The 144,179-nt window shown below is 43.4% G+C and overlaps 2 protein-coding genes across 2 annotated transcripts; one reads left to right on the top strand and one right to left on the bottom strand.

The window, feature by feature from the left end:
* Positions 1–69,983: 69,983 nt before the first annotated feature.
* Positions 69,984–72,260, bottom strand: LOC110696199. The gene is made up of 5 exons (XM_021873486.1): positions 71,777–72,260; positions 70,979–71,082; positions 70,618–70,893; positions 70,248–70,301; positions 69,984–70,148 (listed from the first exon to the last, which is right to left on the bottom strand). The coding sequence occupies exons 1-5, from the start codon at positions 72,258–72,260 to the stop codon at positions 69,984–69,986; spliced, it is 1,083 nt and encodes a 360-aa protein (XP_021729178.1).
* Positions 72,261–104,568: 32,308 nt separating this feature from the next.
* On the top strand, positions 104,569–133,746 carry LOC110695965. The gene is made up of 8 exons (XM_021873208.1): positions 104,569–104,727; positions 104,805–104,850; positions 104,971–105,012; positions 105,134–105,187; positions 105,270–105,323; positions 132,861–132,914; positions 133,002–133,073; positions 133,211–133,746. The coding sequence occupies exons 2-8, from the start codon at positions 104,812–104,814 to the stop codon at positions 133,427–133,429; spliced, it is 534 nt and encodes a 177-aa protein (XP_021728900.1). The 5' UTR covers positions 104,569–104,727; positions 104,805–104,811; the 3' UTR covers positions 133,430–133,746.
* Positions 133,747–144,179: the final 10,433 nt, after the last annotated feature.

Below are 144,179 nucleotides of genomic sequence, written 5' to 3'. Positions count from 1 at the left end.
AGGCTAGGCCTTGCTAGCATGCTAGGCGCTGGCAGGAGCACCATCGCAAGCAACACGCACCAACCATCAGCGTGCTAGGCATGCTGGGCTGTGCGTGTATGCTAGCAAGCTGCAGCACGCTATACCTCGCCTAACAGCAGCGCCTAGCATGTGTGGCTCGCTAGCAGCACGCATGCACTGGCTGGCTGCAACTAGTTGTGCATGTGTGCTGGTTGGCTGGCCAGGCTGCCCAGCCTTAGTGCTAGGAGCTAGCTGGCAGCCTTGGCAGCCAAGACAGGCTGCCAGCCAGCAACTTAGCATGGTGGTCCGTTTTGCTAAGTGGGGACCAAGGATTAGTCATTGCCTTGGGGAGCAAGGTGGGTTAGTCCCCTCCCTTGGTGGTCCTCACCTTCTCCCTCTCCTCCTATTGCTACTTGTAACTTGGTGATTGAATTGCAATTTTATTTTTATTTTGATTAAAATAAAATGGGGAAAATTGCAAATCTCCCACATTGATTGTGAATGGGAATTCAAGGTTCATTTCCCTATAAATACCAAGGTTTTGGGATTTGGGAAGATTACTTGAGTGGAACTAAAAAGGCATCTCCTTAGAAAAATGAGAAAACCTTATGTTCGTAAAACTCTAGTTTTTATTGGTCAAGTCCCGACTAACCTTCGGGAGTAGGACCGTTCGGGTTAGGTTTGTTGGTACGAGTCGTTGGAGACCTTCGCATTTGCGGGGTTCAAGTTTTGAAGTAAGAGCTCGGGATTCGAGCGAAGCACGCGCCAAGGGTAAAAATGTATTTTCTTTCTCTCTCTTAATTGTTGTTTAATTTGTGATTACATGCTGAGTTGCCTTAATTAGTGGGCGGGTCTTGGGCGAGTTTCTCTTTCGCGTAGAGTAGGACTATACGAAACTCAACAGCGGTATCGGAGCCGCGCTCACTTTAATTTTTGTAACTAATAATTAATTAAGGTGATTTTTTGTGGTTATGCTTTCTGATTGGATTAGAAGCTCATTTTAATTAGTTTTAATCTCGTATTTTTTCTAATTTTGGTTGACGAACCCAGATTTCGACTCAAAAATAGTGATTTTTGGATGGAATCGATGTTCTAAATCATTTCTGACCCTTTAAGGATTGTCTAGAAGCCAAAATCCACCCAGAAACATGTTTTTCGAGGGGTTTTTCGTTTTTGACGAAATTTTTTAAATCTTTTAACCTTGATTTATTATTGCATGTTGAAGGTAGATTAAATGTAAGGTTTCATCCCTAATCTACTGCTATTATAAACCTCATTATATATGTTTATGAAATCATAATTGGTGCTTAATTTGGTATGTTCATTTTTCACATAAACTTGAATTTTTCACATTGTTGCAAAATATTTGCTTCAAGTGTGAATGTTTATGGTGAACTTGTAATTTTTGAAGCCCCAAATATTTCAAAGTTCTAATCTTTAATTGTTTATTTGGTTGGAACTTTGATTGCTAAATTCCATGTTGAACTAGTTTTTGGATTTAATCATTTTTTTGTTGATTAAAGTCCTTTTAATTCAAAACTTGTGATTAATTTTTGATTAATCTTCATATTGGAAGATGTAATTTTTAATTTATACACAAGTTAAAGTTGGAAAATTTTCATTAGATGAACGGGTTAATTTTTCCAACCCCATTATTTTTTCAAATCTCATTATTAATTTATATTTTGTTGAATTAATTATTAGTATAGCCCTTCAATTTTTATAACATAAAGAAAGACCTAAATTGTTTTTAAGAATGGTTCTTGAATAATTTAGACTTGTGCACCATTAAAAATTGAGTTTAATTAAGTTGGACTTGTTTTAATTTCATTCTTGCTCTAAATTGATTCTAAAATAAATTTAGAATTAATTTTATGTCACACGTATAACGGGACTAAAATCCCGAGAAAAGGCACGTAAATCGAGGAAAAACTCCCAAGCTCCACCAAGGCTAGCCAGGCTGCTCACGCAGCCCACATGTGGCTGCCTTAGGTGCACATAAGGGTGCTCCACCTCGAATTGTTGTTGCTACTGTGTGGTTGGGCTTGTGTGCGCTGCTATGTGCTTGGTGCGTGGTGCGTGGTGGATGGCTGCTGGCCATGCTTGTGCGTGCTGCTGGGCAGCGAGGCAGCAAGCCCCATCAAGCAACCAGCATGCATAGCATGCGCAGCAAGCTGCTGGTGCCAACAAGTGTGGCATGCATTGCTAGGCAAGCATGCCAGCACCCAACACATGCAGCCGCATCTCCTAAGTGCTGCTAGGCAACCATGGTGCGCATCCCACAATTTTGGGTGGGTCGATTTCTTGCTTGAATTGGGCTATCGGTGTTAGCAAAATTTTCCAGTTTTAATTTATTTAATTATTTTAACGAGGCTAGGCCTCGGTTTTTTCCGGCTTTTGCAAAAAAAAAATTTTGACAAAATTTGGGTTAACCGGCTTAATTAATTAGATTAATTATGTTGGATGAGGAATTTAGTGGGAGCTTCGTTAATTGCATGAATTAATTGCGTCTTAATCACATAAAATGTTAAACAACTTTGACTAGTTTTAATTAGGCGCGTTAATTGGATTAACCACCTAAGTTAGTTACTAGTTCGCGCGCGTTATGCTTTGTTACTTGTTTTTCGTTGTAAAATGCATAGGCCATTCACATATAGTGAATGGATGAATGGAAGATACTTTCGCAAGTTTCTTAAAAATGGCAACTAGTGGGGCCTGATTAGGATAGTAAATACGGACTGCGATCCGTTATGTATTTTTGTAAATCTAAATACGGTCTGCGTACCGTTGCGTATTTTTGTACCTTAATATTTAGATTAATCCTAGTCGTAGTAGCTAGTAATTGCATTTTGGCGGGGATGTCTCAAGACGGCGTTTCTATGAAGACGAGCCAAGATGGTTCATCGAAGACCCTTGAAGATTTCAAGGGGTCATGCAAGTTGCCAAATGCATCTTATTTCATGTTTTCTATATATAATTTTTCTTATATATGTGAATGATATGCTAGGTGCATGTTTAAGAATTTAAATGTTGCGATTATTAATTAAGTTCACTTAAAGCAACCAACATAGAAACCCTAGGTCCCTAAAATATTGAGCTAAAATATGCCTTTCCAAGAACATAACTTACCGAACTAATGCACGTATGTGATGGGCTACGCCAAAGTGAGGCATCACTACATCCCTAGGAACGTAAGGTATACTAGATATCACTACAACGATATCGGTAAGGAGTCCTTAAATGTCGTGGCAATGGAGATAAAATGTCGAGGAAGCATTAGATGCGACGTATTATCGAACCAAGAGTAGCTTGGAGCCATTAGCAATTGGATTGCTTACCCTAAAATATTAAGTGTTAAGACAAGCCAAAGCATTCTTAATCACTTTTTGATTTTTGGGATCTTGGAATCATTTTATTCTCACCTAAAAGTGACTAATGTTAATGCGTGGATAAAATGCTCAATAAGATAGAAAATTTGCATGAACGCTTTAAATTTCAAACTTATTGGTTTATGAATGATTTTTCATTTCAAATTCTTTTAATTGTAGAAACATATCTGCAAGTAACTCAAACAACCAGTTTTTATTACGCTCAATTCTCAATAAGGAGAAGTTGAGTGGGCCAAATTTTCTTGATTGACAAAGTAATTTGCGTATTGTTCTCATGTAAGAACAAAAGGAATACGTCCTTGATGAGGAAATGCCCGACACTCCCAATGAGGAGGTCACCCAGGCTGCCCTTAACCGATGGCAAAGTGCCAATCGGGATGTCAAGTGCATCATGTTGGCCACCATGTCTCCGGACCTTCAAAAGACTTTCTTTGAAAAGGAGATGGCTTTTGAGATCATTTCTGAACTTCAGAATATGTTTCAAGAACAGGCCCGAACTGAAAGGTTCGAAACCCATAGGTAGATCCTTGAGAGCAAGCTCAAGAAAGGAGAGCCAGTCAGCCCGCATGTTCTTAGAATGATTGGATTATTTGAGAACATGGAAAGGCTCGATGTTGGGTATTCGACCGTGATGGAAATTGACATCATTCTCCACTCGCTGCACAAAGGCTATGATTAGTTCAAGATGAACTATGATATGCACAACATGGAGAAAACTCTCACCGAGCTTCATGGTATGTTGAAGCAGGCCGAGCAGACCCTAAAGGATGAAGGAAAGCATGAAATGCTCATGGTGAGAAAGGGCAAGCCATTTAAGCGCTCGGGCAAGAAGAGAAGCTTTAAAGGGAAAAATAAGAAGAATTTTCCGCCTAAGTCAAGTGTTGCTAAGAGTGGCAAGGACATGAAGGTAGTCTCTTCAGAACCTGATTCCGAATGTTTCTATTGCAAGAAGAAGGGACATTGGAAGCGGGATTGCCTCAAATTCAAGGAAGATAAGAAGAACGGCACCGTTGCTTCTTCATCAGGTGTTTTTTTGTTATAGACTTAAACTTCGCTAGCAAAACATCATGGGTATTAGATACCGGATATGGCTCACACCTTTGTTCCAATGCTCAGGGACTAAGGATAAATAGGAGGCTAAAGAAGGGAGAGGTCGAGCTTCGGGTCGGCAATGGAGCAAGGATGTTTGCCGTATCCGTTGGAACTCTCAGTTTGTCTTTGCCCTCTGGGCTTGTTTTAGAACTTTACAATTGCTATCATGTTCCTAGAGTTACCAAAAACATTATTTCAATTTTGGCGTTGGACGCCAAAGGTTTTGAATTTCGAATTAAGAACAATAGTTGTTCATTTTATTTCGATAATGTTTTATATGGTAAGGCATATTCAGAAAATGGTCTTTATGTGCTTTCTCTAGACAAACAAGTTTATAACATTAATGATACCGCCAAAAGGGCTAAGACCATCGAGTCGAATCAAACCTACTTGCGGCATTGTCGTCTTGGCCACATTAACGTCAAACGCATCAAGAAACTTCTTCAAGAAGGTGTTCTTGACTCATTTGACTTGGAATCGTTTGAAAATTGCGAAGGATGTCTGTTAGGCAAGGTGATAAAGCAGCCATTCTCCAAGTTGAGAGAAAGGGCAAGTGACTAATTGGGTCTAATACATACGGATGTGTGTGGACCAATGAGTACACCCGCAAGGCAAGGTTATCGATATTTCATTACCTTCACCGACGACTATAGTAGATATGGTTATGTCTACCTTATGTCGAACAAATCTGAATCTTTTGAGAAATTCAAAGAATTTCAGAGTGAAGTTGAAAATCAACTTGGCAAGAAAATAAAAGCACTTCGATCGGATCGAGGTGGCGAGTATTTAAGCCATGAATTCGACGATCACTTGAAAGAAAATGGTATTCTTTCAGAGTTGACACCTCCTGAAACTCCACAATGGAACGGAGTATCCGAACGGAGGAATCGAACCTTGTTAGACATGGTTCGATCAATGATGGGTCTTACTGAACTTCCTATCTCTTTCTGGGGACATGCGCAACTAACACTGAACCGTGCTCCGTCAAAAGCTGACGAAAAGACTCCATAAGAATTATGGACTAAGAAACCTCCAAAGTTGTCTTTTCTTAAGATTTGGGGTTACGAATCATATATCAAGAGATTAATTTCTGATAAGCTTCACCCAAAATCAGACAAGTGTTTCTTTGTGGGCTACCCAAAAGAAACCAAGGGGTATTACTTCTACAATAAATCTGAGAACAAAGTGTTTGTTGCTCGTGATGGTATCTTTTTAGAGAAGCAACACCTTTCCAAATGACAAGTGGGAGGAAAATCGAACTCGACCAAGATCTCAACCAGACAGATACCTTGGTATTGTCTTAACCAAAGAACAAGACATCCTAGTCATGGATGGAGATGAGCCAGCGACATACAAACAAGCTATGACGAGCCCTGACTCTGCAAAATGGCAAGAGGCCATGAAATTTGAGATGGACTCCATGTCTGAAAATCAAGTCTGGGACTTGGTTAATTTTCCCGAAGGTTACAGACCTATCGGTTGCAAATGGATTTTCAAATTGAAAAAAGACAAGTATTGAAATGTATCCATATACAAAGCTAAAATGGTGGCAAAAGGTTACAAGCAAATTCACGGAGTTGATTATGATGAAACCTTTTCGCTAGTTGTAATGCTTAAGTCTGTACGGATCATCCTAGCGATTGTTGCATATTACGATTATGAAATATGGAACATGGATGTCAAAACCGCCTTCCTTTATGGAATTTTGGAATAAACTGTGTATATGACACAGCCGGAAGGTTTTGTTGATCCAAGCAATGCCGGGAAGGTATGCAAGCTTAAGAAGTCCATTTATGGACTAAAGCAGGCAAGTAGAAGTTGGAATCTGCGATTCGATGAAGCCATCAGTAAGTTTGGTTTTATCAAGAATCCAGATGAGTCTTGTGTCTACAAGAAGGTCAGTGGGAGTGACATCGCATTCCTAGTCTTATATGTCGATGACATATTACTCATTGGAAACAGCACTAAACTGTTAGAGTTCGTAAAGGGTGGGCTGGGAAAGTGCGTTTCAATGAAGGACTTGGGAGAGGCACAATACATATTGGGCATCAAGATCTATAGGGATAGATCTAAGAGGATGATTGGATTGAGCCAAAGTACTTATATAGATAAGGTAATGGCACGATTTAACATGGAAGGGGCCTAGAGAGGGCACCTACCCATGTCCCATTGCATAACTCTCAGCAAGAAACAGTGTCCACAAACACCTGATGAACGAGAGAGAATGAGTCAGATTCCATATGCTTCGCTTATTGGATCGATAATGTATTCCATGATATGTACTAGGCCGGATGTATCGTATGCCTTAAGTGCTACGAGCCGATACCAATCAGACCCAGGAGAGGCGCATTGGACTGCGACCAAGAATATCCTAAAGACCTGAAAAGGAACAAGGATAAATTCCTGGTCTATGGTGGCTGTAATGATTTGGTTGTTGAAGGTTATACTGACATGAGCTTCCAAACTGACAGAGACGACTCCAAGTCACAGTTGGGGTACATATTCTGCCTTAATGGAGGAGCGTTTAGTTAGAAGAGTGCTAAGCAAAGCACCACTTTAGATTCTACAACTGAAGCCAAATACTTGGCAGCTTCGGAAGCAGCTAAGGAGGCAGTTTGGATTCGTAAGTTCATTGGTGAACTTGATGATGTAACCTAAATTAAGGGTCCAATAGACCTCTATTGTGATAACAATGGAGCTATTGCTCATGCCAAGGAGCCAAGAGAACATCAGAAGGTCAAACATGTCAAGCGGCGATTTCACATGATAAGGGAATGGAAATCCTAGGGTGAAATCAGAATTTGTAAGATTGGAACGGACGACAATGTAGCCGATCCTCTAACTAAACCTTTGTCTCAAGTGAAGAACAACAAGCACGTTGAGGCAACGGGAATCAAGCATATTGGAGATTGGCTTTGATTTCCCTGTATAGATGTTTTAATTAAACTCAATGTCTTAATGTAACACACTATGTTGAACCATTCAATTTTAGAGCAATTCAATTTTCTGCAAATTTATGATTACTCCATATCTATTTAATTATGGTTTAGAATTAAATAATGAGTCCATTCGATTTCTGAAATATTTGTATCAAGACCATGTCTTGGATAAAGAAACACATGTTAAGTGAACATTGAATATTTTAATCGAAAATTATCCCTAATCGAGGACATTTAAAAGATGGGCGATTAATGACCACTTGAGATTAGTGTGTAGTATTATTAATAGCACCGTTTCTTGTGCTACAAGGAAATGATAGTCATAAATCATTTGCACAGGTACTAGTTTGGAACTATACCGGATAGACCTATGAGAATACTTTAAGAGATATCAAATTGTTATAAGTATATTTCTCATTATAGCTATCGGAACCTTTTTCCTCGACCAAGAGTATTGCAAGTTCTCTTGTTTGAGTACTAGTCGTTTTGATATTGTCAAACGTCTGCTGTAAATGGGGATTATAATGGCAACACTCAGGCGACTAGGTCCTCTTAGTAAGGGAAGCTTATAGTACAAGACTGGGAATGTCCCCCTATTAACAGTAGGGATTATATCTTTGTTGTTTACAAGGCCTCTCGAAGAGCGAGATAGTGAAAATGCATGGTTGTGCTCAGATGGATTTTAGAAATCATATGTTTATTGACAGTCAAACTCGGGAATCGAGAAACACTTCTAGACGTAATAAGGATGACGACGAATCTTACCTTATAGTTCATGAAGAGACATTAAGCGACATAGGAAAAGGGCTATACACAAATTGCACACTTGTCCGGAAGAACAAGTGGGAGATCAGATTAAAAGGAATGGTGTCCTTCAAACAAGTGTATTATTCCGGTAAAGGGTTCAGAATTATTAAAAGCTAATTCTTCAATAAGGTTAAGTGATCGGAATGCCTATGTGGAGGCCGCTTTCGATCAGTAATAATAATGTACAATTAATATTAAAGCTTAATCTTGACTAAACCCTTTGGGTCGAACCCAATCGAACGACCGATCCGAGACAACGAATCAATCCAAAGGATTTGATGAGTCGTCAGAGTTTTGCAAAAAAAGACGTCGGATATCGAGCTTAGAGCGTCGAGACCGAGCGTCGCAAGTCGAGTCGAATTTAGAATTTGACAAGACGTGAAATCAATCAAGTTACAAGTTCGAGTTAGGCCGTAGCCTTGCATTGGCCTAGCCATGCAAGGGCTAGGCTATCTCGAGCTAGCATGTGCATCGCAATGCTAGTCGCAAGCCTAGCATGCTAGGCGTGCTAGGGCCATGCATGCTAGCTAGCCATCGCAAGCATCGCAGCCTTGCGTGCGTGCTAGCATGCCATGCGCCCAGCCATCGCAAGGCTAGGCCTTGCTAGCATGCTAGGTGTTGGCGTTGGCAGCAGCACCATCGCAAGCAACACGTACCAGCTAGCAGCGTGCTAGGCATGCTGGGCTGTGCGTGTGTGCTAGCAAGCAGCAGCAGCACCATCGCAAGCAACACGCACCAGCCAGCAGCGTGCTAGGTATGCTGGGTTGTGCGTGTGTGCTAGCAAGCAGCAGCACGATGTGCCTCGCCTAGCAACAACACCCAACATGTGTGGCTCGCTAGCAGCACGCATGCAATAGCTGGCTGCGCATGCTCACGGCTGGCTATGCGTGTGTGCTAGTTGGATGGCCAGGCTGCCCAGCCTTGGTGCTAGGCGCCAACTAGTAGTCTAGGCAGGCTGCCAGCCAGCCACTTGGCATGGTTGTCCTGTTTTGCTAAGTGGGGACCAAGGCTTAGTCATTGCCTTGGGGAGTAAGGTGGGTTGGTCCCCTCCCTTGGTGGTCCTCACCTTCTCCCTGTCCTCCTATTGCCACTTGTAACTTGGTGATTGAATTGCAATTTTTTTTTTTTTTGATTAAAATTAAATGGGGAAAATTGCAAATCTCCCACATTGATTGTGAATGGGAATTCAAGGTTCATTTCCCTATAAATACTAAGGTTTTGGGATTTGGGAAGAACACTTGAGTGGAACTAAAAAGGCATCTCCTTAGAAAAGTGAGAAAACCTTAAGTTCGTAAAACTTTAGTTTTTATTGGTCAAGTCTCGACTAACCTTCGGGACTAGGACCGTTCGGGTCGAGTTGGTGGGTACGAGCCGTTGGAGACCTTCGTGTAGGGTTTTGTAGTGACCCGACACTACGCGGAACGAAACCCACCAAGACCCCCCCCCTTAATTAAAGCAATAAAACAAGCATAATAAACTTAATAAAACAAGATTAAGGACAAGAATTATACCTTTGACGCGTGCTTCGCTCCCAAAGAGCTCTTACTTCAAAATCCCGAAAAGACGAGATCTCCGACGGATCGTACCCTCGACCCGACCCGAGCGTCCTAAGTCTTGAAGGTTAGTCAAGACACGGACAAAATAACTATGAGTTTTACGAATAAAAGGTTTACTCTTTTCTTAGAGTTGCCTTTTTAATTCCACTCAAGGTTGTCCCAAATCCCAATACCAAGCTTGGTATTTGTAGGGAAATGTTCCCTTGATTTTTCATCCTCCACCAATGTGGGAGAATGTATTTTTGCTAATTAATTTATTTCTAAAATAAATTATTAACCAAAACTAATCACAATGCAACAAGTGTCAAGTAGAGAGAGAAAGTTAGGTGAGGACCATGAACCTTGGGGGGACCATTGCCTTGATCCCCAAGGCATGCTCTAAGCCAATTGGTCCCCACTCCCTCAAACCGCCCCTTACAAAGGGCTTGTTGGGCTGCTGCCAGCTAGCATGGTGCTGGCTAGCCCAGCCAGCTAGCATGGTGCTGCCCAGCAGCCTCGCATGCCTGGTGCTAGGCCATGCTAGGCGCTGGTGCTGGCCAGTGCTAGGCGCTGCTGCTGCTGGCTGCCTAGCACTTCCTATCGCACGCATCGCTAGCACAACCAGCGCTAGCTGGGCATCGCTGGCGCTGGCCCTCGCATCCCACGCATTGGCTGATCGCACATGCATCATGCACTAGCCATGCGCCCCGCACCGACGCACACACATTGCCAGCCCACACGCATCATGCACCACCCTATGCTCGCACTAGCCAGTGCCTAGCACTGCTTGTGCTTGGTGCGAGGCATGCACACACGCACACGGACATGCATGCGTGGTGCTGCTGCTAGCCAGCCAATGCACGCACACGCACCAGCCCACACGCATCAGTGCGGCTGCTGTGCGAGGCTAGTGTGCGAGGCTTCGAGGCACACACGCACACACACGCATGCCCCTGGCATGGCGATGGTTCTTGTGCATGGTGCCAGGCCTTGCGATGGTGCCTAGCAAGGGTTGTGCGCTGCGATAGGGCACCATATGCACCCAGGCACCACGCTAGCATGCTGCTAGCTACTATAGGCTGCCTGGTGCCTGTGTGGCTTGCGATAGCTGCCATGCGCACCTAGGCACCCATGCTAGCATGCTGCTAGCTTGCGATGAGCTGCCAGGGTGCGCCTAGGCTGCGATGGTACCTAGCACACCATGGTGCGCCTAGCACACACATGGCGCGCCTAGGCTTGCTTTGAGCTAGCCTAGCCTAGCCTAGCTACGGCTACGCTCATACTTGTTGCTGGTGATTTTGCGACGCTCGGTATCGACGCCCTAGGCTCTATTTCCGACGTCTGTATTCATAAAACTCTGTCGACTCATTAAATCCTTTCGGATTAATTCGACGTCTCGGATCGGAGATTCGATTGGTTTCGACCCGAAGGGTTCAGTTAAGATTAAGTTGTAATATCAATTGTACCTCGATATTACTGATAGGAAGCAGCCTCCACCTAGGCATTCTGATCACTTGACCTTACTGAAGAATTAGCTTTGTAATAATTCTGAACCCTCTATCGGAATAATACACTTGTTGGAATGACACCATTCCTTTCACATAGCCCAGTACCATTTGCCAAATGAGGCATGGACATTCTGGGTCCCTATACACCTACTACAGGCGGACTATAAGGTAAGATTCTTTGTCATCCTTATTACATTCAGAAGTGTTTCTCGATCTCCGAGTTCGACTATCAATAAGCAGATGATTTCTAAAATCCATCTGAGCATGGCCATGCATTTTATAGTCTCACTCTTCGAGCGGCCTGTTAAATAACAAAACATTTTCCCTATTGTTAATAGGGGGACAATCCCAGTCTTGTATTGTAAGTTCTTCTTACTAAGAGGACATAGACTCCCGAGTGTTCCCGTTATGATCCCCAGTTACGGCAGACGTTTGGAAACATCAAAGAGCCTAGTACTCAAACAAGAAAACTTCATAGTACTCATGGTCTGAGAAATTAGTTCCGATAGCCATAATGAGAAATGTACTTATGACAAAATTTAAATTTTCTTAAAGTACTCTCATAGGTCTTATCCAGTACAGTTCTAAACTATACCTGTGCAAATGATTTATGACTGTCACGTCCTTGCAGCACAAGAAACAGTGTTGTAAATCATACTACACACTAATCTACGGCGGTCATCAATCGTCCATCTGTTAGATGACCTCGATTAGGGATACTTTTCGATTTAATATTCAATGTTCGCTTAACAGGTGTTTCTTTATCCAAGACATGGTCTTGATACCCTATTTTGAATATTTCCGTAAATCGAATGGACTCATTATTTAATTCTAAACCACAATTAAATAGTAATGGAGTGAATGATACTTTTGCACAAAAATTAATTACTCCATTAATGAATGGTTTTAGTACAGTGTCTTACATTAAATCAACCCGTTTAATTAAAACACTTGTACAGGTGTTTTGGGGTTTTCTGATGTCCTGCGGGAGAGTTACAATTCCGAGACTGGAACCGGACGCCTGTACCTGCAAAATAACGGAGACTCCTGAGAGCTCCGCCTCCAACGGTCAAGTTAGTAACTGATTAAGGAGTAATTAATACGGAAATTAAAGTAACAAGACCTCTCTAGGTGAGAGTGTTTAATGTTGGTAATCTGCCTTGTTAGCGAGATTAGCCGGTTATTAGTGTTCCGTAATGTTTCTGTTCTTCTCTGTTCTTCAGGTGAGATTAATTGCTTGATCAATTGCCTCTCAATTGCTTGATCCCTTTTAATGAGGATTAATTAAGTATTTATAGTCTTGAGATGCGTGCCACTCTCTAGGTTTAGGGTAAACCTAGGGCTGACCGGGCCTCTAGACAGGATTGGGCCTTGTTGGCCGGTTTTCCCATTGGGCATGGGTGGACACGTGGCGTGCCTCGATTGGTCCGTAGAGGACGTATCTGTGATTGACACGTGGCAGGCTCCTATTGGCCTTCGTGAAGGACACGTGGCGGAACCTGGTTGGTCCACTTGTCAGACGGTGATTGGTGGATAAAAATCCCCTAATCATTTGCCCCTCACAGGTGGCACGTGACTGGTCACGTGTCGCCTGTGACAGGTGTCGCACGGTGACAGGCGACGGCCTGCTACAGGTGTCACCTTGCAAACGGCCGAGAGATTTTCCCGCCCAAATTTTGAATTTGGAAGCGACCCTTCGCCTTCTCACTTTGCCTATATAAGGAAGTGCTGACTTCGGTCATTTTCACATTTGAGAACTTTGCGAGAAAATTCGGACCCCTGAACTTGCTCTGACATTTCGGACCTTTTCTGCCTACCGCCTGTTCTGACAAGCCAACTGCACCGGATTTCCAGAACTTCAACAACCGTCACTCGTTCAGGTAACTCAGTTCTCTTACTCTTAATTTTCTTTTTATTTTTTGAAATGGCACCACGGAAGCACACGACACGACCTAAGTTAGTGATCAGCCGGTCACCAGGGACGGCTGAATCTAGGACTAGGAGTGCCGCCTGCCCTTTTCTGGACCCATCTTTGCCCTTTATACAAAGTCCGACTGTATCTGTGTCTATGCAGAACGTGATGGCCAGAACAAAAAAGACTGCTATGATATCAAACTCAGACGGCTCCTCCCAAAGGGTGCTCATTAGTGAAACATCTGCCCAGGCGCCAGATGTAGAATTGAAACGAGGCGGCTGCCAAGCCGACAGTTCTGAGAGAGGGGCCAAGGTGGTCCCTTCCCATCTTACCGTTGATTTGTCTAATTTTCCTCCTGCTCCTTCTAAGGGAGAGGAGGCGGGCCCCTCTGGGAGAGGGGAGGAGTCGTCCTCTTCGGACTCGTCAGAGGACGAGTCCGAGTCCAGCTCTTCTGGCCACAGTTCTCCAGGCTCAGAAGAAAGACATAGCCGCCTACAAGAGGCGAGACTTTCTCATGCAGTTGAGAAGGGGGACAATTGGGCGGAGCCGTCCGCCTCTTACAGAGAGGAAAACGCCCCTTACTACTGCATGGTACCCCGGGGCCGGATCGCAACCATGCAAGACAAAGTGGAGAGCTTTATTGCTAACCACAGAATGGGCCCGAAATTTTTACTGTTCGTGCCGGATCTAGAAGACACTGTCGTCTGGCCGGCTGGTACCAGCTATGATGACGGCTGCTTTGGCTGCTATGTGGCGGCCATCAAAGCTGGACTGCGCTTCCCATTACATCCGGCTGTTCAGCGGATTTTAGATGGGTATGATTTGGGGTTATGGCAGTTAGCCCCCAACTCTTGGGTAAACGTACTCGGCTATGTGGCCGGGTGCGAAATGTACGGGGTGGAGCCAAGCTTTGAGGCTTTCGCCCACATGAACTATCTCAGCCGGACCCCTAAGTCGGGAGGTACCGGCTGGTATCAATTAACAAGCCATAGGGGTTACCTCATGACGAGAGGTAAGGCGAACAAATGGAAGGATTGGCGGAACACCTTCCTTATCATTGAGGGTTCAGACACGGAGCTGAACCAACGTTTTAACAAGTGGAATAGGGATCCGCCTCTTCTCGCAGGCGGCCGCAGCATGCCGCCTGTTCCCCCAAAAGCTAAAAGAGAGATCCTAGACAAAGGACTCTTCAAAGTAGAGACTAGGGTGAACTCTACTTCAGGGGTACGAGAGCAAGTACCCCTAAACTGCGTCCCGAGCTTCAAGTGGCTCTATGACGAGTAATTTTTGGCCGCCTGTGGCCTCAGCAGTCGGTGCTCTAGAGGTAGCCGGCCTGACAAATACTCTGTTTTTTTTTTTTCACGCCTTGTTTACTTGGGATCTTTACTAACTTTGCTGTTTATTTTTTGCAGCTGACGCCATGAGTAAAATAACAGCATCCAAGACTGCGGCGGCCATGTTGCGGGCCTCTCTCATGCAATAGTCTTGTGCCGACTCCCCCAACAAGGGGGCACCCTTGGTAGGCTTCGAAAACACTTCCTCTTTTAGGAGTTGTCTTATGCATATACTAACTCTTTTTGTTTTCAGTCTGGCACTCCAAGAGCTTCTTCCTCGCAACAGCCGGACCCCAAGGCCCGGAGGACGACTGTTGCAAGCTCTCCTGGGTCTTCCAGGAAAATAGTGGCGGTTGAGAAGCAGCCGGCCACTTCTTCTAAAACCCCGGCGGGGCCGCCTAGAAGTATGGACAATCACTTGTAAAAACTTTCACACTTTCTTCCTTCTTGACTAGGTCAAACTTGCTTTTTTTACGCTTGATGCAGCCGGCCCTCAGGGGCTTGACTTGGTTGAGGTAGCCAAGTCCATGATCAAAGCAGTTCCTCCATCTGAAAGGGAGGCGGTCAGGGGTGCCGGCACCCTTGACCTTGATGGGATTGCAGGGGTCCTTGCTGAGGTATACTTAGCATATTTTTGAGTATTTGAGTTCCAGGACGCCTGTTATCTTTTTTGTTTGGAAACTGACGCCTGTTTTTTTTTTTTTTTTTTTTTTTTTTTTTGTACTTAGGCCCTGCTCCGAGTTAACAGCCTTCGCAAGCCGATTGATCGGAAAAACAAAGAGGTAAAGGCCGCAAAAGCTATGGCCGCCTCCAACTGTGATAAGGCAATGTTTCAAATTGCCCAAAATGAAGTACTGACCATTGATATTCTTTATTATCAGGCGCAGGCTACCGCCGCTGTTCGAGCTCAGTTAGAGGCGGCCCAGAAGAAGAATGACGAGCTGGAGGCGACCGTCACAAATCTTAAGGCCGAGCTGAAACCTCTTCGCCAAAAAATGCACTCTTACGAAGCCATGGAGAAATCTTTGGCCAAAGTAAAAGAACGCCTGGTGAGCCAAGAGAAGAGTCTTACCCAAGAGCTCTCGGAAAAGGCCGAGCAAGAGAAGAAAGAGCTCGTCCGGGAGATGGTGGAAGACTCCGCTCAAATCCAGCGCATGACCTAGGGCCGCCTGTTCCCCAATGCCGACTTTGCCTCATGGGAAAGAACGTACCGCCAGTGTTCGGAAACATATAATCAAGAGATCCTGGCGGCTGCTGAAGAAGAGGCGTTGGAAGATACGTTGGAAGAGGAGGAAGAGCCGGTTGTGGCGCTTGTGCCACTTGGGGGTAAGGCATCAAAAGAGGGTGCAGCTGAAGCCGAGTCCAGCAAGAAGAGTGCTGACCAGGCGGCAGCTGCTAATACTGAACTGCCCCCTTCTTAAGCTTAAAGTATTTTTTCCACGGCCTGCGTGCCGTTTGCTTTGTATTTACCCGGCCAGGGGGCCGGGGCTTTGAATATTCTGCTGGTCTTTAATGACCGGCTTATTTTTAATCAAATTTTTGTTTTGATTCAAATTTGTCTAAGTATTCCATATCTAATATCCCATTGTTCACTAGACCGACTGTTGTACATGGCCGAACGTTGCAGACAGGTACAAATAGTAAGTACGCCGCCTATGCCCCTGGACGACTGGTTGTCCGTTTCCAGGATAGACGATCAGTCGGCCATTTATTCAATCGGTATTCGAACTATTTATTCAATTGGTCTGACCAAGTAAATAGTATTACCTAGTCGCCAAGGAATTAAGTAGGATAACAAGCGGCGGGTACCGGTTGTTTCCCTTTATTGCCAATGTTGGCTTTTAACTCGTAATTTGTTAACCTAGCAAGAGTAGTGGTTGAGAGCCCCTGTTTATTAAAAACAGGCGGACGACTCATACCTTTTAGGCTCCATACTAAGTTTGAGTGACTATTAAGTTAACATAGGAGTTACTTAGTCTTCGTCACAATCTAGATTGAGTAGTAGAGGTACCAGGCGGCGTAGGCCGGCTAGACCCCTTGATTCGCCAATGTTTGTTGGCTATTAACTCAATAGGTACCCCCTGCATTTATCCCAAGTAATACAGGCGGTCATCTGACTCAGATGTCAACGGCTACCACTGGTTTGGTTAGTGATAGAGTTATCCTTGTCTCAAAAACGGCTACGTGGTTGCCCTTGGGGACAGTCGTATAGGTGCCGTGTAATTAGTTTATAGAACAATGTTCCACCCAAAAGGGAGCTGCTCTCTGCGACGAATTTCATCCGGAGGGATGCCGTCGGACGCCTGCTATGATGTTGGGACAGGTCGTATTAGTTTTGTAGATTTGATCAGGTGGCTTGGCGCCTGGTCTGATCATTCGGCCGGTGGCCTTGGTAAGTTCTTGGTGAACGTAGGTGCTAAGTAAAAGAAGGGTAGCCGCCTGTTAGACACAGGGTCGGCCAGGCCCTAATCTTTTTAGCTAAGTATTGTGAGTAAAATACTCAATGGAGAGTAGCCGACTGTAAAGGTACAGACGGCATGCCCCTCTGAAGATAGAGTGAAAAACTCAATGGAGAGTAGCCGACTGTAAAGGTACAGACGGCATGCCCCTCGTAATACAAAATTGAATAGTAAGTGCAAACTTTATTAAGTAGCTCTTTACTTTACATCATTCAGAAGAAATATTTTTTAAGGTTATCTACATTCCAAGTTCGAGGCAACGGTTGTCCGTCTGGTGTTTCCAGACGGTAGGTACCGTCCCTGACTTCCTCATAGATTCGGTAGGGTCCTTCCCAATTGGGAGTTAGTTTGCCAGACTCATTAGCCCTACCAACTGCTTCCATTTTTCTAAGTACAAAGTCCCCTACTTTGAGTGGACGCCTGTGTACTTTTTTGTTGTATGATCTAGTCATTCTCAGGCGATAGATCTCATGGCGCAAAACAGCATTGCCCCTCTTTTCAGGAAGTGAGTCTAATGCCAGGCGCATGGCTTCCCAGTTTGCCTCTTCGTCATATAGCATTACTCGAAGAGTCGGCTCGTAGTGTTCTATTGGAAGAACAGCTTCCGCACCATAAGTTAGGAGGAATGGAGTTTCTCCAGTCGCCCCTTTTTCAGTCGTCCTAATGGCCCAGAGAACATGTGGTAGTTCATCCGCCCATAGGCCGCCTGCTCGTTCAATCTTTTTCTTGAGACCGTCTGAGATGATTTTATTAAAGGCTTCTACCTGGCCGTTTGCTTGTGGACGGCCGACAGATGCAAAGTAGTGTGCAATTCCTTGGTCTCCCAACCAGCTTTTGAGAACAGGCGTCTCAAATTGGGGACCATTATCAAAAACCATAGACATGGGAACCCCGAACCGAGTGATGACGTTTTTCCAAATGAATGAAATTACATCTTTCGTCTTGATTCCCTTTACAGCCTCCGCCTCTACCCATTTAGTGAAGTAGTCAACGACAACAAGTATATACCTTCTGCCGCCTGTAGCAGGCGTATATGGACCCAGAATGTCCATGCCCCACTTAGCAAACGGTAGTGGGCTGTGAATGGTAGTGAGGTCAGTAGCCGGACGGTGAATTAATTTGCCAAACCTTTGGCACTTGTCACATTTTCTCACCATCTCCATTGCATCTGCTTCCAAAGTAGGCCAAAAGTAGCCCTGCCGCCTTGCCCTTTGAGCAAGCATCCTACCACCTATATGAGAAGCACAGTAACCAGAGTGAAGATCATCTAGTATCTCTCGTCCCTTTTCAGGAGTAACACACTTTAAGAAGGGTTGAAGGTACCCCCTCTTGTGAAGTTCTCCCTGTATCATTTCAAAACAGGAGGCTCGTTTTTTCAGTGCTGCCGCCTGTTGAGGATCATCCGGCAGTGTACCGTTTGTCAGATATGCCCTGATTGAATCCATCCAGGTTGAGCTTCTGTCTAGGATTCCAATAGGGTTTTCCTCGATGCTTCTCTTCTCCATTACTTCCCAAAAAACAGTTTGAGGAGTATCGGAGGAGGCGGATGATGCTAATTTTGACAGTGCATCTGCCTGGTTGTTTTCTGATCTCGGCACTTGGATTAGATGGAAATCCTCAAGGGAGCCGACTGCTTGTCGGACCGCCTGTAAATACTTGATCATGGCCGGATGGGTTGCTTCGTATTCGCCATTGTACTGACTCACTATCAATTGTGAATCAGAACAGGCGTCTATTTTTCTTGCCCCTGCCGCCTTGCACATGCGGATCCCGGCTAGTAAAGCTTCATATTCTGCCTCATTGTTTGAAGCCTGAAAACTGAAGCGTAGAGCATACTCGAACCTGTCGCCCTCTGGAGATTGACATACGACGCCTGCTCCACAACCATTTGAAGTAGAGCTTCCGTCCACATATACCTTCCAGACTTGGTCTGGAACTTGAGAGTCAGGAGGACGAGTCATCTCTACAATAAAGTCAGCAAAGGCTTGCCCCTTCACTGCTTTTCTAGGCTCAAAAGTAACTTCGAGGCTCTGTATTTCTATGGCCCATTTGATCATTCGTCCTGACGACTCCATGATGGTAAGGGGCCGCTTGATTGGTTGGTCGGTATACACGACGACTGCATGTGCCAAAAAAGTAGGGCTTCAATTTTTTAACAGCCATGAAGAGTGCAAGACCAAATTTCTCCACTAGGGGATACCTCAACTCGGCATTTTTCAGTACGTGACTGACAAAGTAGACCGGGAGCTGACAGCCGTCCCTTTCAGCAAGGAGCACAGCGCTTAACGCATGATCAGAGACGGCCAGGTACATGTAGAGATCCTCTTTGGGCAAAGGGCTGACCAGCCTCGGCAAGGAATGCAAGTGAACTTTTAATTTCTGGAAGGCGGCCTCAGCATCCGGCCCCCATTCAAACCTTGCCTTTTTCTTAATTGCCTGGAAAAAGTATAGGCATTTGTCGCCTGATCGGCTTAGGAATCTCCCCAAGGCCGCCAGACAACCTGTTAACTTCTGAACCTCTCGGATGGTACGAGGCGACTGCATGTCAATGACCGCCTGCACCTTCTCAGGGTTCGCCTCTATTCCTCTCTGATTGATAAGGAATCCGAGAAATTTCCCAGACTCAACTCCAAATACACATTTCTTGGGATTGAGCATGACATGGTGCCGCCTGAGTGTGGCGAAAGTTTCTCGGAGGTCCGTCAGATGATCTTCTTGAAGTTTAGTCTTGACAATCATATCATCAATATATGCCTCGACGTTTCTCCCAATCTGATCAAAGAACACTGTGTTTATCATTCGTTGGAAGGTAGCCGGGGCATTCTTAAGACCAAACGGCATGACCGTGTAACAGTATAACCCCTTATCAGTGACGAAGGCCGTCTTCTCCTGATCTTTCTTCCATAAGGGAATTTGATGGAAACCAGAATAGGCGTCCATAAAACTCATCAAGGCATGACCCGCTGTTGAGTCGACCAGGTTATCAATTTTAGGCAGAGGGTAACTGTCTTTGGGGCACGCCTTGTTTAAGTCTGTGTAGTCTACACACATTCGCCAGGTGCCATTCGGCTTTTTAACAAGCACCACATTTGCAACCCAGTCTGGGAAGTAACATTGCCGAATGAACCCTGCATCAAGTAATTTTTTAACTTCGGCGGCTGCCGCCTGACTTCTTTCTTCGCCATGGTTCCGCTTCTTTTGCCGTACCGGCTTCTTTTTCGGATCCACAGCGAGTTTATGTACTGCCAGATCAGGACTAATGCCTGGCATTTCATGGACTTCAAATGCAAAGATGTCCTTGTATTCTTTCAATAGGTTGTGAAAGTCGTCACCAAGGTTTCTCAGAGCAGTCGTCCCAACTTTGACTGTTCGGTCAGGACGTGAGTCGTCTAAGATCAGGTCCGCATGCTCACCAGCCGGCTGAGGGCGGAACTCATCCGGCCGCTCCTCTGCCAATGATTGCTATTTTCTTGCTTTTCTTGCGGACTCTGTCTGGGACGCCTTTCTCTTTTTGTCGCCTGTTTCTTGAACAGGCGCACTCTCCTTGACATTGTCAAGGTCTATTTTTTCTCCACTTGACCCAGTGGCCATAACAGTGGGCTTGACATCCGAGAGATAGCACTCTCGGGCCATCCTCTGATCTCCCCTTAGGGAGCCGACTGTTCCATTATCCCTCTCAAACTTAAGCAGCATAAGAGACGGGATTATAACAGCCTTGGAATTATTCAGGGTTGGTCGACCCAGAATCATGTTGTAGGCCGAGAGTTCCTCTACTACTAGGAACCGGACTACCATGTGTCGTCCTTCCCCTTTTTCGCCCAGGCGAATGGGTAAATCTACTCGTCCCAGTGGGTGGACGACTCCTCCTCCAAACCCTATTAAAGGGTGGGAGGCCGGATGTATGCAGTCCGTCTGATATTTCAGTTTTGACAGACATTTGCTGCTGATGAGATCTGAGGAGCTCCCGGTATCTATGAGGATTCGGCCAACTCTCTGGTTGGCCACTTTACATTCAATAACGAGAGGGTCGTCATGCGGCCCCCTTACCCCTCCTAGATCCTCTTCAGTGATGACAATCTCAGGAAATGTATATTTGGACGACCGTTCTTGGTGAACGGAATTTACATCTAACCGCCTTATATTATCTTTGTTGCCCCTAATAGTGGGGCCGCCTCCTGAGAAGCCGCCTGCAATGGTGTAGACGACTGCATCATCTGTATCGGAACTGTCGGCCTGTTGATTCTTTTTGGCCGACTGCTTTTTTGAGGAAGTGTTCCCCGTAGATTTCTTGACATAAGTGTCAAGATCACCTTGCTCAGCCAAGCGGTCTAGGTACCGCATGAGACTGATGCAGTCATTGGTGTGATGACCAACGTCATCATGATAAGCACAGATTTTGTCTTGGTTCCGGTTGTTTGCAGAACCCTTCATGGGGACCGGCTTCTCAATTGAGAACCGTCCCTTTATTTCTTTTAGGATAAACTGGTTATCCTTGTTAAACACATACTTTGGGGAGTATGGTTTGAATTCTTTTTTCTTTTTCTGGGCCGGCTGTTTAGAGGAATCAACCGCCCAGACCTCTTTTCTTTTCTCATCTTTGTTAGACGACTGTTTCTGTCGTCCTTCTCTTTTGTCGAACCTTTTCCCGTCCGACTGTTTTATCGTAAACAGATCAGTCGCCTGTATATAGGCTTCTACTTCAATCAAGGCCTCTTGAAGAGTCGCCACCCTTTTTCGAACTAAATCAAATTTGAAGGTAGACCCGTCTTTGAGACCTCTAAAAAAGTCAGTATAAGCTACCTCATCCGGTAACCCTTGAATCTGTATTCTCATCAGGTTGAACCGCCTGATGTAAGAACGAAGCCCCTCCTTCTCGCCCTGCTGAATTGTTCCCAAATCAAGGGTCGTTTTCTTCGCAGGGATGTTCATGGCGAAGTTGGAGGCAAATAAGTAAGCAAGCGTCCTGAAGCTGTTTACACAACCAGTCGGCAGGTTGCCGAGCCATTGCTGTGCGATTCCCTTGAGAGTCGCTGGGAAACACTTGCACCAAGTGGGATCATCCAACCCTTGAAGGTACATCAGGTTGGTGAATGCCATCAGATGGTCTTCTGGGTTAGTAGTGCCGTCATAGGCGCCTACTAGTACATTTTTTACTTTGGCCGGCTGAGCGGCTTTAGTAATTTCCTTGGAGAAGGCCGACGGCTGTTCACCAAGTCTAAGCAACCGTAGCTGCCAGTCCATAGGTTGGACGCTTTTTGCTGCAGGTCCACCAAATGGAGGTGGCTGCATAAAATACTGTTGTTACGGCACAAATGGTAAGTTTGGTACCGCTTGGGCACTATGAAAGCCGGACTGACGGGAGGTGCCGCCTGACTGACTCTCATGGTACGACTGAGTATGCCTCATCGAGGCATTTCGCAAACTGTCTTGAAAATTTGAAGTAGAAGCCGACTCTGACAATCGGTCACTCTTCTTCTGCTCTAGCAGTAGCCGAGCATCTGTGAACGTTTGCTTTGACCCGTCCGCCTGAATATGACGAACCGGTTTCCTATTTCCCGTAGGATAACGGAATTTTGTGAAATCAAGAGCAGGTGGCTCCCGCTTCTTGGATTTAGGATGAGGAGTCGCCTCTCGCCCTTGAACTGGCTTCCTCTTCAGTGAAGTGGAAGGTTTTTTGGCCGACTGCTCTTTGACTGAAGCAGGCGGCTTTTTGTTGATCAACTCTTGAATCTCTCCCTTGAAGTCCCTCATGAAGGTCATGAGTTCGTTCCTTGTGATGGGAGCAGACCCATCAGTCGGCTGTTGCCGAGCAGGCGGTGCGCCTGCTGGCTCGCTTCCTGTTTGAAGATGCTCCCGTTCCCTCCTTTCGGTATGACGGGTACGTCGGGCCCTTAGGGTCCCGTCTGGAGCTGTATGAGTTTCCACTTCAAATTCACTTTCGGTGTCATGGTCCGACTGAACTTGAGGGTCGTTTAGGGGACGCCTCTCTTCAGGAGTCGGTACAGACTTGGATGCCATCTCTGAAGTACTCTCCCCACAGACGGCGCCAAATGTTTCGGGGTTTTCTGATGTCCTGCGGGAGAGTTACAATTCCGAGACTGGAACCGGACGCCTGTACCTGCAAAATAACGGAGACTCCTGAGAGCTCCGCCTCCAACGGTCAAGTTAGTACCTGATTAAGGAGTAATTAATACGGAAATTAAAGTAACAAGACCTCTCTAGGTGAGAGTGTTTAATGTTGGTAATCTGCCTTGTTAGCGAGATTAGCCGGTTATTAGTGTTCCGTAATGTTTCTGTTCTTCTCTGTTCTTCAGGTGAGATTAATTGCTTGATCAATTGCCTCTCAATTGCTTGATCCCTTTTAATGAGGATTAATTAAGTATTTATAGTCTTGAGATGCGTGCCACTCTCTAGGTTTAGGGTAAACCTAGGGCTGACCGGGCCTCTAGACAGGATTGGGCCTTGTTGGCCGGTTTTCCCATTGGGCATGGGTGGACACGTGGCGTGCCTCGATTGGTCCGTAGAGGACGTATCTGTGATTGACACGTGGCGGAACCTGGTTGGTCCACTTGTCAGACGGTGATTGGTGGATAAAAATCCCCTAATCAACAGGGAATATCAAAGCCAATCTCCTATTTGCTTGATTCCCATTGCCTCAACGTTTTTGTTGTGTTTCACTTGAGGCAAAGGTTTAGTCAAAGGATCGGCTACATTATCATCCGTGCCGATCTTACAAATTCTGATTTCACCTTCGGATTTCCATTCCCTTATCATGTGAAATCGCCTTTACACGTATTTGACCTTCTGGTGTTCTCTCGGCTCCCTGGCCTGAGCGATAGCTCCATTATTATCACAATAGAGGTCTATCGGTCCCTTGATTGAGGGTACAACACCAAGTTCACTGATGAACTTGCGAATCCAAACAGCTTCCTTGGCTGCTTCCGAAGCGGCCAAGTACTCAGCTTCAGTTGTAGAGTCTGCATTAGTGCTCTGCTTCGCACTCTTCCAGCTGAACGCTCCTCCATTCAGACAGAATATATACCCCGACTGTGACTTGAAGTCGTCTCTGTCACTCTGGAAGCTAGCGTCGGTGTAACCTTCAACAACCAGTTCTTTGTGGCCTCCATACATCTGGAATTTATCCTTGTTCCTTTTCAGGTACTTAAGGATGTTTTTGGCCGCAGTACAATGCGCCTCTCCTGGATTCGATTGGTATCGACTCGTTGCACTCAGGGCATACGATACATCCAGCCTTGTACATATCATGGCATACATGATCGATCCGATTAGCGAAGCATATGGGATCTGATTCATATTTTCTCACTCAACAGGTGTCTGTGGACACTGTTTCTTGCTGAGAGTTATGCCATGGGCATGGGTAAATGCCCTCTTTTGGCATTTTCCATGTTGAATCGAGCCAGTACCTTATCAATGTAAGTACTCTAGCTTAGTCCAATCATCCTCTTAGATCTATCCCTGTAGATCTTGATGACCAATATGTACGGTGCCTCTTCTAAGTCCTTCATTGAAAAGAACTTTCCCAACCAGCCCTTTACGGACTCCAATAATTTTGTGCTGTTTCCAATGAGCAGTATGTCATCGACATACAGGACTAGGAATGTAATATCACTCCCACTGATCTTCTTGTATACACAAGACTCATCTGGATTCTTAATAAAACCAAACTTTCTGATGGCTTCATCAAATCGCAGATTCCAACTTCTGCTGGCTTGCTTTAGTCCATAAATGGACTTCTAGAGCTTGCAAACCTTTCCAGCTTTGCCTGGATCGACAAAACCTTCTGGGTGTGTCATATACATAGTTTCTTCCAAAATCCCATTAAGAAAGGCGGTTTTGACATCCATTTGCCATATTTCTTAATCGTAATATGCAACAATCGCTAGGATGATCCGGACGGACTTTAGCATTGCAACTGTTGAAAAAGTTTCATCATAGTCAATCTCGTGGACTTGTCTATAACCTTTTGCCACCAGTCTAGCTTTGTATATCGATACATTTCCATCCTTGTCTGTCTTCACTTTGAAGATCCATTTGCAACCAATGGGTGTATAACCCTCGGGCAAATTTACCAAGTCCCAGACTTGATTTTCAGACATGAAGTCCATCTCAGATTTCATGGCCTCTTGCCATTTTGCAGAGTCGGGACTCGTCATGGCTTGCTTATATGTCGCCGGCTCATCACCATCTAAAACTAGGATGTCCTGATCATCAGTTAAGACGATACCGAGTTATCTGTCTGGTTGAGATCTTTACCGTTGCGACCTACGTAGGGTAATTGGTTGAGCATTTACATTGTCTGTTTGACTCTGACCAATCTTCTAATATGCTTCCAAAGTATCTAGATTGTCAGTTTTGTCAGGTTGACATTGTTGCTCGTCCTGTCGAACTTCGTCGAGTTCGATTTTCCTCCCACTTGTCATTTTGGAAAGGTGATCCATCTCCAAAAAGACACCATCACGAGCAACAAACACTTTGTTCTCGGATTTATTGTAGAAGTAATACCCTTTGGTTTCTTTTGGATATCCCTCAAAGAAACACTTATCCGATTTGGGGTGAAGTTTGTCTGAAATTAATCGTTTGACATATGCTTCGCATCCCCAAATCTTGAGAAAAGACAACCTGGGAGGTTTCATAGTCCACAATTCATATGGAGTCTTTTCAACAGCTTTTGACGGAGCTCTATTTAGTGTTAGTGCTGATGTTTGTAGCGCATGTCCCCAGAACGAGATAGGGAGTTCACTAAGACCCATCATTGACCGAACCATGTCTAACAAGGTCCGATTCCTCCGTCCGGACACTCCGTTCCATTGAGGAGTTCTAGGAGGTGTCAACTCTGAAAGAATGCCACATTCTTTCAAGTGATCGTTGAATTCATGGCTTAAATATTCTCCACCTCGATCCGATCGAAGTGCTTTAATTTTCTTGCCAAGTTGATTTTCAACCTCTTTCTGAAATTCTTTGAACTTTTCAAAGGATTCAGATTTATTCGACATTAAGTACATATAGCCATATCTACTATAGTCGTCGGTGAAGGTGATGAAATATCGGTAACCTTGCCTTGCGGGTGTGCTCATAGGTCCACTTACATCCGTGTGTATTAGACCTAATAAGTCACTTGCCCTTTCTCCCAACTTAGAGAATGGTTGTTTGATCATCTTGCCTAATAAGCATCCTTCGCAATTTTCAAATGACTCTAAGTCAAATGAGTCAAGAACACCTTCTTGAAGATGTTTCTTGATGCGTTTGATGTTAATGTGGCCAAGACGACAATGCCACAAGTGTGTTTGATTCGACTCGATGGTCTTATCTTAGTGGTATCAACTTTTGTCATATGTAAAACATGCAATTTAATTGAACATAAATTTGTAAGACAAACTTGAAACAACTATTGTCAAAAGTCTTACATTTGAAATTCCTAGGTGTCCAACACCTATGGATATGTTCAAAGCATGATAAAACTAGAAATAGTTTAATTACATGTCATAGACAAAATAGTGCATGCAATCACGACCGAAAAACCATCTTCGTCGTCTTTTGTCCATGCACCAACACTTGATAAGCTTCTCACTTGGTCCCTAAAAAGGCAACATTAAGTGAGTCATACTTAGTATCCAATACCTTATGATAAGCTTAATCCACAAGTGTTAAGGAAGATACCTGAGGTGGTCGGAGTGATCCCCTCTTCCTTGATGAGCATGCATTCCCTCTTGTAATGGCCTTGCATGCCACAATGGAAGCATCTCATCTTTGCCTTGACCTTCTTGAACTCCTTCTTCTTAGCTCTCAAGGGTCTTTTGGTCATTCCATAGGCAGTGGCTTGGCTAAGTAGTTGCACCACCTCCTTGAGGGAGTGTGTCTCCTTTCCCGCAGCGATATGCACTCTAAGTGCATCATAGCCCGAGTGGAGTGAAGCAAGCAAGATATGCCCCGCCATCTCATCTTTCAATGGAATTCCTTGAAGCTGCATGTGCTTGAAGAGCCTAGTCATACCAAGCACATGAGGTTGGAGGGGCATCCCGGGTCTCAATTTAGCATTGTAGACCTTGGTCCAAAGCCGTCGCCTTTCCTTAGCAAGACATCCAACATTTGGTGGCTTAATCCTCGTGTTTGAAAGTGACCTGGTCAAGTCAAACACGAGTCCATCAAAGTTGCCATTGTCATTCTTGGTGACTCTTACATTGACAACGTCCTCAAGTGCTTTGAGGAACATGTCTGGAAGGTAGGAGGAAAGAGTTTCCTTCCAGTCTTCCGGGATGGAATTTGCCATGAGTCGTGAGACCCATTTGCAATTGGAATACCATTCTTCATGAGCCTCGTCGGTCATGATCCCTTTAGCAAAGAAGCTTGGAATGGGAGTATCAAGAGTATACTCCAAGGAACAATTCCGGAGAGTTCTCCTGAGTTCCTCTTCCCATTCCTTAAAGTTGACCAAGTTTAAGGGAAAGGCCAACTTTTCGGGGAGTTCCGGGCACATATGGTTGTTGTTCGAGTTACTAGCAGACATGATTCCACAATTGAAAGAATTTGAAGTGAAAAACCATTCATGCATCAATAAGTTGAAATTTAAAGCGTTCATGCACTTATTCACACTTATTGAACATTTTATCCACGCATTTTAAGATTGTCCCTTATGGGAGAGAATAAAATGATTCTGAGATCCCAAAGATCAAGAAATGGTCAAGCATGCTTTGGCTTATCTTAACCATTAAATATCTTAAGGTAAGCAATCCAATTGCTAATAGCTCCAAGCTACTCTCGGTTTGATAAAATGTCGCATCTAATGCATACTTGACATTTTATCTCTTTTGCCACGACATCTAAGGACTCCTTACTGATATCGTTGAGCTTAACCAAGACAACTTGTATACCTAGTATACCTTACGTTCCTAGGGAAGTAGTGATGCCTCGCTAATCCATCACGTACGCGCATTAGTTCGGTAAGTGTTGTTCTTGGAATGGAAAATTTTAGCTCAATATTATTAAGGAACCTAGGGTTTCTATGTTGGTTGATTTAAGTGAACTTAACTAATCATCGCAACATCATAGAAATCCTAGACATGCATCTAGCAAACATATATATATAACAATATATAAGGCATAAAAATAGATGCATTTGGCAACTAGCATGACCCCTTGAAATCTTCAATTTCCATGGGTCTTTATCTTGGCTCGTCTTCCTCGAAACGCCGTATTGAGACTTCTTGGCCAAAATGAAATAAAAGAAGCTAGCTAGCACGACTAAGATTAATCTAAATAGTACAAAAATACTTAACGGTTCGCAGACCGTATTTAGATTTACAAAAATACATAACGGAACGCAGTCCGTATTTTCTATCCTAGTCGGGCCCTACTAGTTGCCATTTTCAAACAACCTGTTTTGAAAGCAATTTTTCATTCACCCGTTCACTATTTGTGAACGGCCCATGCAATCTTACGAAATACATAATTAAACACGCAAAACTAGTAACTAACTTAGGTCGTTAATCCAATTAACGCGCCTAATTAAAGCTAGTCAAAGTGGTTTAATCCATTATTTCTAAACGTAAAATGCTAACGCATTTAATAAAGCTCCCACTAAATTCCGCATCCGCACTTAATTAATCCGATTAATTGAGTCGGCATAACCCATAATTTGTCAAAATTTTGCAAAATGGAAAATCGAGGTTCTTAGCCTCGTTCAAATAATTAATTAAAATTATTAACACGGAAAAATCGCAAAATCATAGCTCAACGTTAAGCAAAATCACCCAACAAATCCCTTGGTGGGTGCGCACCATGGCTGCTAGGCAGCCCATGGCATGGCGCCATGGTGCGTGGGTGAGGCCTGCTGTGCCTAGCAAGCAGTGCGTCAAGCCCAGCTGCCAACTAGCATGCTTCGCATGCTTGCTAGCACGCTGTGGCCTGCAAGCATCTGGCCTGCTGGGCAGGCACATCATGATGCTTGTGGTGCGCTGGCTGATGCTTGCTGCCCTGCTTCCCAGCAGCATGCTTCGCAAGCCAGCCCAGCCACCCCACGCACCCCAGCCATGCATACCAGCCACACATATAGCGCATAGCAGCATTCAAGCCTCGCCCTTGTGCGCACCACAGGCAGCCACATGTGGGCTGCTAGGCAGCCCGGCTAGCCTTGGTGGCACTTGGGTGTGTTGCCTTGATTTGCGTGCTATGACTCGGGATTTTAATCCCGATTTATGTGTTACATGAATTAATTCCAACATATATTTTAGAATTAATTTTAGGGAAAATAAAATAGAACAACCATTAAGTCTAACTTAAACAAATTTTATTTTAATTGGTGTACAAGCCTAAATTTATCCAAAATTTCAATTTTGAACAAAATTAGGTCAAACATTATGCTTAAAATAAAATGAGCTATGTCCAAAACTAATCTTGCCAATATGCAAATTAATAATGGATTTGAAAAAAGGGAGTTGAAAAATAAATTAACCACCCAATGATAAAAATTTTCCAACTTGCATACTTATGTAAAATACCAAGATTACATCTTCCAATATGAAGATTAATCAAATTTTACTCACAGGTAATTGAACATAATGGATTTTAATCAACCAAAACATGAAAAAATCCAAACTTTGTTCAACATGGAATTTAGGGTTAGGGTTCCAATAATTTAAACACTTAAAGATTAGAACTTTAACATTACTTGGGAACTTAAAATACAAAATCACAACAAGTTTTCACACCTTATTGCAATTTATATGCAAAATTGTGAAAAAACAAGTTTATGTGATAAATTGGTATATCAACTTAAGCACTAATAAACACTCCATTATTATGCTCAAGGATATTTTAAAACTAGTAGATTAGTGATGCAAATGTGCATTTAATCTAACCTTGTAATGCTTGCATCAATCAAGGCTTAAAAGAATTAAAACTTTCGTTGAAAAACGAAAAACCCCAGAAAAATTGAGTTTCTGGTTCGAATTTGGCTTCTGAACATCCCTAAAAGTATTTAAACAGTTCCAGAATGTCGATTCCACCCAAAAATCACTATTTTTAAGCCAAAATCTTGGTTCGACAGCCAAATCGAAAACAAAATCAAGTTTTAAAATTAATTAAAACGAGCATCTAATCTCCTTAGATGAACATGAACCAGAAAAATAAATTCTTTAAAACACCTTAATTAAACAATAATTGCAAAAATTAAAAGGAGCGTGGCTCCGATACCGCTGTAGGGTTTCGTAGTGACCCGACACTACGCGGAAGGAAACCCACCAAGACCCCCCCCCCCTTAATTAAAGCAATTAAACAAGCATAATAAACTTAATCAAACAAGATTAAGGACAAGAATTATACCTTTGACGCGTGCTTCGCTCCCAAAGAGCTATTACTTCAAAATCCCGAAAAGACGAGATCTCTGACGAATCGTACCCTCGACCCGACCCGAGCGTCCTAAGTTTTGAAGGTTAGTCAAGACCCGGACAAAATAACTATGAGTTTTACGATTCAAAGGTTTACTCTTTTCTTAGAGTTGCCTTTTTAATTCCACTCAAGGTTGTCCCAAATCCCAATACCAAGCTTAGTATTTATAAAATAAATTATTAAGCAAAACTAATGTGGGAGAATGTATTTTTGCTAATTAATTTATTTCTAAAATAAATTATTAAGCAAAACTAATCACAATGCAACAAGTGTCAAATAGAGAGAGAAGGTTAGGTGAGGACCATGAACCTTGGGGGACCATTGCCTTGATCCCCAAGGCATGCTCTAAGCCAATTGGTCCCCACTCCCTCAAACCGCCCCTTACAAAAGGCTTGCTGGGCTGCTGCCAGCTAGCACGCCAGCTAGCATGGTGCTTGCCAGCCCAGCCAGCTAGCATGGTGTTGCCCAGCAGCCTCGCATGCCTGGTGCTAGGCCATGCTAGGCGCTGGTGCTGGCCAGTGCTAGGCACTGCTGCTGCTGGCGGCCTAGCACTGCCTATCGCACGCATCGCTAGCACAGCCAGCTCTAGCTGGGCATCGCTGGCGCTGGCCCTCGCATCCCACGCATTGCTGGTCGCACATGCATCACGCACCAGCCATGCGCCACGCACCTACGCACACACATTGCTGGCCCACATGCATCATGCACCACCCTATGCTCGCACTAGCCAGTGCCTAGCACTGCTTGTGCTTGGTGCGAAGCATGCACACACGCACACGCACATGCATGCATGGTGCTGCTGCTAGCCAGCCATTGCACGCACACGCACCAACCCACACGCATCAGTGCGGGTGCTATGCGAGGCTAGTGTGCGAGGTTGCGAGGCACACACGCACACACACGCATGCCCCTAGCATGGCGATGGTGCTTGTGCATGGTGCCAGGCCTTGCGATGGTGCCTAGCAAGGGCTGTGCGCTGCGATAGGGCACCATATGCACCCAGGCACCACGCTAGCATGTTGCTAGCTGCTATGGGCTGCCTGGTGCCTGTGTGGCTTGTGATAGCTGCCATGCGCACCTAGGCACCCATGCTAGCATGCTGCTAGCTTGCGATGGACTGCCAGGGTGCGTCTAGGCTGCGATGGTGCCTAACACACCATGGTGCGCCTAGCACACACATGGCGCGCCTAGGCTTGCTATGAGCTAGCCTAGCCTAGCTACGGCTACGCTCATACTTGTTGCTTGTGATCGGAGATTAATTTGACGTCTCGGATCGGAGATTCGATTGGGTTCGACCCGAAGGGTTCAGTTAAGATTAAGCTGTAATAGCAATTGTACCTCGATATTACTGATCGGAAGCGGCCTCCACCTAGGCATTCCGATCACTTGACCTTACTGAAGAATTAGCTCTATAATAATTATGAACCCTCTATCGGAATAATACACTTGTTGGAAGGACACCATTCCTTTCACTTCGCATTTGCGGGGTTTAAGTTTGGAAGTAAGAGCTCGGGATTCGAGCGAAGCACGCGCTTAGGGTAAGAATGTCTTTTCTTTCTCTCTCTTAATTGTTGTTTAATTTGTGATTACATGCTTAGTTGCCTTAATTAGTGGGCGTGTCTTGGGCGGGTTTCTCTTCCGCGACCCAACAAAAAATACCTTGGGCAATTTTTGGACTACCTTATGTTTCGTGCGTCCGACCAACCTATAGCCCGATGCAGTTATAAGCCATTTTTACGTTTATGGCCTAGTTGCCTAGCTGAGGGATGCCGCTAGGCATTTTACTTGGCCTCTTAATCATGCCCCTTTAGGGGTCGGGCTGCTATGTTTTAAGCAGCTTCGTTTCCCTTTTTAGGCGGCATTGCTTGTTCAACCCTGCCCTTGTTAGGGGCCGAGCTGCTATATTGCAAGCCACTCTTGTTTCTGTTTTTGGGCAGCATTTCCGCTTCTTCAATAAATTGCAAGAGTTTATAACAATGTTTAACTTTTTCATTAATATTGTCAAGATTACATTGTTTTTTGGCTGTACGGCTTTAATTACATTGCTCGGCCATTTAGACCTAGTTGTATATACAACTTTTGGCTAAGTACAAAAAGGTTTATACATAATACTTTTTCAGATTTTCCGTATTCCACGTACGGGGAATAGGACGGCCATGTAAGGCTTCCAAACGGTAAGTACCATCTCATATTTCTTCCTTAATTCGGTAGGGCCCTTCCTAATTTGGTGTTAGCTTGCCATCCTCTTTAGCTCGGCCTTTCACTTCCATTTTTCTTAGAACGAAGTCTCCAATCTTAAGTAGTCGCTTTGACACTTTCTAATTATATTCCCTTGTCATCCTTAGATGATATATTTCGTGTCTAAGCGTCGCATTGCCCCTAGCTTCTGGAAGGAAGACTACTGCAGTCTTCATGGCCTCCCAATTGGTCGATTCATCATATAGCATCACACGTAGGGTGGGCTCATCCATTTCAATTGGGAGCACAACCTCAACACCATAGACAAGAAAAAATGGGGTCTCCCTTGTTGTATTCTTTGTTGTCGTTCAAATGGACCATAACACATTGGCAAACTTATTAGCCCATAGGCCGCCCACTTTCTCAAGCTTTTTCTTGATGCATTGGAGATCAATTTGTTGTACGCTTTAACCTGGCCATTAGCCTTGGGGCGTTCGACTGAGGCAAAGCAGTGTGCTATGCCCTGGTCACTTAACCAATCCATAAGATGATTAGTCTCAAACTGTGGTCCATTGTCGAACACCATTGATTGCAGCACACAAAAACGTGTGATTATGTTCCTTTAGATGAAGGCAGATACATCTTTCCATTTGATTCCTCGGACGGCCTCAGCTTCTACCCACTTTGTGAAGTAGTCAACTGCTACTAACATGTACCGTCTCTACCCTCATGCAGGAGTATATGGCCCCAAGATGTCCATGCCCCATTTTGCAAACGGGAGTGGACTATTATGGCTGACAAGCTGTTTCCCGGGCGGCGAATAAGGGTTGCAAATCTCTGGCACTTACACATTTTTTCACCATTTTCCCTAGCGTCCAAATTCATGCTCAGCCAGTACTACCCCAGATGGGTAACTTTCTTGGCTAAGGCTCGTCCGCCTATGTGTGATCCGCAATGCCCCTATGGAGGTTATCCAACACCTCCTGCCCTCTCTCGGGCGTAACACACTTCAAATATGGTTTTACAAATGATCTTTTGAATAAGTCCTCCCCCTTCATCTCAAACCATGCCGCCTTTTTCTTCATCAGCCATCTCTCTTTTGGGTCGTCCGGGAGAACTCCATCTTTGAGATAGGACATTATTCCTTCCATCCATGTGGAGCTTCTATCAATGATTTGCACGGGCTCGGCATCAATGCTCCTTTTTTCCTTAACTTTCCAGAACACAGATCTCTGAGTATCACATGATGCCGAGGAAGCTAGCTTGGAGAGGGCGTCCGCCTAATGATTCTCAAACCGAGGGACTTGTTGCAGCGTGAAATGCTCTAGGCTCTTGGCCTCATCCATCACCATTTGTAAATACTGAACGGAATGGTGTCCTTCCAATAAGTTTATTATTCCGATAGAGGGTGGGAATTATTAGAAAGCTAATTCTTCATTGAGGTCTAGTGATTGGAATGCCTAGGTGGAGGTCGCTTCTGATCATTAATATTAATGTGTAATTAATATTACAGCTTAATCTTGACGAAACCCTTCGGATCGCACCCCAATCGAATAACCGATTCGAGACGACAAATCAATCCGAAGGATTAGATGAGTCAATAGAGTATTATGAACAAAGACGCCAGATATCGAGCTTACAGCGTCGAAACTTAGCGTCTCAAGTCAAGTCGAATTTAGAATTCGATGAGACGTAGAATCAAACAAGCGACAAGTACGCGCCAAGTTGTAGCCTCGCATTGGCCTAGCCATGCGAGTGCTAGGCTAAGAGAGGTCACTAACCGCATGCATGCTAGCATGGTTGGCATCGCCCAGTACTCGCACATCGCACATCAAGAGCATTGCACGCTTCGTGCCATGCGTGTGTGTGCCATGGTTGTGCGTGCTTGCTAGCATAACAGCACCAGCCATCGCAGCATGTTGAGCATCGCAGAGCACAGCTCGCAGCATCGCACTAGCACAAGCAACGTGTTATGTGTGCGTGTGCCGTGGTTGTGCATGCTTGTGTGCTGAGCAGCGCCTAGCACAAGCAGCAGCTGCTAGGCAGTGCCTAGGATACGCTACGCAGCAGCATCAGTCCGCATTGCATATGAGGCTTGCTGGCTGTGCGCATGCATATGCGAGCTGGCCAGCTAGCCTAGCCAAGGTGCCAGGCGCCAGCTAGGCAGCCTTGGCGGCCAAGGCAGGTTGGCTGCCAGCTATGCGTGGCAAGCTCACTGTAAAGGAGGGGACCGGTCTTTGGGGATTGCTTGGGGAACAAGGTGTTTTGGTCCCACCCCCCCCCCCCCCCCCCCCTTAGAGGTCCTCACCTACCCTTGCTCATTATTTGCCACTTGGAGCTTGTTGATTGATTTGCATTTTAATTTGTTTAGGATTAAAATAGATTGAGCAAAATTACAATTCTCCCACATTAACGGGGAATGGGAAATCAAGGCTCCCTTCCCTATAAATACCCAAGTTTTGGCTTTGGGAAAATGCACTTAAGTTGAACTCAATAAGGCATCTCCGTATAACTGAGAAAACCTTTAAGTTCGTAATAATCTAGTATTTTGTTGGTCTAGCCTCGACTAACCTTTGAGGTAGAGACCACTCAGGTCGGGTCGAGGGTGCAAGCCGTCGGAGCTTACGCACTTGCGAAGCTAGAGCTTTCAAGTAAGAGCTCGTAAGCCAGCGAAGCACGCGTCGAGGGTAATATCGTCATTTCTCTCTCTCTCTTTTGTTGTTTGATTATGTGATTGCATGTTTAGTTATATTAATTAGTGTGCGGGTCTTGGGCGGGTTTCATTCCGCGTAGCGTCGGACACGACGAAACCCAACAACGGTATCGGATCCGCGCTCACTTTAATTATTGTAACTAATAATTAATTGAGGTGATTTAAAATGTAATTTTCAGATTTTGTTTTCTAATTAGATTAGAAACACGTTTTAATTAGTCTCAATCTCTTATTTAAATAATTTTGGCTCAAGAACCCAGATTTCGACCCAAAAATAGTAAATTTTGGGTGGAATCGATGTTCTAAAACGTTTTTTATCTTCTTTGAGGACTGTCCAGAACCCAAATCCACCCAGAAACATGTTTTTTGAGGGGGTTTTCGTTTTTGACGAAAATTTTTAAATCTTTAAACGTTGATTAATTATGGTATGTTAAAGGTAGATTAAATGTATGGTTGCATCACTAATCTACTACAATAATAAACCTTATTAAGCGTGTTTATGAAATCATAATTGGTGCTTGATTTGGTGAGCTCTTTTTTCACATAAACTTGAAATTTCATAATTTTGTAAATTAATTGCTTCAAGTGTGAATGTTTATGGTGAATGTGTAATTTTGAAGTCCCTAAAATGTTAAAGATCCAATATTTAATTGTTTATTTGGTTGAAACTTTACTTTCTAAATTCCATGTTGAACTAATTTTTGTATTTAATCATTTTAAGTTGATTAAAGTCCTAAAAGTTCAAAATTTGTGATTGAAATTTAATTAATCTTCATATTGGAAGATGTAATTTTCAATTATACACAAGTTGGTGTTGGAAATTTTTCATTAGATGAATGGGTTTATTTTTCCAACCTCTTTAATTTTGTCAAATCTCATTATTAATTTATGTATGGTTAAATTAATTGTGAGTATAGCCCTTCATTTTTGTAGCATCATGATGAACCTAAAATTGATTTAAAGAATGGTTCTTGAATAATTTTGGTTTGTTCACTATAAAATTGAATTTATTTAAGTTAGACTTGTTATATTTTATTCTTGCTCAATGTTGGTTCTAAATAAATTTAGAATCAATTTTATGCCACACACATATCGGGATTAAAATCCTGAGACAAGTGCATGCAAATCGAGGCAAGGACCGCTAAAAAAACACCCTTAGGCTAACCGGGCTGCTCACGCAACCCACATGTGGCTTCCAAGGTGTGTGTGTGGGCAGCCTTTCCCCCTTGATGTGCTAATGTGTGGTGTGTGCAAGTAAGTGCACACTTGGTGCTGCGGTATGTGTGCATTTGCTGCGGTTTTGGTGCGGCACAAGGGGCAGCAAACCAGCAATGCTAGCAGCCACCCACAAGCTGCCAGCGTGCGTAGCATGCTGCGAGGCTGCTGGTGCCAGCAAGCGTGGGGTGCTCTGCTGGCTGGGCAGGCCAGCACCCTAGGCACGCATAGCAAAAGGCCTTGGTGCCTAGAAAGCCTACCCTAAGGCTTGGATCCTAGTCACTCGGTCATTTGGTGGGCTATAACTTTGCGTTATTTGGGTCGTTTTAATTATTTTAACAAGGCTAGGCCTCGGTTCCTCCGGCACTTGCAAAATAATTTGGCAATATGGGTTAACTGGCTTAATTAATAAGATTAATTAAGTTGGATGCGGAATTTAGTGGGAGCTTCGTTAATTACTTGAGCTAATTTTATTATGTTTTAATCACATAATCGGTTAACAACTATGACTAGTTTTAATTAGGCGCGTTAATCGGATTAACCACCTAAGTTAGTTACTAGTTTGCGTGTGTTATGCATTGTTACTTGTTCTACGTTGTAAAATTCATGGGTCATTCACAAATAGTGAATGGGTGAATGGAATGTATATTGTTTTATAGGTTTTGTGAAAATGGCAACTATTGGGGCCCGGATTAGGATAGTAAATACGGACTGCAATCCGTTATGTATTTTTGTAAATCTAAATACGGTCTGCGTACCGTTACGTATCTTTGTACCTTAATATTTAGGTTAGTCATAATCATAATAGCTAGTAGTTGCATATTTGGTGGAGATGTCTCAAAGACGGCGTTTCTAAGAAGACGAGCCAAAAGAATTCATCGAAGACCCGTGGAGACTTGAAGACTCAAGGGGTCATGCTAGTTTCCAAATGCATCTTTTACTTATGTTTTCTATATATAATTATGTTTATATATGAATGAATGGTATTATAGGTGCATGTTAAGGATTTCAAATGTTCCGATGATTAATTAAGTTCACTCAAATCAACCAACATAGAAACCCTAGGTCCCTATAATATTGAGCCAAATTTGCCATTCCAAGAACAACACTTACCGAACTAATGCGCGTAGTGATGGGCTACGCCAAAGCAAGGCATCACTACTTCCCTAGGAACGTAAGGTACACTAGGTATACAAGTTGGTCTTGGTTAAGCTCAACGATATCAGTAAGGAGTCCTTAGATGTCGTGGCAATGGAGATAAAATGTCAAGAAAGCATTAGATGCGACGTTTTATCGAATCAAGAGTAGCTTAGAGCTATTAGAAATTAGATTTCTTACCCTAAAATATTAAGTGTTAAGACAAGTCAAAGCATGATTAATCACTTTCTGATTTTTGGGATCTTGGAATCGTTTTATTCTCGCCTAAAAGGGACAAATTTTAATGCGTGGATAAGACACGTAATAAGATTGAAAATTTGCATGTACGCTTTAAATTTCAAACTAATTATGTATCTTGATAAATGGTTACAGTTTGCACTTATATTTGTAGAATCCTAAATCAAATTATATCGTTTTCAATGATTGGTAAAGGAAATCTTTGAGGATGGTTCTCAAAGAAAGGAAGGCATTTCTAAAATACAACTTCTCATAATTGACTTTTACGACTTAAGTCCCAAAGGACGGTTGGATATCATGTATTCAAAATACTAGGTAGTTTTGATGAACATGAAGTATTGAGTTGAAAAAATCAAATTGTCGATAGTTGGCAAGCAACATATCTTTTCATTTCATACACTAATGAGTAGGACTCATTAATGTAGTAATTTAAGTACGAATTAAGGAAAAGATAGCACTTTGTTTTACGGCGCATTAGATGCTTAAATATGCCTAACAAAGTTTAAAAGTCAAGGCACTCAATGAAATGGTTCTTAAAGTTATGAGATGATTTATGATAAGAAATATAGGAAACAAGGAACAAAGGAAAGGAATAAGATTCCTTTTCTACCCATGAGTTCATGTTATTGTAGTTAACTTAGCAACTTGTTATCTTCACAAGTATCTGATACTGCTTGAGTGTTCCACTTTGAAAGTGACCTCAAACCATTGAAGTTAAGCTAAGTTATTGACTTACAAGCTTAGATGAAGCAGGTAGTGCTACATCAGTTGTAAGGTCATTTGTTTTGTTTAAAGACCTTTTAAGCTAAGGCTGGAACGAATAATGGTTTTTGTGTTCCATAATCAACAAACGATCCGTTTACACACGGAAAGACTCACATTTAAAGTAAAAGAGCAATAGTTACGGGTTTTATTTGAATGGAATGGTTGTTTAAGCCATGATTCAAGGATGCTTGATTATAAACAAACATTTCCCTAACATGAAAGCTCACAAGGTTCAAGTCATGGACATGATTTGTGTTCCAAACATCTTTAGCAATGTCACATCGACAAGAACATACTCAAGGCTCTATTAGATAGACTCTTGATAGTTGATCGGTTTGGAATCGTTCTAAGGCAAGCAAGTCTTACTTGTTGAAATCGACAATGAAATGAGCTATTGTGCTTGGCATAGACAATTGACTCCAAAATCTAAAGAGGATTCCATTACTTCAACGTCTCACAGGAATTTGAAAGATGTGGCTACATTCATCAAATGTCAAACTGGACCTTGAGTAGCTCAAATGTTCAATGAAGTATAGAATCAACTTGCCAAGATATCAAAACATCTAAATTAGATCGAGCGATGTTTGCTTGATCCAAGAGTGATCATATCAAATTTATGAAATTGGAATTTCATAATGAGCACCACAAAGAATATAGAATGTCTTGACGGAGACCTCGATGCCATTTGGAAATGACTCTAATGATGATGGATCACATCCCTTCCTATAAAGTTCTTAAAGATTTGCACAAATGACTAGTGTTACACTAAAAAAAATTGTCAAAGCTAAGAAAGGACACCATATTCAGTTATGGATAGAAATAGTTTCTAGCGTCTTTTCAAGTATATGTCTAGGGCTCTTAGCTCAGTGGGAGTTCATTGGCTCAGTGGGAGCTAAGTGTAGGGTTTTGTAGTGACCCGACACTACGCGGAAGGAAACCCACCAAGACCCGCCCTTTAATTAAAGCAATTAAACAAGCATAATAAACTTAATCAAACAAGATTAAGGACAAGAATTATACCTTTGACGCGTGCTTCGCTCCTAAATAGCTCTTACTTCAAAATCCCGAAAAGACGAGATCTCCGACGGATCGTACCCTCGACCCGACCCGAGCGTCCTAAGTCTTGAAGGTTAGTCAAGACCCGGACAAAATAACTATGAGTTTTATGAATCAAAGGTTTACTCTTTTCTAGAGTTGCCTTTTTAATTCCACTCAAGGTTATCTCAAATCCCAATACCAAGCTTGGTATTTATAGGGAAATGATCCCTTGATTTCCAATCTCCCATCAATGTGGGAGAGTTGGTAAAATGAAAATTATTTAATTCCAAAATTAAATAATTAATCAACTCAATCACAAATCGACACTTGGCACAATTATAGAAAAAGCCAAGTGAGGACCAAGGCTTGGGGGGACCATTGCCTTGATCCCCAAGGCCATGAATTGGTCCCCACACACCATGCCCAAAACCGAGTTAAGGTGTGTTAGCTGGCTGCCAGCTAGTGTGCGAGCTGGGGCTGCCAGCTAGCGTGCCTTGCTGCCCAGCACCCATCCAGCCAGCAAGTGCACGCTGCTGCTGGGCTGTGCTGGTGCTACGTGCTGGCGTTGGGCGCTGCTAGCACCTAGTGCTGGCATTAGCCCCAGCAGGCCACGCACTCACTCGCATACTCTTTGCGCCTCATTGCTAGCAAGGCCAGCATGCGTGCTGCTAGCGAGCCACGCATGCTGGCCACACTGTCCCTTGCACCATTCGCATACCCCATCGCACATACGCACTGGCACGATGCCTACGCTAGCACTAGCCAGTGCCTAGCACTGCTTGTGCTTGATGCGAGGCATGCGCACACGCACACGCACTCGCATGCGTGGCGTTGCTGCCTAGCACCCAGCCTGGCATTGCACGTACACGCACCAGCCAGGCGCCACGCACCATGCACTGCCTGCCCCACACGCATCAATGCGCTTGTGATGCGAGGCTAGTGTGCGAGGCTGCGAGTGCCAGGCCTAGCATTGAGCTGGCGCGCAGCCCCTCGCATATGTTGCAATGCTTAGTGCTTCCATGCAAAGGCTAGCACTCAAGCACACGCACATGGCGCGCCATTTCCAGGCAGCCAACCATGCCAGCACTTGGTGCTTGCAATGGTGCTGCCAGGCCATGCACGCACGCACGCAGCACCTAGTGCTTGCGATGGTGCGCCTGGTGCTGCCATGGCCTGTGATAGGCGCCATATGCACCCAAGCACCACGCTAGCATGCTTGCTAGCTGCTATGGGCTGCCTGGTTCCTGTGTGGCCTGCGATGGCTTCCATGCGCACCTAGGCACCCATGCTAGCTTGCGATGGGCTGCCAGGGTGCGCCTAGGCTTCGATGGTGCCTAGCACACCATGGTGCGCCTAGCACACACATGGTGCACCTAGGTTTGCGATGAGCTAGCCTAGCCTAACTATGGCTACGCTCATACTTGTCGATTGTGATTTTGCGACGCTCGGTATCGACGCCCTAGGCTCGATTTCCGACGTCTGTATTCGTAAAACTCTGTCGACTCATTAAATCCTTTCGGATTAATTCGACGTCTTGGATCGGAGATTCGATTGGGTTCGACCGGAAGGGTTTAGTTAAGATTAAGCTGTAGTATCAATTGTACCCTGATATTACTGATCGGAAGCGGCCTCCACCTAGGCATTCCGATCACTTGACCTTACTGAAGAATTACCTCTGTAATAATTCTGAACCCTCTAACGGAATAATACACTTGTTGGAAGGACACCATTCCTTTCACTAAGTGGCTCAATAAGGGCTAAGGTAGCTCGAGTAAGAGCTAACTGTTACCCAAAGACAATATACATGTCTCCTTGTAAGCATTCAAGTGAGATTACGACCATTACTTCCACAACCTAATTGAGAACATAGTATTTGTTGCTCTAAGTGGTGTCTTTCTGGAAAGTAACACATTTCCAAAACGACAAGTGGGAGGAATATGAACTCGATGACCATCGAGATTAGCAACAAACTTAAACTGAGAATCTCTGAAGACCTTAAAAGGGCTTCATGGGAATGATTGATCAAGAATACTCAAAGGACTTCACAAGTTCCTTAAATGAGAATTCAATCCTCACAAAACTTTAGAAGTGTTCGAGTAAGATCAATATAACCAAAGGGCTTTAAAAGTACCTTGAAACTTAGTGTTTGATGCAATTACCTCGTATAGGTATAGAATTCACCAAAGGCTTGGATTGAATCCTATAAATTTCTATTAAGTTAGAAATAAACCTAAGACTTACAAGCATACTATATACCATTAGATGGTAAGGGAATAGTGTCTTGTAAATTAGCTACGACAAATCCAAATTCCGAATAATGGTTAGAGGACATAAATCCGAAATAGACTCCATGTTTGAAAATCATGTTTGAAACTTGATTAATTTGCATGAAGGGTGAAAGACCCATCAATCGCAAAAAGGTTTTAAAGGAGAAAACTAACAAATGTGGAAATGTATATGCATACATAGCTAGATTGGTTGAAAAGGATACAATTAATTCACGGCGTTGATTTTAATAAAAACCTATTCACCAATTGGAATGCTTAAGTCTTTTCGTGATTATTCTAGCAAAATTGCGCATATGAAATATGACAAAATAGATAACAAAACCGCCTTCCTAAAATGGGATTTTGGAAGAGACTATGGAAATAGTCTAAGGGTTTTGTAATTCTAAATAATGCTAGATTTGAAAGCAAGCTCAAGAAATCCATTGTGGGATTAAGTGAAGCATTGCATGTAGGAATTGGAACATGTATTCTCATAAAGTTAATAAAAGGTTTGGCTTATAGAGAATCATAGAAATGCTTATGAATAAGAAGTTTAGTGGGAGCAAGAGTCAATCTTTTATGGTCCAACAAGAAGTTTACAAACTCTATTGTGAAATGACTATCAAATGCTAAATGCTTAGATTTAAAAGGATTTTCGGCAATGGACCAAGCAAAAGGCAATACTTAGTATATATTGGGAATTAAGATCTATTGTATAGACTTAATGAAATGTTTAAACGAGTAGAGGAATTTACTGTGTTAAACATGAAGGGCTTGGAAAGGCTTTCGACCCATATGTATAAAACTAAGTAAATGTTTGAACTAAGTATAAGCTGGGCAAATACTAAGTCAAACAAGAAAGACTCTAGTAGAGACTTTCAACCATATCACATAGCAAACAGTTTAGCAAGACTCGGTGAAACTAGATGAGCTAAAAGGTCACATGAATGGAATAATATTGGGAATAATTCTGCAATTAAATCCATCATGTATGCTATGGTATGGAGTCGTCACTCAACTTACATGCTTGGAGCATGAGAAGTGTAAAATACCAATCAATTTAAATCTAAGTGATGAATCGTTAGATTATGATCAAGAAAATCCAAAGTACATGGATAGAAGGGATAATTCTTGACGTATGGAAACAAATGTAATTTGAAAATTGATGTTGCAAGCACATCCTTAGCAAGGATCAGATCCTTAACAAGGAAGTCGTTAATAAGCACGAGCTAAAATGTGTCGTGGCTTGAGAATGGTAACATGGACGCACATCCATGTGTAATGTGCAGAAATTTAAGGTAAATTTCCATGATCACAAGTGATTAGGGTATCTCAAATCATTGTGAGCCGTTTGGAATGAAATCTAAGCAAATCACCATCGGGAACTCTACTGAAATATATGTTGAGAATATTGTTGCCTTAAAGGAAATAATAAGAAAGTTGTTCAATGGAAAGTTCGTTGTCGAACGTTAATGATTGTAGGTTGTCAAGTTGAAGATCTCAAATCCTGAAAATGAGTGGGAGCCATCACTTGGACAATAAATCCTAAATCACATATAATCCATAACACTCTCAAATTTTATCATCTTATTATGAAAGTGTTCGATAATGAAGATGCTAAGATTTGCAAAGTAATCATAACTAAACCTATGCAATAAGTGAACGACAACATTCACAATTGCATGAAAGAAATCAAGCATATTAAGTATGGGTATGATTTCTATAAATGTTTTGAGAAGAGTATTACTCTGAAAACATTTGGGGAAAACCATTTATCATAAGATGAAATGTTGAAAAGTTTCATAGTGGAATATATTTTCTTACTAATAATTCCACAAACTATCTAATTGTGGTTTTGAATTAAATAATGAGTCCATTCGATTTCTAAGAATATTCAAAACAGAGTATCAAGACAATGTCTTGGATAAAAAAAAAACTTGTTAAGTGAACATTGAATATTTCAATCGAAAATTATCCCTATTCAAGGTCATTTAAATGATAAACGATTAATGAACACTTAAGAATAGTGTGTAGTATGATTTATAGCACCGTTTCTTGTGCTACAAGGACATGATTGTCATAAATCATTTGCACAGGTATTGGTTTGGAACTATACCGGATCGACCTATGAGAATACTTTAAGAGATTTAAAATCGTCATAAGTATATTTCTTATTATAGCTATCGGAACATTTTCCCTCGACCATGAGTATTGTAAGTTCTCTTGTTTGAATACTAGTCCATTTTAATGCTGTCAAATGTCTGCCGTAAAAGGGGATTACAACGACAACACTCGGGCGATAGGTTCTCTTAGTAAAGGAAGCTAACAATATAAGACTGGGAATGTCCTCCTATTAAAAATAGGGAACATGTCTTTGTTGTTTACAAGGCCTCTCGAAGAGCGAGACTGTGAAAATGCATGGCCGAGCTCAGATGGATTTTAGAAATCATCTATTTATTGATAATCGAACTCGGAAATAGAGAAACACTTCTAGACGTAATAAGGATGACCAAGAATCTTACCTTATAGTTCATGAAGAGACATTAAGTGACATAGGAAATCGGCTATACACTAACTGCACACTTGTCCGGAAGGACAAGTAAGAAATTGAAAGGAATGGTGTCCTTCCAACAAATGCATTATTCTGATAGAGGGTTCGGAATTATTAGAAAGCTAATTCTTTAGTGAGGTCAAGTGATCAGAATGCCTAGATAGAGGCCGCTTCCGATCAGTATTATTAATGTGTAATTAATATTACAGCTTAATCTTGACTGAACCCTTCGGGTCGCACCCCAATCGAATAACCGATCCGAGACGACGAATCAATCCAAAGGATTAGATGAGTCAATAGAGTATTACGAACAAAGAAGTTGGATATTGAGCTTAGAGCGTCGAAACCGAGCGTCTGAAGTCAAGTCGAATTTAGAATTCGACGAGACATAGAATCAAGCAAGCGATAAGTACGAGCTAAGCCGTAGCCTCACATTATCCTAGCCATGCGAGTGCTAGGCTAGGCGAGGTCACCAACCGCATGCATGCTAGCATGGTGGGCATCGCCCAACACTTGCACATCGCACAGCACGAGCATCGCAAGCTTCGTGCCATGCGTATGTGTGCCATGGCTGGGCGTGCTTGCTAGCATAGCAACACCAGCCACGCAGCATGCTGCGCATTGCACACCACAGCTCGCAGCATCACACTAGCACAAGCACCGTTCCATGTGTGCGTGTGTTGTGGTTGTGCATGCTTGTGTGCTGAGGAGCGCCTAGCACAAGAAGTAGCTGTAAGGTAGTGCCTAGCATACGCTACGCATCAGCAGCAGTCTGCTTTGCATGCGAGGCTTGCCGGCTGTGCGCATGCGTATGCGGGCTGGCCAGCTAGCCTAGCCAGGGTGTTAAGCGCCAGCTAGGCAGCCTTGGCAACCAAGGCAGGCTGGCTGCCAGCTATGCGTGGCTAGCTCACGGTCAAGGAGGGGACCGGTCTTTGGGGATTGCTTGGGGATTTCTTGGGGAGCAAGAGGTGTTCGGTTCAAGTCAATGATTTGCGGGTTATAATCAGGTCGGGTTATTCTCGGTTTTGAGTCGGGTTCGGTTCAAGTCAATAATTTGCGGGTTATAATCAGGTCGGGTCATTTCCAAGTCGGGGCATTCTAGGGTCCAAGTCGGGTTCGATTCAAGTCAATTATTTGCGGGTTATTATCAGGTCGGATCATTTCCAAGTCAGGTCATGTTCGGGTTCGGGTCTCACATATTGGGTTAATCTAGATATCGGGTTGATTTCAGGTCGGGTCATATCAAGTTCGGGTACATTTTTTAGGTCGGTTTGTTAACAGTTCATGTAATGAAATTCACGTTTAATCATTATCAATTACTTCATTTATTGTAAGAGAAATAATTTCAGATAAGTTTAAATTCGAGGTAATTATAAGTTCTAATAAGTTTAGATAAGATCTACATAATAAGTTCATATTAATTCCAATAAGATAGGTTTAGTTTAGATTTTTAGAAGATAAGTTCAAACCCTATTCTAATCTATTCACATTGATTCCACTCATTTTAGGGATAACAATTTCAGATAAGTTCATATTCGAGATGACATGTTTAAATAAAATACAATAAGTTCATATAAATTCGGATAAAATAGGTTTAGTTTAGATAAGTTAAAATACAATTTTTTTTTCTAAACTTATTTTATTTGATATTATCTAAACTTATTTATTTTTTATAAGTTCATATCCGAGTTCACGTTTTTTTTTTAATGGCATTTTTTTAAAAACATTTAAATGGCATTATTCAACACATTTAAATAAGATTAAATAGACAAATGAATAATAAAATAAGAAAAATAAAAGACCAATATAAGCCTTTTAACAGATCTAGTTCGGGTCACCACTTTCTCGAGTCCAGACAAGTCAAGTCATGATCGGGTACAGGTAAATTATTTGGGTCAGATTATCATCGAGTCATTGTCATGTACTCATGCTCGCATTCAATCATTATCACGTTCAATTCAATCATTATCCGAAATTATTATTTTTTTAACTTTTTTTTATTTAATTTTTTTTTAAAAAAAAATATAATATAAAACAAACAAGCCTAAGGTCAAATAGTATTTGTAAACCGTAATTGACTACATTAATGCACATGCACCTACAAAGTAGTAGTATTCGTAAACCATAATTGCTTAATTGAAATATAGAATGAACTTGCACCTAAAAAGTAGTAGTATTCGTAAATCGTAATTACTAAATTTAAATAAAGAATGCACATGCATCCAAAAGGTAGTGGTATTCATAAATTTTTATAGGTTTTTTTGAGACATATAAATTGTAAAACATTTGATAATAGAGAATTTTATTGAAAATATTTGAATAAGCTTAAATAGGAAAATAACTCATAGAATTAGGGAAAAAAAAAGATATGACGTAATCCTAGATTGCTAGTTAATTTTGGGTCAATAACAAGTCGGGTTGATTTCGGGTCGGGTTAGTGACAGATCGGGTAGAATTTCGGGTCGGGTTAGTAATAGGTCGGGTTAAATTTGGGTCGGGTTAGGAATAAGTCGGGTTGAATTCGGGTCAGGTTAAATTCGGGTTTTGACGGGTTAAAACGGGTTTGGGTCAATTTCGATTTAGGTCGGGTTCGGTTCAAGTCAATATTTTACGGGTTATAATTGAGTCGGGTCATCTCCAGGTCGGTTCATGCTCGGGTTTGGGTCTCAAATACTAAGGTTAACTCGGGTCTAGGGCTAGTTTCAAGTCGGGTCATATTGGGTTCGGGTCATGATTTTTCCGGATTTAGACGGGTTAGTTAATAATCGGGTTCGGGTCGGTATTTCGGGTCGGGTCAGCTTTTGACAGCTCTAGTCCTCACCTACCTTTGCTCACCATTTGCCACTTGGAGCTTGTTGATTGATTTGCATTTCAATTTGTTTTGGATTAAAATAAATTGAGCAAAATTGCAATTCTCCCACATTGAAGGGGAATGGGAAATCAAGGCTCCCTTCCCTATAAATACCCAAGTTTTGGGTTTGGGAAAATGCATTTGATTTGAACTCAATAAGGCATCTCCTTATAAGTGAGAAAACCTAAAAGTACGTAATACTCTAGTATTTTGTTTGTCTAGCCTCAACTAACCTTCGAGGTAGAGACCGCTCGGGTCGAGTTGAGGGTGCGAGCTATCAGAGGCTTACGCACTTGCAAAGCTAGAGCTTTCAAGTAAGAGCTCGTAAGCGAGCAAAGCACGCGTTGAGGGTAAGATCGTCTTTCTCTCTCTCTCTTTTGTTGTTTAATAATGTGATTTCATGTTTAGTTACATTAATTAGTGTGCGGGTCTTGGGCGGGTTTCATTACGCGTAGTGTTGGACACTACGAAACCCAAAAAAAACTTCATCATTGTCGCCTCCCTAGCCTCGTAGTCACCATTCACTTGGTTGACTATCAGCTGAGAGTCCGAATAAGCATCAATTGTTGCCTCGGCCGCCTTACACATTCTAAGGCCGGCCATAAGGGCTTCATACTCGGCCTCATTGTTGGAGGCTTGAAACTGAAATCTCAAAGAATACTTAAACTTGTATCCTTCTAGAGATAAACATATGATATCGGCGCCGCATCCGGTCGCCGTTGCACTTCCATCCACAAAAACTTTCCAAATCTGATCCCCTGCTGGTTGTAGGTCTGGCCGTGTCATATCAAATCCTCTCAACTCTAAGGCCCATTTGAGCACTCGGCCACTGGCCTCCAAAGTTGTGAACGGCTTCTTCAATTGTTGGTCCGTGTAGACCACAATCGAATGGGCAAGAAAGTATAGCCTTAGCTTTTTTGATGCCATGAACAATGCCAAGCCTAACTTTTCAATGGGTGGATACCTATGCTCAGAATTGTGCAGAACATGGCCAATGAAATAAACCAGGATCTAATGGTCGTCCCTTTCAACAAGCAGGACGGCGCTCAAGGAATGATCTAAAATAGCGAAATACATATACAACTTCTCATCTTTGAGTGGACTGACAAGCCAAAGAAGGGTATGCAAATGATTTTTCAACTGTACGAAAGGCTTCCTCGGCCTCCTCTGTCCACTCGAACATTGCTTTCTTCTTGATAGTCTGGAAAAAATAGCCGCACTTATCCCTAGACCTTGACAGAAATCGTCCGAGTGCGGCTAAGCAGCCGGTCAATCTTTGGGCTTCTTTTATGGTCCTGGGCGATTTCATGTCTATGACCGCCTGGATCTTTTCAAGGTTGGCCTCAATGCCGTGCTGATCAATTAAAAATCCGAAAAATTTGCCGAACTCAACACCAAAGACACACTTCTTTTATTTTAACATCATCTTATGCTGCCTGAGTTCGATAAATATTTCTCGGAGGTCACTAAGATGGTGGGGCGGCCTTTTTGATTTAACAATCATATCATCAATATAAGCCTCCATGTTCCAGCCGATCTGATTTCTAAAGACCGTATTCACAAGTCTCTGAAATGTAGCAGGGGCGTTCTTCAGGACGAATGGCATAACTTTGTAGAAATATAGCCCCTGCTCGGTCACAAATGCTATTTTTTCTTGATATTCCTCCCACAAAGGGATTCGGTGGAATCCGGAGTATGCGTCCATAAAGCTCATCAAGGCATGCCTAGTTGTTGAATCAACCAGACGGTCAATTTTAGGCAAGGGAAAGCTATCCTTAGGGCATGCCTTGTTGAGGTCAGTGTAATCTACACACATCCTTCAAGTTCCATTCGGCTTCTTGACAAGAACTACGTTGGCCACCTAGTCAGGGTAGTAACATTGCCGAATGAAACCGGCGTCCAACAGCTTTTTAACTTCGGCTGCGGCCGCCTAATTCCTCTCTTCTCCATGATTCCTCTTCTCCTGACGAACAAGTCTTATAGCCAGGTTCACAACCAACTTATGAACTGCTAAGTCTGGGCTGATACCCATCATCTCATGAACTTCAAATGCAAACACATCTTTGAATTCTCTTAAGATATTCACCAAGTCATCTCCAAGAAAGCCCATGGCCATATTGTCCACTTTGACCGTCCGATCAAGCTGGTCTGAGTCAAGCACTATGTCCGTATGATCGCCGGCCGGCTGTGGCCTCAGCTCATCTGGCCGGCCGACGGTCATTAGCTGCTATGCTTGCTCTTTCTTGATCGACTTGCGCTTCTTGCCGACCTAGTATGTTTGGGGTGACCTTTCTTCGGAATTTTGCACGGACGCAGTCACATGTCCGAGTGTTGTTGGCTTCACGGCCACCTGATTACATTCTTTGGCCATCTTCTGATTTCCTTAAATGGAATCTATCTTCCCATCTAACAGCTCAAACTTCATCTGCATCAAGTGAGGGACGGTTACTGCCTTTGTTGATGTCAAAGTTGGGCAGCCAATGATAACATTGTAGCCAGTGAGCTCCATAACAACTAGGAAGCGGACGACCATGTCCTTTCCTTCTCCCTTTTTCCCAAATCGGACAGGCAAGCCTATCCGTCCGACCGGGTGAATAATACTCTCACCGAACCCGACCAACGGGTGAGACATATCCTTTAGGGCATCCTCTAGGAACTTCAAATTCTTCAAACATGCTAGACTGATAATGTCGGACGATCTACCAGTGTCTATTAGCACTTGTCCGACCTTCAAATTGGTAACTTTCAAGATGAACACCATGGGGTCATTATGAGGGGCCTTAATTTTGCCTCGGTCTGCCTCGCAGACCGTCACTTCTGGAAAGGGCTCGGCATCTACCCCTTCGATGTGCATCACATTTTCAAAATTCCAAGCATCCTGCATGATTCCCTTCATGGTAAGGCCGCTTGCAGCTAAGCCGCCTGATATGATGGCCACAAATGCTGAGTCTATGATATTTCCATCATTATCTTTTTCCTTTTCTTTCTTCTTCTCGGATTTGTTGTTTGTCCAAGAGTAGGTGAACTTGGACTTTAGGATGTACGAGTTGAACATGCCCATCTCGGCCAGTTTATCCAGCAACCTCTTCAAATTGTTGCAATCATTCGTGTCATGCCCTACATCCTTGTGATAATGACATTACTTGTTCTTGTTTCTATACTAGGCCGACCCTCTCAAAGGCTGAGGCTTCTCGAACTCGAACTTTATCTTTGATTTCCATCAAAATTGAATAACAATCTTTGTTGTACTCGTACTGAGGCTCGTACGTCTTGGCTTTCTTTGATTTTGTCTATTGGCAGTCAGCCACCCAGACCTCTTTTCTCTTGTTGTTTCCTTCCTTCACTTTGCCGATCGAGTTTTGCTGAGAAGATTGTTTCTTCTCGGCCCCTTGGTCGGCTCTTCTGATTTTGTAAAGGAATAAAAATCAGTTGCCTCTATATATGATTCGGCCTCCTGTAGAACACCTGCGTATGTCCGAATCTTTTTCCTAACCAGATCAAACTTGAAACCATTATTCCTTAAACCTCGAAGGAACTCCAAGTAGGCCATTTCATCCGAAAGATTTTGAATTTGAGCTTTCTCCAAGTTAAACCTCTAGACGTACGAGCGTAACCCCTCTTTCTTTCCTTAGACGATGGTTGCTAAGTTAAGACTAGTCTTCCGGGGTGGAATATTGTAGGAGAAGTTTCCAACAAATAATAAGCTGAGAGTTGTGAAACAATTGATGCACCCGGCCAGCAGACTGTTGAACTAGTCTTGTGCCATACCCTTGAGGGTGGCCAGGAAGCATTTGCACCAGGTGGCATCATCCACACTTTGCAAGCTCATTAGATTTATGTACGAGGTAACATGCTCTTCCGGGTTGCCCGTACCATCACAGGCACCCACAAGTACGCTCTTCACTTTAGCTGGATGAGGAGAGTAGAGAATTTCTTGAGAAAACGGAGGCGGATTGTCACCAAGATTCAACAAGCGCATTTGCAAATTAATGGGCCGAGGTTGTGCGGCTAGTCCGCCCTGGTATGCTGCCTGGTCGTACAGCTGGCCATAATGCCCATACTGCCCATGGACAGGGGGAGTAGGCGGCAGAATTGCACCGTAATTTTGGGGCATTTAAAATTGAAGTGGTTGAGTTAATGGAACTGGAGTTGGAGTGCGGTGAGCTTGACTCCTGCTGGTCCTGGCCAAGCTGGTATGCTTGGAGAGAGTATGGTTGGAGAATTCATCCGGCATGGTAGGAGTGGAGGCAGTGTCCGAGTAGCGTGCCTGCTCCTGCCGCTTGTGCCGGAGATAGTCTCAGCATCTTTCCAGCGCTGGGACGGCTCGTTCGGCTGCCACTAAGGCTGCTTGGACTTCCCCCCCAACCGACTGTGTTTTCTCAAAGAGCCTAGACCAGTTCATCTGAGGCACCCTTGTGAAAGGAATGGTGTCCTTCAAAAAAGTGTATTATTCCGATAAAGGTTTCGGGATCAATTAGGAAAGCTAATTATTTAGAGAGGTCAAGTGATCGGAATGCCTATCTCGAGGCCACTTCCAATCAGTAATATTAATGTATAATTAATATTACAGCTTATTCTTGACTGAACCCTTCGGGTCACACCCAATCGTGTAACCGAACCAAGGCGACCAATTAATCCGAGGGATTAATGAGTCGATAGAGATTTTACGAACTAAGGCGTCGGATTCCAAGCTTAGAGCGTTGAAGCCGAGCTTCAAGCGTCAAGTCAATTCTAGGAGTTGACTAAATGACGAAATAAGTTAAACGACATATTGATCTAGGCCCGGATGCCTAGTATGAGATCTTAATGTACCACAATGGTGAGACAAGGCCTAGGACAAGAACACATGCCGAAGACACCAACCGCACCACTTAGGCGCAACATGCTAGCTGGCCTTGTGCGTGCTGGCTTGTGGTCTTATCACAAGGCCTAACTAGCATGCTAGGCTATGCTGGCTGCCAAGCCGCTCAACATAAGGCCCAGCGCGCAAAGTTGGCCTATGCGTGGGCTGACCATAGCACCAAGCAAGGCTTGCTGCTAGCCAAGCCTTGCGACAAGGCCTAGCAGCAGCCCTTATAGGAGGAGCAAGGCCTAGCTAACACGCTAGGCCATGCGGACAACAAGGCTACCCAACACGAGGCCTAGTGCGCAAGGCTGGCATGTGCGTGGGCTGGTTTTACCGCACAGCAATGCTGGCTGCCAACCAGGCCTTACGATAAGCCCAGCGGACAGCTCAGCCTTGGTGCATAAGGCTGCCATCACAACACGCCTTGTTCCCCAAGGCTGCTGCTGCCAGCTGGCGTGTGGTGGAAGGACTGCCAACCTTGGTCCCCAAGGCTTGGTGGTCCTCCCACCTACACTCCTTGTTCTTGTGCCACTTGTCGTTTATTTATTGCATAGATATTTAATTTAATTTAGAATTAAATTAAATCATTCTTTTAGCATTTTACCAACTCTCCCACATTAAAAGATGATGGGAAATCTTGGTGACATTTCCCTAAAAATACCCTTCATTGGGTATTGGGAACTTCACTTGAGTTGGTGAACTCTAAGGGATCTCCAAAAGCGAGAAAACCTTAGTTCGTAAACTCTAAGTTAATTTTGGTCTAGCCCCATCTAAGCTACGGGGTAGGGGCCGGTTAGTGAGCGAAACGCGCGTCTAGGGTGAGATTCTTTCTCTCTTTTCTCTTTATGTGTTTATGTTTTATTTGTTTGCATGCTATTTTGTTATGTTGTAATTATTGTGCATGTAATCCGGTTTCCGGGTTTTGTTTCCGCGCGGTCTCGATCATCGCAAAACCCAACAAGTAGTATAAGAGCCTCTTGCATTAAATTTTTACAACTAAAAATTAATTAAGGTGATTTAAATGGATTTAAATTTCTACTTTAGAATCCTAATTAGATTAGGACCTCGTTTTTAATTAGATTAAAATTGTATTTATGCTAATTTTGACCTTCAAACCCCGATTTTGACTCAAAAATAGTGAATTTTGGGTGGAATCGACGTTCTAAATCATTCTGTATCCACAAAGTGGCTAAAAATGACTAGGGGCATTACTTCACAACCAAATCTAGACTAGGGATATTACTTCCACAACCAAATTGAGAACATAGTACTTGTTGCTCTAAGTGGTGTCTTTCTGGAAAGTAACACATTTCCAAAACGACAAGTGGGAGGAAAATGAACTCGATGACCATTGAGACGAGCAACAAACCTGAATTGTGAATCTCGAAAGATTTTAGAAAGGTTTCATGTGAATCATTGATCAAGAATACTCAAAGGACTTTACAAGTGCCTTAAGAGAGAATGTTGGGTTTTGCGGTGTCCGACACCACGCGGAAACAAAACCCGATAACCGGATTGCATGCATAATAATTACAACATAAATAAAAGCATGCAAATAAACATAAACATAAGAGAAAAGAGAGAAGAGAAGAAAGAATGATCACCCTCGAAGCGTGCTTCTCTCAACCGTTGAGCTCGGACTTGAAAGTTTCAAGTTCCGCAAGTGCGAGAACCTCCGAAGGCTCACACCCTCGCTATCAAACCGTAATCAGTCCCTACCCCAAAGCATAGTCAGGGCTCCCCAAGGAAGTGGGTGAGGACCACAAAGAGAAGGACCACCTTCCCTTGCTCCCCAAGAAAGTTGTCGGCACCAAGCATGTGGCGCTAGCTGGCGCCTAGCCTTGGGCACTAAGGCAGGCCTTGCTGGCGGCCTGGTGTTCGACTGGGCCAGCCAGCTAGCCCGCACACACGCACAGCCAAACTAGTAAGCCTCGCACGTAATGTAGGATGCTTCGTTTTGTGCTGTTGTTGCTGCTGCCAGCGAGGCCCAGCACGCCTTGCTAGCTACTGGCTTTGCTAACGCACCATCCAGCATGCATGCTCGTCATGCTAGCGAGCCTTGCCTGAATGGCTGCTCGGCCAGCTCGTCCAGCAAGTCCATGCAATGCATGCTGAGCTTGTGGCCAAGCCTTGCCTTGCGGCAAGGAGCCCGGCTAGCCATGCTAGCCTACCTAGCCCTCGATTGACTAAGGCCATATCGAGGCTATGATTTTCACGCGCGTTGACTTATTGTTTGACTGATTTTTCCGTCTCGTCAACTCATAAATTCGACTCGACTTTCGATGCTCGGCTTCGGCGCTCTGAGCTTGGTATCCAACGTCTTAGTTCGTAAAATCTCTATTAACTCATTTAATCCTTCGGATTAATTTGTCCCTTCGATTCGGTTACACAATTGGGTGTGATTCGAAGGGTTCAGTAAAGATTTAGTTGTAATATTAGTTATTCATTAATTAGCTTTCTAATTAATTAGCGGCCTCCAGCTAGGCATTCCGATCACTTGACCTTACTGAATAATTAGCTTTCTAAATAATTCCAAACCCTCTATCGAAATAATACACTTGTTTGAAGGACACCATTCCTTTCAATCTCCCACTTGTCCTTCCAAACAAGTGTACTGATTATGTATAGCCTGTTTCCTGTGTCACTTAATGTCTCTTCGTGAACTATAAGGCAAGATATTTTGTCATCCTTACTACGTCTAGAAGTGTTTTTCGATTTTCGAGTTCGACTGTCAATAAGCAGATGATTTCTAAAATCTATCTAAGCATGGTCATGCCATGTGACATGGGTAGGTGGCCTCTTTTGGCTTCCTCCATATTGAATAGTGCCAGCACTTTATCGATATAAGTACTTTGGCTCAATCCAATCATCCTTTCATATCTATCCCTATAGATCTTGATGCCTAATATGTATTGTGCCTCTTCCAAGTCCTTCATTAAAAAACACTTTCCAAGCCAAGCCTTTATAGACTCCAACATTGGAATGTTATATCCAATGAGCAATATGTCATCGACATATAAGACAAGGAATGCGATGTCACTCCCACTGACCTTCTTGTAAGCACAAGACTCATCTGGATTCTTGATGAAACCAAACTCACTAATGGCTTCATCGAATCGTAGATTCCAACTTCTGCTTGCCTGCAGTAGTCCATAAATTGACTTCTTAAGCTTTCATACCTTCCCAGCATTGTTTGGATGTACAAACCTTCTACCCGTGTCATGTACATAGTTTCTTCCAAAATCCCATTAAGGTTTTGACGTCCATTTGCCATATCTCATAATCATAATATGCGGCAATTGCTGGGATAATTCAGACGGACTTAAGCATGGCGACTGGCGAAAAGGTTTCATCATAATCAACGCCGTGAATTTTCCTGTAACCTTTTGTCACCAATCTAGCTTTGTATACATATACATTTCCATCTTTGTCGATTTTCAACTTGAAAATCTATTTGCAGCCAATAGGTGTGTAACCTTCGGGTAAATCAACCAAGTCCCAGACTTGATTTTCAAACATGGAGTCCATTTCGAATTTCATGGCTTCTTGCCATTTTACAGAGTCGGGGCTCGTCATAGCTTGTTTGTATGTCGCAGGCTCATCTTCATCCATAACTAGGATGTCTTGATTCTCAGTTAAGACAACACCGAGGTATCTGTCTGGTTGAGATCTTGTCCTTTGCGACCTACGCGGGGTAATAGATTGAGCATTTGCTTTGTCATTTTGACTTTGACCATTTTCAACAATTGCTTCCAAAGCACTTTGATTGACAGTTTTTTCAGGTCGACTTTGTTGCTCACCTTCTCGAACTTCATCAAGTTCGATGCTCCTTTTCCAAAAAGACACCATCTCAAGCAACAAATACTTTGTTCTCAGATTGGTTGTAGAAGTAATACCCCTTTGTTTCTTTTAGATATCTCACAAAAAAAAAATTGTCAGATTTTGGTACAGCTTATCAGATATGAGTCTTTTGACATATGCTTCGCAACCCCAAATCTTAAGAAAAGACAACCGTGGAGGTTTTTTCGTCCATAATTCATATGACGTCTTTTCTACATCTTTTGACGGAGCGCGGTTCAGTGTAATTGACGCGGTTAGAAGTGCGTGTCCCAAGAAAGAGATAGGAAGATCGCTAAGACCCATCATTGATCGAACCATGTCTAACAGAGTTTGATTTCTCCTCTCGGATACTCCATTCCATTGTGGAGTTCTTGGAGGTGTCAGTTTGAGAGAATTCCATGTTCTTTCAGATGATCGTCGAATTCGTAGCTCAAATACTCGCCACCTCGATCCGATCGAAGTGCTTTAATTTTCTTGCCAAGCTGATTTTCCACTTCACTCTGAAATTCTTTGAATTTCTCAAAAGATTCAGATTTGTGCGACATAAGGTAGACATAGCCATATCTACTAAAGTCGTCCGTAAATGTGATAAAATAGCGATAACCATTTCTTGTTGTTGTGCTTATTAGTCCACATACATCCGTATCTATAAGACCCAATAAGTCACTAGCCCTTTCTCCCAACTTGGAGAATGATTGCTTTATCATCTTGCCAAGTAAGCATCCTTCGCAGTTTTCAAACGACTCTAAGTCGAATGAATCAAGAATCCCTTCATGAAGAAGTTTCTTGATGAGTTTGATGTTAATGTTTCCAAGACGACAATGCCACAAGTAGGTTTGATTCGACTCAACGGTCTTAGCTCTTTTGGTGGTATCATTAACTTAATAAACCTTTTTGTCTAGTCACATTTAGAATGTGTAATCCCATAAAAAATATAAGCAAGACATTCAAAACAACCATTGTTATAGTCTTTTTATCAAAACAACCCGGCGTCCAACGCCATAGATCAAAATATGTTCGACGGTAAGCAAAACATAATAAAACGAGAATTAGCTCTATTACAAGCCAAAAGACAAATATTGTGCCTACAAACACGGCAGAAGGACCATCTTCATCGTCCGGTTGTAGTCGCACATTCACTTATGAAGCCTCCCACTTGGTCCCTAAAAATAAGAGCATAAAGTGAGTCATAGTGGTATCCAATACTTATGAGTAGCTTATGCATAAGTGTTAATGATGATACTTGAGGTAAATGGAACATTTCTCTTTTCCTCATCTTCTCGGAAGATCTTGCATTCCCTCTTGTAGTGGCCTTGCCCACCACAATAGAAGCATCGCATCTTCGCTTTGTTCTTGAACTCCTTCTTCTTCACTCTCAAGGGCATATTGGTAGCTCCATAGGAGTCGGCCTTGCGAAGCATTTGCACTACCTCATTCAATGAGTATGACTCCTTCCTGGCTGCTATATGCATTAAGTGCATCAAAGCCCAGGTGGAGTGAGCCAAGAAAGATATGACCCGCCATCTCATCCTCTAATGAGATTCCAAGAAGCTCCATGTGTTTGAAGAGCCTAGTCATTCTAAGCACATGAGGTTGGAGGGGCATACCGGGTCTCAATTTGGTATTGTAAACCCTAGACCAAACTCGGTACCTTTCCTTGGCAAGGCAACCTTCCTCCGGGGCCTTGATTTTCATGTTCACAAATGACCTAGTCAAATTATGAACATTCAAGTCTCGAGTCTCGGAAGTCATATTGACTAGCTCCTTAAGACTATTAAGAAGCATGTACGGAAGGTATGAGGTGAACTTCCTCTTCCAATCCCCTGGAAGGGACTTCCACATCAAATTTGTGTTCTTGTAACAATCAAGGACCAAGTTTCATGAGTTTCATCACTCATGAGTCCCTTAGAGAAGAAGCTTGGAATGGGAGTGTCCAATATGTACTCCATGGAACTATTCCGTAGAGTTCTCCGGAGTTCCTCTTCCCATTCCTTGAAAATTGACCAAGTTTTGGCTAAAAGCCAGCTTGTCGGGGAGTTCCCGGCACATGTTGTTAATTGCAGACAATTTTCTACAATTGAAAGAATTTGCAATGAAAAACCATTCATAAAACCAATAAGTTTGAAATTTATAAAGCATACATGCAAATTTTCAATCTTATTAAGCGTTTTATCCACACATTTAAAATTGCCCCTTTTAGGCGAGAATAAAACGATTCCAAGACCCAAAAATCAAAAAGTGATTAAGCATGCTTTGGCTTGTCTTAACACTTATTATTTTAAGGTAAGCAATCCAATTGCTAATAGCTCTAATTTAAGCTACTCTTGGTTCGATAAAACGTCGCATCTAATGCTTTCTTGACGTTTATCTCCATTGCCACGACATCTAAGGACTCCTTACTGATATCGTTGAGTTTAACCAAAACTAACGTGTATATGATGCGTTGCTTTGGCAAGCACACCAACATACCTTACTTCCCTAGGAAAGTAGTAATGTCTTGCTTTGGCATAGCCCATTACTATCCTCATTAGTTCCGTAAGTGTCATTTTGGAATGATAACTTTAACTCAATATTCTAGGGACTTAGGGTTTCTATGTTGGTTGATTTAAGTGAACTACACTAATCATTCAACATTCGAAATCCTAAACATGTATCTAATCATCGCAAATATATATGAGCATAAATAAAGATGCATTTAGCAACTAGCATGACCCCTTGAATCTTCAAATCTTCAAGGGCCTTCATAGCATCTTCTTGGTTTCGTCTTCTTAGAAACGATGTTTTCGAGACATCACCAACAATTATGCAACTACTAGAAAAGCTAGGACTAATCTAAATAATTTAAGTACAAAAATACTTAACGGCACGCAGTCTGTATCCTAGTTGGGCCCCACCTGTTTCCATTTTGTAAAACCTGCATTAGAATATCTATTCCATTCATCCATTCACTAACGTGAATGGCCCATGCATTTTACAAATAATTCAAGCAACAATGCAAAACACGCGCAAAACTAGTTACAAACTTAGGTAGTTAATCCAATTAACGCGCTTAATTTAAACTAGTCAAAGTTGTTATCTGATTATGTGAATTAACGCAATAATTGCTCAAGCGATTAATGAATCTCCCACTAAATTCCACATCCAACTTAATTAAAATTAATCCAATTAAATTAAGCAAGCCGATTAACCAAAATTTTGTCAAAAAAATTGCAAGTACGTGAAAAAGCGAGGCCTAGCCTCGTTTTAAACAACATCGCAAAATCGCAAGCCTAGACCAAAGCCTAGCCTCCCAAGCCAAGGGCTGGGTGCTACTAGGCTGCCTACTCCGAGCAGCCTTGATGGCGCTTGGGTTGTGTGCTGCCCAACAGCCCTAGCGCACTGCTATCATGTGCTGGCCGCACATAGCACAGCAGCGCAACACTGGCTGGCCTTGGCAGCCGCACAGCATGCTTAGCATGCTTGCGTGCTGCTGGCTGGCTGGTGCTTGCGCGCTAGCCAGCTGGCAAGTGATGCAGGGCAGACCTGCCTTGCGGGATGGGTGCTGCCTAGCAGCCCGTGCCCTTGCGACATGCACATGGCAGCCCTCACACACCTATGCTCGCACACACTCGCACGCATTACCTCGGCAGCCACATGTAGGCTGTGCAAGCAACCCAGCTAACCGAGTTGGTGCTTTGAAACTTGACGCTTAGATTTTTTTATGCTCATGCTTCGGAATTAAATTCCGATTTTGTGTGTGTCTTTAAATTAATTCTAAATTTATTTTAGAAGTAATATTTGAGCAATATTGAAATTAAAACAAGTCTAACTTAATTAAATTCAATTTTAGTGCACAAACCAAAATTAATTCAAGAACCATTCTACAAATTATTTTTCGCTCAACTTGATGCAACAAAAATTGAGGGCTATTCTCACAATTAATTTAACCAACATAAATTAATAATGAGATTTGACAAAAATAGTTGAATAAATAATCATTCATCCAATAAAAAAAAAATATTATCCAACACTCACTTGTGCATATTTGAATATTGTAATCTTCCAATATGGAGAACAATAATATTTCAAGCACAAGTATGAACATTTAAGATTTTTAATCAACTCAAAATGATTAAAACCAAAAATTTGTTCATTATGGATTTTAGAAAGTTAAGATCCAACAAAATAAACAATCAAAAATTGAATCTTTAACATTTTAGGGGTTTCAAAAATACATTTTCATCATAAACATTCACACTCCAAGCAATTAATTTGCAAAAACGTGAAATTGCAAGTTTATGTGAAAATAAGAGCTAACCAAATTAAGCACCAATTATGACTTCATAAACATGCTTAATGAGGGTTAAAATTACAGCAGATTAATGATATAATCAAACACATTTTCCAACAATTGCATGCCATTATTAATCAAGGTTTAAAGATTTAAAAAATTTCGTCAAAAACAAAAAACCCCTCGAAAAAACCACTTTCTGGGTGGATTTTGGTTCTGAAAGGCCATTTTTAACACAAAGAGGGTAAAGTCTGATTCACAACGTCAATTCCACCAAAATTTCACCATTTTTGAGTCAAAATCGGAGTTCGTAATCCAAAATTAGCATAAATATGATTTTAATCCAATTAAAAATGAGCTCCTAATCTAATTAGGATGTTAAACCAGAAATTTAAATCCATTTTAAATCACCTTAATTAATTTTTAGTTGTAAAAATTAAATGCAAGAGGCTCTTATACCGCTGTTGGGTTTACGGTGTTTGACACCGCGCGAAAACAAAACTCGATAACCGGATCGCATGCATAATAATTACAACATAAATAAAAGCATGCAAATAAACATAAAACATAAGAGAAGAGAAGAAAGAATGCTCACCCTAGAAGCGTGCTTCGCTTAACTATTGAGCTCGGACGCGAAAGCTTCAAGTTCTGTAAGTGCGAGAACCTCCGACGGCTCACACCCTCGCTACAGAACCGTAACCGGTCCCTACCCCGAAGCTTAGTGACAAGGGTTAAATCGGTCGCTACAATCTAACTCTCAATCAAACAATACTTATACGAACACCCTATAACCAAGTACAATGGCAAATAAAGGTTCGGTCCACGAGGAACGAGAGTAATTGCAAATCAATCTTAAACCTAAGCTAGTTCGAAATCAATGGAAAATGGTGTTCTAAAATACTACTAATAAGATGGAATAAATCAATAAACTAAGACACTAGGGAGAACGGGAATCCGCCTAACCATTGGTAACTAAGCAACAAGGAATCACAGAGACAAACGGGATATGCAAAGACTATAAGTCTGATCAATATCATGTGATAGGAAGACAACGGGCAATACTAAGCTTGGATTTCTCATGCACTTAACATTACTCGATACATAATCAAACCACATTCAATAATGAAATACTCAATTCACAATCTCTTGTTCAAATCAAGAATATCATGCAATCAAATTCAAGATTCTAGGTTAGCTACTCCTATTATAATGAATTAACATGCAATCGCATATAATCAATTTAATCACAATCCGTTTATCAAAATCAATCCTCAATTACATAGATTACCTAGGCCGGGTTTCATCCCGAAACCCTAGCTAGGAGACTACTCACACATATTCATAATCAAAGCAATAATGAATTCCAAAAGCATAATAGATATAAACATGAATTCTGATTAAGGAATAATAAAGTTTGATTAATAAACAAGAATGAATAATACCAATTGTATTGATGCGAATCAATGGAAAAGTTCAGAACTTTGATATCCGTCGTCAATGAATAATACAAAGAACCTTCGCAAATCTGGCTTCAAATCAATCCAAGAAAACTAAAATCTCTAGGAAATTCTCTAAGAAAACTAATGAATCTCTAATACTAAGAACGTTCTCCAATAACTCTCTACAAAAGCTCTCAAAACTATCTCTAAAAAACTCTCTAAATCCTCTTAAAGTCGGGCCTTATATACGTCTTCTAATTCGGAGAAGTCAAGCGCGCAGTTAACCCTGGATCAGCACGGCCGTGCTGTATTTGGCACGGCCGTGCTAGCTTGTCAGTAAGTAAACCGGGTTTCTTCTTCAAATTGGCACGGCCGTGCTATATATGGCACGGCCGTGCAGCTTCCTGGCACGGCCGTGCTAAAAATGACACGGTCGTGCTGAATATGCTCTAGCACGGGGCTCATACTGAAGCTGACACGGGCACGGGCAACATCTGGCACGGCCGTGCTAATGGCCTGCACGGCCGTGCTATTGGCTTGCACGGCCGTGCTGCCTTGCCTGGGGTTGCTTGCTTATAGGCCAGCACGGGTGTGCCTATGGTAACACGGCCGTGCTGCCTGTGCTATGTAATCAATGCACGACACTTGAACTTCCTTAACTCCTCGGACTCCGGTCAAGGCTAGCTCGGTTACGCATCAAGGGCTCGGGATCCGATTAAACTCGGTTGATATTACCTGAACACACATCAAAAACAAACCGAAAACCCGTGAAGCACGTAATATGGGGAACGTAAGCATAACAAGGTAATAATCGGCCAAACCGGCCCCAAATACATCCAAAATCATCCTAAAATATGCTCTAAAGCGCGCCCTAAAGTGCGCTTGTCACTTAGTCAGGGCTAGACCAAAAACAAGGGAAATTCTATTTGGTGGCCTCATGGTTTCAAAAATTCCACATGGAAGACAAAATTTTTTTTTAGTCTCTTCAGTGGCACCAAGGTTTTGATAAATATACATAGTTCTTTGGGGTAGAAATACCCCAGCCACGTGGCCCTATGGCAGAGCGACACGTGGCACCCGCCATTGGTCAACAGGGCTCCAATCCCCTATTGACACGTGTCCCAGGAACCCTAAATGGGGAACCAAGTCTCCCCACTATAAATAGTGGGAGAATCCTCATTAATGGGGCATTCAATTCAACTCAGAATATTCAATACATTCATAAAGACTTACACAACAACCGAGCAATATTAATTGCGGAATTCTCCCATTACGCGAGAAGTAATTTCACTATTTTATGCACTATCTTCCTCCCATACGTAACTGACTTGATCGTCGGAGGCGGAGCTTCAACCAACCGGAGTCTTCTCGGAATTGTAACTCTCCCGCAGGACACATCAAAAAACCCCGAAACATTTAGCACCGTCTGTGGGGAGAGTACTTCTGAGATGACTTCTAATCCTGTACCACCGGATCAGGACAAGCGGCCGTCGGCCGAGCCTGAGGTCCAGACGGACCATGAAAGTGGTGACGATTACGGAATCGACACCTATGTGGCCCCAAACGAGTCCTTCAGAACAAAGCACACCCGTTCCAGGGATAAGAAGGAGCAGGATAACATCCAAGCTGCCCCAAGCAACCCAGCCGGCAACCCAGTTGGAGCTGCTTAGGCGGCAGAAGGCTCTACTCCCGTCACTAGGAACGAACTCATGACCTTCATGAATAGTTTCAAAGGCGAGATCCAGAACCTTATTAGGTCAGCTACTCCCAAGAAGAGTCAGCCGGCCAAGAAGCTTTCTTTTGGCAAGAAGCGATTAAAGACCGGGTCCCTACCCCTCATCCAAAGCCGAAGGAGGGGGAGGGCCTCAGGTTCGATCAAAACCGGCTCCGCTTCCCGCAAGCGGAACCCAGAAAACCCATCCGGCACTTGCAGCCGGATGGTTCAAAAAAGATATTCTCTGATGCCCAGACGTTTCTCCAAGAAAAGAGAAGTCTGGCGTCTGCGTCGGCTTCAACGTCGACCTTTCCAGACAGTTTCCGTGACACCTCTAACAGGCGTACGGGAACAAGCCTAGGGAGTCAGACGGGCGAACCATCCGCCCGGTCTGGACCCCAAGTGATCCAACCTGGTCTATTTGGTTTGCCAAATGGGCTAGGTGGATCCCCTTTTACCCAAACGGGTCCGTTTGGTAGGAATGTGCAGCAGCCGTTCCAGCTCATAGATTGGCAGCAGCGCCTGCTGAACTTAGGAGAACAGGCCACGGCGTTCTCCCCTGAGATAACCCAGGCGGCACAGCCGGCTAAGATTAAAAACGTGTTGGTAGGGGCCTATGATGGTACCTCCAACCCAAAAGATCATCTAATGGCCTATTCCAACCTCATGTACTTACAGGGGTTGGATGATGTCGTCTGGTGTCGATGCTTCCCGGCTACCCTGAAGGGCATTCCCCAACGGTGGTTTAGTAATCTACCACCCGGCTGCATCAACAGCTTCAAGACTTTGGCGTACTTATTTACGTCAAATTTCTCAATGAACATCCCTGCCAAAAAGACTAGTCTCGATCTGGGGGCAATACAGCAGGGTGACAGAGAAGGGCTCCGGTCCTATGTCAGGCGGTTCAATCTGATGAGAATTCAGATTCAAGGACTGTCCGACGAAGTTGCTTACACAGACTTCTTTAAGGGTCTGAAGGATGGGTCAACCTTCAAGTTCGACCTCGTCCGGAAAAGGGTAGCCACCCTCCAAGAGGCGTTAATGGAAGCTGAAGCCTATATACAGGCGATGGAGCTTTGTGCTGTAAAGCAGCCGTCGGATTCCAAAAAATTCGACAGAAGAGACAGCCGGCAACAACAACAGCCGGCTAAAAAGGAAGAAAAGAAGAGAAAAGAGGTCTGGGCGGCAGACCGATCTGGTTAGCCGACTCAGAAGCTCAGACGAAAATCAGAACTGTACGTTCCCAAGTACGAGTTCACAAAGGACTGCTCCTCCATCCTCATGGAGATCAAGGACCGGATGTCTCTCGACAAACCGGCTGTGATGAAAAGTCTCGTAAGCAGCCGGGACAAAAGCAAATACTGCCAGTACAATGAGGACGTTGGCCACGACACTAATGGCTGCTATAGCCTTAGGCGGCTATTAGACCGTCTGGCTGATGAGGGGGCTCTGAAGTCCTACCTGCCCAAAGCCAAGAGTAACACCCTGGCCAAGAAAGGGCAGACGGCAAAAGCTGTGCTTGCCAACTCTGAGACGGATGAAGAGACAATCTTCACCGTAGCAGGCGGCTTTGCCGGAGGGGGTCCCACTATTAGGGGCACCAAAGACAATATTAGGAAGCTGGTCAACTCAGTTGAGGAGAGCCAGGCGTCGAAAGACACCTTTCCTAAGGTTTTTATCTCTGAAAAGGACTGAGGCAAGGTCAGGCGGCCTCACGATGACCCCATAGTCATCGAATGTAAAGTTGCCAAACAGCGGGTTGGCCGAATCCTAATAGATACCGGGAGCTCGTCTGACCTAATCAACTATCAGTGCTTGACCAAGCTCAAGTACAAATCCAGTAACATGCACCAGGCGCCTCACCCGCTTGTTGGTTTTGGGGGAGGCGTAGTGCATCCGATAGGAAGCATAGATCTTCCCATCCGGCTGGGTGAAAAGGGGGAAGGACGCCACATGGTGATAAAATTCCTGGTTGTAGAAGAGCTCGCCACCTAAAACATGATTTTTGGCCGTCCGACCCTCAATGAGTCCAAGGCTGTCATCGTTCCTTCACTCATGCTCGTCAAATTTGAAAAGGACGATGGTACAGTCTGTTCCCTGAAAGGGGACCAGAGGACGGCTAGGGAGTGCTATCTCTCTGACATCAAACCTACTATGGGAGCAGCCGGAGACGGCAAGCCCACAGACCTTGATAACTGCGATACAGCAGTCCCGGCTCCAAGGGCAGCCGGTAAGAAAAGAAAGGCGGACCAAACGGAACCTGTCAAGCAAGAAAAATAGCAATCACTAGCCGGGGAAAGGTCAGATGATCAACGACCCCAGCCGGCTGGTGACTGTCTTGATGTCGTCCTAGACGACAGCCGTCCTGATAGAACTGTCAAAGTTGGGACGGTTGCTTATGAACGGTTGGGAGCAGACCTGCTCCAACTTCTAAGAGAATTCAAAGACATCTTTGCCTTTGAAGTGGAAGAGATGTCAGGCGTCAGCCCGGATCTAGCTGTCCACAAGCTCGCCGTGGACCCTAAAAAGAAGTCGGTCAGGCAAAAAAAGAGGGATCACGGTGAAGAGAGATCTCAGGCGGCAGCGGTTGAGGTCAAAAAACTGTTAGATACTGGGTTCATCCGGCAATGCTACTACCCGGATTGGGTAGCAAACGTTGTCCTCGTGAAAAAGCCGAATGGTACCTGGCGGATGTGTGTAGACTACACAGATCTGAACAGATCATGTCCAAAGGACAGTTACCCGCTTCCAAAGATCGACAGTCTGGTCGACTCTACAGCCGGTCATGCTCTGATGAGTTTCATGGATGCCTACTTAGGTTTCCATCAAATACCCCTATGGAAAAAAGATCAAGAAAAGACGGCCTTCGTCACTGATCAGGGGTTATTTTGTTACAAGGTGATGCCGTTTGGGTTAAAGAATGCACCGGCTACATTCCAACGCATGATAAACACCGTTTTCATCAATCAGATTGGCAGGAATGTAGAAGCGTACATTGATGACATGATAGTCAAATCCATGTTACAGACGGATCACCTATTGGACCTCCGAGAAACATTCACCACACTCAGGCGGCACCGGGTCATGCTTAACCCAAATAAGTGTGTATTTGGTGTTGAGTCTGGGAAGTTCCTCGGATTTCTGATCGACCAAAGGGGCATAGAGGCTAATCCGGAAATAGTATAGGCGGTCATTGACATGCGTTCTCCCCGCACTGTAAAAGAAGTCCAGAAATTGACCGGTTGCTTGGCGGCGTTGGGAAGATTTCTCAGCCGGTCAGGTGACAAGTGCCTCTATTTCTTCCAGGCCATCCGGAAGAGGTCCAGATTCGAGTGGGGTGAAGAGGCAGAAATGGCATTCCAGAAGCTAAAGCAACACTTGCACTCTTTGCCAAGGCTAGTGAGCCCCCTGCCCCGGGAGGTCCTCTATATGTATCTAGCCGTCTCTGATCATGCCCTCAGTGCCGTTCTCCTTGCTGAGAGAGACGGTAACCAGCTCGTAGACGGTAGCTCTACAGTGAACCGCTGTGGTGCAGGCGTTATATGCCATTCTCCGGAAGGGGATAAGTTTGAATATGCACTACGGTTCCAGTTCCAGGCCTCAAATAATGAGGCAGAGTATGAGGCCCTGCTAGTCGGTATACGCATGTGTAAGGCGGCAGGGGCAAGAAAAGTTAGCGCCTGCTCAGACTCTCAGTTGATCGTTAGCCAATACAATGGTGACTACGAAGCCACCCATCCGGCTATGATCAAATATTTGCAGGCGGTCAGGGAAGAGGCCGTGTCACTTGATGAATTTCATCTAAGTCAGGTGCCCCGGTCCGAGAATAATCAGGCGGATTCCCTCTCCAAATTGGCATCATCCTCCTCCTGTGATGCGCCTAGGACGGTTTTTTGGGAAGTCATTGAGAAAAGAAGGATTGATCATGACCCCATTGGTATCCTAGACCGAAGTGTCACCTGGATGGACCCCATCCGGGATTACTTGGTAGACGGCACTTTACCGGATGACCCTTCTGAAGCAATGGCGCTCAAGAAGCGTTCTTTGAGATTCGTTATGCATCATGGAGAACTTCTCCGGAAGGGATACCTACAGCCGTTTCTAAAGTGTGTAACCCCTGAAAGGGGAAGAGAGGTTCTAGAGGATCTGCACACGGGTTTTTGTGCCTCACACATAGGCGGCAGGTCCTTGGCAAGAAGAACCAGACAGCAGGGCTACTTTTGGTCCACTCTTGAGGCAGACGCCATGGATTTGGTGAAACGGTGTGACAAATGCTAAAAGTTCGCCCAGTTGATACATCGACCGGCAACTGACTTGACAGCCATCCATAGTCCGGTTCCGTTCGCAAAATGGGGCATGGACATTCTGGGTCTGTATGCTCTTGCATCAGGAGGTCGCCGCTATATTTTGGTGGCAGTGGATTACTTCACTAAATGGGTTGAAGCATAGGCGATCAAAGGCATAAAAACAAAGGACGTTATCTCCTTCATTTGGAGAAATGTCATCACCCGGTTTGGGGTTCCAATGTCTATGGTTTTTGACAATGGACCACAATTTGAAACGCCTGTCCTCAAGAGCTGGTTGGGAGATTAAGGAATCTCCCATTGTTTTGCATCCGTTGGCCGTCCTCAGGCAAACGGACAAGTTGAGGCTTTCAATAAGTTGATCTCTGACGGTATAAAGAAGAAGGTGGAAAGAGCCGGTGGACTATGGGCAGAGGAATTACCTCATGTCCTTTGGGCCATCAGGACCACTGAAAAAGGGGCAACCGGTGAAACCCCATTTCTTATGACATATGGCACTGAGGCGGTGCTCCCTATTGAACATTATGAGCCAACACTTCACATCATGCTATATGATAAGGCGGCCAACTGGGAAGCCATGCGGCTTGCCCTGGACGCTCTCCCAGAGCGAAGGGGCAACGCAGCCTTGCGTCATGAGATTTACCGCCTGAGAATGACAAGAGCCTACAACAAGCGGGTTCACAAACGGCCCTTGAAAGTAGGAGATTTTGTGCTTCGCAAATTGGAAGCAACAGGTAGGGCCAATGAACAAGGCAAATTGACCCCAAATTGGGAGGGACCCTACCAGATCTTTGAAGAAGTACGAGACGACACATACCGCCTGGAAACCCCAGACGGTAGAAAGCTGCCTAGAACCTGGAATATAGACAATCTTAAAAAGTACTACTTCGAAATTGTATAGCTTTTGTAGACTTCTGTATAATTAATGAGAAGATTCACTACATATTATGCTTACATGCGCCATGTCTTGCGTTTAACACAAGCGACCCCATTTATCGATTTTCCATGCGCCATGTCTTGTGCCCAACACAACCGGCCCTGAAAACTAACGAATCAACCGGTGACACCCATTCGAGTGAATTCATCGAAGGGAACATCTCTCATTCGGGTGGAAAATTGTTCTAGTGGTCAAAAATCAGGCGGTCCTACCCGCCTGAATGATCCATGGCACCAAAGAATCGTGGGCTAGCATTCCAAAACATGCAGTCGGCCCACTCTTTGGACTACCACTAAAAGTTGATCTCAAAACAGACAGCCGGTACTTAAAGTGCCGCCTAATCGACTAAGAGAAGGCAGGCATCAAGCATTTGATTTATGCCATAATCTATGAAGGGGTGTTCTTGCAAAGGCCCAACCGGCAAACTGACACCCTAAATCCTACAAAAAGGCCTTTCCCAGAAGCCTCAGCCGCCAAATCAGTAAAAACCGGCTGCTTTTCGCTTAGCTAAATCGGTTAACATTTGTGTTATGGCATATGGATAGCTGCCTGGCATCATCTCACCTATGCCAGCCCCCTATCCAGGGGCAATTACCTACCCTAACCCCAACCAGTCATGCGGAAAACACACAAGCACATTCATTCAAAAAAGTAAGCAGCAAGAAGGAAATTCAAAAATTCATTCAAAACCGGCACAGCCGGTAGAAATGTAGCAGAATAAACCGGCACAGCCGGTGAAAATATAAATTGTTTACAGAATAAACCGGCACAGCTGGCGAGAATATATCAGTATTCAAAATAAAAGACAACAGCAGAGTAAGCCGACCCTTCCGGCGCTATTACAAAATAATGCACGGCGCGCAGGCCGGGAGGTCGTTGCTACTCTAGCTGCACAGTCACCCGGTCAGCCTGAGCCTGGTTCCCTTCCGGATGAGATGGGTCGGTGGTGGGAACAGAGCCGGGAGCAACCTCATACTCGACTGCCTCTTCGTTGCCAACCGCCTCCTCCTGCATCCGCTTGAACTCCGCCTCAACCCATTGCTCATAGGGTTCAGGCCTCGGCTTGCCCTCCTCCTCAGCCAGAATGGTAAGGTCTGCGTACTTGTAGGCGAGCTCCCAGACGTTGTAGTCTGTACCCGGATGGATAATGGAGAACGCCCTCTTCATTCGGTTTTCGCAGTCCTACTCATTCTCCTCAATGAGCCGACTCTGATCAGCTTCAAGAGTGGCTTGGAAGTTGCGCTGAGCATCAGTAGCCTCCTTGACCAGGCGGTCATTCTATAGTTGCAACCGTTTGCTGCTCTTCTCTGCCTGGTCAAGCCGCTTGTGGGGCTCCTCGTGCTTCTTGAGCTTATCTTCAGCATTGTCTAGGGCCGCCTGGAGGTTGTCTATTTTTGTCTTCGACTCTTTGAGGGCATTTTGGAGGGACTTAACCTGATCCGCCTGTTGCATGATTATAGATTTATTTTCTAAGTCATGCACAATCATTGAATAGTGGGCAATGCTATGTGCGTCATCCGCAGAACGTTTGGCTCTTCTTACCTCCTCCTGTTTGCGGATGTAGGCCTTCTTGAGTCCCTCCACGCGGAGCAGTGCCTGCAACAACACAGCCGGTATTAGTAAAAAACCGGATGGGTATACTACAACTCAAATGCCGGGTGGGTACTCATTGACTTACATCGGCCAGGTCGACCATCACACGGTCGGCATTGAAGGTATTGATTCCAGGAATCGCCTCCTTCTCGTCCCGGGGGACGGCTTTCAGCATGGCCCGGGCGTATTGAGCAGCGTCCGGCCAGCGTGGAGAATTATCTGCACCAGAAACAGACGGTGAGAATGTTGCGTATGCTCCGCCTACGGACAGCCGGCTGATCGGAGAATCTCACGGCTGAGACGCGGAATATGACTTAACCTGCATGGGTAGGTCAAGCAGCGTGAGGTTGAAGGGGTTTGTACCTTTTTGGGAAGCCTTTTGGCCTCCAGCAGCAGATGGACCGGTTGCGGTCCTTATTGGAGTGACCTCTTTCGAGGCCGTTTCAGTGTTAGACCCGCCTGGGGTCTTTATAGATTTACCGCCGGTTGTAGCCGGGGCGGTAGAAGCGGTTCTCTGCACGTTAAGTGCAGGTTCTTCAACAGACGGCCGTTGCCGGATCTGTTTTTGCAGGGAGCGAGGGATAACGCCCCCATCCTGAAACAAGATCACAAATGGTCAGGTGAAGAAATGGCCAAAATAGCATCAAGGCAGACAAATAGAGAGGATCAGGCGGGCTAACCTTTTTAGCCGCCTGAGCGGCAAGCTTTTTCTCCAGATTCTCCTTGCGGATATCTGAAGCTTTCTTTGCGGGTGTCTTGGCGGTGGGCAGCATGTTTTTAGCTTCTTTTACAAAACGCAAATACATCCGGTCAAAATCATGATAATTTTGCATTACAATCAAATGAAAAAGGTCAGCCGGCATAAAATTAACCGGCTAGGTTTCGTAACCTACGTCTTTCAAACATGCTGCTAAGCCCACAGGCGGACAAGAAACACTCGTCCCTAAAAAATTCGTGTTTGGGCACCCAGTTCTTGGGTACCCTTATTATCTCTCCGGTTGAGAGAGAGGAAGAGGTCAGCTCAAAAAATCCGCAGTCCAAAATGGCCTCCCTATCATTATCAGGCATTGGGGGCAGCCGGCACTTCTGCCCCAAAAGCTCGGGTTTCCGGTTGCAGGTCCGGTACTCCTTGTTCTCCTCCTCAGTCGGAGCCTTGACCAGGTAGAACCGGTTCTTCCGGTCCGACCATTTAGACGGCTTATCCAAGGTCATCATATATTGAGGATGAGTCGTCAAGGTGTACCAGGCAATCCAGGCGCCTGGGCTCCGGCTTAAATAATGCATATGGGCAAACGCCTCCCAGCCGGGGTGGAGATCCTGCATCTCACAGGCGGCGATGTACCCTAGAATGTTCACCCACGAATTAGGGGTGAGTTGCCAAACGCCTAGGCCATATCCCCTAAGTATGGCCTTAATCGTGTTGTGAAGGGGGAAGTGGACACCGGCTAGAAAAGCCACCTCGTAGCATCCAAACCAACTGTTAGCGTTGGGTTGGTCATCCTCCCATACAACCGTCCCGAACTCGCCTGGTACGAGCAGCTTGTACCCTCCACCAAGCGGTCGCTTGGTAATGAAATCGGTTAGAGAAGACCGCATGAGGGCCCGGTCTTTGAGAGAGACGGCGATCATGAGAGGGTCATTTCTGCTTTGCCACGAAGGCCTCTCCGCCTCCTCACTATCTTCAGACATGGTCAAGTAGCTGGAGCTACTGCTCTCAACGCGACCGTCATCAGAGCCGGATGGGGAATTGGGACCCTCATTGGCGGTTCTCGGTTGCTCAGCCTCCTGAGCAGGAGAGGTCTCCTCGTTGTAGGAGCCTAAAATGTTGTCGCTTGGGGTGGCGGGAGTGCCGCCGGATGGTTCTCTAGCCGCCTCGTCTGGGCCTTGTCTCTCAGGCGATAACTCATTTGAGTCTCCGCCTCTGTAATTGGGGTCCATAGTTGTTCCCCTAATTCTGGCCATCGTGTCCTGCACAGACACGGAGTCGGTCAATACAGGCGTTGACAAGGGGAAATTCCAAAGACCAGAGGCGGCAGATCCAGTTCTAGACTCAGCCGTACTAATTGACCGACTGAGTTCACAACTATGTTCCGGGTATGGGTATAAAGGGTCCATCTACCTGTGGGACTAATAAACAAAAATGCAAGCAAAAGACGCAAACGGAAATACATGGAAAAGCGAGAAGGAATAAAGACTGTACGTAGAGTAGAAGAGATTGCTGAAACCTCAAGAAATTTCTTGGGGATGCTTGCAAAGACACAGACGGTTTGAAGACCAACTGGGTTCTCTTGGGTACCCTCACGAAAAAACTTTTGCTTGCTTGCTACCTTACAGGAGGTTTGAAAACCGGCTACTCTAAATTTTCAAATCTCCGTCTGCTCTGAATTTCAAGTACCGGATGCTCTCAAAATTCAAGAAAATTCACGAAGTTTGTAAATGAGCTCTCGTGTGTGTCTTCCCCCCTATTTATAGGGGTTTCCTCAGAAGGCGAAGGGACGCGACTCTTCCCCTTCTGCTTTTCCCTCTTTCAGTTAGAATTTGAAGAGGTTAAAAAAAAAAAAAAAGGGTTGCATACGTCAGCTCTCTTCTCAGGCGCCACGTGGCACCCTGCCACGTCAGCACCTGAGAAGGGCAAATGTTTAGGGTAGAAATACCCCAGCCACGTGACCCTATGGCAGTGCGACACGTGGCACCCCACCATTGGTCAGCAGGGCTCCAATCCCCTGCTGACACGTGTCCCAGGAACCTTAAATGGGGAACCAAGTCTCCCCACTATAAATAGTGGGAGAATCCTCATTAATGGGGCATTCAATTCAACTCAGAATATTAAATACATTCATAAAGACTTACACAACAACCGAGCAATATTAATTGCGGAATTCTCCCATTACGCGAGAAGTAATTTCACTATTTTATACACTATCTTCCTCCCAAACGTAACTGACTTGATCGTGGGAGGCGGAGCTCCAACCAACCGGAGTCTTCGTGGTTTTGCAGGTACAGGCGGCGAAGGGCATTCTCGGAATTGTAACTCTCCCGCAGGACACATCAAAAAACCCCAAACAATAGTGACCTTTTTTAAGTTTATGGCTAACCTTTTTAGCTAAAATGGTTAACCTTTTAATTTTTTAAAAATAAATTAATTTAAAAAATAAAATAAATAAATTAAAAAAAAAAAAAAAAAAAGTCAGCCACCATCAACTACCACCCTTCCTCCCTGCCACCACCAACCGCACACCCGCTGGCCCAGACCCACCCTCGCCGGCGTGCAGGCCTTTCCAGCCGTCGCCAATCCCCCTAAACCACCACCCCATCCCCGAAACCCCCTCCCTCTCTCACCGAAACTCCACCACCGCGCCACCATAAACCAGCAGCCACATCTCTTAATAAGCGGCAGCAACCACAAATCGAAGGAACAAAGCCGGAGCTGGATTTTCTCGTGGTGAGGGGAGGGGCGACGAGTTTTCTCGAGGTGGAAGGAGGGCCGATTGGGGTTTTCGAGGTGAGGGAAGGGTCGGTGGTGGAGTTTCGGTGAAAGAGGGAGGGGGTTTCGGGGATGGGGTGGTGGTTCAGGGGGATTGGTGACGGCTCGGAAGGCCTGCACGCCGGCGAGGATGGGTCTGGGCGCCGGCGAGGGTGGGTTTGGGCGCTGGCGGGTGTGGGGTTGGTGGTGGCAGGGAGGAAGGGTGGTAGTTGATGGTGGCTGACTTTTTTTTTTTAATAATTTATTTATTTTATTTTTTAAATTAATTTATTTTTAAAAATAAAATTAAAAGGTTAACCATTTTAGCTAAAAAGGTTAGCTATAAACTTAAAAAAGGTCACTATGTATATTTTTCTAAACCTTGGTGCCACTAAAGAGACTAAAAAAAAAGTTTGTCTTCCATGTGGAATTTTTGAAACCACGAGGCCGCCAAATAGAATTTCCCCCAAAAACAACTTAGAGTTTACGAACAAAGGTTTTCTCAAATTTGGAGATCCCTTAAAGTTCACCAACTCCAGTAAAATTCCCAATACCCAATGATGGGTATTTATAGGGAAATCTCCACAAAAATTCCCATCATCTTTCAATGTGGGATAGTTGGTAAAAAGCAAAAATAAGATTTAATTTAGTTTCAAATTAAATTAAAAAACCGAAATAATCATTAAACGACAAGTGGCGCAAGGAGAGTTAGGGAGTGGGTGAGGACCACAAAGAGAAGGACAACCTTGCCTTGCTCCCCAACCAAGTTGCCGGCACCAAATATGTGGCTCCAGCCTTGGACACCAAGGCACGCCTTGCTGGCGATCTGGTGCTCGACTGGGCATGTCAGCCAGCCCGCACACACGCACAGCCCAGCCAGCAAACCTCGCACGCAATGCGGGCTACTGCGCTGTGCGCTGCTGCTACTACTGCTACCAGCGAGGCCTAGCATGCCTTGCTGGCTGCTGGCCTTGCTGGTGCACCTCCTCGCATGCATGCTCGCCATGCTGGCGAACCTTGCCCGCATGGCTGCTCGGCCAGCTCGCCCAGCCAATACATGCGATGTATGATGGGCTTGCGCCCAAGCCTTGCCTTGCGGCAAGGAGCCCGGTTAGCCATGCTAGCCTACCTAGCCCTCGATTGGCGAGGCCAGATCGAGGCTAGGATTTTCACGCGCGTTGACTTATCGTTTAATTGATTTTTCGGTCTCGTCGACTCATAAATTCGACTCAACTTTTGACGCTCGGCTTCGACGCTCTGAGCTCGGTATCCGACGTCTTAGTTCGTAAAATCTCTATTGACTCATTTATCCTTCGGAACAATTCGTCACTTCGGTTCGGTTACACGATTAGGTGTGACCCGAAGGGTTCAGTCAAGATTACTGATTGGAAGCGACCTCTAGCTAGGCATTCCAATCACTTGACCTCACCGAATAATTAGCTTTCTAATTAATTCCGAACCCTCTATCAGAATGATACACTTGTTCGAAGTACACCATTCCTTTCACATCAGCCTAACATTCGGACGATGTCGGACGAATAAAGATCAGAGGAGGCGGCCCGTATGGTACGAGTCTCCCCCTCTGAGGGGCAAATGTTTAGGGTAAAAAAATACCCCAACATGTGGTCCAATCCCATAGTGACACGTGGCCCAATTAAAGGGCGATACATGTCCATATAGGAAGATGACACGTGGCAACTCTAAGAGCACCTGAATGAGAGAAAAGGCCTCCTTACATCAGGAGGCTCAAATCTAAAGAAAGCCGCAAAACGGCGCCCCGAAAGGACACATGTCCTTACCTGATTGCGCCGCCAATCAAAATCCACCTTTTTAGGGCACAAACCCTAAAGTGGCACACATTCCCACCTCTATAAATATCCTAATCATTTATGATGGGAGGGGTGGATTGAGACATATCATTCAAGAGCACTAAATAGCTCCAACTTCTCTCTACTTTCTCTCCCTACAATACTTCGTTTTCCGATCTCTAACTTGATCGTCGGAGGCGAATATTCTGTCAAACGGAATATTCATTATTTTGCAGGTGTCCAAGACCGTTCGGCTGTATTCAAGACCTATATCCCGAGGGTTTCCAAAAACCCCCGAAACACACGTGCTTTGGGATTAGTTAGGCCCATCCCTTGGACCGGCAAACGATTTACGTGTCGTGCCGTGCCGGGTCAAAATTTTTAAAAGGTCGGCCCATGTTTGGGGTAAAAATTACCCCTGCCACATGGCCTAATGAGGACCTGACACGTGTCACCCTCAAACAGGCCCTAAGGGATCCAATCAAAGGATGCCACGTGGCATTGAACCCCCGATGGGGGAGCAGATTCTCATCTACTATAAATAGAGGAATCATCCTCATTTATTGACATTCATAAATACATACACAAAACCCGAGCAATATTAATTGCGGAATCTCTCTGAATCAGTGAGAAATACCCATTTACTTTCCGCCCATTTACTCATCCGGAATCATACTAACTTGATCGTCGGAGGCGGAACTCCCCCCAACCGGAGTTTCGTGATTTTACAGGTGCATACGTCAGGCGCACATACTCCGTATTGTAACTCTCCCGAGGGACTCCAAAAACCCCCGAAACATTTGGCGCCGTCTGTGGGGAGAGTACTACTGAGATGGCATCTGATGCTGTACCGAATGCAGAGGGCAGCCGGCCTACGGCTGACCCTGAGGTCCATACGGACCATGAAAGTGGCAGTGGTGACAACTACGACGTCGAAACCTATATGGCCCCAGACGGGTCATTTCGATCTAGGCGCAGCCGTTCCAAGGAAACAAGGGAACGGGGTCGCGATAAAGTTAGTCCCAGCAACCCAGGCGGCAAGCCTGTTGGACAACCCCAGGCGGCGGAGGGTGCTGCCCCCGTCACCAGAGACGAGCTCATGAAGTTCATGACAAGTTTCAAAGGGGAAATAAAGGACATTATCAAGAAGTCAACTGGCTCAAACAAGGGTCAGTCGGCGAAGAAGCCTTCTTCCTCCGCGAAGAAGCAAATCAAAGACCAGGTGCCTACTCCTCACCCCAAACCCAAGGGGACGGATGGGCCTCTGATCGACCTCTCCAAACTTCGTTTCCCTGAATCAGGGCAAAGGAAGGCCATCCGGCATACACAACCAGATGGGTCAAAGTAGACTTTTTCTGACGCTCGGATGTTCATCCAGGAGAAGAGAAGTCAGAGCATGTCTCAGTCGGCCTCTATGTCGACCTACTCAGACAATTTCCAAAATGCTTCAATGAAGCATTCGGAGACTCAACAAGGGAGTCAGTCACGCGGCGTGTCCGCACGTATTGGCCCTCACGTGATCCAGCTGGCTCCGTATGTGCCCCAACAGCAATACGCCCCGTATGGATCACCATTCATGGAGTCGGCTCCCTTCGGAGGTCAGGCGGCATACCAGGTCCAACCTATGGACTGGCAGCTCCGGCTGCTAAACCTTGGGGAACAGCCTTCGGCTTTCTCCCGGGAAATAACCGAGGCGGCACAGCCGGCCAAGGTTAAAAATGTGTTAGTCGGTACCAGTAACCCGGAAGACCACCGTATGGCATACACCAACCTCATGTATTTACAGGGGTTGGATGACGCCGCCTGGTGCAGATGCTTCCCAGCTACATTGAATGGCATAGCCCAAAGATGGTTTGGCAACCTGCCGGCTGGGTGCATCAATAACTTCAAGACGCTCACATAGTTGTTTGCGTCCAACTTCTCCATGAACATTCCTGCAAAAAAGACAAGTCTCGACCTAGGGGCTATTCAGTAGGGTCCCAAGGAATGACTTCGGTCCTATGTTAGACGGTTCAATCTGATGAGAATTCAGATTCAGGGGCTATCTAACGAAGTTGCATAAATAGACTTCTTCATGGGTCTGAAGGATGGGTCAACTTTCAAATTTGACCTTGTCCGTAAAAGGGTAGCTACCCTCTAGGAGGCGCTGATGGAGGCGGAGGCCTATATACAGGCAACTGAACTCTGCGTCATCAAGCACCCAGAGCCCAGGCTGTCCGAGAAAAGAGAAAACCGGCCAAGTCAGCCGGCCAAAAAGGAAGAAAAGAAAAGAAAAGAAGTCTGGGCAGCAGACCGCTATGGTCAGCCGTCCTAGAAGAAACAAAGAAAGTTGGAACTGTACGTCCCCAAGTACGAGTTCAACAAAGACTGCTCTTCCATCCTCATGGAGATAAAAGACCAGTTGACAATTGAGAAACCGGCTGCAATGAAGAGCTCTGTCAAGAACAGAGACAAGAGCAAATATTTTCAGTTCCATGAGGATGTCGGCCACGACACCAATGGTTGCTATAGCCTCAGGCGGCTATTGGACCGTCTGGCCGACGAGGGGGAACCCCAAATCGGGATGTGGACAACCGTCCAAGAAATCGACTGCTATCTCTGAAACTAATGAAGAGCACATCTTCACCATAGCAGGCGGCTTTGCAAGCGGAGGTCCCACCATCCGGGGTACCAAGGATAACATCCGGAAATTTTCCAACCCAGAGGATGAGGGCCAGGCGTCGAAAGACACCTTCCCTGAGGTCTTCATCTCTAAGAAGGATAGGGGAATGTTCAGGCGGCCTCATGATGACCCCATTGTCATCGAATGCAAAGTTGCCAATCAACGAGTTGGCCGGATCTTAATTGATTCCGGGAGCTCGTCTGACCTGATTAGCTACCAGTTCTTGACAAAGCTCAAGTACAAGCCTAGCAGTCTGCACAAGGCTCCTCACCCACTAGTCGGCTTTGGGGGAGGAGTGGTGCATCCGGTGGGAAGGATAGACCTACCCATTTGGCTAGGAGAGAAGGGGGAAGGGCGGCACATGGTTGTAAAATTTTTAGAGGTCGAGGAATTGACCGCCTACAATCTCATATTGGGCCGTCCTACCCTCAACGAGTCCAAGTCCGTCATCATCCCATCCCTCATGATGATTAAGTTTGAGAGGGATGACGGGTCAGTCGAAGCCCTACGCGGGGACCAAAAGATGGCTAGGGAGTGCTACCTCTCAGACGTCAGGCCGACTGCTACGGCAACCGGTCATAACGAGGAACCCATTGACCTCGATGACAAGGACGCCGCGCCTGCTCCTAAGGCAGCTGGTAAAAAGCAAAAGGCGGACCAATTGGCCCCCGCCAGACAAACAAAATAGCAATCACTAGCCAATGAAAGGCCGGATGACTCCTAACCCCAGGCGGCTGGTGAGAGCATTGATGTCGTCCTGGACGACAGCCGCCCTGACCGAATAGTCAAGGTTGGGACGGTTGCTTTCGAAAAGTTAGGGGCAGACTTACTCCAACTTCTGAGTGAGTTCAAAGACATATTCGCCTTTGAAGTGGAGGAGATGCCAAGCGTGAGCCCGGATCTAGCCGTCCACAAGTTAGCCGTTGATCCCAAAATAAAGCCGGTTAGGCAAAAGAAGAGGGATCATGGCGAGGAGAGGTCTCAGGCGGCAGTCGCCGAGGTCAAAAAGCTCCTGGATGCTGGGTTCATTCGGCAATGCTACTACCTGGATTGGGTAGAAAATGTTGTTCTTGTCAAGAAGCCGAATGGTACCTGGCGGATGTGTGTAGATTACACAAATCTGAACAAGGCATGTCTGAAGGATAGCTACCCACTTCCTAAGATCGACAGCCTGGTCGACTCTACAGCCGGCCATGCCTTGATGAGCTTTATGGACGCCTACTCAGGCTTCCATCAGATCCCCCTATAGAAGAAGGATCTAGAGAAGACGGCCTTCGTCACTGATCAGGGGTTGTACTGCTACACGGTGATGCCGTTTGGGTTGAAGAATACGACTGCTACCTTCCAAAGAATGATCAACACCGTTTTTATCAATCAAATTGGAAGGAAGGTAGAGGCGTATATAGATGACATGATAGTCAAATCCAAGCTATAGGCGGATCACCTAGCTGACCTCCGAGAAAACCTCAGGCGGCACAAGGTCATGCTTAATCCCAAGAAGTGTGTCTTTGGTGTTGAGTCTGGGAAGTTCCTAGGATTTCTGATTGATCAAAGAGGCATAGAGGCCAATCCGGAAAAGGTACCGGCGGTGACTGACATGAAGTCACCCCGCACTGTCAAGGAGGCCCAGAAGCTAACCGGTTGCCTGGCGGCAATGGGAAGATTCCTCAGCCGGTCAGGTGACAAGTACCTGTACTTCTTCCAAGCAATAAGGAAGAGGTCTAGATTTGAATAGGGAGAAGAAGCTGAGGCGGCATTTCAGAGGTTAAAGCAACACTTGCACTCTTTGCCAAGGCTAGTGAGCCCCTTGCCTAAAGAGGTTCTATACATGTACCTAGCCGTCTCAGATCATTCCCTTAGTGTTGTTCTCCTTGCTGAGAGAGACGGCAGACAGCTCCCGGTGTATTTCATCAGCCATATACTCAGAAATGCTGAGCTCTGGTACCCAATGATCGAAAAGTTTGGGCTGGATCTTTACAAAGCAGTCAAGCGGTTGAAGCCCTACTTCTTGGCTCATCCGGTGATTGTCTATACAGATTAGCCACTCAAGCGTCCAATGACTACTATAGAGTCATCCGACAGAATGATCAAATGGGCTGTTGAAATGCAAAGCCTGGAGATAACTTTCAAACCCAGGCGGGCAGTGAAAGGTCAGGCGTTTGCCGACTTCATAGTTGAAATGACTAGGCCGGAACAGCCGGAGAATTCCAACCAGGTTTGGAAGTCATTTGTAGACAGAAGTTCTACCTTGAACGGCCGTGGTGCAGGCGTAATATGCAAGTCTCAGGAAGGAGACACATACGAGTATGCACTATGGTTCAAGTTTCAAGCTTCAAATAATGAAGCTGAGTACGAGGCCCTGTTAGCCGGTATATGCATGTGTAAGGCGGCAGGGGCAAGAAAGGTTGACAGCCGTTCTGATTCTCAACTGATCGATAGCCAATTCAATGTAGATAACTTGAAAAAGTACTACTTCTAAGGAGTTGTAAATGTTTTTGTAAATAGAGTATATGAATGAAAAGAATACTTTATTTCAATTATTTTCGTATAAAGTCCCATGTGCAAGGCACAGCCGGGCACCTTCCAAGTCCTATGTGCAATGCACAACCAGGCACCTCCTAAGTCCCTTGTACAATGCACAACCGGGCAATAAGGCTAAGTACCTAACTTAGCTCTCTAAAAGGCCCAAGGCCAATATATTTTAAACCGCCTGCTCTAACCATGAGCAGGCATCCTGCGACACCCATCCGGGTGAATTCGTCGAAGAGAACATCTCCCTTCCGGGTGGTACATTGTTCTATGCGTCAAAAACTCAAACGGCTTTAACCGGTTAGGTTAATCTCATGACCGTTCAAGCGACCAATCGCAAACAAGATACACCCAGTTATTGCCCAAAGACAATACAGACGGTAAATTAAATCTTATTAAGTAGCCGGCTTTTGCCTAAAAGCACCACAGCCAGCCCCCGCTTCCATGCTGAAGTTCAACCCTGTTGACTTCAAATTCATATCTTAAAAATTATAACCGGCTATTGCCCCAAGGCAATACAACCGACAAATTTTGTCATACTACAACTGGCTATTGCCCCAAGGCAATACAGCCGGAAAGTAGCATCATAGGTCGTAACCAGTTATTTCCCCAATGCAGTACAGACGGTAATTTTGACCTTGATTAGCAGCCGGCTTTTGCCTTAATGCACCCCAGCCGGCCCAATGATCCATGCGGAAGGTCTGACCCTGTTGACCCATGGCAATGTAGGCGGCAAATTGCACTTCAGTGTGCAACCGGCTTTTGCAAGAAATCAATATAGCCGGCTACGGCGTCGGAAACAAGGCCAGACCTTGTCATACTTAACAAGGGTTTAAAGAGCATACGTCTGGACCTAGGCCGCCTGAACTCAGCCGGGCAATAATGATGGGAATGACTATGGACGGCTGCTTGCTTTGAATCGGAACTAAGCAACCAACCGCCCAGGGGCAGACATAACCAATGCATCCGGCATATCACAAGAGCATCCAAAGCAAAATTGCAAAAATTCAAAAGTTGCAAAAATTGAAGAGAATTGAATTAAGTTAGCAAAGCAAAACGACTCAGTCGGCATATGTATATAAAATAAAATGTTAAAATGTTAGCCGGACCCCTGTCCGGTGAAAAAGATACATTAAATACACGGCATGTAGGCTAGAAAAGTTGAATAATTTAAAAGCTTAAGGCTGAGCCGGGTCCTTAGAGGCGGTCTCCGAGGCGGGAAGGGGGGCGATCTCTCCTTGGTATTCAGTTTGGGGCTCATCCCCTCCGTCTGAGCCAATCCCCACCTGCATGGCCTCGATCTCTTTCTTAGCCCACTCCTCACAAGGCTCCGGAGCCAGCTGGTTCGACTCTTGGGCCTCAATGGCAAGATCGGCATATTTTTAGGTGATTAGGGGATTTTCCTCGCCCAATCAGTGTACGCCACGTGGACCAATCAGGTCCTGCCAAGTGTCTCCCATTTGGACCTATCAAGGCTTGCCACGTGGCACACGGCCATTTGTCCACCATGGACCAGTCATGCCATGCCGCGTGGCCTACTGACTACCAGCTTGGAAAAGGGCCACCTAGGCCCAACTCCCAAGAGAAACCCAGTCAGCTCTAGGGTTTACCAAAAACCCTAGAATTAGGCACGCATCCCGAGGTTATAAATACAGTAATTAAGCCTCCATTGAAGACTAATCCAGAATTAATTACTCTTACCTAAAGAAGCCTAAACACACTAATCACTCCTCCCCTTGAGGAACCAGATCTCCCACCGTTACTTTTCCGCACTTTTCACTCCTCAAACAAGTACTAACTTGATCGTCGGAGGCGGAGCTCTCACCACCCGGAGTCTCCGTTGTTTTGCAGGTACAGGCGTACGGATCCAGTCCCGGAATTGTAGCTCTCCCGCAGGACATCAAAAAAACCCCAAAACAGTAGGCAAGTTCCCAAACGGCATATTCTGTTTCCGGATGTACAAGGGACCAAGCCAATTGCATGCGGTTGGCGCAATCTTTCTTATTCTCCTCAATGAGCCGGCTCTGTTCTGCTTCCAGGGTGGTTTGGAAGTTCTGACTGGCCGAAGCCGCCTCCTTCTTCAGGCGAATGTTTTCAGTCAACACTGAAGAATTCACCTTCCTGGTTAGGTCCAGGAGTTTGAGAGAATCTGACGCCTTCTTCACCTCCGCTTCAGCATTATCCTTCTCCGCCTTGAGGTTGTGAATCTTGGTATTGGCTTCATTGAAGGATTTTTGAAGAGTTTTGATGGAGTCCGCCTGTTGCATGATTATGCCTTTAATTTTCAATTCATGCATAATCATAGAATATTGGGCAACGTTATGAGCATTGGACGCATCCCGTTTAGCCCGTCTTACCTCCTCTTGCTTGCGGGCGTAAGCTTTCTTGAGCCCCTCCACGCGAAGCAATGACTGCAAAAGCCCAAGCGGTGTTAGAAGGGGTCAGACGACATAATAACTTAAAACAGTTGGAAGAACGCATACCTCAGCCAGGCCGGCCATGACCTGGTCGGCATTGAAGATGTTGATCCCTGGGATCGCCTCCTTCTCCTCTTTTGGGACGGCTTTCAGTATGGCCCGGGCGTACTACTGTACATCCGGCCAGCAAGGGGAGAGATCTACACCAGAAAAAGATGGTGAGAAGGCAACATACTTCCCTCCTATTGACTGCCGGCTGCCAGAAGAGTCTTCTGGCTGGAGCTGGGAGTGCGACTTGACCCGCATGGGCTTGCCAAGCAAAGAAGGGTTGAAAGGATCATTAGTACCTTGGGATATTGGATGAGGGCCAAGACTGCCCTCAACCAGTACAGAGGCGCCGGATGCCCTAGACGGCGCCGTCCCCTTGGATGCCTCTGGGACATCCGGCTTCCTGGAGGTAAGATCGAATCCTAGGCCTGTGTTTTTGACAGTTTTACCCCTAACCGTCAGCCGGCTGGGAACTGTCTGGGAGGAAGTCTTCCTCGCCTTATTTTGATTGGTCGGGTCCTCCCCCGGCCGGGGCCTGATTAGCTTGGTAAGAGAGCGGGGAGCCTTGCTCCCATCTTGAAAAAGCATGCGCACAAAAGGTCAGCCGGCAAGACAGTCAAGTGAGTTAAACAAGGGAAAAGAGAGGAAAAGCAGTATACCTTATTTTTTGCCGCCTGGGTAGCAAGTTTCTTCTCCGCATTTTCTTTGCGGATTTCTTTGGCGGACTTAGCCGGCGTTTTTTCTGCTGACAACATGGCTAAGGCTCGCACTACAAAAAAGAACCCATCCGGTTAGAAGAGAGTTGAGAAAGCATATCATGTATAAACGGCAAAACAGGATCAAGCACTAGTGCAACCTACGTTTTTCAAACTGAGTGCTAAGTTTACATGCGGACAAGAACGCCTCATCACGAAGGGATTCGTGCTTTGGTACCCAATTCTTGGGTACGCTTATTAACTCTCCATTAGAAAGGGTGGTTGTGGTTTGTTCAAAAAACCCCGCCTCAATTATCCTCTCGTAGTCCTCATCCGGGACTCAAGGCTTTTTACATTTGTGACTCGGGAGGTCTGGCTTCCGGTTGTATGTCCTATACTCCCGGTTTTCTTCCTTGGTGGGAGCCGAAACCAGATAAAACCGGTTCTTCCAGTCTGACCACTTGGACGGCTTGTCCAGGGTCATCAGATACTTAGGGTATGTGGTCAGTGTATACCAGGCTCTCCACTCGCCTGGGCTCCGACTTAAATAATGCATATGGGCAAAGGCCTCCCAGCCGGGATTAATGTTCTGCATTTCGCAGGCGGCAATGTAGCCCAAAATGTTAACCCAGGAATTGGGGGTTAACTGCCAAATACCCAGACTATACCCTCTAAGAATGGCCTTGATGGCGTTGTGCAAAGGGAAGTGGAGACCGGCTAGGAACGCCGCCTTATAACAACCGAAATACCTGTCGGAATTCGGCTGATCGTCTTCCCAGACTATAGTGCCCATCTCAGGCGGCACGATTATTCTCCAATCTTCTCCAAGAGGACGTATTTTGACGAAGTCCTCTAAGTTTCTGGCCATGATGGCCCTATCTTTTGCAGAGACGGCGATAAGGAAAAAGTCGCCCTTATTGTTCCATGTGGGCCTCTCCTCCTCCTCCTCGCTATCAGCATCCGGTGTAAGAAGGTTGTTGTTACTGCCGCTTTGCTCTGAACCGGATGAGGAGGCGGTCTCTTCACCGCTCGCGTTCTCTGAAGGGTTTTCCTGTTCAACCCTGGAGGGAGAAGCGACATCTTCACCGCCTTCCTGACCCAACCCCAGTATTCCATCACTGGGAGTGCTTGGGGTGCCATGCGGAGATCCCCTTGTCATCTCAGCCTGATTAAAGTCAGGCGGAAATTCTTCAGAGGTTTCCCCTCTATACTTTGGATCAGCGGCTATTTTCCTAGTTCGAGCCATTGCGTCCTGCACATAGACAGAGACGGTCGGTGTTAGAGATGAACAAGGAGAGTCCCAGTACCCATAGGCGGCACCCCCAGTCCTAGACTCAGCCGTACCAGGAGACCGGTTGGCCTCTAAATCATGGTGTGCCATGTGTGTGTTGGGTGAACCCATTATTCTAACAATATATACAGCCGGGAAAATTTAAAAACCTCCAAAAAAGCAAGGAACTAAGGCGTTACCTTGTAGTTAAAAGGAGATGTTGGTGAAAGAAGTCTAGAGATTGTTGACCAAAGATACCCTAGACGGTATCACTTTGAACAGACTGCAAATTGGCAAAAGGAAAGCAAAGTTAATTACCAATGTTGCCCGAAGATACCACAGGCGGAAGAAACCGGCTGTGGTAGTTGTACAGAATAAGTAGTCTGGAGTTTTTATGAAAGGTTGTCCAAAGACCCCCCAGACAGTATAAACCGGCTGAGGACTATTATAGGCAACCAATGAAGAAGATTGTACGGAACCCCCACAGACGGTAAAGAGCCGGCCGTACATCCGTTAAAACAATAAATAAAGAGGCTGATTTAAAGATACCCCAGACGGTATAGGACCGGCTGAGGGTGTCGGCAAAGCAGTTAAGAAAGAAATTGCTCGCATATACCCCAGACGGTGTGAGACCGGCTAAGGGGCAGCAAAGCAATTCAAAGGAAAATTTTTACTGAAGATAGCCCAGATAGTATAAACCGGTTGTGGGTTTATTGAATGCAATTCACCATGAAATTGCTTAAAGATACCCCAGACGGTGTAAACCGGCTAAGGGTCTATCGAATGCAACTCACCATGAGATTGCTTGAAGGTACCCCAGATGGTGTAAACCGGCTGAGGATCTAATGTATAAGTGCAACTCACAATGAGATTGCCTGAAGACGCCCCAGACGATATAAACCGGCTGAGGGCCTACTGGATGCAATTCATCATGGATTGCTTAAAGAAGCTCCAGATGGCATGAGACCGGCTGCAGCTTTAACAAAAATCAAGATGGAAGAAACCGACAAGGTCAGAAGGATACCTAAGTGAGACGGGCAAAGAAATGCTCAACCGGTATCTGGATGTGTTGAAGTTGGAGGCTGTTTTTAAGAAAAACCAGGCGGGATCGGGAGTTCTCTCTTTTTCTCTCAAATAATCTCTTTCTCAAGATTGGCAAAGTGAGGAATGAGAGGAGGGAGTTTCCTATTTATAGGAAATCCCAGAAGGTGAACCATCACCTTCCCCCCTTCAGCTTCAAATTTTAAAAAAATAGAGAGAAAGAGGCGAACCGTCGCCCTCCCGCATGGTGACAAGTGTCACAGCTGTCACGTGGCAAGCCACGTCACACCTGTGAGGGGCAAATGTTTGGGGTAAAAATTATCCCTCCCACGTGGCCCAATGAGGACCTGACACGTGTCACCCTCATACAGGCCCTAAGGGATCCAATCAGAGGATGCCACGTGGCATTGAACCCCTAATGGGGGAGCAGATTCTCATCTGCTATAAATAGAGGAATCATCCTCATTTATTGACATTTATAAATACATACACAAAACCTGAGCAATATTAATTGCAGAATCTCTCTGAATCAATGAGAAATACCCATTTACTTTCCGCCCGTTTACTCATCCTGAATCATACTAACTTGATCGTCGGAGGCGGAACTCCCCCCAACCGGAGTTTCATGGTTTTGCAGGTACAGACGTCAGGCACACATACTCCGTATTATAACTCTCCCGAGGAACTCCAAAAACCCCCGAAACAGCCCATGCACGACCCAGGCCCACGTGTCATTGTGTCGGGCTTGCGTGCCTAAGCAAAATTTCATTGATTTTAGTGTGCTTTGTCGTGTAGAGCCAAGTCGTGCCAAACCTTATCGTGCTTCTCTCAAATAAAGGAGGCCTAGGCCCAGCACGCACAGTAATGTGCCGTACCGGGCCTACACCATGTGTGAATTGCTAAACATCGCCTACAAATTACCAACTAAAGCCCACACATTTCCGTTGAATTGACAATATTGCCCTTGACCTAAAAAAAACATTCTCTCATCACCCAAACAAAAAAAAATTGTGCCACTTTCATTCTACGTTTTTTAAAAAAAAAAAAATCAAAGTCCGGCAATGACGAGGCGGCAAGGCAAGGAATTGGCGGCGGTGGCGGCGGAGGGAAAGAGGTCTCACGGTGGCAAGGTTGGTTTTTTTTCAATAAAAAAAAAGCGATGTGGCAACGTGGGGCGCATGGGGAGGACGCCACGGCGGTGGTGGTGGCGCCAGAATCAGACGCCGGAACCACGGCCATGGCGTCTGGATCTGGCGCCGCCACCACAGGAATGGCGTCCTAGCCAGGCATCGCCACCAGCGGTCTGGCGTTCTAGCCAGGCGCCGCCACCCATGGCGTGGCGTCCCAGCCATGCGCCCCCCTTTTTTTTCCTTTTTTTGTTTTTTTTTGTTTTTTTTTTAAATCGCTTTTTTTTTTGTTTTTTTAAGTAATTTTGTTTGATGTTTTTTTAAGGTTTTTTTTTAAAATCAGTTTTTTTTATTTTGTTTTTTTTTTTTTTAAAATCATAATTTTTTTATGTTTTTGTTGTTTTTTTGTTTTTTTAAGTAATTTTCTTTGGGTTTTTGTTTTTTTATGGTTTTGTTTTTTAAAGTCAGTTTTTTTTTATGTTGTTTATTTTTTTGAAAATCATAATTTTTTTATGTTTTTGTTGTTTTTTGTTTTTTTGAGTATTTTTATTTGGGTTTTTGTTTTTTATGGTTTTTTTTTAAATCAGTTTTTTTTATTTTGTTTATTTTTTTGAAAATCATAATTTTTTTATGTTTTTGTATTTTGTTTTTTCCCCTAATTTTTTTTGGAAAATAAAATTTTGTTTGTGTTTTATGTTTTTTTAAGTTATTTTCAATTTTGTTGTATTTTTTTTTACGTTTATACTTCCTTTACATTTCTTTGTATTTTTGTTTTGTACAATTTTTTTTTAATATTTGTTATTGGAATTTGTTAGTATGTTTCTCTTTTTAGTTGATATATTTTCGTTTAGGTTATTTTTTTTTCTTTTATGTTTATATAAATTTTGTATGTGTTGGTTTTTTTTTTCTTTGTTTGTGTATATTTTATTCTGTAATTTATTTTAAGTGTTCTGTTAATTTCTTTTTCAGGGTAGTTTGCTAGTATTTTTTTAGTTCATTTGATTTGGGTTTTTGGTAGTTATTTTTCTTATAATTTTTTTAATGTGTATACATTTTTTAATTTTTTGAAGGTGTCGCATTTTCGTCATAGTGCGGGGAAGAATTTAGACCTTATTAGGTCTGGAAACTACTCGATGGAGAGCTCGGGGCCCAGACATCTTAGATCCTGTGGTATTTCGGCCTCGGCTCGTAGAGAACGGGTTCACCATCGGGATGAGGATGAAGATGATGATGATGATGATGATGATGATGAGGAGGAGGAGGAGGAGGAGGAGGAGGAAGACGCATATGAGGATGTGGACGATGGGAGTGGACCATATGATGATTACGGTCCATTCAGTTAGAGGCTAGATGACATGTACGAGACGCATAGGGTAGATGTGCGTAAGGGTAGGGATGGTAGGTTTGTGAATAGATCTGGCACATCATCTGCATCCACCGTGTCTGGGGCAAGCAGAAAATGGTCGAGGGCCGTTAATGATTCTTGGGTGGTTAAGGGTGTGGTGCTTGGGGGGCCTGTAGAAGGGAGTGTGATTCCTAGCTTTCTAGGACACATAGCTACCCGTATCTGGGAGGACCAGGAGAGGGGTTTGGTGACGGGCATTTTGAAATGCCAAAACCGGGAAAAGACTTGTAGCGTTTTGAGCAGATGGGCTGAGGCTTGGCCGGTGGAGAGCGAGATGTTCGACCGACTGCAGGGCACTGGGGTGAATCACCTTCCTGCCACCATGCACGATAAGATTGATTGGACGCTGATCAAGGATTTCGTTGAGCGATGGCAGCCGGATACAAACTCTTTCCACCTTCCATTCGGTGAGATGACGATCATGTTGCATGACGTCGAGGCCATTCTTGGGATTCGCGTAGAGGGTAAACGCCTTTCTATTGTGACTTATGCGGATCAGGCAGATTTGTTGGCGGAGCTGTTGGCGGTGGACAAGGCTGCGTTGTACACAGGGGCGCTTGGTGTTTGGGACCACGGAGGTGTGAAGATCGCATCTGTCTTGCAGCGTTGTTTGCACCCCGGTGCACGTAGGACGCACGATGCGCAGCTGGCTGCTTATGTTTTTCTTCTCCTTGGGTGTACCTTGTTTCCGAATAAGAGCGGAAACAAGCTCAAGCCACGCGACATAGTTGATGCGTGTGAGCCCGACAGTGTTGGTCAGTTTTCTTGGGGGTCGGCTACGTTGGCGTATCTGTATCGCCAACTAGGATTTTCGAGTCGGGCTGACGCGGCAGGTATCACTGGATGTCTGACTATATTGCAGACCTGGATATACGAGTATTTTCCTGCATTTCGACCACACCGTGACCCGGTTCCTATTGGTGATGGGATGCCCCGTGCCTGTGTGTGGAGTCCGCGGTTGGAGAAGAAGTCTGTTGACCGCCTCCGATCGATACGGTTATCGCTTGATCGGATGTCCCCCTTAGAGGTAAAGTGCATACATTATTTCAAAATTTGTACTGTACTGCATTTATTATATGAATCTTACTAATTTGAAACATTTTGTGCAGGTGAACTGGATGCCTTTCGATCAGAACCCTAGTAATAGGGTACCCAGGACCCTCTACACGGGACTCATACAGTATCGTGAGATCGTGGAGGGGTACATACCCCAGCGCTGTCTTCGCCAGCTTGGGTTCGTCCAAGTTGTCCCCTCCACCGGCATGGCCGAGTAAGGCGGTCTGATCTGCGTCGTCGGAGGAGTACGTCGTCCAATGGCCAGATAGCATGATTGCCACGTGGGAGCAGTTCCCGATGGTTGCCCGCTTATGGACTGCGAAGCTGCAGAGGCCGCCTACTGGGGTACCTCCCATGTGTGACCAGCACTACATGGAAAGGTACAATCGATATTCGCACCCGAGGTTGATTAGAGACCTCGACCATGGCGACGACGCTGATGATCATGATCCACCGCCAACTGCCGTAGATGCGATATGTCTGAACAAAAATTTATTGTTGCGTTTTTTTAAAGTTTTATATATCGTTATTCAATTTCATGTTTTATTTTTTCTTGTGTGTAGTGGATGGGAAAGATAATGCAAGGCGTACAAAAACTCTCCCTGGAGAAGGACAGCATGAGTGCAGCAGGGAGAGCTGTTGTTGATGAGTTGGAACATACCCTTGCGCATTGGGAGTCGGCGACAAAGAGGGATTACTGATGTTATTGGCATTTTGTTTGTTGAACATTTTTTACATTATCAAATTAGTTTGTGAAATAGGACATTATCTTTGTAGTTTGCAGAATTTAGTACAATCGTTTTAGTTTTTAACATTTAAAATTATTATCGTTTTAGTTTCTAACATTTGAAATTATCGTTTTAGTTTCTAACATTTGAAATTATCGTTTTAGTTTCTAACATTTGAAATTATCGTTTTAGTTTCTAACATTTGAAATTATCGTTTTAGTTTCTAACATTTGAAATTATCGTTTTAGTTTCTAACATTTGAAATTATCGTTTTAGTTTCTAACATTTGAAATTATCGTTTTAGGTTCTAACATTTGAAATTATCGTTTTAGTTTCTAACAAATGTAATCAACAGTACAATACGAGGATAATAAGCAATGCAAAAATAAGGTTACACAGGAATAGTGTACAAAAGAAAAACTAAAAAGCTTCTAGGGTGTTCCATTGATGGATTCGGTCATGATACAGCGCATCCCAACCCTCTACGCTTGCTGTGCGAATGTCGTACCATCGAGGTATGATCGGTGGGACAGGAAAATTGGATGACAGGTCCAGTCGGATGAAATGTTTGTATGACGACCCAAGAAATGCAATAGCTAACTCTCTGACCGGTGTAGTGACGGTCTCACGCGATGACCAAGGGAGAACCGTTGTACAAGGATAATAAGCTCGACTATGCAATCCCAGCCCGAAATGCATTACTGCGCACTTGTAAATGTTTGCAACGGCAAACAGATCTAGTGGCGCGTCGAAATAGTGATTTAGACGGCAAGGTCCTCCTCCCCACCGGATACGCCGCAGAGCACTATCCAAGCCGTCCTGGTACACATGACGATAAACATCTCGGTTAGAGGCAATTTCACTGTACATCAACTGACGCACTAAACCGTAGTTGTCTTCGCCCATCTGAAACACATCAGCCACGACCCGGAATCCGCAGTTACCATCTCCAACTACATCATTCTAGCCGTCAAAGTATGACATGATGATGTTAGGTATCCTATCCTTGTATGGAAACTGGTCAATATCAAATCTTCCTGTTGAACATATCATTAAACACAGTGAACAAATCAGCAGTAAACTCAAAACCATTATAAAATGTAAATTAAAGTAAGCTATTGTACCAGTGTCGGGCATATTCACAGACGAAGAAGATTGGCTACGACTGGATGACGACGTACGACCACGAACACGACCACGACCACGAATGTACTCAAACGCACTCCTGTTTCGCCGTTGACGGCCTCTAGGTCGCTCGATCCCTTCAGGTTCCTCGTGATCTAAGCAGGACGTGTTGAACATGTCATGCAGTACGTGAGTAGCATCACGAATAATGGAAGGATGACTGGAGGATACTCGGTCGTACATCGAACGAAACTGCTCCAACTCCTCCTGTTCGCGGTCGACCGTCTACGTATCTGCATGCTCACCAATAACGAGCGTCCGCCAGAATGGATGAACCTGATCAACGTGTAACGACGTCCTATCTTGGGTAATTACGCGGTGAATGGTGCAGGCGCAAGGTAATCCATGAGTTACTGATATAACACATCCACACTGAACATCAACTTCATCCGCCAACTCCCTCATCCTGTTGTGCTCGGCCAGAATCAACCCCAAGCAGTAGTGTGACACACGCCCATGTAGAATCTTAAATATGAAATGGCTATACATCGTACCATGTCGCCGCCTAGAGTCCTTCAGAGAGTTCCTGATGCCGTTCTTCTGAGTTTCAATTGCCTTGTTTATCCTCTCGAACAGTGTATCCAGAGCAGTGGTGGAAGAATCAATCCAGTCCTTTATAGCTCTATGAGCACTCTCAACTCTACATGTTGTAGTGTTTCCAAAATGAAGTACTTGGTTTGTCCAATATTTGACAAACTTTTCCCTGTGAGGTGTCCACTGGTGCATCACATAGTTAACCACTGCCGGACACCATTGGTACGAATCTGTGAAGTTAGCCAAGGCTCGATCGTACTCTGCCTCTGTGGTAGCTTGTAGGATCTTCCGCCACTTACCATTCACCAATCTCTCTGCCATTTCCAAATTCTTGTTGAAAAGGTTGTAGGCTTTCACTTTCACACAGTTGTTGATGTGCCATGTGCATAACAAGAACTTTGACTGTGGAAACAGCTCTGCTATGGGGGCAAAGAGACCTCCCTCACAATCATTGACGATGACTGATGGCTGAACATTAGGGCCGATGTAGTTTCTCAGCTTCTCCAAGACCCAATAATAACTCGGAGCCGTCTCATCCTTGATGACTACATGACCAATCAAAAAGTTCTAGTTCGTTGGAGTCATCCCAATCATCTCAACCAGTGGGAACTTGTACTTGTTTGTCTTGTACGTTGAATCGATCAAAATCACAGTTGGCTAAGACTTGATCATCTCAGCACAATCAGGATGCACAAGGAATAGATGAGTCACCTCCGCTGTATCTTCATCAGAATCATACCAGAACAGGTAACCACGTGCTTGTGCCTGGTGTAGAAGCTGCTGTATAGGGTTCCTTCCCTCTGATCGTTCAAACCTCAGTTGCTGTCTGACGTTGTAGATGTGTCTTCGGTTTGGCTGGTCTTTAGGAAATTTCTCTAGCACAGATGCTAACATTTTAGCAGGCTTCACTTGAGCATCACTCATTTCTTTGACAACCAGTTTTGTAGCAGGACTTAAGCCGCTCAACTGTCGATGACCCACTTCATATACTATCATCTCATGGTTGTGATACCCCTATTCGGAGTAACCCTTCACTTCCCAACCTTCACGACTCTCTAGTTGCCGAACCTTTACTCTGAATTCACACCCACAACCTTTCCGCTTTGTATCAAACCGAGTGGCTGTACTGAAATCTCTTTCTTCTCTTTTGCGATAACGGTCGCATCTCAAAATGCAATCCATTCTACCATCCCGTTGAGATTTATGACTTGTTACTACCAAGCAAAAACCAGAACTAATTGCAACCTGTTTAGCCCAATCAATCGCTTGTTGAGAATCTTCGAAGGGACCATCATGTACAAATATCCCACTGTAATCATTTCCGTCTCCACCGTAATCCTGCATAAATTAAATATTATATTTAAATACATATAATTATATAAAACGTAAATTAACACAAAATTAAAAACATAATTATGTATAACAATATTCATACACATACAAAATTCCAACATAATCATTTATAAAAGTATTCATACACATACAAAATTAAAACATAATTATGTGTAAAAGTATTCATACACAAACAAAATTAAAACATAATTAATTTTTTTGTAAATTATTAACACAAATCTAATTTCCACATACAAAATTATAAAATAAATTTATTAGCAAATATGTAAAACATTATTTCAAGTTATACATTTTTTTTACAATTTAAATTTCTCAAATTTAATAACAAAAAAAAACAAAAAAGTTAAAAATCTAATTTCCACATACAAAATTATAAAATAAATTTATTAACAAATATTTAAAACATAATTACAAATAAAACATTTTTTTTTTTAGAATTTTAATTTTTCAAATTTATAAACAACAAAAAAAAAAAACAAAAAAAAAAAAAAAAAAAAAATAAAGGCAGTTGTTTCGGGGTTTTCTGATGTCCTGCGGGAGAGTTACAATTCCGAGACTGGAACCGGACGCCTGTACCTGCAAAATAACGGAGACTCCTGAGAGCTCCGCCTCCAACGGTCAAGTTAGTACCTGATTAAGGAGTAATTAATACAGAAATTAAAGTAATAAGGTCTCTCTAGGTGAGAGTATTTAATGTAGGTAATCTGCTTTGCTAGCGAGATCAGCCGGTTATTAGTGTGTTCTGTAAATTATTCGGTCCCCTGATTAATGAGGATTAATCGAGTATTTATAGCCTTGGGAAGCGTGCAACTCTCTAGGTTTAAGGTAAACCTAGGGCCGAACGGGCTTCTAGACTGAAATGGGCCTTGATGGCCGGTTGTCCCATTTGGCATGGGTGGACACGTGGCGTGTCTTAAGTGGTCCGTGGAGGACGCGTGGCGGAACCTGGTTGGTCCACTTGTCAAACGGCGCTTGGTGGATAAAAATCCCCTAATCATTTGCCCCTCACAGGTGGCACGCGACTGGTCACGTGTCGCCTGTGACAGGTGTCGCACGGTGACAGGCGACGGCCCGTTACAGGTGTCACCTTGCAGACGGCCGGGAGACTCTCCCGCCCAAATTTGAATTCGGAAGCGACCCTTCGCCTTCTCATTTTGCCTATAAAAGGAAGTGCTGACTTCGGTCATTTTCACATTTGAGAATTTTTGCGAGAACATTCGGACCCCTGAACTTGCTCTGACATTTTCGGACTTTTTCTGCCTACCGCCTGTTCTGACAAGCCGACTGACCCGAACTTCCAGGACTTCATCAACTGTCATCCGTTCAGGTAACTCAGTTCTCTTACTCTTAATTTTCTTTTTATTTTTTGAAATGGCACCATGGAAGCACACGACACGCCCTAAGTTAGTGATCAGCCGGTCACCGGGGACGGCTGAATCTAGGACTAGGAGTGCCGCCTGCCCTTTTCTGGACCCATCTTTGCCCTTTATACAAAGTCCGACTGAATCTGTGTCTATGCAGAACGTGATGGCCAGAACAAAAAAGACTGCTAGAATATCAAACTCAGACGGCTCCTCCCAAAGGGTACTCCTTAGCGAAACATCTGACCAGGCGCCAGATGTGGAACGAGGCGACTGTCAAGCTGACAGTTCTGAGAGAGGGACCAAGGTGTTCCCTTCTCATCTAACCGTGGACATGTCCAATTTACCTTCTGCTCCTTCTAAGGGAGAGGAGGCGGGCCCCTCTAGGAGAGGGGAGGAGTCGTCCTCTTCGGACTCGTCAGGGGACGAGTCCGATTCCAGCTCTTCTGACCATAGTTCTTCTGACTCAGAAGAAAAACATAACCGCCTACAAGAGGCGAGAAGTTCCCATGCAGTGGAGAAGGGGGATAATTGGGCAGAGCCGTCCGCCTCTTACAGAGAGGAAAACACCCCCTACTACTGCAGGGTGCCCCGGGGCCGGATCGCAACCATGCGAGACAACGTGGCGAGCTTTATTGCTAACCACAAAATGGGCCCGGAGTATTTACTGTTTGTGCCGGATCCAGAAGATACTGTCGTCTGGCCGGCTGGTACCAGCTATGGTGACGGCTGTTTTGGCTGCTATGTGGCGGCCATCAAAGCTGGTCTGCGCTTCCCATTACATCCGGCTGTTCAGCGGATTTTAGATGGGTATGATCTGGGGTTATGGCAGTTAGCCCCCAACTCTTGGGTAAACGTACTCGGCTATGTGGCCGGGTGCGAACTGAACGGGGTGGAGCCAAGTTTTGAGGCTTTCGCCCACATGAACTATCTCAGCCGGACCCCTAAGTCGGGAGGTACCGGCTGGTATCAACTAACAAGCCACAGGGGTTACCTCATGACGAGAGGTAAGGCAAACAAATGGAAGGATTGGCGGAACACCTTCCTTATTATCGAGAGTTCAGACACGGAGCTGAACAAACGTTTTAACAAGTGGAACAGGGATCCGCCTCTTCTTGCAGGCGGCCGCAGCATGCCGCCTGTTCCCCCAAAGGCTAAAAGAGAGATCCTAGACAAAGGACTCTTCAAAGTAGAGACTAGGGTGAACTCTACTTCAGGGGTACGAGAGCAAGTACCCCTACACTGCGTCCCGAGCTTCAAGTGGCTCTATGATGAGTACTTCTTGGCCGCCTGTGGCCTCGGCAGTCGGTGCTCTAGAGGTAGCCGGCCTGACGAATACTCTGTTTTCTCACGCCTTGTTTACTTGGGATTTTTACTAACTTTGCTGTTTATTTCTTTCAGCCGACGCCATGAGTAAAATAACAGCATCTAAGACTGCGGCGGCCATGCTGCGGGTCTCGCTAATGAAGCAGTCGTATGCCGACTCCCCCAGCAAGGAGGCACCCTTGGTAAGCTTTGAAAACTCTTCCCCTTTAAGTTGTATTATGCATATACTAACTCTTTTTGTTTTCAGTCTGGCACTCCAAGGGCTTCTTCCTCGCAACAGCCGGACCCCAAGGCCCGGAGGACGACTGTTGCAAGCTCTCCTGGGTCTTCCAGGAAAACAGTGGCGGCTGAGAAGCAGCCGGCCACTTCTTCAAAAACCCAGGCGGGGCCGCCTAGATGTATGGACACTTGCTTGTAAAAACTCACTCTTGCTTCCTTCTTGATTAGGTCTAACTTGTTTTTCCTTCTGCTTAATGCAGCCGGCCCCCAGGGACTTGACTTGGTTGAGGTAGCCAAGTCAATGGTTAAAGTAGTTCCTCCCTCTGACAGGGAGGCGGTCAAGGGTGCCGGCACCCTTGACCTCGATGGAATTTCGGGGATCCTAGCTGAGGTATACCCTTTTGAAGTTCCAGGACGCCTGTTAACCCTTTTGATTGGAAACTGACGCCTGTTTTTCTTTGTACTTAGGCCCTGCTCCGAGTCAACAGCCTTCGCAAGCCGATTGATCGGAAAAACAAAGAGGTAAAGGCCGCAAAGGCTATGGCCGCCTCCAGCTGTGATAAAGCAATGTTTCAAATTGCCCAAAATGAAGTACTGACCATTGATCTTCTTTATTATCAGGCGCAGGCGACCGCCGCTGTTCGGGCTCAGCTAGAGGCGGCCCAAAAGAAGGTTGACGAGCTGGAGGGGACCGTCACCAAACTTAAAGCCGAGCTGAAGCCCCTTCGTCAGAAAATGCACTCTTACGAAGCCATGGAGAAATCTTTGGCTAACGTAAAAGAACGCCTGGTGAACCAGGAGAAGAGTCTTACCCAAGAGCTCTCGGACAAGGCCGAGCAAGAAAAACAAGAGCTCGTCCGGGAGATGGTGGAAGACTCCGCCCAAATCCAACGCATGACCTGGGAACGACTGTTCCCCAGTGCCGACTTTGCCTCATGGGAAAGAACGTACCGCCAGTGTTCGGAAATATATAATCAACAGATCCTGGCGGCTGCTGAAGAAGAGGCGATGGACGTTGCGTTGGAGGAGGAAGAGCCTGTTGTGGCGCTTGTGCCACTTGGGGGAAAGGCATCAAAAGATGATGCAGCGAAGGCCGAGTCCAGCAAGAAGAGTGCTGACCAGGCGGCTGCTGCTGATACTGAACTGCCCCCTTCTTAAGCTTTAAGTATATTTTTTCTTTTCACGGCCTGCGTGCCGTTTGCTTTGTAATTACCCGGCCAGGGGGCCGGGGTTTTGAATATTCTGCTGGTCTTTATGGCCGGCTCATTTTAATCAAATTTTTTGTTTTTGTTCAAATTTGTCTAAGTATTTGAAATTTGCTCACTAGACAGACTGTTGTGCATGGCCGAACGTTAAGACAGGTACAAATAGTAAGTATGCCGCCTATGCCCCTGGACGACTGGTTGTCTGTTTCCAGGATAGATGATCAGTCGGCCATTTAATCAATCGGTATTCGAACTCTTTATTCAATTTGACCAAGTAAATAGAATTACCAAGTAGCCAAGGAATTTAAGTAGGAAAACAAGCGGCGGGTACCGGTTGTTTCCCTTTATTGCCAATGTTGGCCTCTAATTTGTTATTTGTTAACCTAGCAAGAGTATTGGTTGAGAGCCTTTGTTTATTAAAAACAAGTGGACGACTCGTACCTTTTAGGCTCAGTACTAAGTTTGAGTGACTATTAAGTTAACATAGGAGTTACTTAGTCTTCGTCACAATCTTGATTGAGTAGTAAAGGTATCAGGCGGCGTAGGCCGGCTAGACCCCTTGATTTACCAATGTTTGTTGGCTATTTACTCAATAGGTTATCCAGTAGGAATAGGGGTTCGAGTGCCCTTGTTTGTATAAAACAGGCGGACGACTCAAACTTTTTAGGTTCCATACCAAATTTGAAGGAGTGACTATGAGTTAACTTTGGAGTTACTCAGTCGCCGTCACTTTTGTTTGAGAAGTAGAGGTACCAGGCGGCGTAGGCCGGCTAGACCCCTTGATTCGCCAATGTTTGTTGGCTATTATCTCAATAGGTACCCCCTGCATTTATCCCAAGTAATACAGGCGGTCATCTGACTCAGATGTCAACTGCTACCACTGGTTTGGTTAGTGATAGAGTTATCCTTGTCTCAAAAACGGCTACGTGGTTGCCCTTTGGGACAGTCGTATAGGTGCCGTGTAATTAGTTTATAGAACAATGTTCCACCCAAAAGGGAGCTGCTCTCTGCGACGAATTTCATCCGAATGGATGCCGCCGGACGCCTGCTATAATGTTGGGACAGGTCGGATTAGTTTTTAAAAGTTAGATCAGTTGACTAGGCGCCTGGTCTGATCATTCGGCCGGTGGCCTTGGTAAGTTCTTGGTGAACGTAGGTGCTAAGTCAAAGAAGGGTAGCCGCCTGTTAGGCACAGGGTCGGCCAGGCCCTAATCTTTTTAGCTAAGTATTGTGAGTAAAATACTCAATGGAGAGTAGCCGACTGTAAAGGTACAGACGGCATGCCCCTCTGAAGATAGAGTGAAAAAACTCAATGGAGAGTAGCCGACTGTAAAGGTACAGACGGCATGCCCCTCTGAAGATAGAGTGAAAAAACTCAATGGAGAGTAGCCGACTGTAAAGGTACAGACGGCATGCCCCTCTGAAGATAGAGTGAAAAAACTCAATGGAGAGTAGCCGACTGTAAAGGTACAGACGGCATGCCCCTCGTAATACAAAATTGAATAGTAAGTGCCAACTTTATTAAGTAGCTCTTTACTTTACATCATTCAAAAGAAATATTTCTTAAGGTTATCTACATTCCAAGTTCGAGGCAACGGTTGTCCGTCTGGTGTTTCCAGACGGTAGGTACCGTCCCTGACTTCCGCATAGATTCGGTAGGGTCCTTCCCAGTTGGGAGTTAGTTTGCCAGACTCGTTAGCCCTACCAACTGCTTCCATTTTTCTAAGTACAAAGTCCCCTACTTTGAGTGGACGCCTGTGCACTTTCTTGTTGTATGATCTAGTCATTCTCAGGCGGTAGATTTCATGGCGCAAAACAGCATTGCCCCTCTTTTCAGGAAGTGAATCTAATGCCAGGCGCATAGCTTCCCAGTTTGCCTCTTCGTCATATAGCATTACTCGAAGAGTCGGCTCGTAGTGTTCTATTGGAAGAACAGCTTCTGCACCATAAGTTAGGAGGAATGGAGTTTCTCCAGTCGCCCCTTTTTCAGTCGTCCTAATGGCCCAAAGAACATGTGGTAGTTCATCTGCCCATAGGCCGCCTGCTCGTTCAATTTTTTTCTTGAGACCGTCTGAGATGATTTTATTAAAGGCTTCTACCTGGCCGTTTGCTTGTGGACGGCCGACAGATGCAAAGTAATGTCCAATTCCTTGGTCTCCCAACCAGCTTTTGAGAACAGGCGTCTCAAATTGGGGACCATTATCAAAAACCATAGACATGGGAACCCCGAACCGAGTGATGACGTTTTTCCAAATGAATGAAATTACATCTTTCGTCTTGATTCCCTTTACAGCCTCCGCCTCTACCCATTTAGTGAAGTAGTCAACGGCAACAAGTATATACCTTCTGCCGCCTGTAGCAGGCGTATATGGACCCAGAATGTCCATGCCCCACTTAGCAAACGGTAGTGGGCTGTGAATGGTAGTGAGGTCAGTAGCCGGACGGTGAATTAATTTGCCAAACCTTTGGCACTTGTCACATTTTTTCACCATCTCCATTGCATCTGCTTCCAAAGTAGGCCAAAAGTAGCCCTGCCGCCTATATGGGAAGCACAGAAACCAGAGTGAAGATCATCTAGTATCTCTCGTCCCTTTTCAGGAGTAACACACTTTAAGAAGGGTTGAAGGTGCCCCCTCTTGTGCAGTTCCCCCTGTATCATTTCAAAACAGGAGGCTCGTTTTTTCAGTGATGCCGCCTGTTGAGGATCATCCGGCAGTGTACCGTTTGTCAGATATGCCCTGATTGAATCCATCCAGGTTGAGCTTCTGTCTAGAATTCCAATAGGATTTTCCTCGATGCTTCTCTTCTCCATTACTTCCCAAAACACAGTTCGAGGAGTATCGGAGGAGGCGGATGATGCTAATTTCGAGAGTGCATCTGCCTGGTTGTTTTCTGATCTCGGTACTTGGATCAGATGGAAATTCTCAAGGGAGCCGACTGCTTGTCGGACCGCCTGTAAATATTTGATCATGGCCGGATGTGTTGCTTCGTATTCGCCATTGTACTGACTATCAGTTGTGAATCAGAACAGGCGTCTATTTTCCTTGCTTTTCTGGCGGACTCTGTCTGGGACGCCTTTCTTTTTCTGTCGCCTGTTTCTTGAACAGGCGCACTTTCCTTGACATTGTCAAGGTCTGTTTTTTCTCCACTTGACCCAGTGGCCTTAGCAGTGGGTTTGACATCCGAGAGATAGCACTCTCGGGCCATCCTCTGATCTCCCCTTAGGGAGCCGACTGTTCCATTGTCCCTTTCAAACTTAAGCAGCATAAGTGACGGGATTATAACAGCCTTGGCACTATTCAGGGTTGGGCGACCCAGAATCATGTTGTAGGCAGAGAGTTCCTCTACAACTAGGAATCGGACTACCATGTGTCGTCCTTCCCCTTTTTCGCCCAGGCGGACGGGTAGATCAACTCGTCCCAGTGGGTGGACGACTCCTCCTCCAAACCCTATTAAAGGGTGGGAGGCCGGATGTATGCAGTCCGTCTGATATTTCAGTTTTGACAGACATTTGCTGCTGATGAGATCTGAAGAGCTCCCAGTATCTATGAGGATTCGACCAACTCTCTGGTTGGCCACTTTACATTCAATAACGAGAGGGTCGTCATGCGGCCCCCTTATTCCTCCTAGATCCTCTTCAGTGATGACAATCTCAGGAAATGTATATTTGGACGGTCGTTCTTGGTGAACGGAATTTACATCTAACCGCCTTATATTATCTTTGTTGCCCCTAATAGTGGGGCCGCCTCCTGAGAAGCCGCCTGCAATGGTGTAGACGACTGCATCATCTGTATCGGAACTGTCGGCCTGTTGATTCTTTTTGGCCGACTGCTTTTTTGAGGAAGTATTCCCCGTAGATTTCTTGACATAAGTGTCAAGATCACCTTGATCAGCCAAGCGGTCTAGGTACCGCATGAGACTAATGCAGTCGTTGGTGTGATGACCAACGTCATCATGATAAGCACAGATTTTGTCTTGGTTCCGGTTGCTCGCAGAACCCTTCATGGGGAGCGGTTTCTCAATTGAGAGCCGTCCCTTTATTTCTTTTAGGATAAACTGGTTATCCTTGTTAAACACATACTTTGGGGAGTATGGTTTGAATTCCTTTTTCTTCTTGGCCGGCTGTTTAGAGGAATCAGCCGCCCAGACCCCTTTTCTTTTATCTTTGTTGGACGACTGTTTCTGTCGTCCTTCTCTATTGTCGAACCTCTTTCCGTCCGACTGTTTCATTGTACACAGATCAGTCGCCTGTATATAGGCTTCTGCTTCAATCAAGGCCTCTTGAAGAGTCGCCACCCTTTTTCGAACTAAATCAAATTTGAAGGTAGACCCGTCTTTGAGACCTCTAAAAAAGTCAGTATAAGCTACCTCATCCGGTAACCCTTGAATCTGTATTCTCATCAGGTTGAACCGCCTGATGTAGGAACGAAGCCCCTCCTTTTCACCCTGTTGAATTGTTCCCAAATCAAGGGTCGTTTTCTTCGCAGGGATGTTCATTGCAAAGTTGGAGGCAAATAAGTAAGCAAGCGTCCTGAAACTGTTTACACAACCAGTCGGCAGGTTGCCGAACCATTGCTGTGCAATTCCCTTGAGAGTTGCTGGGAAACACTTGCACCAAGTGGGATCATCCAACCCTTGAAGGTACATCAGGTTGGTGAATGCCATCAGATGGTCTTCCGGGTTAGTAGTGCCATCATAGGCGCCTACTAAAACATTTTTTACTTTGGCCGGCTGAGCGGCTTCAGTAATTTCCTTGGAGAAGGCCGACGGCTGTTCACCAAGTCTAAGCAGCCGTAGCTGCCAGTCCATAGGTTGGACGTTTTTTGCTGCAGGTCCACCAAATGGAGGTGGCTGCATAAAATATTGTTGTTGCGGCACAAATGGCAAATTTGGTACCGCCTGCGCACTATGAAAGCCAGACTGTCGGGAGGTGCCGCCTGACTGACTCTCATGGTACGACTGAGTTGGCCTCATCGAGGCATTTCGCAAACTGTCCTGAAAATTTGAAGTAGAAGCCGACTCTGATAATCGGTCACTCCTCTTCTGCTCTAGCAGGTGCCGAGCATCTGTGAACGTTTGCTTTGACCCGTCCGCCTGAATATGACGAACCGGTTTCCTATTTCCCGTAGGATAACGGAGTTTTGTGAAATCAAGAGCAGACGGCTCCCGCTTCTTAGATTTAGGATGGGGAGTCGCCTCTCGCCCTTGAACTGGCTTCCTCTTCAATGAAGTGGAAGGTTTTTTGGCCGCCTGCTCTTTGACTGAAGCAGGCGGTTTTTTGTTGATCAACTCTTGGATCTCTCCCTTGAATCCCCTCATGAAGGTCATGAGTTCGTTCCTTGTGATCGGAGCAGACCCATCAGTCGGCTGTTGCCGAGCAAGCGGTGCGCCTGCTGGCTCGCTTCCTGTTTGAAGATACTCCCGTTCCCTTATTTCAGTATGACGGGTACGGCGGGCCCTTAGGGTCCCGTCTGGAGCTGTATGAGTTTCAACTTCAAATTCACTTTCGGTATCATGGTCCGACTGAACTTGAGGGTCGTCTAGGGGACGCCTCTCTTCTGGAGTCGGTACAGACTTGGATGCCATCTCTGAAGTACTCTCCCCACAGACGGCGCCAAATGTTTCGGGGTTTTCTGATGTCCTGCGGGAGAGTTACAATTCCGAGACTGGAACCGGACGCCTGTACCTGCAAAATAACGGAGACTCCTGAGAGCTCCGCCTCCAACGGTCAAGTTAGTACCTGATTAAGGAGTAATTAATACAGAAATTAAAGTAATAAGGTCTCTCTAGGTGAGAGTATTTAATGTAGGTAATCTGCTTTGCTAGCGAGATCAGCCGGTTATTAGTGTGTTCTGTAAATTATTCGGTCCCCTGATTAATGAGGATTAATCGAGTATTTATAGCCTTGGGAAGCGTGCAACTCTCTAGGTTTAAGGTAAACCTAGGGCCGAACGGGCTTCTAGACTGAAATGGGCCTTGATGGCCGGTTGTCCCATTTGGCATGGGTGGACACGTGGCGTGTCTTAAGTGGTCCGTGGAGGACGCGTGGCGGAACCTGGTTGGTCCACTTGTCAAACGGCGCTTGGTGGATAAAAATCCCCTAATCAGCAGTGGCGCCTGGCCAAGACGCCGCCACGGTGGGAGTGGCGCCTGGCCAGGACGCCAGGACCGTGGGCGTGGCGCCTAGCCTGGAAGCCACCACCACGGTTTCGGCGTCCTGGCCAGGCACCACCTCCACGATGCCGGCGTTCTAGCCAGGCGTCACCGCCATGGCATCGGCGTCCTGGCCGTGCGCCCCGACCATGACGATGGTGGTCCATGGTCACGCCTCCGATGATGTTTTACCTCGTTTTGCTGCGACGACGACAGCTCTTCGGCGTCCCTCGGCTCTCCGGTCTCCCGCGTGGACCCAGTACGGCTCCACATTTTTCGATGTCAGAATTTTTCGTTTTATGGTAAGATTTCACAAATGGCCAAAAGTGTCAAACCAAGTGTCTTTTTCAATTCGATTTTCGATGTCAGAGTTTTCCGTTTTTGGTAAGATTCCACAAATGGCCAAAACTGTCAAATCAAGTGTCTTTTTTAATTTGATTTTCCTACGTCATAATTTTTCGTTTAGAATTCACAAATGGGCAAAAGTGTCAAACCAAGTATATTTTGGGGGCTTTATGTAGTAATTTGTGGGCGATATTTTGATAAATCCCCACCGTGTCCGTGTTGTGCCGTGTTTTTTTTTCGTGATGGGCCGGCAGGCCTCGAGCTGGCCTGGCCCAATGCCAATCTTATCCAATGACTACAGAATGGTACTAATATTGAGCACCGGGTTGGAATGTAAACATGCTGACAAACACTAGTAACAGTTTAACAGACCCCGCCTTTATCGACGTCGTTTTCCCGGCCGATTCAATTTTTGAATTTGGTTTGGCCATAACCTTAGTTCACCATCTCTCCCAATTATCATCATCTTCATCACTCCATTTTCGATTATTTCTTAAATGTAAGTTTCAGTGTTGATATCTGTCGCTTCTTTCGAACTTCAGTAATAACTCCAGAAACTTTTGTTATACTTTGCAGTTCATCAATGGCGAATTCCGATATTACTTCCTCCAACGACTCCCTGGTGATATTTCTCTCTTCGTAATTTGCGGTTTTCTATATGTATCTTGGATTACTTACTGAATGAATGAGTCAAAAACCCTAATTTTTTTAAAATTTGATTTCATCTTTTATTGTTTTGCAGAAGAAAGAGAATTTGGCACTAACACAGTCTGCTAAACTTGCGGTATGACAATCTTTGCAATCCTTACTCATTTCCTATCGAATTTGCAAATGCGATGTTCGATTCATAGTACTTAAATTTTGACACATTTTTCCCTTCTCTTATTCGTTGTTTTTGGAGTTAGGAACTAAGTGAATCGAGGACAGAGTTGTTGAGTAGGATCCAGGGCTTAAAGCAGGTGAATATCTTTCTTGATTTGCATGTTTTCTGGGATCGATGTGTTTGTAATTTGCTACCTGTTTATGATTTTTTGCGTGCAGGATTTGCAAAATTGGAGGTCTAAGTTAGATAATCAAGTTCAGAGCCATCGGAATGTAAGCTTCAATCTGCATTTTTCATTTCAATTTAACAAAATGGTTAGATAAGAAATACGGAGTACTTTAAACTACTCTCTCTGTCCCAAATTGTTTGCACAATTTGCTTTTGCTTGGGATCCAAAATGATGTTATGTATAACTGTATAAGTAAAAATTACAGAAAGTTGCTTATATGACAATATAAACAAATCTATTGGGATCTCATGTTCTAATTTATAAATAAATGGGAATACATGGTCCACGTTGAGGAACTTAGGCTTTTATGACCCTCAAATTCCATGATTGATTTTGTGCTGTTTTTTATTCTTCCTATGTCTACTTTTATTGTCATATACTTCGTACATGGAACTCTTATGTTTTACCTTTTGTATATAAATGTTCTTCTTTGTAAGAGTGACACCTACTTCTTTCCTTCATGTACTTTTGAGCAAGGTATTGTAGTGAATGAACTTTTCTCTAAAGAACTTTGGGATTTTAGTTTGTCTAATGTACACTCCAAAGGACTCAATCAGGAGCTTCTCTCAAAAGATTAAGTAATAACTTAGACCTAGTTAAAGAAATGTAGGGGTTAAATGGAGTAAGAAATGGTTTTGGCGTGAGAAGGTAGGGGTTGTGTGTTTTAGTGTTGGTGGCTCGTGGCTGCAAAGGAGTGCTGTGCTTTGTTGGTTGGTGCTGGGAGCTAGGAGATGGGTTTTTAGGGTGTGGCTGATTGGGAAAGATATGTGAGAATGGTGGGTCAGAGGAGGAGAAGTGTGTGCGCGCTGGGTTGGGCTGGTGTGGGATGTGCAGCTTGGGCTATTGTGTTGTGTGGTGTGGTGTTTGAAAGACAGTTGGGGCATGAGTTGGTGAGTTGTGGCTGTTGCTTGTTGTGGCAGTGTGGGAAGGATACACAATACAGATGGGTATTGTTGTAAGGTAATAGGCTTGTTATATTGTTGTGTGTGGAGTGAAAACAATAGAGATGGGTATTGTTTTGTGGTGCACTGGCTGGTGTGTTGCCTTTTTTTGAGTGTGGTGTGTGCAGTTTAGGTGAGGGTTGTGATGTAGGTTAGTACAACAAGGTGTTACTGGACAGCTGGTGGCAAGGAGCGCAGGGTGATGGTTTGTGAGGGTATGGCGTGGGTATCATCGTTGTTGGCGTGGATTAAAGCTTATTTGACCCATGACCTTTAACTCCATGATGCAGATTTTAATTTGAAGTTGAAAGAAATCCAAGGAAGAATCTTTGTGTATTGACTATTAAAGTGAGGAAATTAATGAAATATGTAATAAAATATCGAATAGGTAAACACTAAATCTTGCAAAACAAGAGGGTCTCTTTCTAATCGTAATCAGAAGATGATCAATTATCACAACATATGATGTTCTTGGTTAACTAGAAATAAAGCATTGCTCAAGGATTAAATCCAAACAAAACAAATATTTTTTAATCACTGCATCCCTTAGTTACAACCCAAAAAGATAAGAATCAACTGAGCGGAAACAAAACAGCCACCTAAAACATGATAAATTTTACATGCTCAATAGTCCTAAAACTGAATGTTAGAGTATGCCTCTTATCTTTGAATGTAATCCTCCAAAAACCAAAGAGAGCAACCAACAAATTTTGATTAATTAGTGAAATGAAAACCTAAAAGCATATTGATGTAATCTATTAATCTACAAGATCAACAAGTTATCATACATATTTGAACCAATATCAACAAGTTATCATAATATAAAAAGAATTACAAGAACAATAAACCAATATCTGGATCGAAGATCATAACTGAATTTCAAAACTGATTTTTAGAAATAGAAAAAAAAGGAACTGAATCAGAACTGATTTGAAAACTGAAATCAGAACTAAATTCCAGAAATGAATTTCAAAACTAATTTTCAGAACTGATTTTGAGAACTGAAATCAGAACTGATTTTCAAAACTAAGGGCTCGTTTGGCATTACTGTGGTTTTCTGTTTTTTGGTTTTTTGTTTTTCAAAACCATATAATATGTGTCACATAATGAATAAAAAATTAGTCAAACTTATTAAAATCATGATAATTTTGAAAACTGACAACAAGAAAGAGGAAACACCCTTTTCTTGTTTTCTGTTTTTGGTTTTTTGTTTTTAAAAAAACAGAAATCTAGTAATGCATTTATGTTTGTTTGTTAAAATTATTATGTGCCTATGATATGCTCCCAAGTGTTGTTCAATCAACTAATATTTGTGAAACTGCTTGAAAGTTAGTGTGACTTATCAGGTGAAGCAAGTTCATCAAATTCATTGACCCTTTTTTCTAACCAAGTTAGTGAAGAACCAACTGCAGCTAATGCAAGCTAAAACATAATTTGTTGTCAAAACTTCCTCTCTTTATCTATAAGTTCCTATAAAGTTGCATTGAACCTTGAATGAAACTAATAATGGCAATAAGGGTATACGCCAAAGCTTGAAGCAAGTGAGTGAATTATATTTAATTGAAATCTATTGCGTTACTGAGACTTTGCCACCTTTGTAAGAAGTGAGTGAGGATAAGCAAAAGGATTTCAGAACTGATTCTTTAGCCTGAAAATATTCAATATGACTGGTATTCAGAACTGAAATCAAAACTGAATTTCAGAACTGATTCTTTAGCCTGAGAACATTCTCAGACTTCTCATTTACAACTCATGCTGATTAATGCTTTTATCGCCCTAATGATATTTCAGGCAGTACTAAGAGTATATGTTATATAATTATCAGGCTATATGTTATATAATTATCAGAATATAACAAGCTCAACAATCTCTATGTATTATCATTATCATGCTACAAGAGTTAAGGATTTTCACACACCCATTGCATTTTCCCAGTTCATGTAAATGCTTCATGTAAACTAGTTTTGAATTTACCTCTGCATCATTAGTTAGTCAACTAATTTTGAATTTGTCTCATTGAGTCTCGGTGATGAAACCCTTGTATACTTCCCAAGGCATTAAGTGTGCGCTTTTCTTTGGAGGCTTGATTGTACATTAGAAGAAACCTAGATAAATCCTATATTGACCAGTGGTTTAACAATAAAACCTAGATTGAATTGTGAAATAATTCAATGATTAGTTTTAAAAAAAGAAAAACATGTTACCTCAAGAGTTGTTTTCAAGGGAGGAAAGAAAATTAGAAGCTGCCTCAATGGAGAAATGCAATGAATCAACCCAAGCCACCCATCATCTACACTTACGGCAGGAGACATCAGCAATAGCAGGCGGTAGCAGCAGGTAGCAACAGGGCACAAGCAAGGTGCAAACAACCCACAACAGCAACCCTTAGCAAAAGACTAAAGCTGCCCCTTGCTTTATCTGTTCTATTTTGGCAGCACTTGGAAGAAGACAAAGATAGTTTTAGTAATTAAGGCTTATGCCACATTAGTGTAATAGCAAGTAGCTTAAATAGCAAATAGTAGAGGTAAGAAAGACATTCAGAAAATTTGTATTGGAACCTTGGAGATTGATGGCCTAAAGTCATTAAACTTATAGCTTACAACCTTTTGGTTAACTATCTATCTGTCAAACAAACATTTGTCTTCTTCCATTCTTGAGCTTCATTCTTGCTTTATCTTGTTCTTCGTATGCTGTCCGTTGCATTTGGTATCAGAGTAGGCGCTATGGCTCCGTCCTCTAACCACACCCAACACATCGCAACACTCGAATGACAGTTGGAGGAAATCAGCTCCAAGGTGGATGGGGGTGAAAACTCCATGTAAGCTATTCTGTCCAAGACCTTTGCCGAGAGTATGGAGGCTCTCCAAAAGTCACAGGCGGCGGAAGACTCAGGCGGCCGTCGAGGAGTCGAACCAACGACTCGAAGGCCGGTTGAACCGCTTCCAGGACGACCAAAACCAGCAGGTTGTTCTTATAAAGAACAGCCAAGACAAGTTCTTTGAAGAAATCAAAGGCATAATGGCGAAAGTCAGGGATCTCAGAAAACAACCGGTGGTGGTGGACGATGCGGAGGGTAGTTCGGGTGCGGGACTGAGGGGACAATTTGGGATGCCGTTTATCCGGGAAACGGAGCAACCGTGAGGGCTGGAGAGTGGGGAAGGTCATGGAGGTCGTGGGGATTGGAAATATCGGAAGTTGGATATGCCGGTGTTTTCGGGATCTGACTTCGACGAGTGGATTCTACGGGCTGAGCAATACTTTCAGTTTTATAATTTGAGGGAACACGAGCACCTACAAGTTGCGATGGTGTCCATGGAGTATGACGCCTTGAGGTGGTTTCAATGGGAGAATCGCCGCCGTCCTTAGAGAGGGTGGGGGGATCTTAAAGAATGAGCACTCTTACAATTCCGGCCGACTAACGCCGGCAGCCCTTGATGAACAGTGGCTCGCCGTTACCCACACTTTGACGGTGGCGGAGTATCGAAGGGAATTTATAGAGAAGGCTTCATCATTAACGGATGTGTCGGAGAGCATAATGAAAGGCCAATTTGTTAACGGGCTAATGGAGGATATACGAGCGGAGACCCGAATGCTTAACCCGTTTTCACTCGAACAAGCCATGGACCTTGCGAGTTGAAGAAAAGAACCGGATCCATGGGTCGAGAAAAGTGAGTGGGGGTTTTGTGAAGCCAGGACCGTACTCTTATTTTAATAAGAGTCCAGCATCTACAGTTTTAGGCGGTGGAGTTAGGCCGGCCTAATCTACTTTCAAAGGAGCTGCAAGACAAACGAGCCAAGAGGTTGAGTTTTAAGTGTGACGGTAGGTGGGGCTTGTACCATGTGTGCCAAGCCAATCAGATCAGTGTGTTGTTGGTGGATGACGAGGAGGGGTAAGGAGATTTGCTAGCCTTAGAGAGGCTGGAAATAGAGGAGGAAAAAAATCCGGCGGTGATCTCCATCAATTCCTTGGTGGGGCTCTCAAATCTAAAAACATTGAAGTTAACCAGTAGCGTGGAAGGAGTGGATGTGGTGATGTAGGGAAAACTAGGTCGTTGACTAATCCTCCCTAAGGTCAAACAAATTTATAATCACTTAAACCTAAATACAAGTATAAAGGTAAGTCTAGGGTCGAACCACTAGGAACGGTTATGCTCAAGTATTTCCAATTGACTTCTAAGCTACGTCGAAGTCAAGAGTGAAGAATAGAGTAACTAATACTAATTAACTACAAAGAATCAAACAAATGAAACACTAGGGAATGGGGATCAACATGTAATCATGACAATTGCAACAACTTGGGAAAGTTAAGCCAATCAATGGTTGTGAAGACTAATGCCAAGAGCTATAAATTGAAATCAAAGAGCTATCGCCTAATCGTCAAGCTAGGTCTCCACTATGAATGACAAACTAGGAGAATCACAATTCAAACCAATCAACAATTGCAAATCCTAAATCAAGTGGTCATGTCATTAGTTTCTACAATGCAATTTAGCATATTTCTCAAGGCCTAATCAAACTAAGCACATGCAAACTTCCATTAATCAATTAAATCTCAACAATCAATCAACATAAATTCTCAAATTAATCACAATCAATCAATCATATAAGCTTTACCCAAACCCTAGCAAGCAACTACTCACTACAATTCATCATCAAATTAAGGCAAGTAAATGAAATCAAGAATCAACAAATACTGAAAAACAACTAATCTAATCAAGAATCAAAAACAAAACTAAATCAAACAAACATGAAATTAAAGAAAGCAATAAGATGAGATAGAGTAAGTAATGTTCATTGATAATTGAGAAGATCTTCAATTTGTCACCCTTGCATCTTCAATCTTTCAAATCACCATTGAAATCCCTCACTTTCTCTCTCTAAAATTACTCCTAAAACTAAGCCTAAACTAGAGAGAGAATATCTCAACCTAAGCCTATTTATGAGAGAGAAAATAAAATGAAGTCTAAAATTCTAAAGTTCTTTTTACAAAGGGGAAGTCAAGAGCTATTTATAAGAAAATGAAATAAAGCGGAAAAACACGAGCTGGGTTGCTGGCAGGAGGATCTACTCGGGCGTGAATAGGAAGCCCTGGCCGAGGAAATCCATCTTTGAGCTTGGCCAGTTGAGCGAGCTGCTTGAACGATTGTCGCGCCACTACAGAGGTTGCTGCGCCACGGCAGGAACGACAAAGTCCACCGCGCCACGGCAAAGACTGTCGCACAACGGCAATACTACATGAACAGCGGTGCCCTGCTCCACCTTCGGAGTCACGACGGTGCATAGCAGTTACACTTGGGAGGAGCAGGTGGGGTAGCTCGCCCGAGCAAACATTACCACTTTCTTCTTCAATGACTTAGGCAAGCAAATGATCTTGCCCAAGCTCCACTTCCTAGCTTTCAAACTTGCTTAGCTTGCGTTTTAGCTTCCCGAACTTGGTTTCGTTGACTTCCTTGGTTATGTTTGAGCTTCCTCCTTGATATTTGAATCCCAGGAAACCCGACACACCTACAAAACAAGTCAAAGAAACAAAGAAGCGAGAGAATAGCCGAGAAATGCGTAAAAAGGATAAGAAAGTCATTAAAAACACGCAATTTTCTAAACTAACATGCAAATGTGCAAATCAAACATTATTTAATAAAAAACCAACTAAAAAGGCTAAAAATGAGCATAAACTAAAGAAGAAACCTACCCTATGAGTGCTATAAATGACACTCATCATGTGGTAGTAATGATTGATCCCGGGGCAACTCATAATTTTATATCCACTAACACCGTGGAAAAATTACGAGTGTCGGTGGTGGGAAATGAAACTTTTTGGGTTATCTTTGGGAAATGGAGATGCGGTGAGGGGGCAAGGACAATGTTTGGGGGTTCGGTTGAGACTAGGGGATGAGGTGGAGATAGTAGAGGACTTCTTGTCATTGCAATTGGGAACTCTGATGTTATCCTGGGTGTTCAATGGCGTGAAAAGCTCGGCTTGGTGCTCACAAATTGGATGACTCAAGAGATGAGTTTCCAAATGGAGGGGCGGACATTTAGCATTAAGGGTGATCCGACCCTCACTCGTTCGGGAATTACATTAAAGGCAATGATCAAGTGTTTGAGGAAGGAGAAAGGGGGAATTTTGGTGGAGATGAATCAAATGGAGGAAGTAGGATTGAGTGAGGCAGAGGCTACACCCGACTACCTTCAAGGGGTGTTGGCTGAATATACTAGCGTGTTTGAGTGTCCAACCGTAATACCCCCAGCAAGGGGGCACGAACATGCCATCGTACTCGAGGAGAGGAGCAACCCGGGTGAGTGTGAGGCCTTACCGGTACCTACAATTTTAAAAAGACGAGATCGAAAAACTCATTGGTGAGATGCTAGGCCTCTACTAGCCTCTTTTCGAGTTCGGTGCTACTAGTCAAGAAGAAGGATGGCTCGTGGAGGTTTTGTATTGATTATCGAGCTCTTAACAAAGAAACCGTCCCCGACAAATACCCAATCCCGGTTATCGACGAGTTGTTAGAAGAGTTGAATGGTGCACAAGTGTTCTCTAAGCTCGACCTTAAAGCCGGTAACCATCAAATTTTGGTGAGACCTGAGGATACTCACGAAACGACTTTCTGTACTCATGAAGGCCATTATGAGTTCTTAGTAATGCCGTTCGGGTTAACCAATGCACCGGCCACTTTTCAATCTCTCACTAACAAGGTATTCTTTCGTTACTTGCGTAAATTTGTACTTGTTTTCTTTGATTACATTCTTGTGTTTAGTACTTGTAGGGTTTCGTAGTGACCCGACACTACGCGGAAGGAAACCCACCAAGACCCGCCCCTTAATTAAAGTAATTAAACAAGCATAATAAACTTAATCAAACAAGATTATGAACAAGAATTATACCTTTGACGCGTGCTTCGCTCCCAAAGAGCTCTTACTTCAAAATCTCGAAAAGACGAGATCTCCGGATCGTACCCTCGACCCGAACCGAGCGTCCTAAGTCTTGAAGGTTAGTCAAGACCTGGACAAAATAACTATGAGTTTTACGAATCAAAGGTTTACTCTACTTTTTAATTCCACTCAAGGTTGTTCATTTCCCAATACCCAAGCTTGGTATTTATAGGGAAATGAACCCTTGTATTTCATTCCCTAACCAATGTGGGAGAATGTTTAATTTGCTAATTAATTTATTTCTAAAATAAATTAATAAATAAATGCAATCACAATTCGACAAGTGTCAAAGGGAGAGAGAGCATTAGGTGAGGACCATGGAGAGGTGGGGGGACCAATGCCTTGCTCCCCAAGGCTTTCCCAAAGCCTTGGTCCCCACCCTCACAAAACCGCATCACCCAAGGCTGCTGGCCAGCTGCCAGCTAGCTGTCACTTAATGTTTCTTCGTGAACTATAAGGTAAGATTCTTTGTCATCCTTATTACATTCAGAAGTGTTTCTCGATCTCCGAGTTCGACTGTCAATAAGCAGATGATTTCTAAAATCCATCTCAGCACGGCCATGCATTTTCACAGTCTCGCTCTTCGAGCGGCCTTGTAAACAACAAAACATTTTCCCTATTGATAGTAGGGAGACAATCCCAGTCTTGTATTGTAAGTTCTTCTTACTAAGAGGACATAGTCTCCTGAGTGTTCCCGTTATAATCCCCAGTTACGACATACGTTTGGAAACATCAAAGAGCCTAGTACTCAAACAAGAAAACTTCACAGTACTCATGGTCGGAGGAAACAAGTTCCGATAGTCATAATGAGAAGGTACTTATGACAAAATTTAAATTTTCTTAAAGTACTCTCATAGGTCTTATCCAGTACAGTTACAAACTGTACCAGTGCAAATGATTTATGACCGTCACGTCCTCGCAGCACAAGAAACGGTGCTGTAAATCATACTACACACTAATCTATGGCGGTCATCAATCGTCCATCTATTAGATGACCTCGATTAGGGACACTTTTCGATTTAATATTCAATGTTCACTTAACAGGTGTTTCTTTATCCAAAACATGGTCTTGATACCCTGTTTTGAATATTTCCGTAAATCGAATGGACTCATTATTTAATTCTAAACCACAATTAAATAGTAATGGAGTGAATGATAATTTTGCACAAAAATTAATTACTCCATTAATGAATGGTTTTAATACAGTGTCTTACATTAAATATCCTATTTAATTAAAACACATGTACATGGAATTTCAAAGCCAGGCTCCAACATGCTTGATTCCCATTGCCTCAATGTGCTTGTTGTGTTTCACTTCAGGCAAAGGTTTAGTCAAAGGATCGGCTACATTATCATCCGTGCCAATCTTACAAATTCTGATTTCACCTTTGGATTTCCATTCCCTTATCATGTGAAATCGCCTTTGCACGTGTTTGACCTTCTGGTGCTCTCTTGGCTCTCTGCCTGAGCGATAGCTCCATTGTTATCACAATAGAGGTCTATCGGCCCCTCGATTGAGGGTATAACACCAAGTTCGCTAATGAACTTGCGAATCCAAACAGCTTCCTTGGCAGCTTCTGAAGCGGCCAAGTACTCGGCTTCAGTTGTAGAGTCTGCAGTGGTGCTCTGCTTGGCACTCTTCCAGCTAAACGCTCCTTCATTCAGACAGAATATGTACCCCGATTGTGGCTTGAAGTCGTCTCTGTCAGTCTGGAAGCTAGCGTCGGTGTAACCTTCAACAACCAGTTCTTTGTGGCCTCCATACACCAGGAATTTATCCTTGTTCCTTTTCAGGTACTTAAGGATGTTCTTGGCCGCAGTCCAATGCGCCTCTCCTGGGTTCGATTGGTATCGACTCGTTGCACTCAGGGCATACGATACATCTGGCCTTGTACATATCATGGCATACATGATCGATTTGATTAACGAAGCATATGGGATCTGATTCATTCTTTCTTGCTTAACAGGTGTCTGTGGACACTGTTTCTTGCTGAGGGTTATGCCATGGGACATGGGTAAATGCCCTCTTTTGGCATTTTCCATGTTGAATCGAGCCAGTACCTTATCAATGTAAGTACTCTGGCTTAATCCAATCATCCTCTTAGATCTATCCCTGTAGATCTTGATGCCCAATATGTACTGTGCCTCTCCTAAGTCCTTCATTGAAAAGCACTTTCCCAACCAGCCCTTTACGGACTCCAACAATTTTGTGCTGTTTCCAATGAGCAGTATGTCATCGACATACAGGACTAGGAATGCAATATCACTCCCACTGACCTTCTTGTATACACAAGACTCATCTGGATTCTTGATAAAACCAAACTTGCTAATGGCTTCATCAAATCGCAGATTCCAACTTCTGCTGGCTTGCTTTAGTCCATAAATGGACTTCTTCAGCTTGCAAACCTTTCCAGCGTTGCCTGGATTGACATATACACTGTTTCTTCCAAAATTCCATTAAGGAAGGCGGTTTTGACATCCATTTGCCATATTTCGTAATCGTAATATGCAGCAATTGCTAGGATGATCCAGACGAATTTTAGCATTGCAACTGGTGAAAAAGTTTCGTCATAGTCAATCCCGTGGACTTGTCTATAACCTTTTGCCACCAGTCTAGCTTTGTATATTGATACATTTCCATCCTTGTCTGTCTTCACTTTGAAGATCCATTTGCAACCAATGGGTGTATAACCCTCGGGCAAATTCACCAAGTCCCAGACTTGATTTTTTGACATGGAGTCCATCTCGGATTTCATGGCCTCTTGCCATTTTGCAGAGTCGGGGCTCGTCATAGCTTGCTTGTATGTCGCCGGCATCTCCATCCATAACTAGGATGTCCTGATCATCGGTTAAGACGATACCGAGGTATCTGTCTGGTTGAGATCTTTGCCGTTCCGACCTACGTAGGGTAATCGGTTGAGCATTTACATTGTATGTTTGATTCTGACCAATCTTCTTAGATGCTTCCAAAGTATCTAGATTGTCAGTTTTGTCAGGTTGACATTGTTGCTCGTCCTCTCGAACTTCGTCTAGTTAAATTTTCCTCCCACTTGTCATTTTGAAAAGGTAGTCCTTCTCCAAAAAGACACCATCACGAGCAACAAAAACTTTGTTCTCGGATTTATTGTAGAAGTAATACCCTTTGGTTTCTTTTGGATATCCCACAAAGAAACGCTTATCCGATTTGAGGTGAAGTTTGTCCGAAATTAAACGCTTGACATATGCTTCGCATCTCCAAATCTTAGAGAAAAGACAACCTAGGAGGTTTCTTAGTCCATAATTCATATGGAGTCTTTTCAACAGCTTTTGACGGAGCTCTATTCAGTGTTAGTGCTGCAGTTTGTAGCGCATGTCCCCAGAAAGAGATAGGGAGTTCACTAAGACCCATCATTAATCGAACCATGTCTAACAAGGTCCGATTCCTTCGTTCGGACACTCCGTTCCATTGAGGAGTTCCGGGAGGTGTCAATTTTGATAGAATGCCATTTTCTTTCAGGTGATCGTCGAATTCATGGCTCAAATATTCGCCACCTCGATCTGATCGAAGTGCTTTGATTTTCTTGCCAAGTTGATTTTCAACTTCTTTCTGAAATTCTTTGAACTTCTCAAAGGATTCAGATTTAATCGACATTAAGTAGATATAGCCATATCTACTAAATCGTCGGTGAAAGTGATGAAATATCGGTAACCTTGCCTTGCGGGTGTGCTCATTGGTCCACATACATCCGTGTGTATTAGACCTAATAAGTCACTTGCCCTTTCTCCCAACTTGGAGAATGGCTGTTTTATCATCTTGCCTAATAAGCATCCTTCGCAATTTTCAAATGACTCTAAGTCGAATGAGTCAGGAACACCTTCTTGAAGAAGTTTCTTGATGCATTTGATGTTAATATGGCCAAGACGACAATGCCACAAGTAGGTTTGATTCGATTCGATGGTCTTAGCCCTTTTGGCAGTATTCTCGATGTTATAGACCTGTTTGTCTAGTGAAAGCACATAAAGACCATTTTCTGAATGTGCCTTTCCATATAAAACATTATCAAAATATATAAAACAACTATTGTTTTTGATTCGAAATTCGAATCCTTTGGCGTCCAATGCCGATATTGAAATAATGTTTTTGGTCACTCTAGGAACATGATAACAATTTTCAAGTTCTAGAACAAGCCCTATGGGCAAAGACAAACTCAGAGTTCCAACGGAGACGGCAGACATCCTTGCTCCATTGCCGACCTGAAGCTCGACCTATCCCTGAGCATTGGAACAAAGGTGTGAGCCACATCCGGTATCTAATATCCATGATGTTTTGCTAGCGAAGTTTAAGTCTATAACGAAAATACCTGATGAAGAAGCAACGTTGCCGTTCTTCTTATCTTCCTTGAATTTGAGGCAGTCCCGTTTCCAATGTCCTTTCTTCTTGCAGTAGAAACATTCGGAATCAGATTTAGAAGGAGCTGCCTTGCCTTCTTGTCCTTGCTGCCCTTAGCAGATTTTGACTTAGGCGGGAATTTCTTCTTTTTCCCTTTAAAGCTCTTCTTTTTGCCCGCACGTTTGAATGGCTTGCCCTTCCTCACCATGAGCATGTCATGCTTGCCCTCATACTTGAGGGTTTGCTCGGCTTGCTTCAACAAACCATGAAGCTCGGTGAGGGTTTTCTCCAAACTATGCATATTATAGTTCATCTTGAACTGATCATAGCCTTTGTGAAGGGAGTGGAGAATGATGTCAATTGCCATTTCGGTTGAATACCCAGCATCAAGCCTTTCCATGTTTTCAAATAATCCAATCATTTTGAGAATATGCGGGCTGAGTGGCTCTCCTTTCTTGAGCTTGCTCTCAAGCCTGTGGGTTTCGAACCTTTCAGTTCGGGCCTGCTCTTGGAACATATTCTGAAGCTCAGAAATGATCTCAAAAGCTGTCTCCTTTTCAAAGAAAGTCTTTTGAAGATCCGGAGACATCGTGGCCAACATGATGCATTTGACATCTCGATTTGCACTTTTGCCATCGATTAAGGGCAGCCTGAGTGACCTCCTCATTGGGAGCGTCGGGCATTTCCTCATCAAGGACGTATTCATTTTGCTCCTGCATTAGTACAATGCGGAGATTTCTTTGCCAATCAAGAAAGTTTGGCCCGCTCAACTTCTCCTTGTCGAGAATTGAGCGCAAAGAGAATCGGTTGTTGTTTGAGTTACTTGCAGACATGATTCTACAATTGAAAGAATTTGAAGTGAAAAACCATTCATACATCAATAAGTTGAAATTTAAAGCGTTCATGCACATATTCAATCTTATTGAGCATTTTATCCACGCATTTTAAGATTGTCCCTTATGGGCGAGAATAAAATGATTCCGAGATCCCAAAGATCAAGAAATGGTTAAGCATGCTTTGGCTTGTCTTAATCATTAAATATCTTAAGGTAAGCAATCCAATTGCTAATAGCTCCAAGCTACTCTCGGTTTGATAAAATATCGCATCCAATGCATTCTTGACATTTTATCTCTTTTGCCACGACATCTAAGGACTCCTTACTGATATCGTTGAGCTTAACTAAGAAACCTTGTATACCTAGTATACCTTGTGTTCCTAGGGAAGTAGTGATGCCTCGCTTTGGCGTAATTCATCACGTACGCGCATTAGTTCGGTAAGTGTTGTTCTTGGAACGACATATTTTAGCTCAATATTATTAAGGGACCTAGGGTTTCTATGTTGGTTGATTTAAGTGAACTTAACTAATCGTCGCAACATAATAGAAATCCTAGACATGCATCCAGCAATTATATAACAAAAATATATAAGGCATAAAATAGATGCTTTTGGCAACTAGCATGACCCCTTGAAATCTTCAATTTCCATGGGTCTTCATCTTGGCTCGTCTTCGTCGAAACGCCGTCTTGAGACATCTTGGCCAAAACGAAATAAAAGAAGCTAGCTAGAACGACTAAGATTAATTTAATAGTACAAAAATACTTAACGATTCGCAGACCGTATTTAGATTTACAAAAATACATAACGGAACGCAGTTCGTATTTTCTATCCTAGTCGGGCCCCACTAGTTGCCATTTTCAAAGAAGCTGTTTTGAAAAACATTCTTCCATTCACCCATTCACTATTTGTGAATGGCCCATGCAATATTACGAAATACATAATTAAACACGCAAAACTAATAACTAACTTAGGTGGTTAATCCAATTAACGCGCCTAATTAAAACTAGTCAAAGCGGTTTAATCCATTATTTCTAAACGCAAAATGCTTACGCACTTAATTAAGCTCCCACTAAATTCCGCATCCGTGCTTAATTAATCCGATTAATTAAGTCGGCATAACCCATAATTTGTCAAAATTTTGCAAAATCGAAAATCAAGGTTTTTAGCCTCGTTAAAACAATTATTAAAATATTTTAAAACGGGATAATCGCAAAATTACATAGCTCATGCTTAAGCAAGAATGCATCATCCTATGATGCATGGCGCACCATGGCTGCTAGGCAGCCCATGGCCCTGCGCCATGGTGCGTGGTGCTGGCAGCTAGCAAGTGTGCCTAGCACAGCCTGCCTTGCTAGCTAGCACCAGCAGCATGCTACGCATGCTAGCAGCTTGCTGGTGCAGGCAGCAATGGGCTGGCTGGCTGGGGCTTGCTGCCTCGCTGCCCAGCAGCAGCACAAGCGCACCAGCAGCCTAAGGCCCATGCACCAGCACACGCACCACACAGCAGACCCCTCCTCGCCACACAGCCACGCACCAAAACGATGCACAGCCATATGCGCACCACAGGCAGCCTACATGTGGGCTGCTAGGCAGCCCGGCTAGCCTTGGTGACGCTTGCGGTTTTGCATCGATTTGCGTGCATTTTACTCGAAATTTTAATTCCGATTTGTGTGTGACAATAATCAATTCTAAATTACATTTTAGAATTAATTTTGAGGGAAAATAAAATAAAATTAAGTCTAACTTAAACAAATTTATTTTATTGGTGCACAAGCCTAAATTTATCCAAAATTTCAACTTTGAACAAAATTAGGTCAAACTTTATGCTTAAAATAAAATGAGCTATGTCCAAAATTAATCTTGCCAATATGCAAATTAATAATGGATTTGACAAAAGGGAGTTGGAAAAATAAATTAACCATCCAATGATAAAAATTTTCCAACTTGCATACTTGTGTAAAAATACCAAGATTACATCTTCCAACATGAAGATTAATCAAATTTTACTCACAAATAAGTGAACTTAATGGATTTTAATCAACCAAAACATGAAAAAATCCAAACTTTGTTCAATATGGAATTTAGGGTTAGGGTTCCAATCATTTAAACCTTTAAAGATTAGAACTTTAACATTACTTGGGAACTTAAAATACAAAATCACAACAAGTTTTCACACTTTATTACAATTTATTTGCAAAATTTGTGAAAAACAAGTTTATGTGAAAGATTGGTATATCAACTTAAGCACTAATAAACACTCCATTATTATGCTCAAGGATATTTTAAAACCAGTAGATTAGTGATGCAAATGTGCATTTAGTCTAACCTTGTAATGCTTCCATTAATCAAGGCTTAAAAAGAATTAAAATTTACGTTGAAAAACGAAAAACTCCAGAAAAATTGGGTTTCTGGTTCGAATTTGGCTTCTGGACAATTCTGAAAGGGTTAAAACAGTTCCAGAATGTCGATTCCACCCAAAAATCACTATTTTTGAGCCAAAATCCGGGTTCGACAGCCAAATCGAAAATAAAATCGAGTTTTAAAAATTAATTAAGACGAGCATCTAATCTAATTAGATGAACATGAACCAGAAAATTAAATTCTTTTAAAACACCTTAATTAAAAATAATTGCAAAAATTAAAAAGGAGCGTGGCTCCGATACCGCTGTAGGGTTTCGTAGTGACCCGACACTACGTGGAAGGAAACCCACCAAGACCCGCCCCTTAATTAAAGCAATTAAACAAGCATAATAAACTTAATCTAACAAGATTAAGAACAAGAATTATACCTTTAACGCGTGCTTCGCTCCCAAAGAGCTCTTACTTCAAAATCCCGAAAAGACGAGATCTCCGACGGATCATACCCTCGACCCGACCCGAGCGTCCTAAGTCTTGAAGGTTAGTCAAGACCCGGACAAAATAACTATGAGTTTTACGAATCAAAGGTTTACTCTACTTTTTAATTCCACTCAAGGTTGTTCATTTCCCAATACCCAAGCTTGGTATTTATAGGGAAATGAACCCTTGTATTTCATTCCCCAACCAATGTGGGAGAATGTTTAATTTGCTAATTAATTTATTTCTAAAATAAATTAATAAATAAATGCAATCACAATTCGACAAGTGTCAAAGGGAGAGAGAGCGTTAGGTGAGGACCATGGAGAGGTGGCCTTGCTCCCCAAGGCTTTCCCAAAGCCTTGGTCCCCACCCTCACAAAACCGCATCACCTAAGGCTACTGGCCAGCTGCCAGCTAGCCCAGCATGCTAGCACAAGCCCAGCAGCAGCGCTGGTGCTTGCTCGTGCTGGCACTGGTGCTTGCTGGCGCTGGTGCCAGCATCCCACGCATCATCGCTGCACCATATGCTCGCATGGCCCTGCATGCGTGCTACTAGCGAGCCACGCATGCTGGCCTCTCGCTTCCCCAGCCACACGCACCACACTCGCACATCATGCGCGCCACGCATCAGCCCCTCTCGCACGCAATGCCTAGCATGCGTGCTGCTAGCAAGCCACGCATGCTAGGCTTGACGTTGCTAGCTTGCTAGCCCCCTCGCACACACTCGCATAGCCACACACATCACACTCGACCATGTACCGGGCACCATGCACGCACATGCCTCGCCCAAGCACCACGCACCACACATGCGCCAGTGCCTAGCACTAGCTGTGCTTGGTGCGTGTGGTCCTGCCATGCGCCCAACAATGTGCTAGAGCCGCTACGACACCAGGCCATCCTAGGGCACGCATGGTGCGCCTAGTGATGTTGCCTGGGCTGCGATGGTCCCCAGCCATCCTAGGGCACGCATGGTGCGCCTAGTGATGCGCATTGGCTTGCGATGGGCTGCGATGGCGCCCAGCATCATGCTAGGGCTGCGATAGCGCCTAGGCATGATGCTAAGGCTGCGATGGCGCCTAGGCATGATGCTAGGGCTGCTATGGCGCGCCTAGTGCCTGTGATGAGCTAGCCTAGCCTAGCCTAGCTATGGCTACGCTCATACTTGTCGATTGTAATTTTGCGACGTTCGGTCTCGACGCCCTAGGCTCGATGTCCGACGTCTGTATTCGTAAAACTCTGTCGACTCATTAAATCCTTTCGGATTAATTCGTCGTCTAAGATCGGTGATTCGATTGGGTTCGACCCGAAGGGTTCAGTTAAGATTAAGCTGTAACATCAATTGCGCATTTATATTACTGATCGGAAGCGGCCTCCACCTAGGCATTCCGATCACTTGACCTTACCGAAGAATTAGCTCCGTAATAGTTCGGAACCCTCTATCGGAAGAATACACTTGTTGGAAGGACACCATTCCTTTCGGTACTAGTGAGGAAGAACACTCTAAGCATTTGCAAGTGGTGTTAGCTACTTCGGAAAAACATCAGTTATTTGCAAATAAAAAGAAGTGTGAATTTGGGAAAGTGGAGGTGGCTTATTTAGGCCATATCATCTCAAAGAAAGGAGTTGCAGTGGATTAAGAGAAGGTAAGGTCCATGATCAAGTGGCCCATTCCAAAAACACTAAGAGAGTTAAGGGGCTTTTTGGGCCTAACGGGCTACTACCGAAAATTCATCTCACATTATGCTCATATAGCTAGTCCACTCACTGATCAATTAAAGAAGGATAGCTTCAAATGGTCCAAGGAAGCCACGCAAGCCTTTGAGAAATTAAAGGAGGAAATGTTAACTGCTCCAGTATTAAGGATGCCGGATTTCTAGAAAATATTTGTGGTGGAAAACACGCCTCGGGGTATGGTTTATGTGCGGTGTTGATGCAAGATGGAAGGCCGATTGCCTTCTTTAGCAAGGTGTTGGGGCCGAGAAATCGCGGGAAATCGGTGTACAAGAAGGAATTAATGGCGGTTTGCTTGGCGGTTGAAAAATGGAAGCACTACTTGTTGGGAAGGAGATTCATTGTTCAGAGTGATCAACAAAGCTTACGCTTCATCACTCAACAAAGGGAAGTGGGTATGGAGTATCACAAAAGGGGTCCGGAAATTAATTGGGTTCGATTTTAATCTTCAATACAAACCCGGCTCGGCAAATCGGGTTGCGGATGCGCTGTCACGTAGAGGGGAGGATGGCGATGCGGAATTGGCAGCCATTGTGACCAGGATATTCGGTGGAGTAGAGCAGGGGTGGGTGATTTACAAAGGACGGTTAGTGTAACTTACTTTGTTCAAGCCTATCACGACTCGCCAGAAGGTGGGCGTGGTGGTGAGACGAAGACGTACTTGAGAGTAGCGAGAGAATGGTTTTGACAAGGTATGAGGAAGGACGTGGCAGTTTATGTGAAGGCTTGTGGGGTTTGCCAAAGGAACAAACACTCCCAAAGAAGCCCGACGGGATTATTATAACCACTTCCAATTCCGGAGGCGGTGTGGAAAGATATAACCATGAACTTTGTGGAGGGGTTACCCCGATCTAAGGGGATTGACACCATCTTTGTAGTGGTGGATCGCCTTTCAAAATATGCTCATTTCATAGGGCTGCGTCACCCCTTCTTCGCCGCAACCGTGGCTGATGTGTTTATTATTAGAGAGGTGGTGCGTTTGCACGGTTTTCCGGCAGTATTGTTTCAGATTGTGATCGATTATTTTTGAGTGTGTTCCAGAAGGAACTCTTCCGTTTGCAGGGACTGATGTGCGTCGGAGTACCTCATACCACCCGCAAACTGATTTCAATCGGAGGTGGTCAACAAGGGGTTGGAGACTTACCTTAGGTGTTTCGTTGGAGATCAACCTAAATCCTGGGCTAAGTGGCTGCCATGTGCCGAATTTTCATACAACACTTCGATCCATTCTTCAACTCAGATGTCTCCTTTTCAAGTGTTGTATGGCAGAGATCCACCAAAAATCATTAAGGTGGGGGCGGGTCGAACGTCAGTAAAATCGGTGGAAGAAATGTTACAAGAGCGAGATATGTGATGTTAGATGAGTTGAAATTATGAAGAGGAGTGCCAATTCTAAGAGAAGAGAAGAAGAGTATCAGGTGGGAGAATATGTGTTCTTGAAGCTCCAGCCGTATAGGCAACGCTCACTTGCGAAAAGGCCATTTGAGAAGCTGTCAGCTCGCTTCTATGGGCCCTTTGAAGTGATTCAACGGGTGGGTAAGGTGGCATATAAGCTGGCATTGCCTGACACTTGTCGAATACACTCAGTGTTCCATGTATCTCAGCTTAAGCGAGCAATTGGTGACCAGCCAAGCTCAGCCACAATACCGGAGTCCGTGATAAGTAGTAGGATTGTGCAAGGGAAGGGGGGAGTGCAAGGAGTACAGGAGGTCTTAATCAAATGGAAAGACCCGTTGGGGTTCGAGGCTACGTGTGAGGAGGCTAAGTCGTTCATCGATCTATTTCCCGACTTCCACCTTGAGGACAAGGTGGTGCTTTGGGAGGGCGACAATGCAATGAATCAACCCTAGCCACCCATCATCTACACTTACGGTAGGAGACAGCAGCAACAGAAGGCAGCAACAGGCAGCAACAGAAGGCAGCAGCAGGCAGCAACAGGGCACAAGCAAGGTGCAAACAACCCACAACAGCAACCCTTAGCAAAAGACTAAAGCTGCAGGGGACCGTTGCTTTATCTGTTCTATTTTGGCAGCACTTGGAAGAAGACAAAGATGTAGTAATTAAGGCTTATGCCACATCAGTGTAATAGCAAGTAGCTTAAATAGCAAATAGTAGAGGTAAGAAAGGCATTCAAAAAATTTGTATTGGAACCTTGGAGATTGATGGCCTAAAGTCATTAAACTTGTAGCTTACAACCTTTTGGTTAACTATCTATCTATCAAACAAACATTCGTCTTCTTCCATTCTTGAGCTTCATTCTTGCTTTATCTTGTTCTTCGTACGCTGTCCGTTGCAAGAAACCAAAAAGTTCAGAAGAAGCTAGAAGAGTTAAACTACTATAACCTGCAATTACAAACGTAATTATCCATTATTCACAAAACAACAAAGATTCCATCAATAGCTCATACTATAAATTAAAGAGCAAAATCAATTGAACATCTTAGGCAATGAAAGCCAAAAAACTCCTTTTTTGTGCATATTAACTTGGAGCTAATAAATAACCAAGTGAATTATAGGTATTGTTTGTCTTGCATATGGAAAACTATATTTCTTGATCTTTAAGTTATATTGGGCCTTGAAATGCTAATATGTTTTAGAAAAAATTGTCAAGTCTTAGCCTTTGCTCATTTGCTAAAGATATACTTCGTATCCAATCATTAGTAATCACTTCATTGAGCAATACATTTTGGTTTGACAATTACATTACCTTTGTTTTTTTTTTTTTTCTTTTTTAAATTTTTTTTCCGTTCATGAGTCTGTTATATACGTATGTCATCCTGTAATAGGCAAATAACCATCTTGTGTTATTTAATCTGGTCCTTAACACTGTTAAAAGAGACTTCATTTCTTTTTTTCTTAAATTTCTCTAAGCCGCCATATAGGTAAATAGTGCATCACAAATTGTCTAGCCTTAAGAACACATGAGATTTGAAGGGCAACCTCATTTTTAGGGTGGGATATTCTGGATGCTCTTTTTGATTTAGTTCCCTTTTTTTTTTTTGAATATATGATTTCATGGTAAAATCATAAAACATGAATTATCAGAAAGTGTAAGGAACCCTTTTGCTTAACCAATTGTCTGATAAAGGCTCGACCACTTTTAGCTTGTTTCTGCGACTACTTTCTCAAATAAATTACAATATATAATAAGGAGCACCTATGATTAATTACTGTTAAGTATTATAGCAGTAGCAAACAATTTTCCCCCTCCTAGTTAGTCACATGAACCCACTCGTTAGCCACTAATGATTAATTCTCAACATTACTCCAACCTCACAAAACATAATCCACAAAGAAAAGGCCTGCTGACAAACATAGGATGATGAGAATAAATGTTCCAAAAGCACAAAAAGAACAAGGCAGAATACTGACTCTAAATTTGCACTTCTATTCTGGAACGTCTAGCTCTCTCAAATCATATAACTACAAGACACCAAGGCTCATCTATGATATTGAATATAGATTATATGGAATAGTTATAAGGGTCAAATATCCTAAGAAACATTCTAATTTAGCCAAAACAAAGCTTACCAGCTTACACAGTTATACCTTAGGAAATTCACTATCTAAAACTTAGAATATATGCTTAACATTCATAAGCCCATTTCCAAAAATAGTGCCAGTAAACTATAATCAAATTTCAACAATTTTTCATATCAATAAACGAATTCAATCTAACTAGCATAAATCTAAGTTATTCTAACAACGTTTCATACCGGTAATCAATTTAAGACAAGTCCAACAATGAGAATCAAATAGCACAAATGAGCATACCATCTTCTAGTGAAAATTAACTTCCCCAAGTCTGAAAACAAAAAGGGAAAGGAAAAGAAGTGGAAAATCCAGCTTAAATTGAATATAACAAATCAATTGTTACATGATAAATTCAAATTGAACACATAAAACCTAAAATCTAACTACTACTTTTGATAATCACAATTCACTAATAAATCGCCTATTCAAAGAGATAGAATAGAGAACATACAGTAGGGAAATTGAGAGGAAAGCGGGATTTATATTCAACAAAAGTTTGTAAGCCACCTCAATGGAGAACTTGGAGGGGAGAGAAACCCAGTGAAGTAGTGGTGAGGAGAAGGTGCGGCGCGGAGGAATTCATTGAATAACGACGATGGAAGAGGAATTAAGAAGATTGTAAGAGAGTTTTTCTTGTTATTATTGTGCCTTAGTTCTCTGACGGAGAAGAAGGAATTTATTTGTTTATTTATTTATTGAGATAGAGTTGATGGATCGAAAGAAACAAAGGTTAGCTAGCTAGGGATATAAGTTTATTAATTTTCTTTTGATTTTATTAATTATTGCAGCTCCAGAAGAGGTAATTTGTGATTAACCATTTTTTGCAGCGTTCGCTATAAACTATTCTTTTAGCAGCGCGCTTTAGCTGGGAGCGCTGCAAATAACACTTTAAATTTTTTACATATTTTTTGCAGCGATTTTAAATAAAAAGAACGTTGCAATCAATTCATTAAATAATTGACCAATGTTGACTAAGTGCAAATAGCGTGCTGCAAATGACATTTTTTCCACTAGTGCATGCATAAAACACATCATTCTCTTATTCTTGAAAGAGCATAATACGAAGAAATCCAAATAACACAAACAAAAGCTACAAACGCAAGAGCTACATCTTTGTCTCTTTCTTGAATTGTGAAGTTTGTTGTGTAATAAAGGAAATAACCATAATCTAAGATATTTTTTCGCTCCTAGTTATTATAAAGAAATGCTTCTGGGAATAGAATCAAGAGAGAGAAGTGTTTAATAGCCTTAGGAGCGAACAATGCCTATGTCTGAACGATGGCTTAACGACTACATTCACCCACCCGCTTTACTAAGAGAGTAAGCATTGAAGTCAGATTTCTCCACTTTTGACAGTTGATGCAACCATAACTTCTTTTCGGTGGTTAATGAATTTTGATTGATCTTTGGATCCTTCTTGATTGTATTTTAGCCATCAGTTAAAAAATGAGGCGCGTTAAGATTTCCCAATTCAACAAAGTCATTTGACACCTCGTTGTCGACATGGGATTAAAGAAGGTCCCAAGGCTTTGACAACTTTAACTTCACAAAACCAGAATTAGATCTAGGAATTGCAAGTTCAACTGTTCAAGTGATCCTTTAACTTAGCACTAAACTACTCATGTTGATTAAAATTGTGGATTTCATTAATAAAACAAAGAAAAGGCTTTTGCCTCACCCTTAAATCTAACTTTAGCAAATAGCTATGTTCTAGGCTAAAATTAAATGAAATTCACAACTTAGTAACTCTTTCTCCTCTTTGGAACTTAAATATTGAGTGAAAGAAGCACCAACCATAGGTGGATCAAATGATGAAACAACTTAGTTTTAATTTTCCCTTCATGAAGATCCTTAGAGAATCAAGATTTACTTTATCAATCCTTACATTCGATTATGATGTTTCCTCTATTAAGTAGCTATGAACAACTAAATTTATTTGATTGTTTTGCTTATATTGTCTCTAACTCACGCCGAAGTAAAACCATTTCAAGTTCAAAGGTCAAATAATATCTATATTCGTCTTTACTATAAGCACAAATCCATTCCATCATCTTGTAAGTTTTATTAAGTCTATTTTTTGGATAGTACTTTATTAAGTCTATGAATCTTAAAAAAGACATTATCATACCACCTACAACTAAGTATGGCAACAAATCTGATTTGGGTCGGATGCGGCTAAATCCGAATCCGATCCGTTTAGTAAACAGACCCTACACTTGGATCCGAATCCGAAAAATCCGAGTCCGAGTTCGATCCGCTCGTTATTTTTGGATCCGAATCCGGTCCGTTTATTCGGACCTCTGAATGATCCTTTTTTTTTTTTTTTTTTTTTTTTTTTTTTTTTTTGTAAAGTATGATATACCTATAATTGCTTGTGTTTTTCCTAATAAACTTTATTTCTTATATCATATTGGTGCGTAAAAAATTAGAAAAAATATAGGCTATAAAGTCTAAACATAACATATTTAAATTATTAATTAAGTTACACAACAAAAATTTGCTACAAACAACTAAGTAATTGTCCCAAGCCATAATTAAAGCATATCTTCATGCTCGAACTTGAATCGGATCGTACTCGGTCGGACATTGCACAGGGTCCAAGTCCGATCCGCCTCCTATTCAGATTTGGAACTATTTTATTGGATTCGGATTCGGACTATTTTTAAACGGATTTGGATCGGATTTTTTTTCTTCGGATCCGGTCGGATTCGAATCGAACTCGGATTGAATTGCCATCCCTACCTACAACTCTTGCCAAAATTTGTTGTTGCCGCCCTTGCTGTAGGAGTGTAGGTTCGTTTCTTCTAAAAATTTCATGAAAATTAACAAGATGAAACTAAAATGTTGTTGGGTCCAACGCAATAAGAATCATTGAAAAATATTAAGTTGAAAACATTACATAATCATAAAATTTTTGTAGCTTTAATAAAGGATATTTCAGATTTACTAAAGATTTGTGTCAAATTTGTATAGAGAACATCTCTCCAAGAAACTTAACGAAATTAGGGCGGGTAACGCGCACAATGTGTGCGCCATAGCTATCTATGTCAGGGAAGTTCTTTCGGTTTGGTCCTATAATACAAATTTAGTTGTTGGTAGCATTAATGAAGGAAAATATGTAAATAAATCTTGTCAGGGGTATAAATGTACATACACTATTTTTAAGAATTCAAAAAATGAGACAATTAACATTTATGAGGGTAAATAAGTAAATAAATATTTTGAGGGTATAATTGTCAAAACACTATTCATAAAAGTTTTTTCAAAATTTTGAAAGGTTAGGAAAAAGACAATTATCATTAATGAGGAAAATAAGTAAATAATTATTTTAGAGGTTATAATTGGTTAAACACTATTCATAAGAGTTATCTCAAACTATTTCAAGGTAGGGAAATCACTTTGCCTAATAGGGATGTTAATGGGACGGGGTGGGGTGGATATTGACCTTCCCATCCCTATCCCAACCTAACATTCTCATCCTTATCCCAACCTAATATTCTCATCCCCGCGGCGGTCTCAAAATCTATATCTATCCTGTCAGCAGGTACAAATCCAAAACCCTCCCCACCCTACCCCCTTACCTGGATAACACCCACCTAATCTCCACCTTCTCTGCCAGCCTAATCCCCGCTTCAAAAATACAATCTCCACTACATACTATAACTTACAAACAAAAATTCACTTAATAAGTTAGTATCTCACAATAGTTTTTTCTTTATTGTATTACAAGCAATGTATAAAAAAGCTCGGAAGCGAGAGGGGTTTTGCTGCGCCTAAGTGCACCTAAGGCGCGCCTCAGTGCGCCTCTTTGAAGTGAGGCGCAATATATGGGCAGTTAAATTTTTTTTTTTGAAGTTTGCTTCAAGTGCGCCTAGACCAAATTAAGCACTCACCCCTATTGCCTTGCGCCTCAGCGCCTAGGCGCTTTTTCAAACACTGATTACAAGTCTACTACAAAGTATTATATTTACTATTTTATTTTACTCTTTTTTTTTTTTTTTTTTTTTTTTTTACATGGTTTATGTATGTATGTGGGTATGGGGTGGGGCGAGTGTTATGTGACCGAAGCATTCCCTTACAGTTGAAGAGGAAATTCTACAAGACTGTCATAAGACCAGAGTTGCTCTATGGTATAGAATGTTGGGCTTCTAAGGAGCATATTAAAAAGATGGAGGTTACGGAAATGCGTATGTTAAGGTGGATGTGTGGGAACACTTTAAGAGGTAAAATCAGAAATGAGGTTATTTGCATGAAAGTGGGTGTGACAAACTAAGGAAAAATCGTATGCGTTGGTTTGGGCATGTAAGACGGAAACCCGAGGGTGCACTAGTACAAAGAGTGGATGAATGGGACCATGGAGGGGTTAAACAAGGGAGAGAGACCGAAAATGACTTGCTTAGAATGAGAATGAGGCATTTGATCGTAAGGGATAAAGGAGGAAGATTTTTGTTAATGACTAAACGGAATAATCACTTTGGTTCATGTAGCTGGCCAGTTATGAGATTAAGGTTTTGATTGATTGATTGATTGGTTTGGGGTGGGGCGAGGGCAAGTACAATTCAAAATCCATCCCTAACCCTTAACCCATGATGGGCATGACTTTTACCCCCATTTCCGCCTCACCAACTTGCAAATCGGGACCCATAACGGGATGGGTCTCCAACTTGACCCGATCCACTAACATCCCTAACGCCAGTCCTAGGCATGCCTTTATATTTACTTTGAGTATTATGTACTTCTTACCTCCATGACTAAGTGATTGTTGAGGTTAATAACCTCCTTTGTTTGGTTTGAAGAAGCAATGAGAGCAGTTTTGAAATTGTCTATGTGGAGTTTTGTTAGATTTAGCTCTTTGCGGATCTCACAAATTTCAAGTTCAAGGCATTTTAAGCTGATACCTTGTAATTTTTCTTAATTATTAGTTTGCCACTGAATGTATTTTCACAAGTTTGGATGTGGTGAGATTTAAAAGATTGCTGAAATAAAGTTAGTTTGTTCAAAAATTTCAAATATATACTTCCATTCCACAAATATTGCAACAATTACCATTTTAGGAAGTTTCACAAATATTGCAACATTTCCCTGTTTGCAAATGTTTTCTCTCTTTTTCTCACTTCATCAGATGATTCCATATCTTTACTCCTCTCTATCTCTCTCCTCTTCGTGTCCCATCCCCATGTTGCAATATTTGGGGAACGGAGGAAGCATAAAAAAAGGAAAGACAAGAATCAATCAAATATGGTGGAAAATTTGTGATAAATTGGGAGGGTAAATCACCTAGGGAAGACAGAAGACACATAAGGGAAGGGAGGGGAAAGGGAAAGATGGAATGGAAAGTTGGTGTATATTACAAAAAAAACTTATTTATAGAACCAGAGCCTGCTCATATTTTCTCCTGAATAGCCCACATGCTTAAGTCTGTTTTAAATCAATTTAGGGAATAGTTAAACTGTAATTTCTTTAAATCCTCCGCATTTTAACCTGTCTTGTCTTCTCATTGTTTACTACTTATTATGTTATTATATTTATCATCGGGTCAGGTTCTTACAGTCCAATTACGTTGTATGTGGGAGAACATTTGTTAGCGTAATAAACCATGGTTTTTCAATTTTCCCAATAAATTTGTTCCTTCTGTTTATATTTGAACTATAATTTCCGCAGTCAGGCATAACATTCCTCACATTTTGGTTATGAAGCTTTTTAACTTGAGCTCAGCCCTCTCGTTTACTTTTGCAAGTGCCATATTGAAGGAAATAACCATAACAGCCTTGTGCCATACAATCGTGTATTGAAATACTCATTAGGTAGGGTGATTTGCTGCTTACTTGAGGATACACACTCTGGGAGCTTATATAAAAGAGGATCATTTTGATATTTGGATCAAATGGTTTTACCATATATCTATGAGACCATTATTTTTTTGCATTAGTTAATGTTTTCTTCCTGCTGTGTTTTGCATACTCTCTTAAGTATGCAGTGAATGCCAAAATGTTTTTAAAAAGAGGATAATTAAACTTTTCAGATTAGATGAATAAGCCCCTCTTTCTTGGAGTGTGAAAGACTTGGTCTTGGTGTCGTTAATGATGCGAAGTATTGAATGTTGAAACTTGTATATCCTGCAGCTCTTGAAGAATTTATTTGTGGAACAGAATTGTGATGCAATTATAATGCTTCAAGTTTGTCAGTATTCACTATGATTGGCATTACAATTTTTAACTGTTTATCTTTGTAAAGGCAAAGTATTTATGCTTCAAATTTTAAACAATTGTTCACCTTTTTTTCTCCAATGGGCTTTCTTTTAGATTTCTCTCCCTAATCATGCTCTTGTAGCTGAATTTGTTTTGTATTCCTTTTTGCAAGTTTGTTATTTCTATGCATATTTTGAACTGTGTTTTCAGGAGCTGGTAGAACTCAGGAAGTCTCTGAATGTTGAAGTAGATCAACTTCGATCAGTAAGTTTTTCTTCACGTTCTTTTTCTTTTTCATTTGTCCTTCAAGTATGTATCATCATTGTGATGACTCAATACCCATTCATTTAGGAATTTCAAGATCTTAGAACAACGCTGCAGCAACAGCAGGAGGATGTGACTGCAAGTTTGAGAAATTTGGGTGTATGTAGTCTCCGTTCGAACAAAGCTATCTGATTTTTCTTTTGCCAATTTCTACATGACAGATATTGCTGTCTGAAACTAAACTTTAGCATTATGAGTTTATAATTGTTTGAAATGATCATGTGGGTATTATGCAGCTGCAGGATACATCAATGGATGCTGGAATATTTGCACCCAATCCCATGGATGCTGGAACCACTATGGGTCATGAAGTTAATGATGAAGGCAGTAATGCTGAAATTAATGAATCTGTTAGTTTAAAAGACGAAATCATTGCAGAAGAGTCTACAGGAAATGGAAATGGTACTGATGTTCATCTTTCCTCGTCAGAGATTGGAGTGGACATTGAGCATTAAGTCAACTTACTTTCGAGAATTTGGTAAAAATTTAAATGAACTCTGAAGGTGATATTAGTATTCTTCATAGCATGTGTTCTACGTTTTTCTTTCATGGTGACACTTTGTTGCCATGCCATATCAGGACTCAGTAGCAATGCCATATGAATACTCAGTAACATATGTAAGTTGGCCGATCCCAAGATTTGTAACCTTTGTGAGTTTATTGTGACTATAGCTTGTAGCTTTATTGTGTGACTTTTTGTAATGTGGTATCATCCTTTAATACTACTCATAATAGGCTTTTGGCTTTTACGCGATTTAACTTCAATTATAAATATTGGTCTTGTTTGTTTAAGGAACTAGAAAAAATGTTGCATTGCAAATTTTGAAATCAATAGAAGACAGGTTTGGAGTTTGAATGGTGGAAGGGAATTGGGAGGTGAAATCGATGGAAATAATTGTTTGAAGAACTCAAGCGTTAATAAATGATTAGGTTAGTGCCCTTATGATGTACGGATTCAACCCAAAAAATATGAAAAAATTATCAAAAATAATACAAACTTTCACCCGTCCGTTAAAAACAAATCGAACTTTCGATTTTTTTAAAATACTACAAACTTTGGAGGGTATCAATACAAACTTTGGAGGGTATCAATTTTAAACAACTTATGACCAATTAGTGACTTGATTAATACGTACATGAGACACGTGTCATTGTTTTATTGGTTTGATAATTTAATTTGATTTTTTTTATTAATGTTTTTATTTTTTAAAAAATTTAAATTTTATTATTATTATTAAAAAACCCCTTCCTCTCATAGCCTGTCCCCTTCCCCGGCGGCGATCGACCCTCCGGCGAACCTCTGCCAGCGCCTAAACCCCTTCCTCTGCGTCGGCGACTCACTTTTGGCATCCCCACCCCTCCCTTCCCCAAGTCCCACCCACCACAAAAACCCACGAAATCCCTCACCCTCCCTAAGAAAACCCGCAAAAACCCCAAATTTCCCCTTTTTCCATTGTCGTAACCCAACCGATTAGGGTTTTCGAGGCGGGCGAAGGGGGAATTGGGGGTTTTCGTGGGTTTTTGTTGGGCGGGAGGGGGATTTCATGGGTTTTCGTGGAAAGGGAGAGAGATTCGGGGAATTGAAGGAAGGGGGAGGGTTGGGAATGCCGGAAATGAGGTCGTCGGTGCAGGGGAGGGGGTTGAGGCGCCGGCAGAGGATCGCCGAAGGGAGGGTCGGGTGCCGCTGGGGAAAGGAGATGGGTAGGGCGTGGTGGTTTGCGATGGGGAGGAGGAGTGGTTTTTTGTTTTTTTTCTTAATTAACTATGGTTTAAGTGTTAATTATGAGTTAATTAAATTGTTTAATGAATTTATCAAAAAAAAAAAAAGTTTACTGATTGTTTAGATTGTAGGTAAAATGTCTCGTTTAAGGCGGATGCCCTCTAAAGTTTGTATTATTTAGAAAAAATCGAAAATTCGACTTGATTTTAGAGGACGAGTGAAAGTTTGTATTATTTTTGACCATTTTTCCAAAAATATTACGTAAATATTATTAAAATAGTTTTGTATATTTTTTTTTGACGAAATAATTTTTATATAAATACACAACTTACTACAATAATATTATTTGATTTTTTTTTTTAGTTCAATGGTATGTAGAAAGTGGATAAGAAAAACAAACAAAAGTAGGGGGATGGGAGAGGATAAGATAAGATGAAAAAGAGGAGAGAGAGTTTAGCTCGATAGACAAAGCGATCTTTTAGGGAAGAAAATAGTAAAATCAGTTTTATTTTCCCAATCTAATTCAAATTACATCTCTTTAATAAAAAAAAGCATGATTGCAAAAAAAAAAAAAAAAAACATAATTTGGTAACATTAGTTTAAGATTTAGCGGATTTTTTTTATTTATTTTTTATTATGAAGCTAATGGTAACGTGGCGTTTTTTAGGAATAGTAATTGGTATAATTTTTTTTTTTTTATTAAAAGTTAAAATTTATCTCAAATAAGTGTACTGGCAAAAAATAATATTTTTGTGGTAGATTTAGATAATTTCTTTTAGTTACTAATTTCCCAACAATTTAATGTACAATAGTCCATATGATTAAATTTGATTAAGATAATAATTTTTTCTAGAATTAGACCTATGATATAAGTTGTTCAAAAACAATATGAGTATTTATCTTTCATATTTAGTATGTCCTTAATTTGTGATGTTATATACCGTATATTCTCAGTGAAAAAATTGCCAAATTTATACTCGCTTCGTTTTTTTTTTAAATGTTGGTTTGATCAACCCTAAATTTTAGGATGGTGAATTGAATGGAGTAAAATTTTGTGTAGATTGTTCAAAAAATAAAGGATATGGGAGAGGAGAGAAATAATGAATAATAATAATTTTTTTTTTAAAAAGGAGTGGAAACCATGTGACGGGATAGATATAATTACAAATAAAAGAAGCTAGATGTTGAAAAAAGTAAGTGATGCATTTTTTTTTTTAATTTTTAATTTTTTATTTTTTTTAAAAGAAGTAACTGATGCATATATAAAAATTGCCTCTTTAGAAAATTATGCACTTAACAAATAGAGGGAGTGTATAAAATTCAAATTGTATTATAAAGTGATTTTGTAAGATATTTTCTATTATATCAATGATATGAATCATTTTTACTATTTTTTTGTAAATAGATATTCGAATTATAAATGATTTAGACTAATATTTTAGTAGATTTTATATAGAAGAAATAATATGACCAAATAGGAAATTATATTATACAAATATTCTTTCAAAAAAAATTGGCAAGAAAAGATACTTGTAAATTGATATTCGAATTATAAATGATTTAGACTAATATTTTAGTAGATTGTATATAGAAGAAATAAGATGACCAAATAGGAAATTATATTATACAAATATTCTTTAAAAAATTTTTTGGCAAGAAAAGATACAAAGTATGTAGTATAAAGTATTTAGGATGATATTTTAGTTTATTATATATGTATACTTGTATAATACCCATGCAATTGCACGATTTAAAAATCTCACTATATTAATTTTTCCTGAAATCTAAAATTCTATTTATTTAATGAGTATTAATGGATTTTTTTTAATGTTAATAGATTGTTTATTAGTATGTTACAATAACATATCAACCCTATAAAGTATATAAGTATGATATTCTTGTTCTAACCAATCATAGTTCAATCATATATATATCACACAACATTAATGCTACGTAAATAGTAGTTCAATACAAATTAAAGTAAATTACAAAGTATCGATATGTTAGGTAATTTCAAAGTAACTCCCATTAATCTTTGAAGTTCTACTACCTATTCTCTGCTTTGGTCCTTCAACGGTAAATCACACTCTTTCTCTTTCCCGCAATGGTATAAATTTATTACTTTAAAATTTGTTAATGTATTAAAAAATAAAGTGTTCCAATCTATATTCTCCCAAGAGTGATGGATATATAAATTATCTCCTCATCAAGTCGACTATATATATTTTTAATATGATTTTTATGTTTGTAGGTACATACAATAATCATAAACTCATGCCCGTAACCCAGCCCATGTCCCAATTGCCAATGCAAGTACAATTTCAATAGCCTAATTATATGTGTGTGTGCCTGCGCATATGTCTTAAACAGTCTAATGTTATATGCTATTGAAACTAATGTTATAATCTATAAAAAGGGGTAAATAAAGTGGAATAGCTCAATCGTTTTCCATAATTATTAAGCATGTCACAACATTAATTTTGTTTAGTCGTTTTATCAATTAAGTGTGTTTTGTGTGCGGCTAGCCACATCATGTGACCGCTTGTAAAATATCAAAATAATCCCGATAACACTGATGGAGTAACCCCTATAATACTGATGGAGTAACCCCTATAACATTGACAAAGTAACCCCTGTAACATTGGTCAAGTAATCCCTATAACACTAACGAAGTAACCCCTATGATGGCTGACCGTATGGTGTGGCAAGCCACATATGAAAGATTGTGTTATCCATGTAATCAATGTAATAGTAGTTCATCGTATAGTAAATATCTGATGATAAGAACGGAGTCTAGCTCTAAAAAGAACCACAAAATATCATTGAAAATAAAAGTAACGCAAATAATTTACTATCCTAGTAATGTAGTAATATTTTTTTTTATAATCATTTTGAAATTTTAAATAATTACATAATGACCAAAATAAAATTTGACAACTTTGTATTTCAAATTATTTTAGTATATATATTATTGGTTTAAATAAGATTACAGTATTATATTATATATGATTATATATTGTTGTCAAATATATATGATCGTAACTTATTTAGGTATATATCATTTCTTGAACCAAAAAAAATCTATTACTAAGATTTTATAGGAAATAAAAAGATGTCAGATACATATACTAATGAAATTGCTTTATTTAAGATTGCGAAAATGAGCGGGAAAATTCTCAATGAGATAGCAATATGTGTCAAGTTTGTTTCTAGTGTTCTCTGTTTTATTATATATATATATATATAGATACGAAATAAGAAAACCAAATTGAAAACCATATTACATAAATATGAAGTACTATCTAAAAATATTTTGGCTAGAAAAGAGAGAGGATAGTTTTGGAATGGAAAATATTGCATTAGGAATTGACACGTGTCATTTTTTGTATCTGTTTTAGTTATTAATAATATAAGATTTCACTACATCGTTCGGCATATAATACTTGTTAAAAATAATATTTATTTTTTAGTCATAAATGATCAACTTTACGTAGCGATGTATGGAAGAATAATTTGGTGATAATTTTAGATAATTACTATTATATAAATGGCATGAATCATTTTTATTGTATGAAAAAAATATCGTGGTGAAATAGGAAGATTTTTTTTTTGAAACAAAGAGGAAGATTATATTATAATTGATTAGGGGATTTCTCCCGCCACGTGGACCAAACTCTGCCACGTGTCATCCGTGTGGACCAACCAGAGTCTGCCACGTGTCACCTCGTGAGAAGTCCAAGGTGGACCAATCAGGCCACGACACGTGGCAGGCAGATTGCCAACTAGAAAAATGGCCTTTAACGGCCCAAATACCTAGGCAAGCCCAGCCAGTCCTAGGTTTCTGAAAACCTAGTACTGGGCACACATTTCAAGACCCTATAAAAGGGAGATGTTATCTATAAGGAACATCATTCTAAAATTATTAAACACAGGTTACGTCCGTAGACATTCTAACTTGACCGTTAGAGGCGAAACTCCCACCCACTGGAGTCTCCGTTGTTTTGCAGGTACAGGCGTCCAGAGGTTAGTCTTGGGGTTGTAACTCTCCCGCAGGACATCCAAAAAACCCCGAAACATTTGGCGCCGTCTGTGGGGAGAGTACTTCTAAGATGGCTTCACAAGAACTTGTACCGCCTCTTAATGAGAAACGGCCTATGGACAACGTCCAAGTCTATACAGACCAGGATATAGATGACGAATATGAGGTCGACACACACACGGCCCCTGACAAGTCCCTAAGGACTAGGCGCATCTGTCCCATCGAAAGAAGGTAACGGAATGACGAACAGGCGGGCCCTAGTGAACCAGTCGACCAGCCGGATGGTCAACCCCAGTGGCCGAAGGATCCATCCCTATCACCATAAATGAGCGTACGACTCTCATGACAAGTTTCAAAGGGGAGATTAAGGACCTGATTGACAAACGGACGGCTGTTTCCACCAGGGACCAGTCGGCCAAGAAGCCCTCTCATTCTTGGAGGAATAAGCCGGTCAAAGACTAAGAGGCCACTCCTTACCCTAAACCTAGGGAGGGGAAGAGGCCCTTGTTAAATTTGGCTAAACTTAGGTTCCCTGCGCCAGGGAAGAGGAAGGCCATCCGGCATGTACAGCCGGATGGTTCAAAGAAAACTTATTCTGATGCTCGGATGTTAATCCAGCAGAAGAAGAACATGCAACTGTTAGAGTCGGCTTCAACCTCGAACTTGCAAGACAGCTTTCAGAATACCTTAATGAGATATTCACTATCAAATCGAGAGAACTAGACAAGCGGCATGTCTTCCCACTCTAGTCCTCAAATGCTCCATACGACCCTGTATGCACCTCAACAGCCATACATACCGTATGGACAACCTTATATGCAGTCGACCCTCTTCGGGGGCAGGCGTCACATAATGTCCAACCCTTGGACTGGCAGCTTCGACTGCTAAGACTTGGAGAACAACCCTCTACGTTCTCCAAGGAAATAACTGAGGCCGCACAACCGGCCAAGGTGAAAAATGTGTTGGTAGGTGCTTATGACGGTACCACCAATCTAGAAAATCACCTTATGGCATACACCAACTTAATGTATCTACAAGGGTTGGATGATGCCGCATGGTGTCGATGCTTCCCAGCCACATTGAAGGGCGTCGCCCAACAATGGTTCGGTAACCTGCTAGCCGGATGCATCAATAATTTCAGGACGTTTGTATACTTGTTTGCGTCGAACTTCTCAATGAACATCCCTGTGAAGAAAACAAGTCTTGACTTGGGAGCTATACAGCAGGGAGAGAAGGAAGGCCTACGATCATTCATCAGGCGGTTCAATCTGATGAAAATTTAAATTCAAGGACTGTCTGATGAGGTGGCCTATACAAACTTTTTCAAAGGTCTGACAGACGGGTCGGTCTTCAAGTTCGACCTTGTCAGGAAGAGGGTTGCTACCCTTCAAGAAGCACTGATGGAGGCGGACGCCTGTACACAGGAGACCGAGCTCTGCAACATCAGTAAACAGTCGGACTCAAAGAAGTCTGACAAAAAAGAGAGTCGGCCATTACAGCCGGCTAAGAAAGAAAAGAAAAGAAAAGAAGTCTGGGTGGCTGATACTTCTGAATAGCCGTCCCAGAAGAAAGAGAAGGAAACGAAAGCATACTCTCCGAAGTATGAATTCAATAAAGACTGTTACTCCATCCTCATAGAGATAAAAGGCCGGGTATCTATTGAGAAGCCGGCTGCCATGAAAGGTTCCGCCAAATATCGGAACAAAATTAAATATTGTCATTTCCATGAGGATATTGGTCATGACACCAACGACTGCTTTAGCCTAAAGCGACTGTTGGATCGCCCGACAGACAAAGGGGTACTTAAGTCTTATATTCTGAGGTCCAAGGTAACCCTGCAAACTAACCCTGGGCAGTCGTCCAAGAAAAAGCCTCCCTCTGATAATAGCTGTTTCGGGGTTTTCTGATGTCCTGCGGGAGAGTTACAATTCCGGGACTGGAACTGTGCGCTTGTACCTGCAAAACAACGGAGACTCCGGGTGGTGGGAGCTCCGCCTCCGACGGTCAAGTTAGTACTTGTTTTAGGAGTAATAAATGCGGAAAAAGTAATGGTTGGGAGATCGGGTTCCTCTAGGGGAGAAGTGATCAGTGTGTTTAGGTTCTCTAGGTGAGAGTAATTAATTGTTGAAAAATCGCCCTCTAATGAGGATTAATTAGAGTATTTATAACTTTGGAAAACGTGTCAAATCCTAGGTTTTGGTTAACCTAGGGCTGACTGGGCTTCCCTTGGAAATTGGGCCTAGATGGCCTGCTTGGCATATGGAGGCCACGTGGCGTGACACAACTGGTCCATGGTGGACAGATCAACGCCTGACATGTGGCAGGCTCCTATTGGCCCATGTGGCGGACACATGGTAGGACCTGATTGGTCCACTTGTGAGATGATGATTGGTAGGGAAAAATCCCCTAATCATTTTCCCCTCACAGGTGGCACGTGACTGTTCACATGTCACATGTGACAGGTGTCGGCCTGTAATAGGCGACGTCCTGCTATAGGTGTCGCCCTATGACGGGCTGAGCATTTTTCCCGCTCATTTTTTGAATTTGGAGGCGACTCTTCGCATTCTCTTTTGCCCTATATAAGGCATGTTGACCAAGTATTTTGTTCACATTTGCAAACTTTTTCAAGAGAAATCTCGGACCCCTGAACTTGAGCTCTGACACTATGCAACTTTTGACCTGCTAGGACGACTGTTTTACTAGGCGCCGACTCGATCAAGATCTTCAGAACTTAAGTTTCAGGTAACCGTCTGTTCTTTTATTCTTTTTGCTTTTGCACTTTTTCTTTCTTTTTTGAAAATGAGACCTCAAAAGCATCCGCCACGGCCTATATTAGCAATCAGCCGGTCACCGGGGACGGCTGAGTCTAGGACTAGGGGTGCCGACTGCCCTGCGGTACTTCAGACTTTGCGTAAGTCCCGGAATCCAACTGTCTTTGTATCTATGCAGGACAATATGGCTAGAACAAAAAAGACCAAGAGAATAGAAAACTCTGATGGCTCCTCTTTCCGGGTTCCAATTAGTGAAACGTCAGACCAGCCGCCTGATACCGGGGGGACCCAAGGCGGCCCTTCTGCCGAGAGCTCTGAGGAGGGAGCTAAGGTAGCCCCTTCCCACGATGGGTCCGGATTATCAAGTTTTTGTGCCGGATGCTGAGGACACGGTCGTCTTGCCCGCGGGAACCAGCTATGGGGACGCCTGTCTTGGCTGTTATGAGGCGGCCATTAAGGCTGGGCTTCATTTTCCCTTGCATCCGGTCGTTTAGCGAATCCTCGATGGATATGAGGTGGGGCTTTAGCAGTTAGCCCCTAATTATTGGTTCAACATCCTTGGCTACGTAACCGGATGTGAAACGCACGGGGTGGAGCCAAATTTTGAGGCGTTCACCCATATGAATTATCTCAGCTGGACCCCCAAGGCAAGCGGTACCGGCTGGTACTAAATAACGAGCCACAAGGGCTACCTAATGGCCAGGGGCAAAGAAAATAAATGGAAGGATTGGAGAAACACCTTTCTCATCATTGCCAGCCCTGACCGCCTGCTGAACAAGCGCTACAATAGGTGGAACAAGGATCCGCCTCTTCTAGCAGGCGGTCGCAGCATGCCGCTTGTTCCCCTCAAGGTCAGGGAAGAGATCCTAGACCGAGGGCTTTTTAAAGTAGAGATTAGGGCAAACTCTACTACTGGGGTACGAGAGCAAGTGCCCCTAAACTGCGTCCTAGAGTTTCAATGGCTCTACGACGAGTTTTTCCTAGCCGCTTGCGGCCTAAGCAGTCGGTCCTCCAAAGGTAGCCGACCTCTTGAATATATGCACCCTTCTTTTGATTTGTTTTCAAATTTTTTGCTAACTCTTGTGGTTCTTACTTGTAGTTGAAGCTATGAACCAAATCTCCGCATTTAGGAAGGCGCCTGCTTTGCTGCGAGCGTCCATCATGCAACAAAAGCGGACCTCTTCTGATTCTCATGCCAAGGAGACGCCCATAGTGAGTTTCGAGCCTTAGAACTTGTCTTGAAAAACTGCTTATATCAGTGTTGACCATTCATCTTTTTCGCAGGCGGGCACTTCCAAACCTTCCTCCTCACAACAACCGGACTCGAAGGTTCGGAAGACGACTGGTGGGAGTACGCCAAGATCTTCCAGGAAACAGTCGGCTGACAAGCAGCCAGTCACCCCACAAAGTGTGGGGAACCCACCACTAGTTCTCAGTCGGCCGCCGAGAGGTATAGACTAGTCTGCTAGACTTAACTTATTTTTTCATCACTTTCTTCACGTTTCTGATGTTTCTCTTTGTTTTTGATGCAGGCGGCCCTCAAGAAGCGGACTTGGTCTAAATGGCCAAGTCTATGATTAAGGCCGTCCCTCAAGAAGAGAGGGATGCGGTCAAGGGAGTCGGCACCCTTCACCTAGAAGGCATCATGGGTCTCCTTTCTGAGGTAGACTTGGAATATTTTTAATTTGGTTACTTTGCATACCGCCTGTTATTCTCAAATCTGACACCTGTTTTTCCTTTTTCCAGACCATGCTGAGAGTACACGGCCTCCGAAGGCCAATTAGCGCCAAGAATAAAGAGGTAAAGGCTGCTAAAGCTATGGCCGCCTCTGACGTTGATAAGGCAATGTTTCAAATTGCCCAAAATGAAATTTTGACAACTGATATTCTTTATTATTAGGCGCAGGCCACTTCCACTATTCGTACTGAGTTGGAGGCGGTAAAAAAGAAGAATAATGAGCTGGAGGCGACGGTCAAGAGTCTCCGAGATGAGCTGAGGCCGCTTAGGCAGAAGATGACCCATTTCGAGACCATGGAGAAATCCTTGGCTGCTGTCAAAGAGCGCCTGCAACAGTAGGAGGAAAGGCTCACTAATGAGCTCTCGGCCAAGGCCGAAAAAGAAAAAATGGAGCTAGTCCAAGCCATGATGGACGACTCGGCTCAAATCATGAAGATGACTTGGACGACTCTCTTCCCAAAAGCTCACTATGCCGCCCAGGAGAAAAAATTCAATGCTTGTACTGAAAAGTACAACCAACAAATCATAAGGCAGGCGGCTGAGGATGACAAGACGGCCGAGTCCAGCTCAGAAGAGGAAGAGGAGGAGGTGGCCCTGCGGCCGATTGAGGTGGATGCATCTAAAGAGGCTGCCCTTGATGCCGAGACAAGTAAGAAGGATGCCTCCTAGAACCAGGCGTCCCTTGCTGATCAGGCGACAGTCCATACTGAAGCCCTGCCTCAATCTTAAAGCTTTTATTTCTTTAACTTTTCTTCGGCCTGTGCATCGTTTACTCTTGTATCATTTTACCCGGCCAGGGGGCCGGGGTATTGAATATTTTGCCGATCTTTATGGCCGGCTGTTTATATGAATTCGGCGACCATCTTTTGGTCGTCTTTGCTCATTGAATTTTGTTTCATGCTTTATTTTTGCCAAGTGTCAAGGGTCCTTGATATCCG

This window comes from Chenopodium quinoa, unplaced genomic scaffold (genome assembly GCF_001683475.1).
Source record: "Chenopodium quinoa cultivar QQ74 unplaced genomic scaffold, ASM168347v1, whole genome shotgun sequence".
Taxonomy (NCBI): domain Eukaryota; kingdom Viridiplantae; phylum Streptophyta; class Magnoliopsida; order Caryophyllales; family Amaranthaceae; genus Chenopodium; species Chenopodium quinoa.
Note: the sequence above shows the minus strand (reverse complement) of the source record. Positions and strands in the feature narration are given on the sequence as shown.

Bases quoted from the DNA above. Each gene is read 5' to 3' on its own strand.
- LOC110696199 (XM_021873486.1), bottom strand. From the start codon at position 72,260: ATGGCCAGAATTAGGGGAACAACTATGGACCCCAATTACAGAGGCGGA. The intron at 71,083-71,776 runs GTTGGTTTGGAT...GTTTTGTAAAAG, and splicing joins TGACCAACCCAACGCTAACA to AAGCTAAAAACATGCTGCCC. The intron at 70,894-70,978 runs GTTAGCCCGCCT...ATCTTGTTTCAG, and splicing joins CCGCTCAGGCGGCTAAAAAG to GATGGGGGCGTTATCCCTCG.
- LOC110695965 (XM_021873208.1), top strand. From the start codon at position 104,812: ATGGCGAATTCCGATATTACTTCCTCCAACGACTCCCTG. The intron at 105,188-105,269 runs GTGAATATCTTT...TTTTGCGTGCAG, and splicing joins GGATCCAGGGCTTAAAGCAG to GATTTGCAAAATTGGAGGTC. The intron at 105,324-132,860 runs GTAAGCTTCAAT...CTGTGTTTTCAG, and splicing joins AAGTTCAGAGCCATCGGAAT to GAGCTGGTAGAACTCAGGAA.